The 144179-nt window shown below is 46.6% G+C and overlaps 1 protein-coding gene across 1 annotated transcript; it reads right to left on the bottom strand.

The window, feature by feature from the left end:
* Positions 1–46328: 46328 nt before the first annotated feature.
* SRP19 (signal recognition particle 19) lies at positions 46329–121819 on the bottom strand. Its single transcript, XM_078675511.1, has 5 exons — positions 121629–121819; positions 99513–99588; positions 48393–48464; positions 48189–48300; positions 46329–47096 (listed from the first exon to the last, which is right to left on the bottom strand). The coding sequence occupies exons 1-5, from the start codon at positions 121664–121666 to the stop codon at positions 46966–46968; spliced, it is 429 nt and encodes a 142-aa protein (XP_078531637.1). The 5' UTR covers positions 121667–121819; the 3' UTR covers positions 46329–46965.
* Positions 121820–144179: the final 22360 nt, after the last annotated feature.

Raw genomic sequence — 144179 nt, 5'->3', positions numbered from 1 at the left:
AAAACGGTTACAAAGATGACACAGGTGCAACAATAAAGCAAAAAGTGCTTTGGGAACAAGTAGTTCTTTTACAGAAAGAACTACCAAAAACTCACGTGATACATTCACTGAGTCATCGGCGTGATGGCGTTCACGTTGCAGGGAATTCATTGGCTGAGACAGCCACAGCGGTAGCAACTAAATCGGCTTCCGTAGCTACAAAAAAGCGTGCAGTAAAATACATTGACGGTGAAACTGAGCTGGCAGTAAAAACGTCATCAAAAGGCGACTGCTCAGCGCTACCGATCAATTACCCACTCAATTATACATACATAATCGATGCAAACTCAGTCCCTTTTGCTCGAATCCCTGGAGTGGGGGATAGAGTAATTCCAAACACGGACAGGAGAGGCTTGTTAATAGCAGACGCACATATGGGTGAGGGTCTCAGACACCTTAAGCTAAAAGATTCTCTGGAAGAATTACAATCAGTGTACTGGTGGCCAGGCATGAGTCTGCATCATCACATTTTTGTAAAAAACTGCCCAGACTGCAACAGAGATCGCAGTGGCGAGAGAAACGGTTTAATACCATGGCGTTTCACTCCAGAATGTATCAAATCAACAAAAAAATAAAAACCCAGTATGAATAATGCGTCATATTAACATGTAGAGACTATCTTCACTTATAATGTAGACCCCAACTTTCGGCTGACGTCGGAACTGTTATACAAAGATTTGCGAGTCTATAATGGCATATACGCTAGAAGCATGTTACGTTCTGACCAAAATCTTTCCTTTAGCTCTAAAACAGCTTATGGGGGGTGCCTGGCCAGAATGAACATTGCATTGCGGGACTCTTCTCACTTCCTTCCTGAGGGAAACAGGATGGTGTAAAGAAAAAACCAAGGCATAAAGCAATCTATAACAGCGAAGATATTAGGTTTGGGAGCTGGGTGGGTCAAACATTTAATAAGTGTCCAACGTAGTCTAAATAACCTGCCAAGAAATTCTCTGAAAGGACTCAGTCCGTACGAACTATTGTTTGGGACTAGAATGTTAATCCAGGACTTAGATAGTCAGACTTCAGTGGTTAAAGAAAAATGCTTTGATATCAAAGATCGCTTGGCTATTTTACAGGACTTAAATGAAACAAGAAAAGACCTGAGCAACATAAAGTTGAAACAGCAGCCAACAACCACTGAAGAAAAACCACCTGTCCCAGCAAGGCCTGTCTGGATTCCAAAAGTCGGGGATCTGGTCAGAAAGAAGATCGCGGTAAAGAAGGAATTTGGGCCTTCTTACAGAAAAGCAGTTCCTGTCTTGTCTATCAACGGGACAAGATCAGTAGTACTACCGCCCCTTGCTGGTAAAAAGGAGAACCGAGTCATATCCATCGACCTGGTTAAACCACAATCATGTGGCCGATAACAAATAGTAGGCCAAGTGGACTCCCAAGAAGTAGCAGAACACCAACGTTTGCTACATCAACAGAGGTTCAAACTGAAAGACTGATCACATTTGAATAATCTACAGTGAAACAACAAGGACTATGCAATGAAGCAATGGAACTTAAACCTCTTAAAACCCAAATCAAAGCTTTTCATCAAGAAACACCGACCTACGATGATGTAATTACAGAGTTTTCTAATGAAACAAAGCAAAAAGTAATCCAGAAGCAATTGGAACAATTGACAGAACGGCATCCGGCTACTTCATCAACTTCGATGATTTTTCTGAACATCCAAGTGAACCGGAAGTACAGCCATCAACCAAAACTTTTAAAGACAAAGCAAAAAAACTTTTTCATCAACTAAAGGGAACCTATCTGACTTCTCCATGGATTGAAATTTGGGTGACATTAGGTGCATTTGTCCTCATACTTTGGCTCATCATGGCACTATGCTTGGGACATTTCATTGAGGGAAAATATGCTAAAATGGACACAGCAAGCCAGAAAATCAACTTGGTCCTTAAACCACACACATCTTCACATGTCGAGAAAAGAGAACTTTCTTCAGTGAACTTCACAGCCAATCCTATACCAGGCGGTGTAGCATGGGACAATACTGATTATGAAATCTATGGCCCGGTTGAAATCCTGAAGTATCCACATCAATTTAAGATCTCGTTAAGTGACTTTGTAAAACCAAGCACATTTGCTGATGATTGGGACTTTGAAAGTATTAATGATATGATGTCTGACCTAGTAATGTCTGCTAAATTTACAGAACATGATTATTTGCAGGGTTCGTCTAATTATGATCAAATGTTCTGCTACAACCACTATGGTAACCATTATCTCCATAAATCTGCACAACCTAGAAATATTTTAAATTATAACCAATGGGAACATTGTGCTACTCCTCCAAAGGGTAGTTCTAAGACATTTTATGATAAATATTCATATTTTTCAGGGTTTAACACAAGTAATGCAGAAACATTTTATTTCAAATTGTCAAATAAGACGGGTATGAAGACCATGCTTACAAACACGAAATTGATATATTCAGATTCATTTTTTGAGCAAATGAATACATTTGGTTTTGATTTCTGGAACAACAACATTGAAACAAAAACTGTTTGGGGTACAAAAGATTGGCAAGTACAAGGTATAGAATCATTGTTCAGAGCCTGCATGATCCCAGAACAAATTATATTTTTGAATGACACTATTCAACAAACTACCTGTCTTGGCTTAGCCAAAATCAAAGACTTAAACAAACCGTCTATTCCAAAGCCAACAACGAACAGTAATAGCTCTATAGATGTTGAGATAGACGTGAACCATATTTTAAACCAAAACGGAACACATCCTGATTGGAAACAATGGTTGATCTGGCCCACAGACACAAATAACTGTCAAGACAGATTCCTGAACAAAATACAGGGGTTCAAATTGACCAGGCCAGACCCTAGATATTCCCAAAGACAACATCCAGGGATAGTAACTACTTACAGTGTGGGCAATCTCTGCCTTCAATGGCTACAAACATCCACACTGGCAGAAATTAAGCAACACCTAACTTTACTTCAAGAAGGTGCTGACTTGCGTGATTTCATTATGGGACCACGCAAACAGCGTCAAAAACGTTTCATAGCGGCCTCTATATATGCAGCTTACAATGAAGCTTGGAAAGTAACTCAAATTGAGACAGCCGAAAAAATACGGGAAATTGACCGTATTAATTTGGAAAAATCACTTTCTGTCGTGGACAATGGGTTAATGACTCTGTCCTCCAGAATATATTCACTGGACAGTATTGTGTCTTCAGCAATCGATATAATAGAGCAAGACTTACTGATGTTACAACACGGTCAGTCCCAATTGCGTTCTATTGTACAACTTGGCTGGACGTTACAAAATCTGCGTTCAGGCTATGTGCCTTGGCGTTTAATCAACACAACGTCACTATTTAATATCTTTAACCTTACTGATAAACAAATCAGTTTGGCACAGAAGGGTGCTGACTATACAATTCTGAGCATTGAAAAACTTGAGAGATTACCATTGACAATGTAAGAACGACCTGTCATTGAATGGATAATACATGGGATAATAAATATTCCGATAACAACTTTCCGGTTTCAATACTGCCAAAAATATATACAGGCAGGCCAGTATGAAAGGTTGGGTAAAGGGTACATTAAGTCAACATGGAACCTGCCCTATACACACAGATGTGTTAGTAATAAAGGCCAGAATGTGTTTCTTAGTGGCAATAATTGTGCAAGGTCGCTAAGCGGCACACTTCTGTGTCAGGGTATTAATTTGCATGGAGCCTGTGAAGGGACTACAAATAACCTTTCATGTCACCAGCTAGGCACACCTGCAACACAAATAGAACCATTCTTTAAGAGACTCTCGAACGGGAGTTACATTCTAATTGTAGATCGCAGATGTTGCAGTCTGCTGCCCGGAAAACCTTATCTCATAACCGTGACTACGAAGGTCATGTCCTGTGAACGGGTATTGTTCCCAAACGATGCTCGAGACAGGGAGGCAAGGTTATGGCCCAGTTTGAAAATTTCTTCTATTCGAATTGATACTTTAAGCAGAATGAAGACTGTGCTCCTACAGACGCCAACCCAGTTAACGTCATCAAAAGAAACGTATGATCTCCAAGTTGCAAGGACAACTGCTGAGATTCATTCACTGTTATCAACCAATTCCCCCATACATTTCGCAGAAATACTGAGCGAAATCTTAAATATTTCTGATACAAGTGGAATCTCAAGTGTATTTAAGACAGTGTTTTCGGGAGCTTTAACCCCATTCAAAGCCATCCTGGGTATTTTTCCTGATTTTGTCCATTCCATCTTTGGCGGACTTCCTCTCCTTTTGGGACTAGTGGCAGGCATCCTATTTTTGATCCTGTTACTTCGCTATGGCAAACCACGTCACAGACAAGACACCAGCGACAATGGAAGAAACGATCCTAGCCATACGCTACAGGGACCGCATAACTAAAGTCCTTGGAATAGCCCGGCTTAGAGACCTGAACATGACTTGGTTTCTTTCATTTAAACCGATGTGGCAAAGTTGTGTTATGCCTGTATTAAGGTGCTTGCTATGCGGCGAAGAATGCGTGTTGGACACCTGTCTGACACTACAATCGGATGTGCCAATGGACGCAGAGACTTTGTTGGGTCCGGTAACGGCTCATGCATTGTACTGTCCCCAGCGGCTACCAATCCTGATGACGGCATTCGTGGAGACTTCACCACTACGATTGAAGAGTAGTGAAGTACAAGATGAAAGCAGCATCGATCAGGTACGACCTTCTGTCAGCTATGCTGATCGAAACATCAATGAAGGCAACCATGCTCATGAATGCATGTTACAAAAATTTTCCGAGTTAGTGGAACTTTCGCAAGAAGCAGTTGACAGTTTTTTCGAAAGTCTCAACAATATGATGTTTTCACCAGAACAGAAAGAATGACTTTGAGCAAACTAGCACACGGCGTTCCCTACACCCTGAATTTGGCCTTCAACTTTGAAAATAAAGCAATAAGGAATTTTCTCACCATTTTTTACGGAGAGCGAGAAATATTTTTTTTTCCCCTTCCATTTCCAAATATTTACGATTTTTTGGGACACTTATCTTCTGCTTAAAGTAAAACTATTCTTAGAGAACAAAGTTTCTATTTTTAGCTACTCTAGAGACATTAGCTACCCTCTAGCATGTTCACAAGTATTTATGATTTTGTGATGGGATGGTCTCGAATTTTTTCTTCTGTATTAAGAGCCATTTCATGTGTAATTTCCGCATTTCGTTCATACTGATTTCAAAATATGCGTTTAGATTTAGCATTATTATACTGCTTGAAGTGCATATAGTAACTAGACTCATCTTTTCGTGTATTTCGCATTTCCAATTTTCAAAATGCATTTGATTGTATTTTGGGGTGGTTCGGTATACACATGCACTACTAGTTTTGTTTACTATGCCTAGATTTGTAAATATGGACATAGATTAGGTGGAGTGGGTGTGATGTATTTACTATGGGTACTGTATCGATCCCCCTATTTCTGACCCTTGTCTGGTTAATAATTAACTAGCAGCCATTCAACTGCACAAAAACCCGTTATCTGATTAGCCATACAACGGCACAGAAACCCGTTATCTGATTAGGTCATAGCGCATGCCATCTCATTAGGCAATCACTATTTCTCCAGCCCCCTAATAGGCATACGGTGTTCTCAAAATAAATCAAACCTACCACGACCTGGGAAATCCCCGCAGCCATTGTTTTGATTTAACCGAGAACTTCAGTAAAGAATGTGCGAACGACCAGTTCGTATGACATCCTTATTGACGTATTTATGTCCATCCTTACGTCAATCTCGGCACCTTTCAGGTATAAATAATACCGACATTGCCTTAAGCAAAGACACGAGGTGGTGACAAGATTGGAGCAGCGAGACTTGCCGAGGAGCCCAGCTGACAGCGAAGCCCACAGACGCTGCCCCTCCTTTCTGACGCGCTGAGAGAGAGACGCTGCCTTTTCTCCTGCCGAGAAATCCAGCTCCGGCGCTACCAGCCGCCCTTGCAGGCAGCTGGGATATCAAGACCTGAGATAGAGATACCAGCCCTCCAGCCTTCTAAATCCCAGGTACTGAACTGAATAACCCCTTGCAGAGAATTCTTGAAGCAGTCCCTTGGCAAAGCAAACTTAACTTAAACTGCTACTTATCTATGTTATTATATGTTATTATAGGTCTTCTATAGCGCACGGCTACTCCCAAGGAGTGTCCCGGCGCTTTGTGCTCCAGACCAGAAAAAGAAGGGAAACAGACACAACATAACAGTGAAAGGACAAAACAGCAGGACCAAAGATGGAACCATGAGACTCTAGCCAGTAAAGAGCCAGGTCTTTAAGCACTTCCTGAAAGTGAATAAGTTGGGCATGGAACGCAAGGACAAAGGTAGGGAGTTCCAAAGCTGAGGGGCCAGCAGCCTGAAAGACTGTCCTCCGATGCGGGCTTTCTTTATGCGGGGGACTACTGCTAATGCCAGTGACTTCGATCTTAAAGATCGTGCCGGCAGATAGAAGGCCAGCCTCTTTTGTAAGTATTGGGCACCCGTGGCATGCAAGGCTTTGTGAGCCAGTGTCATGGCCTTGAATATTATCCGCTTCCGGATGGGGAGCCAATGTAGAGTTCGCAGTAAGTTTGACGCCCTCACTCGTCGATGTAAGCCGAAGATGGCTTGAGCGGCTGCATTCTGGGCCACCTGCATACGCTGCAAGAGGTATTCCGGCAGGCCCAGATACAGGATATTGGCATAATCGAGTCTGGACCCGATGAGGGCCTGAACAATTATTCTCCTATGGTCCTCAGAAAGCAGCGGAAAAAACTTCCGCAACGTCCTGAGGATACCGAAACATGTTCCTGTGAGGGTCAACACCTGGGATTTGAGCGTAAGCCCATTGTCTATTTTAATTCCCAGGTTCTTGGCTGACTCAGAAGAATTAGCTGGAGGGAACATGTCGGCAGGCCACCACCCTTGCCAGTCCGGTTCCGAGGGGCATCCAAAGAAAAGTATCTCGGATTTATCCGAGTTGCACTTGAGGCTGTTCAGTTGGAACCAGTTAAAAACAGCCCCAAGGCACTCATGGATACTTTCACCCTCGAATTCTTCGCCCTTCTGGCTGGTGAAGAGAAGCGGGGTGTCGTCAGCATAGGAAACGATCTGGGCCCCATAGGACTCCACCAATGTCGCCAGAGGGGTCATAAAGATGTTAAAAAGAGTTGGGCTCAATACTGAGCCCTGAGGAACTCCGACTCCCAAAGGCGACATTTCGGCAGATCCAGGGGAGGCCCAGACCGTTTGTCGGCGGTTGGCTAGAAAGGAACGAAACCAACTGAACACCGTCCCCCTCATACCGATGTCATGCAGTCTTATGAGGAGATCCTCATGGGGGACGGTGTCGAAAGCCGCCGACAGATCCAACATGACTAACATCACCCTGCCTCCGGCATCCAGCGACTCCTTAACAATCTCTGAAACCTCCAGGAGCGCGGTTTCTGTGCTAAGGTTAGGTCGAAAACCTGATTGAGACGCGTGCAAAAGCTCGTTGGACTCCAAAAAATTGGAGAGCACGCCATGAACATGTTTCTCCAAGATTTTAGTGAGAGCCGGAAAGGAGCGAGATAGGCCTGTAATTGGCAGGGACTTCTGGGGCAAGGCTAGGCTTTTTAAGAAGAGGAATGGCCATGGCCTGTTTCCACAGGTGTGGAAGGGCCCCCTGACTCAATGAAAGGTTTAAAATAGGGTTAGCTAGAGGGTTAACAACGTCTGCCATTCTGGCTAAAAATTTGGCAGGGCAAGGGTCACGTGGCGATCCAGATTTAAGACTCATCATAAGTGCTAGTGATGATGATACCGTGAGAGGCGGGAAAACTGCCAGCACGGGGCCAGAAGTAGGCAAATGGGCTGACTCCTCCGGCGAGGACGGGAAAACAATTATCGGCCTCGGGGGAAAGGAATCCTGTATCTGCCTAATTTTGGTGGTGAAGAAATTAGCTATGGTATCAGCCCAGGTCTCGGCCGGGGCATCCTGTGCTGAGTTAGATCGCTGGGTGGTAAATTCTCTAACGACCGAGAAGATCTCCTTACAGGAATTTGCTGCTTCCTCGATTCTTTTAGCGAAGTAGCATTTCTTTTCCTCTACTCCCGCCCACGTATTAGGCTTAGGTCAGGTACATTGGGGTAGGCGTAGTTAGAAGCACCAGTTGAGTACGATTAGTCAATGTATATATGTATGTATCTATTTTATCCATTTTAAGTATCATATGGCTAAGAAACCATATCAATGCTTTTACAGTATTATTTTATAATTCTGTTATTACTGTATGCACTTTACTTAACTATAAGTATTGCAATAATAGCGATTCATTTCTCTTGTATGAGAAAAGAGACTGATCAATAAATAACATCTTTTTATTGAACACGCCCGTCTCTTCCTTTTCTCTACAATCTGGTGAAACTAAGAATGCACTGAACTGACTGAGTAAAATAAGTTGTCTTTTGTTTTCACACGACTCTAGAGATACACTCTTGATTAGGGGAGAGCAAAGTTGTCATGTTCTATGGTTGTCAGAAACTAAATCCCTTCTTGTCTATCCAGGGAGGTTAAACTCCTCCTTGTCTATTCGAGAAAGTTTCTAGTGAACTCTGAGCTAGCTGGCAAACACTAAACTTTAAGTCTAATATCGACAGTAGAAGACCTAGTTAACCTCTGTCCTACATCTATACTATTGAAGATATTATTCCAATGCGCAGAGCCTATTGGGATAATAGGAACTACACTACACTCTTTGCAGAATGATAGTTTGGGCACTATACTTTGTTGTTTCTAGTTGGTCATAGGCATTTCATGCAGGGTGCCAAGCCAGAGGAATATAGGCCTTTAGTGAAAGGTGCCAGTCCTAATACAGCGGACTCACGTGTAACATTAATCAGCTATTGGCCTATTGTATGGGCTGACAATCGCAATATGGCGTATCTACGCATTTACTTTGCGCTGGTTAGATTAACAACTTTTAAATATTTGGTCTCGTTCCGGTTTGGTGAATTTTGATTGTTTGAATAACATTTCGAGATATATATAGAAAGTAAATGTTTGTGTCCCTAGATTGAGCAATTGCTCTTTACATTCGGGTACGCACTCAGGTTAGGCAGGCAAAGATGGCGCTCGCCCTTTGATACCTTTACCTTGTGACCCGTTCTCTACACACCTGTGTTTGATTGACAGGATTTAGCGTAGGCTTTTTTACGATATATAACGTGCCGGTATTACGGCAACGGGAGAGACGCTAACGGAGGTATTCCACCCTGTGTCGGACTCCCAGCTAATCCTCTACGATATTTTCATTCCTGTTAAGCCGGGTTTTAAGTGGGTGATAGGATGTAGGTTCTTGGCATCTATATATTTTTTTGAGAGGGGCAAACCTTTTAATTTATGTTTACCCCGCTCTTTTTCCTTAGAGAGAGATTTTCGCACAAAACGCTGAGAATATGAGGAGAAATTGTTCCTTTGGATTCGGCAATTGACATTGGCTTCTTGTTATGCATCTTTTAACATCGTCACAGGTAATTCACGTGTTGAGTGTATGGCTTTGTTTGTTGTATCTTTATCACTGTAGACAAAGTCCAGTGTTAACCGATATGGACCTTTCTCTTTTTTCTTTCGGCAACATATTTCCTTTAGTTTTATCGCATGGCACGAGGAGCGCATTTTGGCGATTTTTAATTAAGGAAGAATACATTGTCTGCTTTACATTCTGGGTCCTTCCCGAGATTTTAAGGTATATTTGGCTGAGGTTGATACTAATATCTTCAACATATTAACCATTACAGGTAACTGATCCCTGTTTTTTCCTCTTACTTTATGGTCGAGTGACGACATGATTACTCAGTCAAAATCTACACTTATTTTACAATATTTGATTAACTGAATTTACGAGGTATTTTGGCCCGTTTTTTCATCATAATTGAAGTTTCCTGTATACCAATGACAATTGTCTCATAGCACACGTTTGTGCATGTTTCGTTTTGTTCATACCGAGACTCCATTTTAGAGTACAACCGGTGGTTTTTATATGAAAGGAAGCCAATGCATTATAAACTGGGCATGGCCTTGTAAAGGACGTGATTCCCCTTCTCTCAATGTCACCCTATACAAGCTAAAATATATCCAAAGCTAAGCAACTTTTTATATTCGATTTTGCACTGATTTTTTTTCCCTTGGTTCACATTGTGGATGCTTGAGTGTGAGTATAACTCTATGGTTTGAATGTTGTTTGTTTCATCAAAAAGTCCAACGGTTCCCAAGGGGATTACTTTTGACATTTGTTTTCATCAGAAGCCTACTGGTGTAGACAAGGCCACCCTGCCTCTCAGGATAGTGATGAGATTCAGCTGGGCTAGAATTCAGGAATAGGGTGAACACAACAATCCATAGAAATGCTCCTCTGCTGAACAAAGGCTTGGGCAAGTTTATAGAATAAAAACTGGTCTTATTTGCACTGTGCCAGGCTTCAGATCCGACTGTCCTTGTTAATGCTACTAATTCAGAGCAGTCTCCGAACATATAATATGCAAGGGCAGTTTGTGCAGTGTTATTGGACAAAATGTACAATTGTGTGATTATGTGCCTCTGAAAAAATGTTTTTGTGCAGTAAAACACTTTGAGCAGATTTACATTTCCTGGCGCATCCCTGCAAATTAGCAGGGATGCACCAGGAATGTTGTGTGACGCAAGTTTACTCATGCGCCACCACGGATCCGCTGCACTAGCAATGCAGCGCATCATGGCGCAAGGATAAACAGATGCGTGTCGCATCTGCCGGCGTAAGGTTTCCGCAGTGCTGGAGTTGTGTCGTGGGCGCGACACAACTCTAGCACTGTTCCAACCTGGCCTATCCTCAACATGGTGCGTCACGCCTTACGCCTGCTTCAAGGGACAAGTTTTTGACGCAGCGGCGTCAGAAAAGTGACTGAGTAAAATCTTGTAAATTTCACTCAGGCACTTTTCCGAGGCGTTCCTGCGACGGAACGCCCACATGAAATCTAACACAGGTTTCATGTGGCGCGGGGCTTTACAACCTGACTTATCTCCCTGGATGCGTCATGTTGTAAATACGGCGCAACGAGGCACATGGTTTACGCTGCCGCATCACAGAAATGACACAACGGTGGTGCAAATGTGGCGCACGGGGCTCGTAAATCTGCCCCTTTGAGTACACTGTTGCACACGTGCAAAATGTGCTAAAAGTCCTTGTGTAAAAAGATGTCCAATTTAAACCTGTAATTGTGGGAGCGTTTGCGCACAGGCCCTATTAACCTCACAACAGTCGGATCTATAAGTCTGGCTAAGGAAGATCTGTGTGTTCCTATAGAGGTTTGATGATGCTCTGGACAGATAATGGTGCCACCAGCAATGGGAGTGCAGGTGTAAACACACCAGTGTGGGGGAGGGCGCAGGGATGGGAGCGAAATCAAAATAATGTGTTTTAAGAGCAGGAAGCCCAGACACTGCAGTAACAAGTGCCCTGAATAAGAAAGTGATAATGATGGTGATTCAAGGGCACCTTTAGTGGGGCTGTAATTGATTGCGTTTTATGTGCTGGCTGATACTTATACTTTTATATTGCTTCTGTTTCTACGATTCTAGTATGCGGGGGTGGGAGGGAATGGGTAACCGAATCGCCGGCTCTTCTCCTCAAATTTTTTGTTTCTTCTTTTCTCTTTCTTTTCTATATTTCGGGTCTTCATTTAGGGCGACAGGCACGCTGCTGTGGGGGGTAGGCCGTAGCCTTTTGCAGGGGTGCAGGGTGGGGGGATGGGGTTTGTTCTCTGTTCCTTTTTTTGTTTCTATGGCCTTTTGCCCTTTTCCTTCTTCGATGTCGTCCTCTTCATGTCTCCCATAGTGCGTTCCCTTTCAGGGGTGGGGCTCGCATACCGTGCTTGGTACGTGACTATTGCATTTATCCTGACTTTGGTACTCTCCTCCTCTCCCATTCATCTATGTTCATCATGTGTTTTAGCTGACTGTGTTGGGAGCCGGAATGACAATGCGATGTCGATTTTCGATTTAATTTTTGGTTATTTAAAAATGAACCGTTTCAAATCCTTGGTATCACGTATTATCTTGATTCTCTGCTGTATCCTGGATGTGGCTTTGTTTTTAAGCGCCGGATTGATGTGATACTTCTTACTTAATTTCTGCTCGATTTAATTAGCGGCCGGCCATACTGGTTGTAGGCCCGTGTTTGTACTTTCATGCTAATTGAAATAAAGGTTCTTTTAAAAAAAAAAGAAAGTGGTAATGCCCTATGGGTGGTCCTACAGAATGAGTTTGCCCCACCAGCTATGCCAACAGCCCCAGACCTGCATACTGGCCCAGACTGTTGTACTAACTCAATTTTAGCTGACCGCTCCTTCCCCTCTTGCCTCTGCCTTGGTATCCACTGTCTGTACTAAATAATGTGTTTCCCAATTCTACACCTATATCAGGGTCCTAATGGCTCAAGCTATGTCCCACAAGACTGAGCATGGGGGGTGAGGGGGCAGGGGGGTGTGACTGCTTGCAGCCTGTAATTTTCCCAGCAGATCAAGACGGCCCCTATGTAAAAGTGTGAATAGATGACTTGGGGGTTGCATATGCTATTATAAGACCAAAAGCACCCTATTTCCCCTTCTTGGCAAAGTTAGTGCAAGAAGTCGGCATTTCCAATTCTATTATCAGTCTTCTCATTTCAAATGCTGACCCGGTGACTATAGGTCGTTACAGAACATGAATTTGTGGTCAGTTACACCAGAATTTGTTGGAAAGGGATTTATTGTGCAAAAATACAATGTATTGTACCTCAGCCATCACCTTCAACTGTGCATTAGGATCTCTATGTTAATGATGCAGAATGTGACCTCTCCAGAACAGAAAGAAATACCTGAAGCTATGCACACCCCAGTGCCAACTGGACTCTAGGCAGTGAAGGATGGAGAAATACAGAAGATGCACAGTGCCCAGACAGTACTTATGAAGTTGAGGGAAGGTGCAAGCTTACCACAAATTCCCCAGTACAAACTGTCTCAGCCAGGATTTGGACCCACAGTACAAGATGTGATGGGGCAGATTATCATCAGACTAATATGATTAAGTCTATGTAACACCCCCCTTCTCCCAGTGTAGAAAGCGGTCATGGTATCTTGGAGGATGTTCCAAGATTTGAGAGAAATTAATGATTTTTAAAAAAATGTTTTATTTATTTATTTATAGATAGTTTATATAATATAACAGTAGCATGAGACATATTTATCAATTACACATTACAGAGTACAGTGTCCATTGTGGATAGCGATTCATCCGCACATTAGCATGGTTTAACAGAAACATGTTGATATAGAACTTCCATCACCTTACAGTATAGTGATAACCATAATAGCAGCATAACATATATCATCAGTCAGGTGAAGTTGCTAATACATATTCAGTGAATGGACCCCAGATGTCCCTCTGTCTAGAGGCTCTTGGTAGTTCTTCCCAATAACAAAGCAGTTGGTCACGGCAGAAAGCAATATCCTTCAGCCATTGTGGAAATCTTCGTGCCGGCCTCCCATCCCAGTGGAGCGAAACTCTGCGTTTGGCCAATAACAGAGCTAAAGCCACTAATCTGCGATTACACCCTTTAAGATGCATTACATTGCCTAATAGGCAGATGGGCATGGTACAAAGTACAGACTCCCCCACCATAGGTGTTAACGCTTCAGTTACTTTCTCCCAAAACTCCGCCACTTTACCACAATTCCACACCAGATGCTGAAAATCAGCAGCGTCCGCCCCACAACACCTACAACTGCTAGAATCTCTCAACCCATATTTAAAAAGTTGTGCCGGCGTGTAGTATATTTGATGAATATACTTACAGTGAATCAGGCGCAAATTCCCATTAGCAGTAAATTGCCCCGTGAGCTTACAACATCTTCTGTCAATGCTTGTGGCAACATGTCGTTCCATTTAGTCAACGGGCCGACACTCCCATCCACCTCGTCAGCCTGTGAGGCATTATACAGACAAGTAATCATTTTTGCCCTATACTGTGCAACATAAACGTATTGTAGTGCCGCAAGGGTGGGTGGTTTGGCAGGATAACAGTTATATAAAGCTTTAATCGCAGCCCTTAGTCTACTATATATAAAGGTGGCCATATACTAGCCAGTCCCACCTTCTGTGAAGGCCTGCAATCCCATAAATTCCCCACCTGGGAACACATCCCCCATAGTTTGCATACCTGCAGCTTGCAGAATTTTTAACGCCCCTGCTTCACATGTCACAGAGATCTTCCCATGGTGTGCTAGCGGCATTGCTGGCGCATACAACGGTAACCGCCGGCCTGTCTCCCAAGTTCCCCCCATGCGTGTCTAGTACATTGCACTGTGTCAATCTCATCTTTCTTGAAGACCGTAGTGTCATTGACCACCATTGCTTTTAGCAGTATCGGGTGAACAGCACCCGCTTCAATCGCCACGTGCGGCGTGTATAGCGGTGCATTCTGCCAATATGACGCATATTGCGCTTGCGTGCACAGATAGTACAATTGCATGTCCGGCACATGGAAACCTCCTTTCTCATTAGGTAGAGTCAGCAGTTCCCACTTAATGTGCGGCTTTTCCACCCCAGACCAAAGTGATCAATATCCCACGCAACATATTAAAAACATTTTGCCGCAAAATAACAGGTATGTTGACAAATAAATATAAAAATTGCGGGAGGACCACCATTTTAACTAGTGCCACTCTGTCTGCGAACGTCAATGGAAGCCGAATCCACCTAGCAACTTTGTCTTCGAGTCAAGCTATTGCGGTCCCATAGTTATCGCATATAACAGTCTGTGGATCTTTGTGCACCCAGACTCCCAGGTATTTGACAAGTTCCTCACTCCATATCACTGGGTATTCTAACTGCACCCGCTTTTTACAATCTGTTAAAGCAAATACCACTGACTTGTCCCAATTTATACTCAGCCCCGAATACCATTCGAATCTAACGTATTCCTGTATCAGCTGCTCTAGGTGTGCTTCAGGCTCACGTACATACAGAACCATATCGTCGGCGTACATTGACACCACCAATGGCCGCTGCTGAAAGCCTAGCGCTGCCTGTGCATGCCGCTGCCGCAAGATGCAGGCCAGGGGTTCCAATATGAGCGCAAATATGAGCGGCGACAAAGGGCAGCCTTGCCGTGTCCCGCGCCCAATCGGGAAAGTATCAGAAGTCCTACCATTAATGCGGACACGTGCCACTGGTGCCATGTATAACAGCCTGATCCAATTGGTAAAAATAAATGGCACCGCCATACGGTGTAGCACCGCCAGGAGATAGAATCAAGTGCCTTCGCGGCATCCAGCAAAACTGCCGCTGCCGGTAGTGTGGGTTTCAGAAGATGCATCACTGCAAATAGCATTCTTAAATTACGCGCTGTGGAACAGGCAGAGACAAAGCCCGACTGATCTGGCAACACCATCACAGGCAATAACAATTGCAGTCTAGTAGCGAGGACCTTCGTGAGGATTTTAACATCTGTATTCATTAATGAGAACGTTCGGTATGATTTGCAGCGCTCAGCATCTTTCCCAGGTTTATGGAGAGAGACAATTAACGCTTCTCGAAGCGTGTCGGGCAACCGCTGCTGTTCGTCTACATCCACAAATATAGCCTGAAGATGCGGCGCCAATATATCCAAATATTCTTTATAAAACTTTACTGGGAGTCCATCTGTGCCTGTTGCTTTGCCATTAGGCAATGCATTGACAGCATCACTATCTCATCCAAGGTCAACGGATGCCTTAAAAAATCTTGCTGCCCCTTTGACAACCACACTAGAGCCACGTCAGCTAAATATTCCACTATCTCAGTCTCCTCAGCCATTTGCCTGCTGCTGCACATACCCTCATAATACTTGACAAAAGAGGCAAAATGCCCTCACTGTCACAGTGCCTGTCCCCATCCACACAAATTGAATTGATGTTACTGCTCTTAGCCCAGCGTTCAGTTATTTTTGCCACCAGCACTCTACCCGGCCGCCCTCCCTCTCCATAGTACCTAGCCGTTCAGCACCGTGTCATGGGCTTCACTTCCAGGTCCGCCAACTTGTTATATTCAGTGATCTTTAATCTAATGATGGCTAACGTGGCAGTATCTAGCTCTCTTTCATACTGTCTCCCAAGCTCAAGGAGTTCCAGTTCAAGAGCCTTCATAGACCCCCGAAGTGACTTAAGTACCCCAGCTTGGAGTCCTATACATGCCCCGCGAATCGGCACTTTGAACGCCTCCCACAATGTGCCTAGGTCATCTACCATGCCTGTGTTGTGTTCAAAGTACTGTGTAATAGCGTCCCTGACTCCCTCACAAAACACCTGATCCTGCAGAGCAGAGGATTGCAATCGCCATTGAACCAGTGGCGGCGTGTACAGAGGTATGATCATAGTGAATAATGAGGGGGAGTGATCAGAAAGGTCCTAGGCAAATGGGTAGCGCTTGTAACCAGCGAGTTTATGTCATTGGTGGTTAGCCAATAGTCCAGACGGGACCAAGATTGATGCGCGTAAGAGTGGCAAGTACCCTTCCGTGCCCCAGGGTGTCTCAATCTCCAGATATCTATGAGGGATAAGTTGTGCATCCCCGCCTGTGCAGCTTGCGCGGCCTTCTTAACAGCTGGGTCTGAGTTGGTGTGTCTGTCTAGATCCGGATTCAATACCACATTAAAATCGCCGCCGCATATAATAGCGGTCGGCTGCAGTCTATAAATCTTGTTCCATAATACCTCATAAATGGCAGGATCGTCCACATTAGGGCCGTAAATATTAATAATGGTAATTATCATTCCACACAACTTCCCCTGCACTATTATGTACCGACCATCATCATCCATCTCCACATGTGATGTTTCAAACACAAGATCCTTCTTAATCAAAATCATAACCCCCCCTCGAATACGTGGAATAAGACGATGCAAATTTTACACCTGCCCATCTAGTGGCCACTTTATCCGCCACTTGTTTGTTTAAGTGGGTTTCTTGTAACAACGCCACTTGCACACTGTGCCGATCCAAGAATGCAAGTACCTGCCTGTTTTTTTGGGGGGATTGTTCAATCCCCTGACATTCCATGTCATGCATGTCACCTTACTACCCTCCAGCAGTATCTTTGATGTTCAAAAGCTTAGTAATGGCTATACCTTCTGCACCTATGCCACATATAACACATTCCACCCATTTCTGCACTGCAAAAAACAACCATAAATTAGTTCCCCAACAAAGCCCCCCACCCACTTAAGCATCCCAATCATGCTAAGGCACCCCAATACAAGAAAAATCAGAAACAAAGCCCCCCTCCCTTCCAGTCGTGAGAAGCTAACCCTCTCATGTCCTACACCCCTTTTGAAGAAAAAATGTGGGTTTTTCCCACCTGGAGGACACCAGTCGCCCACTGACCCCTTGGTGGTACCAAGGGGGGGGTCAGGGCAAGTCCATAGTACCTTCCTAGCACATCCAACATTATTATACCTGCAGCGATGAACATGTCAATAACAACCCCTGCTAGGCAGTCAAGCACATATCACCCTCCTTCCACCAATAAACAGCAGACCATTGCACACAGCAGTCACTCCCATGTGTGTCGGAGACCAGAGAGAGGACTACATGTCACAAAACAGTCAAGTACATTTGTAGTACATGGTGTCCCCCCAACCTCCCCTTATACCATATCGAACAGAATGTAGTTATACATAACAGCACTGCCAACATCAGGACCAAGATAGCATAGCATAGCACCTCAGCGAACTATTGCATATACAGATGCATCCCGATAAGTCCAGCTGTCCATCACCCCTTCACACATGTATTAACAGTGCATAATGCAGTCCTTGACTAATGTCCCAATCAAGTATCTTCCTAGCTGTGGAAAAAAGCAACATTAACAACAATTAACAAAGGTGCATATCTGCATGGCACAGGAGCAGCATACGACCTGCAGTATCATGCTAATCTTCTTTGTCCGCATAATCACCAGCTCGTTGGGTCGCTGCACACTTCTCCAGTTGCTTAACATATTGCATAGCGTCTTTAGGGGTCATGCATATCCGCGGCTTGTTCCCATGCATTATCTGTAGATGAGCAGGGTACAACATGGCGTACGGTACTTCCATATCCTGCAGTTTCTTTTTGACTTGCTGGAACTCTCGCCGAGCCTGTTGCACCGCAACTGTAAAGTCCGGAAACAATGCCACCTCCACCCCTTGGTAGCTAGTGGTGCTCAACTCCCGTGCACGGCGAAGGGCCACATCCCTGTCACGATAATTTAAAAGTCTCGCGATGATCGGACGCGGATGCACCCCCGGGACAGGTTGAGGTGCAAGATACCGGTGCACCCTCTCTACCACCAGTACATTGGGAAAATGTTCTGCACCCAGCATGGTTTTGAGCATGTCTTCCAACAATAGACCCATATACAATAGAGGAGGTAAAAAACAGATTACATTTTCAGAGACCTCTGGGTCTAGTAGTGAAGAAGAGGGTGACAATAGAGATGATACTAGCAATAGAAATAATCCCAAAGAATATGGTTCTTTTTTAGAGACACACCCTCGGAGAGGACAGGGGTACAACAGGAACCCAGAGAGGGGCCAACAGAATCGGGGACCTCCTCCTCAACAGGAATACCTCAGGACACACAAACAGAGTTATTGGCGGTAGATGTGATTCCTGTTATCAATCTCTCTGATTCAGTGCTGAGTGAGGTAGAGCTTAAGGTTTTAGGTAAGGGTTTCAGCTTTGTTCCATCCACCAAAATTAACAAATTCGAATTAGAAAAAGATCTTCGTGATTTTTTCTGCAAAATCCGATTGAATCGTTTTTTTGAAAATAGACCTCCAAGAGATATAGTGAACCATTCTGGTCTAAAACCCCAATCATCGTTTACCCCAACTTTGAGTATGGTTGGCAAAAATATAGAGGCCTTTGAAAAGGCGGTAGAAAGCGATATTCACAGGATACTTAATGATAACAATCACTTTGTTACTCACAATATTGGAAGGGAAGAGAGAGAAGCCATCAATGGTCTCAAAAATAATTTTAGCCTGACTATAAAGCCGGCAGACAAGGGTGGAGGAGTGGTTGTTTTTAACACAGCTGATTACAATGACAAGATGACCAGTATGTTGAGTGTAGCTGAGCATTAGGAGTTAGTTCAGGGGAATTCTCTTACCAAGCTGTCCACTGACTGTTTGCATTTGTTGAACGAAGCCATAAGTAACAATTGGATTTGTGAGGAGGAATATACATTTTTAAACAATACTGATCCTAAAATTCCTGCTCTATATGGCCTCCTCAAAGTACATAAGGATGCTAGCAATCCACCCATGAGACCCATTGTAAGTAGCATCGACTCTCTGCTAGAACCTCTTAGTAAATATGTTGATTGCTTCTTGCAACCATTGGTTAGTAGTCTCAAATCCTATGTTAGGGATTCCTCCCACATTATCTCACTTTTGGAGGGAAAGCATTTCTGTGGAGAGACTCAATGTCTGGTTACTCTGGATATTGAGTCTCTCTACACTAACATTCCCCAGGATGACACTGTAGAGATGATTTGTGAACTCCTTATGGAGACCAATGTGGAGGGTGTCAGCAAGGATTTTATAGTGAACTGTGTAAAAATGATCTTGAAGAATACATTTTTTTTGTTTGGTGACGAACTGTTTAAACCTAAGAAGGGTGCCAGCATGGGGACCACCTGTGCCCCCGTCTGGCCTGTCTTTATGTGAGGGAGTTCGAAAAAAACCAAATTTTTAATGATCTCGCCCCATTTTCGGAGAATGTAGCGGGCTGGTACCGCTACATCGATGACATTTTCTTTATTTGGGACAGAGATTTAGAGCTTTAAAATGAATTTCTAATTTGGTTGAATTTGGGGGACCCCAATTTAAAATTCACCTCTCAGATTAGCAGAACTAAGGTTGATTTTCTAGATATAACAATTAAATGTGTAGAAGATGTCCTTGAAGTGGAGCTATGTACCAAGCCGATGGCGAGAAACACACTATTACATTATACTAAATTCCACCCTAAATCACAAAAGGACAATATCCCTTTCAGCCAATTTCTCCGTCTTCGGAGGAATTGCTCCAGTCTCAATGACTTTTACAAGCACTCAGACATCTTGAAAAAGAAATTCAAAGAGAGGGGATACCCTAAGAAACTTATCTTGCACTCTTTTAAGAGGGCTAGGTTTTACAACAGAGAAGCCATGCTTGAGAAAAAAGATCAGGATAAGAATACCAAGAAATCTGAAAAACTGGTGTATGTCAGTATATTCTCCAACTTGAGCAATAAAATTAAGAATAGTGTCGATAAGAACTGGCACATTCTTAACTATGAGGAAGAAAATAAACTTGACAAACCGTTGTTCGCTTTTAAGCAAAATGAAAACCTCAGGAATTAGTTTGTACATACATACCGTGAGGACCAACATGAGAGCCAGAGGACTGTCAGTTTGACTAGAGCTAGTGGCAATGCTAAATGTGGATCATGTTTGCCCCGTGTATACAAGGAAAAGAATTTGAGTATAATGGCAAATCTTTGAGGCCGAAAACCCTCAATAATTGTAGGAGTAAAAATCAGGTCTATCTGCTCTTATGCCCATGTGGCCTCGGCTATGTGGGTGAAACAGGCAGGGAATTAAGGGTAAGAATTCAGGAGCATAGGTCTGCCATTAATCCCTTCAGCGCGGCGCGAATTTTCGCGCTGTGCTGAAGGTTCTAATGAGCCTATGGGCTCATGACGGAACGGTTCCATCATGAGCACAGCTCAACCGACGCTCATGACGGAACCGTTCCGTCATGAGCATGGAAAGGGTTAAAACAAAAAAAGAAAATGCTCCTCTGGTTTCTCCTTTTTATGAGAAAGGACATAAAGAAAATGATTTTCGCTGGTTCATATTAGAAAAGATTACTATAGGTAGGCGAGGAGGAAACCCTGACACAAAGAGGAAAAACAAGGAACAATGGTTCATTTCTTTTTTGGTTACTGTACGTAAAGGCCTTAACTCTAGAGATGAGCAATAAACTTTTTTGGGGTAGGGCGTAGTTAAGGTCTAGTTTTGTGCCCACTGGAAACAATATTTACAAAAATTTTTTTTCACTTTTATATGAACATATTTATCATTTAAAGTGTGAATACCCTTTTAGCTAAACTTAAAAGTATTCTCTCCTTTTCCCAATTAAATTACACTAAAGCTTTTTCTCTATATCTGAGTAGATAGGTTTTTTCCATAAAGAATTAGCCATGGTTGGGTCCTTAATAGTTTTTGGATTAGGCATTTGATTTCGTTTTTAGTCAGTTACAGGTGCTATTTGCAGAATGATAGTTTGGGCACTATACTTTGTTGTTTCTAGTTGGTCATAGGCATTTCATGCAGGGTGCCAAGCCAGAGGAATATAGGCGTTTAGTGAAAGGTGCCAGTCCTCATACAGCGGACTCACGTGTAACATTAATCAGCTATTGGCCTATTGTATGGGCTGACAATCGCAATCTGGCGAATCTACGCATTTACTTTGCGCTGGTTAGACTAACAACTTTTAAATATTTGGTCTCGTTCCGGTTTGGTGAATTTTGATTGTTCGAATAACATTTCGAGATATACATAGAAAGTAAATGGTTGTGTCCCTAGCTTGAGCAATTGCTCTTTACATTCGGGTACGCACTCAGGTTAGGCAGGCAAAGATGGCGCTCGCCTTTTGATACCTTTAGCTTGTGACCCGTTCTCTACACACCTGTGTTTGATTGACAGGATTTAGCGTAGGCTTTTTTACGATATATAACGTGCCGGTATTACGGCAACGGGAGAGACGCTAACGGAGGTATTCCACCCTGTGTCGGACTCCCAGCTAATCCTCTACGATATTTTCATTCCTGGTAAGCCGGGTTTTAAGTGGGTGATAGGATGTAGGTCCTTGGCATCTATATATTTTTTTGAGCGGGGCAAACCTTTTAATTTATGTTTACCCCGCTCTTTTTCCTTAGAGAGAGATTTTCGCACAAAACGCTGAGAATATGAGGAGAAATTGTTCCCTTGGATTCGGCAATTGACATTGGCTTCTCGTTTTGCATGTTTTAACATCGTCACAGGTAATTCACGTGTTGAGTGTATGGCTTTGTTTGTTGTATCTTTATGACTGTAGACAAAGTCCAGTGTTAACCGATATGAACCTTTCTCTTTTTTCTTTAGGCAACATATTTCCTTTAGTTTTATCGCATGGCACGAGGAGCGCATTTTGGCGATTTTTAATTAAGGAAGAATACATTGTCTGCTTTACATTCTGGGTCCTTCCCGAGATTTTACGGTATATTTGGCTGAGGTTGATACTAATATCTTCAACATATTAACCATTACGGGTAACTGATCCCTGTTTTTTCCCCTTACTTTATGGTCGAGTGACGACATGATTACTCAGTCAAAATCTACACTTATTTTACAATATTTGATTAACTGAATTTACGAGGCATTCTGGCCTGTTTTTTCATCATAATTGAAGTTTCCTGTATACCAATGACAATTGTCTCATAGCACACGTTTGTGCATGTTTCGTTTTGTTCATACCGAGACTCCATATAAAAACCACCGGTTGTACTCTAAAATGAAGGGAAGCCAATGCATTATAAACTGGGCATGGCCTTGTAAAGGCAGTGATTTCCCCTTCTCTCAATGTCACCTTATACAAACTAAAATATATCCATGGTGTATCACACACAAGATGATGCCCGAATATCACTTTATTCAGGAATGGCATCAAGAACAGAGTTATCGCTCTTTTTTATCGTTATGTGTGTAACATGAGTGAAGGTGTGTACTATAGAAGTGATAAGTGCAAGTGTATGGTCTGTGATTATTTATATTGTGAGCCATTGAATCAAGTCAGTCCAAATCCTAATGTATATGTATATGTTTTTTTATTCTTATTAGAAATTTTATATACGAAGTGGGAAGAAGTTTTCTTTCCTGAAGAAGGTGGGGAGCTATTTTTGTTGGACCCACCGAAACGCGTTGATGCTCTAGTTGTTTGGGAACCATCACGGATATCTGACTTAGGCACAAATCTGCTTTTCTACTATTTAGCAAAAAATTCTTGTTTGCGAAAAAGTGCTGTGCTTATACATTGTTTGTTTATTTGTCGAACTACTGTGTTGTTTCCCGACTTGGAATTATTATTTCCTTGCTGTTTTTTGTCCCACTTTTTTAAAAATTTATTTTTTTATTTTATTGTTATAATGTATTGTGTGTTTTTAATGTTGAAGAGTTGCTATATAGATACAACACTTGTAATAAATTGTAAGCAACTTTTTATATTCGATTTTGCACTGATTGTTTTTCCCTTGATTCACATTGTGGATGCTTGAGTGTGAGTATAACTCTATGGTTTGAATGTTGTTTGTTTGATCAAACAGTCCAACGGTTCCCAAGGGGATTACTTTTGACATTTGTTTTCATCGGAAGCCAGTCTGGTGTAGACAAGGCCACCCTGCCTCTCAGGATAGTGATGAGATTCAGCTGGTCTAGAATTCAGGAATAGGGTGAACACAACAATCCATAGAAATGCTCCTCTGCTGAACAAAGGCTTGGGGAAGTTTATAGAATAAAAACTGGTCTTATTTGCACTGTGCCAGGCTTCAGATCCGACTGTCCTTGTTAATGCTACTAATTCAGAGCAGTCTTCGAACATATAATATGCAAGGGCAGTTTGTGCAGTGTTATTGGAAAAAATGTACAATTGTGTGATTATGTGCCTATGAAAAAATGTATTTGTGCAGTAAAACACTTTGAGCAGATTTACATTTCCTGGCGCATCCCTGCAAATTAGCAGGGATGCACCAGGAATGTTGTGTGACGCAAGTTTACCCATGCGCCACCACGGATCCGCCGCACTAGCAATGCAGCGCATCATGGCGCAAGGATAAACAGATGCGTGTCGCATCTGCCGGCGTAAGGTTTCCGCAGTGCTGGAGTTGTGTCGTGGGCGCGACGCAACTCTAGCACTGTTCCAACCTGGCCTATCCTCAACATGGTGCGTCACGCCATACGCCTGCTTCAAGCAGGGACAAGTTTTTGACGCAGCGGCGTCAGAAAAGTGACTGAAGAAAATCTTGTAAATTTCACTCAGGCACTTTTCCGAGGCGTTCCTGCGAAGGAACGCCCACATGAAATCTAACGCAGGTTTCATGTGGCGTAGGGCTTTACAACCTGACTCATCTCCCTAGATGCGTCATGTTGTAAATAGGGCGCAACGAGGCACATGGTTTACGCTGCCGCATCACAGAAATGACGCAACGGTGGTACAAATGTGGCGCACAGGGCTCGTAAATCTGCCCCTTTGAGTACACTGTTGCACACGTGCAAAATGTGCTAAAAGTCCTTGTGTAAAGAGATGTCCAATTTAAACCTGCAATTGTGGGAGCGTTTGCGCACAGGCCCTATTAACCTCACAACAGTCGGATCTATAAGTCTGGCTAAGGAAGATCTGTGTGTTCCTATAGAGGTTTGATGATGCTCTGGACAGATAATGGTGCCACCAGCAATGGGAGTGCAGGTGTAAACACACCAGTGTGGGGGAGGGCGCAGGGATGGGAGCGAAATCAAAATAATGTGTTTTAAGAGCAGGAAGCCCAGACACTGCACTAACAAGTGCCCTGAATAAGAAAGTGGTAATGCCCTATGGGTGGTCCTACAGAATGAGTTTGCCCCACCAGCTATGCCAACTGCCCCAGACCTGCATACTGGCCCAGACTGTTGTACTAACTCAATTTTAGCTGACCGCTCCTTCCCCTCTTGCCTCTGCCTTGGTATCCACTGTCTGTACTAAATAATGCTTTTCCCAATTCTACAGCTTTATCAGGGTCCTAATGGCTCAAGCTATGTCCCACAAGACTGAGCATGGGGGGGGGGGAGGGAGTGGGGTGTGACTGCTTGCAGCCTGTAATTTTCCCAGCAGATCAAGACGGCCCCTATGTAAAAGTGTGAATGGATGACTTGGGGGTTGCATATGCTATTATAAGACCAAAAGCACCCCATTTCCCCTTCTTGGCAAAGTTAGTGCAAGCAGTCGGCATTTCCAATTCTATTATCAGTCATCTCATTTCAAATGCTGACCCGGTGACTATAGGTCGTTACAGAACATGAATTTGTGGTCAGTTACACCAGAATTTGTTGGAAAGGGATTTATTGTGCAAAAATACAATGTATTGTACCTCAGCCATCACCTTCAACTGTGCATTAGGATCTCTATGTTAATGATGCAGAATGTGACCTCTCCAGAACAGAAAGAAATACCTGAAGCTATGCACACCCCAGTGCCAACTGGACTCTAGGCAGTGAAGGATGGAGAAATACAGAAGATGCACAGTGCCCAGACAGTACTTATAAAGTTGAGGGAAGGTGCAAGCTTACCACAAATTCCCCAGTACAAACTGTCTCAGCCAGGATTTGGACCCACAGTACAAGATGTGATGGGGCAGATTATCATCAGACTAATATGATCAAGTCTATGTAACACCCCCCTTCTCCCAGTGTAGAAAGCGGTCATGGTATCTTGGAGGATGTTCCAAGATTTGAGAGAAATTAATGATTTAAAAAAAAAATGTTTTATTTATTTATTTATAGATAGTTTATATAATATAACAGTAGCATGAGACATATTTATCAATTACACATTACAGAGTACAGTGTCCACTGTGGATAGCGATTCATCCGCACATTACCATAGTTTAACAGAAACATGTTGATATGGAACATCCATCACCTTACAGTATAGTGATAACCATAATAGCAGCATAACATATATCATCAGTCAGGTGAAGTAGCTAATACATATTCAGTGAATGGACCCCAGATGTCCCTCTGTCTAGAGGCTCTTGGTAGTTCTTCCCAATAACAAAGCAGTTGGTCTCGGCAGAAAGCAATATCCTTCAGCCATTGTGGAAATCTTGGTGCCGGCCTCCCATCCCAGTGGAGCGAAACTCTGCGTTTGGCCAATAACAGAGCTAATGCCACTAATCTGCGATTACACGCTTTAAGATGCATTACATTGCCTAATAGGCAGATGGGCATGGTACAAAGTACAGACTCCCCCATCATAGGTGTTAACGCTTCAGTTACTTTCTCCCAAAACTCCGCCACTTTACCACAATTCCACACCAGATGCTGAAAATCAGCAGCGTCCGCCCCACAACACCTACAATTGCTAGAATCTCTCAACCCATAATTAAAAAGTTGCGTCGGCGTGTAGTATATTTGATGAATATACTTACAGTGAATCAGGCGCAAATTCCCATTAGCAGTAAATTGCCCCGTGAGCTTACAACATCTTCTGTCAGTGCTTGTGGCAACATGTTGTTCCATTTAGTCAACGGGCCGACACTCCCATCCACCTCGTCAGCCTGTGAGGCATTATACAGACAAGTAATCATTTTTGCCCTATATTGTGCAACATAAACGTATTGTAGTGCCGCAAGGGTGGGTGGTTTGGCAGGACAGCAGGTATATAAAGCTTTAATCGCAGCCCTTAGTCTACTATATATAAAGGTGGCCATATACTAGCCAGTCCCACCTTCTGTGAAGGCCTGCAATCCAATAAATTCCCCACCTGGGAACACATCTCCCATAGTTCGCATACCTGCAGCTTGCAGAATTTTTAACGCCCCTGCTTCACATGTCACAGAGATCTTCCCATGGTGTAGTAGCGGCATTGCTGGCGCATACAATGGTAACCGCCCGGCCCGTCTCCCAAGCTCCCCCGATGCGTGTCTAGTACATTGCACTGTGTCAATCTCATCTTTCTCGAAGACCGTAGTGTCATTGACCACCATTGCTTTTAGCAGTATCGGGTGAACAGCACCCGCTTCAATCACCACGTGCGGCGTGTATAGCGGTGCATTCTGCCAATATGACGCATATTGCACTTGCGTGCACAGATAGTACAATTGCATGTCCGGCACACGGAAACCTCCTTTCTCGTAAGGTAGAGTTAGCACTTCCCACTTAATGTGCGGCTTTTTCCCCCCAGACCAAAGTGATCAATATCCCACGCAACGTATTAAAAACATTTTGCCTCAAAATAACGGGTATGTTGACAAATAAATATAAAAATTGCGGGAGGACCACCATTTTAACTAGTGCCACTCTGTCTGCGAACGTCAATGGAAGCCGAATCCACCTAGCAACTTTGTCTTCGAGTCGAGCTATTGCGGTCCCATAGTTATCGCATATAACAGTCTTTGGATCTTTGTGCACCCAGACTCTCAGGTATTTGACAAGTTCATCACTCCATATCACTGGGTATTCTAACTGCACCCGCTTTTTACAATCTGTTAAAGCAAATACCACTGACTTGTCCCAATTTATACTCCGCCCCGAATACCATTCGAATCTAACGTATTCCTGTATCAGCTGCTCTAGGTGTGCTTCAGGCTCACGTACATACAGAACCATATCGTCGGCGTACATTGACACCACCAATGGCCGCTGCTGAAAGCGTAGCGCTGCCTGTGCATGCCGCTGCCGCAAGATGCAGGCCAGGGGTTCCAATATGAGCGCAAAGATGAGCGGCGACAAAGGGCAGCCTTGCCGCGTCCCGGGCCCAATCGGGAGAGTATCAGAAGTCCTACCATTAATGCGACACGTGCCACTGGTGCCATGTATAACAGCCTGATCCAATTAGTAAAAATAAATGGCACCGCCATACGGTGTAGCACCGCCAGGAGATAGAATCAAGTGCCTTCGCGGCATCCAGCAAAACTGCCGCTGCCGGTAGTGTGGGTTTCAGAAGATGTATCACTGCAAATAGCATTCTTAAATTACGCCCTGTGGAACGGGCAGAGACAAAGCCCGACTGATCTGGCAACACCATCACAGGCAATAACAATTGCAGTCTAGTAGCGAGGACCTTCGTGAGGATTTTAACATCTGTATTCATTAATGAGAACAGTCGGTATGATTCGCAGCGCTCAGCATCTTTCCCAGGTTTATGGAGAGCCACAATTAACGCTTCTCGAAGCGTGTCGGGCAACCGCTGCTGTTCGTCTACATCCACAAAGATAGCCTGAAGATGCGGCGCCAATATATCCAAATATTCTTTATAAAACTTTACTGGGAGTCCATCTGTGCCTGTTGCTTTGCCATTAGGCAATGCATTGACAGCATCACTATCTCATCCAAGGTCAACGGATGCATTAAAAAATCTTGCTGCCTCTTTGACAACCACACTAGAGCCACGTCCGCTAAATATTCCACTATCTCAGTCTCCTCAGCCATTTGCCTGCTGCTGCACATACCCTCATAATACTTGACAAAAGAGGCCAAAATGCCCTCACTGTCACAGTGCCTGTCCCCATCCACACAAATTGAATTGATGTTACTGCTCTTAGCCCAGCGTTCAGTTATTTTTGCCGCCAGCACTCTACCCGGCCACCCTCCCTCTCCATAGTACCTAGCCGTTCAGCGCCGTGCCATGTGCTTCACTTCCAGGTCCGCCAACTTGTTATATTCAGTGATCGTTAATCTAATGGTGGCTAACGTGGCAGTATCTAGCTCTCTTTCATACTGTCTCTCAAGCTCAAGGAGTTCCAGTTCAAGAGCCTTCATAGACCCTCAAAGTGACTTAAGTACCCCAGCTTGGAGTCCTATACATGCCCCGCGAATCAGCACTTTGAACGCCTCCCACAATGTGCCTAGGTCATCTACCGTGCCTGTGTTGTGTTCAAAGTACTGTGTAATAGCATCCCTGACTCCCTCAGAAAACACCTGATCCTGCAGAGCAGAGGATTGCAATCGCCATTGAAACAGTGGCGGCGTGTACAGAGGTATGATCATAGTGAATAATGAGGGGGAGTGATCAGAAGGGTCCTAGGCAAATGGGTAGCGCTTGTAACCAGCGAGTTTATATCATTGGTGGTTAGCCAATAGTCCAGACGGGACCAAGATTGATGCGTGTAAGAGTGGCAAGTACCCTTCCGTGCCCCAGGGTGTCTCAATCTCCAGATATCTATGAGGGATAAGTTGTGCATCCCCACCTGTACAGCTTGCGCGGCCTTCTTAACAGCTGGGTCTGAGTTGGTGTGTCTGTCTAGATCCGGATTCAATACCACATTAAAATCGCCGCCGCATATAATAGCGGTCGGCTGCGTCTATAAATCTTGTTCCATAATACCTTATAAATGGCAGGATCGTCCACATTAGGGCCGTAAATATTAATAATGGTAACCATCATTCCACACAACTTCCCCTGCACTATTATGTACCGACCATCAACATCCATCTCCACATGTGATGTTTCAAACACAAGATCCTTCTTAATCAAAATCATAACCCCCCCTCGCATACGTGGAATAAGACGATGCAAATTTTACACCTGCCCATCTAGTGGCCACTTTATCCGCCGCTTGTTTGTTTAAGTGGGTTTCTTGTAACAACGCTACTTGCACACTGTGCCGATCTAAGAATGCAAGTACCTGCCTGTTTTTTTGGGGGGATTGTTCAATCCCCTGACATTCCATGTCATGGATGTCACCTTACTACCCTCCAGCAGTATCTTTGATGTTCAAAAGCTTAGTAATGGCTATACCTTCCGCACCTATGCCACATATAACACATTCCACCCATTTCTGCATTCTGCACTGCAAAAAACAACCATGAATTAGTTCCCCAACAAAGCCCCCCACCCACTTAAGCATCCCAATCATGCTAAGGCACCCCAATACAAGAAAATTCAGAAACAAAGCCCCCCTCCCTTCCAGTTGTGAGGAGCTAACCCTCTCACGTCCTACACCCCTTTTGAAGAAAAAATGCGGGTTTTTCCCACCTGGAGGACACCAGTCGCCCACTGACCCCTTGGTGGTACCAAGGGGGGTCATGGCAAGTCCATAGTACTTTCCTAGCACATCCAACATTATTATACCTGCAGCGATGAACAGGTCAATAACAACCCCTGCTAGGCAGTCAAGCACATATCACCCTCCTTCCACCAATAAACAGCAGACCATTGCACACAGCAGTCACTCCCATGCGTGTCGGAGACCAGAGAGAGGACTACATGTCACAAAACAGTCAAGTACATTTGTAGTACTCAGTGTCCCGCATCCTCAACCTCCCCTTATGTATAACTACATTCTGTTCGATATGGTATAACAGCACTGCCAACATCAGGACCAAGATAGCACCTCAGCGAACTATTGCATATATAGATGCATCCCGATAAGTCCAGCTGTCCATCACCCCTTCACACATGTATTAACAGTGCATAATGCAGTCCTTGACTAATGTCCCAATCAAGTATCTTCCTAGCTGTGGAAAAAAGCAACATTAACAACAATTAACAAAGGTGCACATCTGCATGGCACAGGAGCAGCATACGACCTGCAGTATCATGCTAATCTTCTTTGTCCGCATCATCACCAGCTCGTTGGGTCGCTGCACGCTTCGCCAGTTGCTTAACATATTGCATAGCGTTTTTAGGGGTCATCCATATACGCGGCTTGTTCCCATGCATTATCTGTAGATGAGCAGGGTACAACATGGCGTACGGTACTTCCATATCCTGCAGTTTCTTTTTGACTTGCTGGAACTCTCGCCGAGCCTGTTGCACCGCAACTGTAAAGTCCGGAAACAATGCCACCTCCACCCCTTGGTAGCTAGTGGTGCTCAACTCCCGTGCACGGCAGAGGGCCACATCCCTGTCACGATAATTTAAAAGTCTCGCGATGATCGGACGCGGAGGCACCCCCGGGACAGGTTGAGGTGCAAGATACCGGTGCACCCTCTCTACCATCAGTACATTGGGAAAATGTTCTGCACCCAGCAAGGTTTTGAGCATGTCTTCCACATATAGCTCCAATTTGCTCTTGTTGGTGGACTCAGGCACTCCCGTAATGCGCAAGTTGTTTTGGTGCGATCTCGCCTCTAAATCCGAATTCTTGGCCCGTATGACCTCTAAGATCGTCTCCACCTCGGTGCAGGATTGCGTGACACGTTCCACCCTGTCCTCAGCTGTGGAGTTCCGTCAAACGTACTCCATGCTTGTCTAGCTTCACTGACATGGTATCCATCCGCAAATTTAGGTTATCTATTTTGCCATCAATTGTTTGAAGACTCTGCTGCATCGCCAATAAAACAAATTCCAGTTTGGAGCTACTACCAAATTCCATGTCCGTTTCCGTATCAGAGGCTGCTTGCTTTTGAGTTTTCTTCAAGCGCTTAGATTCAAATGAGAGCATAGATTGCAGGTGCTTGTCCGGCTTACCCATCCTGCCACCAGGATATACAATCTGTTAGTTCTGCACACCACCCGTCAGGTGACTAGCCAGGGAGGCAAGTCTTCCACTCTCTGACAGCGACACACACCACTCAAGTTGGTCACGCCCAGCGCAGGTAGCCGCACTCCAGACCCAATCTCCCAATAAGCCGTGGGTCGTAGTCCAGCAGCTTAGCTGCGGCCACTCTCCTCAATACTGGCGCAGTAGCACTCCCCAGGCTTCTCTGACGCTGTGGCTAGCATCCCAATGCCCAGGCCTAGAGGTCAGCACACAACGTGGCGCCACAGCAGCACCGCAGATGGACCCTCCAGCAGCCGTCCCACCAGTTGACTAGGCCCAAAACTGCTCATACGTGGGCACTATGCCAACAGCAGCCCCCAGTAGCAAAGGCACACCGTCCAGTTCCACAAGCCAACTGACCACAGAGCATCCAACTTCACCGACCTCCACTTCGCTGTCAAACAAGTCAGGGGAGAGGGCAGTTCCAATTCTACAATTACGCAAACATAATAGGCGCCTCCATTGACATTTAAATGTGACCGTTCGTTTCATTTGCAGCAGATGAACACAGTCATTTGCAATACAGCCCCCACTGTTACATGCGCCGTAGTTCCAGAGCCTGATTGCACCGTAAATGGCCCCAGTGTAGTCTCTGTTGCAATCGTGCACAAAGACCGAACTTTCTACGTGGATCCCTGCAGGGGCTCCACTACGCACAGTTACCTGCCTCTCTGCGTTGCCGCTGATGCGCTGCCAGACTCCCGCACCGGCCTCAGACAGAGCCACCTCTAGTGCCCACGATGCCAGGTGGACATCCGGTCCCAAAGGTCACCTGTAGCAGCAGTTGGGCCGCAATAGGCCACTCGGCTGCCGTGCGCCTCCCCGCCAACAGTCCTCCGTTCTCGGTCTGGCCTCCACAACCGCTGTTGCCCACCTCAAAGCAGGTCCACAGGGCACCATATTGGTTCAGTACACCCGCCTATGCCTTCAGCACTCACCACACGCCGCATTCCAGTCGCAGCATCAGCAAAGCCAGGCCTGCACGCCACCGGTGTCAGCACGCGACTTCCGCCATTTTAGGGTCCGTCCGACATAGGCAGTTATGCAGCTTTCCCTTGGCACAGCGGCTGAATAAACCTCCGTAATCGATACAGCAAGCGATACCGGTGCCAATGCGCTGTCACTCCAGTTCAGATGGCTGGGAGAGTAGTAGGATAATGAACGGATTGTGGCCCCGACCAGCAGAGCTGCACTAATGTGCGGCAATCTTGCTTCGGGCTCACTAGCGCCCCGAGAGCAATTAATGATTAAGTAATTCCCCAGTTTTTATTTGACCCAAATACTGCTGTTTCAGGTTCTCGGCACAGACCTCTCTTCAATATAATTGTATGAAAACAGTCCAGATCGATTTGCTTTTACATTAAACTAAATTGTGTTTTTCTGGCAAAGAATCATACAAGGGTCACCATCTATATTCTGACAAGTATTTATAATCTTTTTTATCTTGCTTGTGGATCTGTATTGTTGCGTTGATGATTTCTTGGCTTCATCCAGGGCCACTCAAATTATGCAGCAAGAAAAGGCAAAATATGCAGCACATTTTCTGATAGTATTGCTTCCTTATTAGGGCTCGCCTGCTGATGCGCATAGCTGGCGAAGCTCTATAGAGGCTTATCCAGGCTTTAACTAAGCACGATTCGACTGGCGATTCCTTGAAGTGCATGTGCTTTTTAGGTCATTGCGCAAGCGCAAGCCCTAAAAAGCGCGTGCACAATGCCACCAGCCGCCTGCCTGCCTGCCTCGCATTACCACATCAAAGGCAGCTTCTCAGCGTGCGCTCACCCCCTAATTATTCACGGCCGGCCGGCCGTACTTTCAGTTTACTTTCAGGCCGTGTCCTTTTATTTTTGCTTGTTTTGCAGGAAGCTACAAGCGAAACTGTTTTATCTGTATAATTTAAAACTCTTTTGTATTGCTAGCACATTGCTAATGGAGGACGAAGAGTGAATTGAAGAATTCATACACGTGTAAAAAGTTTCATTGTGTATCCAAATTTGATCGCAGATATTCACCCTCTTCAGTTCAATATGAACCCATTTTAAAGTAGTGATAGAGCGCACTTTTCTGCTCCTAACGAGTCTCGTGTACATTACTCAATCTCAGTGTGCTAGGGGTAGAGGTGCAGTGCGAGATTGTCAAGCAGTCTCCCATGCCCAGAGCCTGCTGTCTGTCTATCCTCCTCCTTCCTCCCCCCCCCCGCCCCCCCCCAGCCTTTCTTTCTCCCTGCCCGCCACAGCTGCATCAGAGATTAAAGGGTGTCTAACGCTGTTCCTGCAGTGCTCATGCGCACCGTGCAGGTCTTAAATTACCCTGCCTGCCCTCACACCCTCCAGTTTCCTGAGGCCAAACTGTGGTCGCCGGGAGCAACAGCAATGCTTAGACGTGAGAGGGGTGATTAATCAAAGTGTCCCGAGCCGCGAGCAGCGATATACAACTGCTGCTTTGCACAGGGACGGGGAAGGACACGCAGCCGCTTACACAAGAGAGGCCTGGCACTGCGCCCATTGCTGGTACCACACGTGCAGGCTTCTCTGCTCATTAAAAACATTATAAGAAAAGTATCCTTCTAGTTCGTGCCATGCAACAAATACGAGTTCGTAAAATATAGCATAACGAATCGTTTCTTAATATTATTTGTAGAAAAACCGTAAGAGAGCGGCGGTTGCACTCATTTATAGTTTTCAGCAGTCTTCCTATATTTTAAAATGCGTTCTGTTGTATTCTGAATGCGTTCAGCAATACAATGAGGCAGAGCGCCAGAGTGTGACTTGATTTGTAGCCAATAACATCCAGTCAGCCAGGAGAGGGGTTGTAACACCAAATGATTTCAGGATGGACACAGCTCGGTTTCTTCTAACAAACATATGCCATTGAAACATACATCTTTGTAATATTCTGAAGACTACTTCTATCTTACTGCAGAATCATCACTGTTCGAATATCCCAAGGCGCTAGCCTGGAGCCGGAGAATTCTTCAGCAATGGTCTTGTGTCACTAGGTGGACAAAACATGTGGCATTACAAATGCTATAGGTGTCACATTTGCGAAAGTTATAACTATTGGCATTGTAAATGACAAAGCTATTAATTTAGCCATTTCAAAAAAATAACACATAAATAAAAAAAATTCATTTATAAGACCAATAGCTCAAACTTTCCTAATGCGAGCCCTATTGCATTTCCAATGCTTGTTTTTACACTTGTTAACACGGTCTAGTTATGTCATATCTCAGTACCAGTTGAACACCCAAACACAGCAATAAGCAACAGAAAGGTGACCAGTCAACCTTTTTGAATGGACTTCCACTGTGCAGGAACTTGTGTTGCTTTGATTTTAGTAACTTTTGAACTAGAATCAAAATAGTTGTTAAAACCTGCAATAATGAATTGTAGCATATCCAGAATTGTGCCACAGCCACACATTCATATAATTCGAATGGCCCTTGCTTCATCTAAGCGGGAGGGGTGTGAAAGGAACACTATTGCTGTGATGAATTATTTGGCACAAGGGACATGGGTCCCCCCTCTCAAAGCTCCAATATTGCCAGCCTAAAGCAATTTATTTAGGGCATGATTTAGAGAAAGGAATGAGGAATTTATCCCAGTAGATGAGGATTACAAATGGCCCTCACCGGTGAGAGCATTCCTCAGTGTAATGGGGGTACTGCAGACATACATTACAAACTTTTCCCTCCTAGCCATACCTCTCCAATGATTGGCAATGAAGGCCTTCTCGGATCCAGTGACCCGATCTGAGAACAGTCATTCTAGGATTTAAAACATGTTTGTGTTCATCCTTAGCCCAGGGTGTGCCAGATGAAGAAATAATCTTCTAATCTACTGTACTGAGAGAGAGGGGGGGGGGGTACTGACTCAGTCTGTGCAACAACAAAAAAAGCACCATGGCGATCAAGAGCACAGAGTTGAATATTTCTCCACTACTTTGGCTTATGTAGCAGTTGTCCCAGGGTGCTTGAGAGCAGAATCTGCAGTGGCTGGAGGACATTGTGCTGGGGTATTATGGGACACTGGATTTACATTATTAAGTCGAAATGTTGCCTAATGTGAAGTAAAACAAGGTTTGATGGATGCCAGGCTCACACATAATGGGATAACGTTGCTTGTGATTCCCAACATACCTGTAAAAAGGTTTGGGCTTTTGGATATTGCCTCATTATTGCCTTCCCAGCAAGATGAAGAGCACAATTGTGTACAGGCGACAGAATTGCACACAAAGCCGAAATCAAAGATGAACATTGTGCTAATGTATGGTTTATGGATGGGTCATGTTTAAGAGACAATGCAGGACATCTAAGGGCTGCATATGCTGTGTGCATCACTAAAAGAGTAACTGAAGCCTCCTCTTAGGCCAATGTACAGTCCGCACAAGTCACATAACGGATGGCTCTCACAAGAGCATGTTGTTGAGCAAAAAATGTAAACGTGACCATTTATAACAATTCTCTTGTATGATTAGACAATGTTGGCCCCATAGGGGCTTTAGGATAGGACATCAGCTTTTACTCCAATACACAAGGAGCCATCCCACCCCCGAAGTGTTTGATCTGTTGCAAGCTCAACAAATGTGCTGCTGTGAAATGTGCCTGCAAACACAACAATGATGGACAGAATGTGGATCAATGTCACACATTCACCCCAGTCCAAAGATCTGGGCCCAAATCCATTGTTTTTCCACTCCACACCACCCTGGGTTAGACAATGGCGATATGCAAATCAGCGCTGACCCTGTGCCCCATGGGAACAGTCCAGTCCGAACTACAAAAGCCATGTCCTTCCCAGAACGGAAACAAGCACAGGGTCAGCGCTGATTTGCATATCGCCATTGTCTAACCCAGGGTGGTGTGGAGTGGAAAAACGATGGATTTGGGCCCAGATCTTTGGACTGGGGTGAATGTGTGACATTGATCCACATTCTGTCCATCATTGTTGTGTTTGCAGTTACCGCTCTAAGTGTACTGGGGATGCTCAGACGTGAGTCCCAGGCACTCCACACCACTGGAATCAAGCTAGCCGGGCTGAAGAGAGGTGTTACCTCGAAACCGGGCCGGTCCTCGGATGCTTGTTTCCGTTCTGGGAAGGACATGGCTTTTGTAGTTCGGACTGGACTGTTCCCATGGGGCACAGGGTCAGCGCTGATTTGCATATCGCCATTGTCTAACCCAGGGTGGTGTGGAGTGGAAAAACGATGGATTTGGGCCCAGATCTTTGGACTGGGGTGAATGTGTGACATTGATCCACATTCTGTCCATCATTGTTGTGTTTGCAGTTACCGCTGTGAAATATGCAGCACATCGAGGAGGGTTGGATGAAGATTTTGCAGACAGTGACCAGTTTTTACATATTAAATGCATACATTACACACCTTGCTTTAATATCAGTAGTGACCATCCAAGGTCCCTGTACATACATTGAAATAGTTCAGAATCATTCAGGAAAAACAGGGCCGGAGGAAAACCGGAATGGGAATAGATAGGTTATGAAGAAATTAAGGGGGGGCGGGTCGGCGGAGCAGGAAGTATTTGATTTGTGTTAAAAAAAAAATAATCAAATTGTTTCATGGACCAACCCTATTAGTTTTCAGAGAAAATAGTGGAACCACCATTTGAGTATATGCCGAAGACTATTGTTCACAGCGTTTTCTTTGCCAGAAAAACAATGTGGGGAATGGAACTCTTGTTAGGAGTCATTTCCCTGTAGCTTAGGGACCATTTTTAAGGCTGCAGACTGACTTTATAGAGATGCAAGCATGCTGAGGATAGAGATATGCACCGACTGTACATGTTCTCTAGATGGGCGGGGGCATATCCACTACACTAGTGCGCTAACATGACCCTGGCAAAACTGTTGCTTAAAGAACTGGTACAGGCTACTGAGTTGGATATAAAGTTAGGAGTGGATAATTGAAAAATATAAGCGTGAAGCTAATGTCAGGCTGTGAGCATCCCATGGAGATGGATAGTGATTATCACCCTCCATCCTCTGGTATGGTGGAATGCTTGAGTAGTGTTATGAAAAGCAAAGTTGTGTTAGGCTCCATTTATGCACCCAACGCCAAACAGGAGGTTTTCCTGAAAGGTGCGCTGTCTGAAGCGCTTTCGGGCGATATGAGGCTGGTACTGGTGGGAGGGGACTTGAACCTGGTCATGGATAATGAGAAGGATAGGTCCGGGAAGAGGTTTGGGGACTCCGGAGCGCTGTCGGTGACAGGGAAACAGTGGTTAGGGGACAGGGGGCTGATTGACATCTGGCGGGACAAACATCACACTGCCCCGGGATACACCTTTTACTCTCATGTGCACCACACATATGCTAGAATAGACCACTTCCTGGGTTCGACTGACATAATACCCATGGTTCGGGACATTGACATTACACCGGCGGCACTTTCAGACCACGACGCGGTGACCCTTCAACTAACCGTCCCGCGCACTCCTCCACGTAGGGGCAAGTGGCGACTCAGGGAAAGTTTACTGGCCCGCAAGGGAGTTGTGCAGCAACTGTCCCAAAGCATCACCACTTATTTGGACCAGAACGACACAGGAGAGGTAACCCAGGCGACACTATGGGGGGCACTCAAGGCGGTTATTAGGGGCGAAATCATAGCGATCGCCGCGGCAGAAAATAAGGAGCGAAAAGATCGGAGACGGGACCTGGAGACGCAGGTGTTAGAACTGGAGCGGGTTCACAGCCGGACGGGAGCCCCCCGGATTTGGCGCAAGCTGAAAGCGGTTAGGGCGCAACTGGCGAGTCTAGACCTAGATAGGGCGGAATACGCGGCGCTCCGCCTCCGCCACACGTACTACGTGGGGGGAGACAAGACGGGCCGCCTGCTGGCTAGCAAACTCAAGGCCAAAACCGTCCGCTCCCAGATACCTATGATACGCGGAGACGATGGCGGCGAGGTCCGAGAGGATGACGGCATAGCGGAGGCATTCCGGACTTTCTATGAGCAGCTATATGCCGCCGATCGGACCGTGGGGGAGGAGGCGGGGAAGACCTACCTGGAGTCCATGGAGGTCACCGCCCTTAATGACGTGAACTCCGCCGCGCTAGATGCTCCCTTCCGCCTGGAAGAGGTCATAGCGGCCATTGCCCGTCTTAAACCCCTGAAGGCTCCGGGCCCGGACGGCTTCTCCTCGGGCTTTTATAAAACCTTCTGCCCCCTCCTGGCGCCAGTCCTTACAAAGCTATTCAACTCATTCGAGGGCCAGGGCTCAATCCCGAGGGGGATGTTGGAGGCTGAGGTCGTGGTCCTTCCGAAACCGGGCAAAGACCCCTCACGCTGTGCTGCGTATAGGCCGATTTCGCTCCTCAACGTGGACCTTAAGCTCTTCACGGGCATCCTGGCCTCCCGGCTGGGCCCGTGCCTGCCAGGCGTTATCGACCCTGACCAAGCGGGCTTCGTCCCCTCCAGGCAATGCGCGGATAACACAAAGCGCATCATGCATGTCATAGACAAAGCGTACGCCAACGCCTCGGACGCAGCACTGCTCTCGGTGGACGCCGAGAAGGCGTTCGACAGGGTGGATTGGGGGTTCCTGGAACAGACGCTGGCCAAATTCGGAGTGGGTCCGCGATTCCGCTCCTGGGTGGCGGGATGCTACACGTCCCCGAAGGCGACCATCAAAGTCAACGGGGTCAGCTCTAAGCCATTCGACATCCAGAGGGGCACGCGGCAGGGCTGCCCACTCTCGCCGCTCCTGTTCGCCCTTTATATCGAGCCATTTGCCCAGCGGGTTCGGGACAACCGTGCCATAACCGGGATCAGGTTTGGAGGAGTGGAGCAAACCATCAGCCTCTACGCGGACGACATTCTGGTGGCGGTGGATAACCCTCGGGTCTCTCTGCCGGCCTTCCTCTCGGAAATGACCGCGTTTGGGGCAGTGTCGGGCTTCAAAATGAATATCCAGAAGTCCGTCGTCCTGCCGCTCGGTAGCAACACCCGACCGGCTAACAGGGCTTCGTTGCACATAGGAGGGCTGGAGGTCAGCACCACCGTGCAGTACCTGGGGATAGGCCTGACGCCGTCAACCGTTCAAACGGTCGACCTTAACTACACCAGGCTGCTGTCGCGAGTTCAGGGGGACATTGCGAGGTGGAAGCAACAGCCGCTTTCGTGGCTGGGCCGGGTGGCGGCCATAAAAATGTCCCTGTTGCCTAAGATCCTTTATGTATTCCAGACCATCCCGGTCACTCCCCCACTGGGGATGCTGAAGAAACTACAGGATGCCCTGCATCACTATATATGGGCGAATAAAAGGTCCAGACTGCGGCGCGACCTGGCCACGAGGACGACAGCGGAGGGGGGTCTGGGGGTTCCGGACCTCAAACGCTACTTCCACGCGGCTCAGCTTAGATTCCTACTGGAGTGGTCCCGACCGACTTCGGAGAAACACTGGTTGTTCCAGGACAGAGCCATGGCAGGCCTGCCCCTCTGGAAGGTTCCCTATTTGGCGCGCCCAGACAGACCACAGTACCTCAAAAGATCCCCTATCACCAGGACCCTTTTGCAAGTGTGGGATGCTACCGCGGTCCCTAAGGGCCTGACGACCTTTCCCTCCCCCATGACGCCTCTGCTGGACAATCCGGCGTTCCCCCCTGGCTGCTCCCCGAGCTCATTCCCACAATGGCGACAATCCGAATGTCGCTCCGCGGGCCACCTCTTCGACACGGAGGGCTTCATGACATGGGACGCCGTGACAGCACACTACTCATTGGATAAGCCACTCCGCTACCAGTACTTCCAGCTTAGGCACTGGCTAACGCACGCCGACGTGGCGCCTTTGGTTGGACGCCCCCTCACCCCCTATGAGCGTTGGATTGTGACCAAGACATCGGACACAAGGTCTATCACAGAGCTGTATCAGATGCTGTCCCCACCCCCCCCTTCGGAGAAATCTGCTGGGCAGAGGCGCTGGGAGAGGGAACTGGGACGCGCTCTTTCAGCTAAAGAATGGCGAGCCGTATACCACCGTGCTCATCACACGGCCAGGAATACCGCTAGCAGGGAGGCGGCGGTCAAGATCGCCTACTACTGGCACTTGACCCCTGAGCGTCTGCATCAGGGGAATCCGAGCCAAGACCCTAAATGTTGGAGAGGGTGCGGGCACACGGGGACCATGCTACACATCTTGTGGGACTGTACCGAGGTACAGGAATATTGGACAGCGGTACTCAAGGACATAGACACTCACTTTGACACCGACATTCCACGATTCCCAGCTTATGCTGTTCTCGGACTGCCGAACGACCTGACGTTCCCCCTCAAGTCCATGAGGGGAAAACAGATGGGACTGGCAATGGGGGCAGCGACGCAGCACATCTTATCACTCTGGGGGTCCACCAGGCAGCCCACACACACGGGGTGGTTACATCGGTTATGGTACATCATGGGGATGGAGAGGATACAGGCCTCGCTTACTCAGTCCTCCGACACCTTCAGGGCAACATGGCAACCACTTATCTCTCTACTCTCCCAAGAATTCACGGAGCTCACCTGCCCGAGGTATCTCCGGGTCCTGAAATTGGCGGAGGGGTTTAGAGATGAAAAGACCAGAGCGGAACATAAAGTCTAGCCTCTACACAGTACAACCGACCTTAGGCGCTACAGGGAACACACCGGGTGGGAGGAGGGAGGTTGGGGGGGTTGGTGAGGGGGTGGGATACCGTTGGGGTTGGACGGGAGGGAGGGCCTGTTGGGGAGTTGGTGGAAAAGAGTTCGGATGGCCGCAGGGGGGCATGTCCCTCCGCCAAGCAAGCATACTCGGGCGCCCGGACTTGCCTCACTTTATGGACACTCAGAGGGGTGCGCTGCTGGGTCGGGGACGGGCGCCTAGACATAGCTTTTTGTTTCTTCATATACTGTATGTATAACATTGCTTTGTGGAACTCAATAAAAATATATTTGATCAAAAAAAAAAAAAAGTTGAATCTATGCACAATCCAAAATAAAGTTTATTTCATGAAGTATAAAAAAAAAAAAAAAAAAAAAAAAAAAAGAAAAGCAAAGTTGTGACCATCCACCATTTTGAAATGACCCGAAGCCCACTCGTTTTAAACAAAATGAGAAAACACGTTATTTATCCCCTGGGATCCTGCTTGGGAGCCATGCCTCCCTCTTTGGCTGCAGGAGTTTCATACCTTCAAAGATCATTTTCTTTTCCATTACCATGTGCTATTTACCTCTCTTTGTCCTCATACAGGTACCCAGGAGATTTTGCACAGAATCAAGAATTTAACTGGTTGCATGGAAAAAAATAGAAAAGCTAATGGAATTCAGTGCCTAAAGATGTAAAATGCATGTTGTCTGAAGTTAAGAAATACTTTCTAAATGCTTATGGGAATGATACTAGACATTACCAATAAAAACGGCTGCTGAGGCTAATGAACCAGTTTCAAGTGAAAACACTTTGCTACTAATGCATCCAGCTTTTGATTTCTGGTGTGAAAGGATACGCATGCTTTGCATATCCTGCAAGGGAAATCTAAACCTAACTGCACACATCCCTTCAAGAGCAATTTATGTACTACGACGAGATGGCTGTTATTTGGAGATGTATCACGTTTGTAGAATGAAGGCGGCCTTTTCCAGCTGCATCTATGTTGTAAGGCATGGGTCAATCGGACAATTGCCCTGGGTCCCCCTTTCCAAGGGGCCCCTGGGAAAGTGTACTTTCTCAGTCTATTTTAATAGACCGGCCTTTAAGGGAGCAGGCAGAAATGCTCCCTATTTACGAAGATATAGAACATTTCTGCTCCCTCCTTGCTGCCCACCACCAACTCAGGCACCTTTGCACAGAAGCGCAAGGATGCCTTCATTAGACAGTATTGTTTTTGTGCTGGCGGAGGACACATTACCATCTTTATATTCGTACTGCAGAATGCAGCACACATAGAAAGGGGGTGTAATAAGGAGAAATACATTTCTCCTGGTTATGCCTGTTGCATAGGTGTACCACTTTGGCCCAGCCCCAGGTTTACAAGTTCTTGGAAATCTGAATTTGCCCATGCAATGTCCACTTGACACAAAGCAACGCAAAGCAGTGATTTCCGTTGCAATTTGAATTGTATTTACTAAACCACATAAAGGAATGTGTCTTAGTAAATGTCAAAAAGTATTTAGTGTCGCGGCTGCGCCACAAAAATGGGGCAATTCCACTGCAAAATCATACTAAATTCGGTCCCAAATGTAGTGATAATAATGAAGCAAGCTCAGTTAAAGAGAGGCTGGCTAATGACACCACTGCTGCTTTATCTAACATTACTGAAGAAATGATAGCAAAGTGCAATATGATTTTCAGAACAGAATGGCTTTGGCTTTAATTTTAGAGAAGCAGGGTGGGATATGCAAAATTATCAACACACAGTGCTGCACTTTCATACCTGCCAGATTTTACATTCAATATCACAAAAGTTTCACAGAGAAAAAAAGCACAAGATAGGCCAACTATGACTGTCGTATTTCTACTTTTGTTTTTACGAACAGGCATAGGGCCTACCTTATGCTCAATGTGCTTGAAAATGGGAATATACTGTAGAAAGGAAGGAAGGAATCAGACAAGTAACTAGAAACAGCGGGGATATCACCACCAGAACATCCTTTTTAGAAATGATCTGGTAGAGATATCCCCTCTCCTTATTTACAAAGAGGCGTTAAGCCACTTTATGTGGCTTAACGCCGCCTTATAAATAAGGCCCCTTTTCATGCTCCACTTAGTGTGAGCGGGGCGTGCAATGAGCGTTGCAGTGGGTGTTCCACCGCAACATCCATTGCTTTTTTGACACTGCCCCATATTTACAAGGCTGGGGCAGTGCGAAAAACTAAGACCCGCAAATGCCTAGTCTTATACTGGCGATACAAGGAGAGATTCTACATTTCTCCTCATATTTTGCTCTTTCCATGTATGCTGCATTCTGCAGCACAGATAGAAAGAGCAAATAGGCTCAAGATTGTTTATGTGCAGGAAGAGGTCCCTACAGAGCAGGCACCCTTGCAGTATTGCGCAAGGGAGCCTGCGCTGGCACTAGGCAGCTTTATTAGCGCCAGTGCTAGGCTGAACACAGAGGTGCACCATATTTTTATACATATTGCACATCCCGGCCTTTTAGGAATGTCAGAGCATGGCATTACCAATTTTGGAAGGAGGAGCCACGCATCTAAATGACTGAGTGGTAAGGAGGTTAAGCTAGCACACAGTGCCAAATGAAGGGAAATGTCGGCCATCAGCAGGCACGAAAAAAACAACAAAACAACTAGACTGACTCCAGCTGGTTCTTGTGTAGATTCCGGAGACTGGCTCAATGTTCACTCAGCATTGGCCAGACTGTTATCTTCCATGATCAGCCTCAAACAAGCTGTATGCACAATTCACGACACAGGCCCATTCCGTTTGCACAGTAGCTTCGCGTTTAATTATCAGCAAAATAGGAAACGTGATTCTGGCCAAAATGTCCTAAATATATATGCCTCAGGGTCACCTAGTACAAAGATATACAGATATGTGCGCAGAGGTGATGCATATTATGAACACTAGTTCCAGTTGCCATTTTTCCACTGAGTTTCTTCCTTGTTATTCCACTCATAATCAGATTGCATAACAAAGTTATAACGGAATAATTTAACACAAAGGTTTGGCCATCTGCCTCAGAGAAGCCTTCATTCCAGAAGAATCAAAAAATAGGTCAGATTCTAGACTGCTGTTTGCACACCTTCTTGGACTGGGGGTTGGACACATGGAACAGAAGCAGAGTTCAGAATTGCTGCCAGAGATCATGTTTTCACTGAGGGAGCAACTGCGGCGTCCTCTCCAAACCAGCTTAGAGTCCATGGCCTCTGCCTGACAAATCAAGTATTCTCCTTTACGCATGGTTAGTTTACTTGGTAGAAATGAACATGTTAGAAAGGAGTGTAATGTTCACATTTATAGTAACTCCAATAGTAGCAATATTCTGTATATGCCTTGTGGTCACAATGCATGTATTAAGTAGGTTATAACAACGAATGTTTTCCAACATACATGTCAGTAGTGCAGATGCTGAAGTGTGACAGTCTAAGCACAAAAGCTGGGTCTTCCAGATTACCACTGCAGCCCTGAAAACAAAGGGACTTCCTGTTTACCGGAAAGCATACCATCTCCCTCACATGAGACGGGGAAGAGTGTATGTTAGCAGCAAACCAGATTTGCCTTTCTCATATTTAGCACACTGAACTAAGTCCTTGTGTTATAGGGTTAGGGGATATAAACCTTTAGGCTTAAGTATCTTAAGGGTGTACCCCAAGTTGTGTCATGAACACATTGCTTATTATTGCACTAACACACATGTACAAGCTGATGCAACTAACAAATAATGGAATTTTGCAAACGTTCAGCTCTTGTTTGCATGGTAAAGCAAATATAGGTTCTCATTCCGTCATTTGCACGTAAGTATCAAAGATGCAGTGGGACGAGCTCACTGCTTAACCAAATGCTATCACCGTACCAGGAAGAGGATGTTAAAAAATTGAAGCCCATCTGTTTTGAAATGCCCGAAAACTGAACTGCTGAGTAAATATTAATTGCTAAACAAGTATATATGAGCTTGTAGTTTGGTCAGCCACCTTGTGAGACCTCATCTAATTAAACTTGCTCTCATGGAAAGATCCTGCTTACAAAGGCCTGTGTTTCTTTGGGACAATACGGGGTCTTGCAGAGGGCGGATTGCTCAAGTTTGCAGATAAGTGGAAGACTGGTTACAAATCAGTTTGTTCTTTAGATGTTTGTGGGCTATCACCTAGAGTTCCAAAGCAAGCCTCCAAGTACCTGTTTCGCCACACTCCTCTCACCTTCTACAGGGGAACTAAAAGACTTCTGTTAAGAGTAACATCACTTGTACAGAAGACAATACTGCATCAAATATCTCCCTAACAAATGGTGACAGGGATATACTCCATCCTGCTAGTTGTTGTCAAGCCTTCATGGGAGGTTTGGCCTGTAAAGGAGTTAGGGTTCTCATCTATTATGACTTTCAAAATAACTTCACTTCTTGTGATCATTCTTTTTTATGAATCCAGGAGACCTTGGGCTATCCTGGATTTAGAACATATTCCCAAATGTTTCGAAGATCTGCTCTGAGAGAGAAAATATAATTATTTCAGTAATGCGTTTGTTTATTAGTGGTCAGTGGTTTCCAAACCTGGCTGGCTAATTCCCCCCTGCCCCCCTCCCCCATCCTTTGAACTTGAAAAGGTTCCGTCTCAAACCTGCAAAAGATCGTCAATTTATAGTGCATGTACTGCACGTACCTGGGGAGGAGGTTCAACTGTTGAGGTTCAGCCAAGGTCTCTCCGAAACAGACCAGGGTCCTGTTAAGGACATTCTGAGGCTTCTTGGTTACATTTCATCCACTACAGCAGTAGTACCTTAGGCTCTATTGCATCTTAACCCACTGATTCAATGCCTCCTGTTCCATTGTGACCCTCTCCAAATGGGCATTACATAGTAGTCTAATTCTGGAATCCCACTGGCTAGTGTAACAAATTAAAAGACATTCTTCAATGGCTCCCATTACCAACCTCAGCTTTCAGTGACACCATTGCTTTCTGGAAAAATGTGTATCCTGGAGTCACAGAGTATGACATTGCCTTTTCACTTCACCACGTGCAATATATAATCCTCAATGTCCACCCAAACTAGGTTTCAGGAAAGGGGGGGGGATATGGGCACTCTTAGAGCCCCCAACCTACATCTGAAACTTTGACATGCCAATATTTTCGTTTGGAAGCCAGCAATGTTGTGGCTCCAGCCTAGTCTGCATCCTCAAACAATGTTAAGGAGAACCCATACTGATCCACGTTCATCCAAATCACAAATGCCCTGCCCCCCCCCCATCAAATTTTCATAACCCTTAAATAAAACATTGAAATACCATTATTTCCAATAGGATTTATTTTTTTAAAAATGCATCACTTATTGTTTGTAATTGATTTTCTTTCGTTTCAAACTGCGATTAATCCTATCCACCATTTTGCAAAGAACAGAACTATAGGTCGCAGATGCCCTTACGACAAATTAAATCAAACATTTTCAGAAAATCATGGTTGTTGGCTTTGCTTTCAAAGTATCAAAGGCATTTTGGGATTTAATTTCACACCAAAAGGTAATACATTTAATATTTTTCAAATCATGTGATAAAAAAAAAAAAAACACATTTGTGTAGAATTTGCTGTTTTCTTGCTTTCTTACCACGAGGATGGAATTCAAACTTAAGACTCATTATGGTAAATGCAGCAGGTCTTGAAACGGGATAGGCATGGAATATTTTGCAGGACAGTATTTTACTCAGAATGTAGTTTAGGTGCAGTAGCCAGTAAGTGGTATGGATTGCCACATACAGCAACAGTACACTTCAGACATAACCCCTTAATGGACAGTGGAGTTTCCTTAAGATTTTCAACAGGTACTAGCTTGAAGTTCTGCAGCTAGTACAAGCTCAAGAGCCAAAATAAATGGTTTTGTTTCCTCCAACACAGTCCAAATAGTAACAGGACAAATGGCAGTCGCTCAATCACTTCTTTTTCTTTTTGCTCTTTTTACCACCTTCTCCTGGCTGAAGAGTCTGGTCCCCACCTCCAGCCTTCTGCGTCCTGGTTTTCAATTTTGGAATCATTTCTGCTACATGCAACATTATTGCTTGACCTACAAACAAACGTTGATACATTAGGGTCATAATAAAAATTATCGACAAAGTTTATAGAAAGTTAAACTTTAGGACAGATCAAAGTAAAATGACAACAAAGTTAAAAACTTGAAGAAAAAAAACCTGCCAAACATTAACAGAAAAATTAAGCATCTGCAAAGAAAAAGATCTGGCAAGGTGGTAAAACCGCTGCATTTTTCGTTGTTTTTTTATTGCAGACATATACCGCAAAACGAGAACACAACATGCGGTCTAACAAATGCTTAATTCTTTTAAATTTAAATATAAATTACATAATTTTAATATAAAAGCATACCTCTGCTTCCTAGCCGACAGGGGTACATATAAAAGAATATATGACATTTCTCCAGGTTTTCACTTGAACACTGGATGCTTTTTGATGCAAAGAAAACATACTGTTGCCTTTGAATTACTGTACCTCATAAGACACATCTTAAATACAAGGATGACTTTATAAAAAAAATGGATCTAAAGAACACTTGCAAAGTAGCAGTGCAATGGCACGGGGTGCCCTTGTTTTTAGGTGGACGTGCAGGGGGATTGAGGGTCAATGCCATCACTCACAGTACAAGATGACCAAAAGTTAGATTGGGTTGATGTGTGGACAAAAACTAAATGTGAATGGCAGTTGAATAGACCAATGGCGGACACAAATCCTCTGTGTAGGCATATGTATTTTCTGATTCATTCATTTTTTATTAAAGCCTTGAGAGACCGCTACAACGGCTTCTAGGTCATGCCTAAAAGAAAACCTAACATGCATGTAAAAAATTGTAAAAACAAAGATATTGATCCTTCATCTTATGCGGAGACATCTGAATTCACTATAAATATCCAAAACTAATCTAGTGTATTAAGGCTTGCTCATATACTTTGTGTTGAAATCTTTAAATGAATGACATGCAGTGCCATAAAAGTATGCAAACCAGAGGCCTAGGTATGCAAATAAGTAACTTGACATCTTCCATTACTGGAAAATGACGGGTTTAGGGCGTGGGTTTTAGCCGCATCCAAACTCCTTGGTCCCATGTCCTCAACCCACTGCTAAAAGGTAATATTTTCAAACTTACGTGATGGAAATTGCTCCAAACAAAGAGCGCCGTCTTCATTTTTTAACTGCACACGCACTCTACCTCTGAACTGTGCATCGCGGTTCCACTCTCTGGGATACATCTTGTTGTTCTAGGATTCCAGAGAAAACAATTTTTAAATATTTGATTCATTGATCATTTAAGATTGAAATGAATTAAGTAGAGCAAAATAATACAAGTTACCTCGGCAATTGCGTTTAACCCAGCAGTGCTGCACACTTCTTGGATTTCACTACATGTGGGATTTGTAGCAGCCTGAAGTTCAATAAAAATAACTTTAAATCAATGCCACTCTGAATTAAAGTGAAGGTCTTGATATGGATTAGCAAGACAACATATAGGCAAGCATACATCTGCCTCAAATATGCACCTTTTTCTCAGTTAATACCAGAAACGCAAACAATCAAAATGAAAGAAGAATTGTGGAGACAAGCAAGCATTTTTATAGAGGTTTCTGGACTTTCTTGCAAATACTTTTGTTCTAAATGCATTGCTCTTAAAATAAATAACTAAAAAACAAGCCATCATTAATTCCCCACGACTTTGTTCACACCTCCTTTTGCACATCAGATTTTTACTCGAACTTACTTTTGATTTTCAAGGTCTAAACAGACACTTAATTGGACGACAAAGGTCTATCTACACCCTACGTTCATATTCTAGGATTCAATGATTCTGGTTCAAGGAACTACCCTTCAACAAGCAGTCACTTAGTCTAAAATGAACACAAGAGAGTCTGTAGATTTCTGAATGCAAGTCAGAAGGGACTATTCTAATTGGATAATTGCTACTCTTGTGCCGTTGCCCCCTTTGAGAATGCTGGGCTCCCTAAGGTCTGGGTGTAATAGTAGTTTGATATCTTTCACTGGTTTTGAGAGCCCGTGCACACGTTTTTCGATAGCAATACAAACTATTAATGTTCATTCTTTGAAAGTCACTTCAAGCTTTAAATACAGGATACAAAAGGATTCTTCTATTTTACATAAGTGCGTGCAGTACAAGATTTACATACTAAATGTGACCACCTTAATGCATCTTCTACATGAATATTAGGTAGCATAAGCAGCTTCTCAATTCTCATGAAGAAAATTCTCATCACTTTACAATTTAGACACAAAGATCACAAGTCTAGAAACAGCCTACATGGTCATTTTATATCAAAAGATCAATTATAAAAAACATCTATGCGCAAAACATTGAGAACCGAGTTTAAAAAAGAAAAAAAAAACGTTTCCAACATTAAAAAGCTATCAAGGGGGCGTGGCCAAGTCGGCGATCATGGCGGACGTAGCTTGAGTGAGCTCCGTCCCGCCGATTCCATATCCTACCTAAATCCTGCGTCGCCCTGACCAACCTGCACCCTACATCGAGTGGCGGAGAGCGGCTCCGGAGGAGACCCCTCGACAGTAATTTTGGCGTCCCGGTGGTCCGGGATCTGAGAGTTACGGCCGCCGGGAGCCTGGACAGTGACGAGGCCTTCGCCACACACCAAAGCCGGGACCTCGATTACCGGGTAGCCCGCCCGGAAGTGGAGGAGAGCCGGGGTGCGCCAGCGGAAGGTGCCGCTCCGGGTGCGAGCCGCTGCGGAGCGGCGGGGAAGATTGGGCTGACCCCACTGGCGTCTCGACACTTGGAGCGGAGGCGGACACAGTGGCTGGAGGGGGAAGCAGTCGGCGCCCGGACGGAGGTCGAGGTGGGGTAAGGAGTGGCTGCGTGGCCTAGCGGGGGAGGGGACGTGTCTGGCCCCACTCGGCGGCGGGCTCGAGCCGCGGGGCGCAGTAGTGCTGGAGCAGTGGGAGGGCGGCCACTATACTGGCTCTCCTACCTGTTCGAGGACGACATGGTGAATCTCAAAAAGAAAGTTGCCGCCATGGAAGGGATCCAGAAGGGACTTGCGCTGCGGGTGGAGGACGCGGAAGGGAGGGCCAGACGAAACAACCTGCGCTTTGTGGGCTTCCCGGAGGAATGCGAGAAAGGAAATATGGAGGCCTTCCTGACCCAATTGCTGGAGGGATGGCTCCCCCCGGACTCCCTGTCGCGCTGCTTTGTGGTGGAGCGGGCACATCGTGCACTTCTTCCCAAACCGCCCACTGGGGCTCGCCCCCGCTCGGTGATTGCCAAACTGCTCAATTACCACGATAGGGACGTTATCTTACGGCAAGCCCACGCCCAGGACCCACTAATGTTTGAGAATCACAAAATCCTTGTGTTCCCGGATTACACGAAACTGGTCCAGCAGCAGAGACAGTCGTTCACCGCGGCAAAAGCACGTCTGCGAGAGCTCAAGATTCCCTATGCTCTACTATTCCCGGCTCGCCTGCGTGTGGTCTTCCAATCTCGCACCCAGTTTTTCAACTCCCCGGAGGAAGTATTTGAATGGACAGACGAAACGGTGCGAGTCAAGGTGAATACCCCCCCTCGGAGGGGCTCGGACTCGTCAACCAACGGGAGACCCCCGAAAACGCCCAGACGATCACGCAGCAGGAGCAACTGGAGGTCGCGCTCTCAGAAGCGCCCACCTCCCCGCGACGAAACGGCGGAAGCACCGGAGGAAACAGATTCTTCTCCCTCGAAATCTTGAGACCCTCACGCTCACGCTGGTTCTGGAAATAGGACTGAAGGGATGGTGAGAGGCCTTGACGGCTGAAGTAGGCCTAGCGCTACTCTTGGACATGCCACGTGCTGGTTGACTACATGATTCCTTATTCATGGGTGGACGGTTGGTCGGGAGACGCTCGTACGAGAGCGGGCCTACTCCCGGAGTTCATTCCCGCGTGTTGGGTGGGAAGTAGTTGAATACCTTGTGGTTAGTTGGGTGGGATCCATTGGTGTAGTGGGTCTTGGGCCTCCCGTTGGAGGGCTGAGATTGCCTGCACCGCGACAGGTACTTCAATGTTGCTGAGGTATGGGGTGGGGGGTTGGAGGGGGGGTTGTTGGTATAGTTCGGGGAAGGGGAGGGTGTGCAGGGGGGGGGGCGGGGGTTTGGGGGATCCGGGAATGGTGGGGAGGGAAGTTGGGGCTAGCTCTAGCACGGTGTACACGGGAACATGGAGGCAGCTGAGTATGTGTGTGTGGCCTCGGTGGCCTGATGATCTCGGAGTCCGGACGATTGATGGCGGCTGAAGAACAGGGGGCGAGCCTCTCGCAAGCCTCGATGCGCATATTGAGCTGGAATGTGAGAGGGATGCTCGACAAAATTAAACGAAGTGCGGTTCTGCGTCTGGGGAAGACTGAGAGAGCGGATGTCTTGTTACTCTAAGAGACGCACCTCTTGGGCACCAAGGTCCTTAGTTTACGTAGATACGGGTATGAACAGGTGTTCCATGCTGGGTTCGCGAGAGGGTCCAGGGGAGTTGCAATTTTGATACATCGTAGGGTCCCATATACGCACGACACACAATGGCTGGATGTGCATGGTCGATATGTCTTTATTAAGGGGAGACTGGGGAGTGAGCCAGTGGTCTTCGGCAGTGTGTATGCTCCACCCCCACTCCAAGACGCCCTGATTGAACGACTGTTTGATGTATGGACGGACGTCCCGCACGTGCTGACCATAGTAGGTGGTGATTGGAATGATGTGATGGACGGGAGACTTGACCGTTGTAGGCCTGGGGGGGGTCAATTGTCGGATGCTACTACAAAATTGAGCAGGATGGTGCGGGGGATGGGATGGATTGACACTTGGCGACATCAACATGCATGCTGTCACGAATATACATTTGTCTCTGCGGTCCACAAATCCTTTTCACGCCTAGACTACCTGTTCGTCCCACAACCCTGGATAGGCAGAGTCGACTCTACCTCCATACTTCCTAGGGGCCTGTCGGATCACTCCTCGATCGCGCTGACGTTGAGCCTCGGTGTGAGGCGACAACAGTTTCGCTGGCGTCTTTCCGTATGGCACTTACAGCGCGATGACTATCAATCGCACATGAGGGAGGCTATAGCGCATTACTGGACGGAGAATGAGGACCAGAGTATAGATGCCATGACCATGTGGGAGGCCCTCAAACCTGTCCTTCGGGGCGTGGACATCGCGTGGTGCGCCACGAATCGTAAGGCCCGCAGGTTGGCCGTGGAGGAAGCGGCTGACCAAGTACGAAGCCAGGAGGCGAAGTGCCTGACAGGGGAGAGTGGGGACGCCGTGGGACAGCTACTGCACTTTCAGCGGTCGTACACCTCTTTATTGTTAGACGAAGCTCGACAGGTTTGGCTCGCTACGCAGAGCAGAATCTACCAATGGGAGGACAAATCTAGCACAATGCTATATAGGTTATGTCAAGACACTTATCAAGCCCAGCCCGTGCCGGGACTCCTAGATGCCGCGGGCGGTCCTATCTCGGCCCCTGAGGTCCTGGCCCAGATGTTCGCTCAATATTATGAGACACAATATGCCCCCCGGGAATCCCTCCCAGCGGAGGAGATAGACAGATTCCTCGCAGACCTTCCACCCCGGGCGCTCTCGGATGAGGCCCGAGACCGACTAGACCTCCCGCTGTCGGCAGAGGAGCTAGGAGAAGCTCTGGGCGGACTAAACACGGGCAAGGCCCCTGGGCCCAATGGGTTCCCCTGTGAATTTATGAAGATGTTTCATCTCCAATTGGGGATGCGCTATAAGAAGGCCCTGGAGGCGGCTAGGGATCATGGCAGATTGCCAGCGGACTGGCGACACGCCGAGATTGTGGTGTTTTGCAAGCCAGGGAGGCCCCAATACAGCCCGGAATCATATCGTCCGATCTCTCTGCTGAACTTTGAGGCGAAAATACTGGCGAAGGTTTTGGTGAACCTTCTTCTCCCTTATATCACGGACCTGATCCATGCCGACCAGGCAGGCTTCATGCCTCACAGGGCAACGAGACATAATATACGACGCGCACACCTAGTGGTGGAGGCGGTGCGAGCAGCGGGCATCCCCGCGGCCCTCCTACTGGCGGACATGGATCGGGCTTTCGACTCCCTGAGCTGGTCATACCTCCGAGCCCTTCTCCTTCGGCTCAATTTGGGCCCACGTTTTCTGTCCTACATTCATTTGCTGTATACGGACCTGACGGCGGCGGTCAGGATAGCGGGGGTGACCTCCAGCTCGTTCTCCATCGGTCGAGTCACCCGGCAGGGATGCCCTCTTTCACCTTACCTGTTTGCCCTGGCTATGGAGCCGCTCGCGGCTTGGGTGAGGATGGATGCCCAATTGCGCGGTGTGGAATGGGTGGGAGGCCCATCTGACAGGATTGCACTCTAAGCTGACGACGTGCTTTTTTTTCTTACGGACCTCAATAAATCGGGGCCAAGGGTCCTTGATATAATGCGCATTTTCGGTGAGGTGTCGGGACTTAGACTTAACACACGGAAGTCGAAATTGTGGGTCTTGGGCGACAGGGGGACCTTGGGTCCCTGGGCCTCGGTCCTTCAGGAAGCGGCGGGGGGCCTCAAGTACCTTGGTGTCTTTCTGACTGATGTGCAGGGAGTGTCGTGGTCCCGCAACATAGTGCCAGTTTGGGACAAGATCCGTTCGGATATGCGGATGTGGTCCAGGATGCCCTGAACATCTATGGCCGCTCAGCCATTTTTTAAGATGGTGGTCCTACCCCGAATTTTATACCAATTGCAGAATCACCCGTACCCTGTTCCGCAGCAGTGGTTTCGACAGGTGAACTCCGCTTTGGGTCGATTCCTATGGACCGGGGGAGCAATCAGAGTGGCGCTCCGCACCTGCTTCCAGTCGACCTACTGTGGAGGGCTGGCCACGTCTGATGTCCAGTCCTACTATCAGGCGTCACACTTACTTGTCCTTAACGAGTGGTGGTACGGGGATCGAAGCGACCCGACCTATGCCCTAGAGAGGTATATCATGGACCCGTACACGCTCCATACTATCTTATACTCGGCGGCTATTCGGAAAAGACTTCCGAGGGTCACCCAAGTAATCTTCAGAGTATGGCGAGACGCGCTCCGCCGCATGGGATGGTGGAACAGGCTTACGGGCGAGACTCCACTGTGGCATAATGGGAGGCTGCCTACTTAGCCTCACTACGGGGCTTTGAGGGCTGGGACGCTATTGGCATTTCAGCGCTGGGCCACGTTCTGAAGGGCACAGTCCTCAAATCGTTCCAAGCGTTGCAGGATGAATATGACATGCCCCAATCCCAATTCTTCAGGTATTTACAGCTCCGACACGCCCTAACCCCCACAATAGCAGGCATATCGTCCTTGCCGGAATTCAGCCCCTTAGAGGCAAAAGTTTTTATGGGGGAGTTGGAATCAAAGAAAATTTCAACCATATATCAAACATTGGTTACCCATTGCTCCCCTTCCCTTGATAAGTTGCGGGCGGTCTGGGAGGGAGAACTGGGGGACTTGGAAGAGGAGGACTGGAGAGAAGCCCTGGAGGCCCCTATGGGAGCAGCGATAGCAGTGCGCCTGCGCTTTATCCAATTTAAATACCTACACAGGGCATACTACACAAGGGAACGACTGTGGAGGGCGGGGCTGATAGCCTCCCCGGAATGTCTGAGGTGTGGCAGTGCGGTAGGCTCCTTCTTGCATACAGTATGGGGATGTGTACGGCTGCAGAGATTTTGGACCGGTGTGTGGAACTGTCTGGAGGAAGCTGGGCCTCCATGTTATGGAACAAGTGGGGGGTAATCTGTACAAACGTCACTTGCTCCTACTGGGTCTCACGGTGGCCAAACGGGATATAGCCCAAGCCTGGAAGGCCCCCAAGGCTCCATTGGTGGGGGTGTGGAAGCGGGGCATGGACTTTAACATGGGACTGGAACGCCCGATCTTTGAGGCCAGGGGCTGCCCCAGGAAGCATTATCGGATCTGGAAGAAATGGGCAGACTATAGGGGCCTGTTGCTGGACCCCCCGGCGCCACGAGCCACTGATATAGACCACATCTGTACTACCCCTAAATGAACTGAACCACACGCTGCTACTATGATGCTTAGGCTTCTGTTTCTGGACAATGTGAACACCGTGCAGGGTGGGGGGTGGGAATGCGGGGAGGGGGGTATCGGGAAATGTTGATTGAATTTCTTGACCTCTATCGCTCTTATATGCTCACTGTCTTTCTGCTACTATGGAAGCAGTGTTTCTTTTATATTCTGTCAACTGCTACAAAACTAATAAAATTTGTTCTGAAAAAAAAAAAAAGCTATCAAACGTTATATCCACATACATCACTCCTATCCTCCAGAACTTCTCTATTCACAGACCCACGGATTAAGATACCTAATCATGTAAAAGGAGCAAAATCGTATTTTGTATAAAAGTTACAATAAGATGATAACGCATACTGTCATTTTAGGGGTTTCTCCTTGCTGAGATGAGGCAGTGCAATAACTCTGCCAATTCCTTACCACTGCATCACAAATGGTTGATGCTAAGTCTGTTCTAATGCCACCACAGAGTGAACCGAGAAGTACCTGCAGTAGCTAAAGCATCAAGGTACGGTGGTTAAGGATGCTGATTTTATAGAGCATCAAAGTCTAATGGCTACATCTAAATTGGCAGAGACATGTGTAAGAAGAGTGAAACTATTCGCTCATGGAGACACAATTCCATGTGACCACCGAGGCCTTTCCACACTGGATAAATGGGTTAGCAGATTTTCTAGTTGTGGCCATAGTAGTCGAGGCTTTCAAAGATGTGGGCCACCCAATATGAGATGGAAATTTCACAACAGTTTTGGCCTTTTGCAACCTACCAATGGCAGAAAAGGAGAGGAGATAGAAAACCTAGAGGTGGGAGTGCCAGGGTAATAACGCAGGCCCCAAAGATATGAGAGATACAAGACCAGAATGAACATAGAAAAGTACAACGGATATGTTACGTTCACTTGTGCTGGGTACTTCATTATTCCTTTAGCAGCAGAGGCTAGAAACCAAGGACCTGATTTAAAGTGTATTGGATGTGTTACTCTGTCAAAAGAGCCCGATATCCATTTCCTCTTATTGTAAATGCCATATTGTAGAATACTCTTGTAAGAAGGGGAACGTGATATCCATCACGTTTGTGACAGAACGCCTCCCCACAACACAAACGTCTGCCTTATATTAGTTCTGCAAAGAATTTCTAGAGTCCAATGAGACCTATGAAGTACAAAGAGTGACGGAGTTCTTATCTTAAACCAGTACATAAGGCAGAACCGAATGAGAAGTCACGTCAAATTAGTTTTATGGTAGAAGAGCAAGGTCTTTCTTTAAAATAAATGGCTATATTAAGAAGTCAATTTCCAGAATTATGCCTTTAAATACCTCTTCTCACATTTTTTTATTTTTTTTTTAAATCATTTATTCAAACTTGATAAGGAAACCGAATACTAAAAACAAAATCCACAGCAGTACGAAAGGTACAATTTGTTGACATGGTGCCACAGATTATACGAGTAATAAATATTGATAAAGTGATGGTAGAGGAGAGAATGACAAAAGAAAATCTCATAAGATGACAGAGGAAAGGTGGTGCAGACAATGCAGAAGAGAGAAGCATACATTGGAATAACGAGTTACTGTTCAGCTGGAATCGTTGAGACTCTAGGGTAGGTAATCCCTCAGAGGCTTCCAAACATCTTTAGGCCTCGAGTCGTGTGGTTGTAACCATGCATAGTCCTCACTAATTTTGTCACAATGTGACATACTTTTGAGCTAGGCTGTCTTTGTGGGGACCTGCCTATTGCCCCAATCCAAAGCCGGTTCACAATTTACAAGGAGTGGAACAGAGACAAATCTGCTGGTAGATTTGGGGTGGGGGTTGAGAGTATACCCCAGAAGTGCCACAATGGGATTGGGTGCGATTGTGATGTCAGTCATAGTAGAGAGGGAGGAAGATAGAGGACCAGTAATGGCCTATGTGGGGGCACATCCAGGTTAGATTCACAAAGCAGCCCAAGACCACAGGTGGTTAAGGGTTGCCACTCCATAGATCCCTGTAGCAAATAGGTACTGCTCCTGCCTCCCACTCCTGTCTAGCACGAGTTTGTGCCCCGTCGCTCCTCTCGCACTGCCTTCTGCTACCGATTTCTTCCCCTAGTATTGTTCCTTGCTGATCATCTTATTTTTCGGATTGTATTTTTTCTGTATCACTTCTGCCCATTTTTCTTGTATTTGGTTTTCTTCCCAGTGTTTTAGTATGTGTTGCCACACTGTCCCTGGGCTCTGCTCAGATTCTCACCACCCCCGGCGGTTCTGCGCACCATTCTCCTGCCCTTCCCTCCGCCACGGGACTACTTAATGGAGGCCGCTGCGTAGATGTGCCACTGGCGCACCAAAGGTAAGCCTGTCTGTACCTGGATCACGCCCAGCGCCATTACCCCTGGTACCACAGCCCATCGCTACTCCGCCACTGAACTCTGAAACCTCGCAGCCAAGCTACGAGACAACTGCTGTACTGCCACTCCCTGCTCCACAAAAGGACCTTTCACCTGCTACAACTGCTGCTTCTCCTGCAACATCAGAACCAACTCAACCTCCGATCAGACTCCAACATCCCTCCAAAGACCCCAACGCTCTACTCCATGTAAGGTACCACGGCAAACATGCCTTGGAGGCCTGGCACACCTTAACCACACTCACCCCCGGCGAGATGTTAATCATCAAATTCTGGCTCATCCCCTCATCCAAACCAGACCTTGCCACTGCCACGCCCCTCCAGATACAAGAGGACATATTGCGACCGCCCCCACAAACCAGGCTGAGGCAATACCATCATCCACAAAGACTCCCTTGTCTGCACAGCCCTGGACGACACCACTCTGATCATGGAACATCTCCACTTCCAGATCAAACACAATGTTAAAACCATTATTACAGGAACCCTCGCCTACAGAACACAGGCCCCCTCACCAGCTACTTCAATGCCATCCCGGACTTCATGGCCTGCTGCCTGCCACACGGTGCAGGAATGTTTAAAAACATAAATTTTTCCAATGGAAGCTTGTGCTGCGGGCCTGGGCCTTTCACACCCAACGCACAAGTGGCCATTACATTTATTTTAAAAATGATGTACCCGTCCATCCATCGGGCTGTCGCATCCACATTGTGCCATCGGAGCCGACCAACCTATGGTCGGGCGGTTCCAATCCAAAACAGTGTCACATCATCGTAGTTAGGCCCTCATTTCCTAGAATCGCACGTACTACTACTGTTCAGGAGCCTGCCGCAATTCAATACACCAAAATGGATTATAAAATGATATGCTAGTAAAGACTCATAGGTTGGTTTAGGATTTTTCCTCATGCTATTATACATTTGTTATCCTACTTGAGTCCGTTACAAGGAATATTAGTACCTCAAACCAACACATAAGTGTTACATTTGAATGGTACATAATCAGCCGGGGAAAAATGGTCCTTATTTAGGACCTGCATTTCTACTGGCACGGTCCCAAACTCGCGGGTCAATTTTACTCCCTAGCCACAAAACAAAAGGCCCAAAGGACAATCCACAAAATTTCTGCCAAGTTTCCTTATTAGATGCAGCGGGAAAACATTCTGTAAATTTGTACTTTAACAGCTTTAAAGCAAACTGCCAAAAAACAGATAGGACTCAAGAAAAACTATTCTGGTCTTAATAGCAGTGTAATATATGATTTTGTATATAAAGGTTTTCATCCTGGGGCACTACTTTGTCTGTTCTCGTTGAACCTTTTCAAAAGCTATAGATTTGTTGTGGCACATGGACTGCTCTCGGGATTTTAGATAGCATTCTCAGGATACTTTTGTAGGTAGTTTGTGTTCAATATTAACCCCTTCCATGCTGATGACGAGCTCAGCTCGTCATCAGCATTACCTACCCTGTGCGGATGACAAGGTGAACTCGTCACTCAACATGTTGATTTTGAAAATCCAGCACACAGCGGGAAAACCGCTAGCGTGCAAGTGGTTAAAGGGTTGGTGACAAGGCCTTAGGTAATCATTTACAGCTTTAGAATGGCCTTAACAAGGGTTGCATATTGGGGGCCCAATGTTATTCTCTGTATGTATATAACATTTCCTAAATTGTTTAATAATGCTAGAAGGTTTACCTCACAATTAGTTAACAGCCCAGTTTACACACTGTTGCATGCAGATGTTGTGACTGATCAGTCCTGGAAACACAGCGACTCATTAAAAACCTAAACACACAGTAAAAGGTACAAACAGTAAGAGGATTGTCAACTACTCACAAACTGTAAGGGGTTTGGTTAGCTTTCTGTCCTGGTCTACTGAATCCCCTCACCTTAAAAGAACCAAAAGGTTATTCCTTCTGGGAGTGGAGAACACTAAAAAGTTGTTTGGGTTGCGGTGTTCCTTCCTATATTGCTGGCTCGCCATGAAAACATTGAAATGTTGTGCAGAATAGCCAGACCACGAGAAACCGGTTTTCAAAAGAGCTATTAGATGTTAGAAACTAGTGCTCCAGCTGGGGATAATAAGTAATCAACCTGTTAAGCCAAAATCATATGCAACTGTACTTTGTGTGAAAAATAATTAAAAAAAACATGATTAGCAATTGCTATACAGCATAGCCTTAGAAACTTGCCCACAGTATTCGCAAACACTACTATTTGGATATTGTAATATTTGCAAAGCAGTTACAGCCCTCAAGTGTAGTGCTTATTCACGTCACTTGATTACAAAGGGAGCATGCTGCGCTGTGTAGGGTGTGTGGTTGGAAAAAGAGTTGCCTTTGTTTTATTTTTCTCCGCTGTGGTAAGTATTTCCGTGCCATGCACGATGAACAAGGTGTGGTAATCGGGTTATAGGATTTCAGCATTTAGCAGTGTTATGGATGAAGATGTTTGAGATGATACGTGAAGAAGTTTGAGACACAGGCGCTTATTTTACAGTTTTTGGTAAGCCAGCAGCTTGGACCAGCTCAGCAGGTCCCTCCTGTCCATTGATAATCCACTAGGTTGGTGGCCGCACAGAGTTGGCCATTTTGAGGTTTTTATTTAGGTTTATGGACCTGACCAGGCATAGAACAGAGGAAGCGATTATGAGGAGATGTGCTGCGCCAACCTCACTTATATGAAGGTATGAGATTCCACAGAAAGGACATTATAGTCGTTTGGCTCCTTCGTGGGAACTAAATGTGTGTCTATGTCCAGCGGTATGTGGCAAATCTGTTCCATTATTCAATAGTAGGTTTGTGGCTGGGGCAGTATTGGTGATAGACATGACATGCAGTGGTTCTGTCTTATGAGAGTGTAAGAAGGACAAACGGTAGAAGATTTAATATGCAGTCTGTTTGCGCTACAGTCGGCTGCAGGATCATGGAGTGTCATAGTATTATTGAGGGCCAGGAGATTTATGTATGAAATTACCATACAATACCCAGGTCACACACAAGTAAGCCCTGTGTAACTTGCCTAGGCATAGATAGTTGTTGGAGCGTTTGAGAACATGAGGATTGTATGCTAGTTTGGCTGTTGCATAACTGTGGACTGAATATTATACTTAAAGGAGTGATTATTGTTCCGGGTTCTATCTAATGATTATGGGAGATTGTAAATTAGCTTACAAAACAGCCATGTTTTCACTGCTCTTGTAAGCGAAAGAGCTCCTGGAAGTTTCAAAATCTGGATGGTACTGAGCTGTAGAGTAGGAGGGATTATCAGACTAGGGCTTATATGATACAGATTCGCAGAGAAGGTAGAGATGTGAATAATCCAACAGATAAATGGTAGGTAGAATAGCCTTAATTAAAAATGAATACAGTCCGAAAATTGCTAACCATATATGCAAATGTTCCTGATGGTTAAGTATATTGGTTACCTATGCTATAAATCTGTAGAGTAAACCTATTATTTTTTACCTTGTTTTCTTTTTATTAATAAGTATAAAGACATTGCGCCATTTCATTGCATACTGGATCTGCAACATAGCACCAATGGCCCAGCTGTAAAAACACCATAAAAGCATTAAACTGTACAATGATACTATGCTAATAGTGAGGTTTAAACTGAATGCTGGCTGTCCTGTAATGAACATAAAGGCATAATAATAATGAAACAAATGTAAACAATATACATCTGAGGAGTAAAAATGAAGTTTAAAGTGTATATGATGAAGCCTCTGTAATGAATATTATGGCATTATAATGGATCGGACGGTAAACCCTGCAAACAGTAAAGTAATCATTTTCTCAGAGTACCAGAAAAAAAAAAAATAAAGAAGAATTATAGGATGTCAAACTCATTTTTATTTAAACATTTTGGACGGTCAAATTTTTTAAATATTGGATTACTTACAAAGTCTTTGGCGGTATAAGCCATAGGACTGGAACTCTGCTAAATCAGTAATTTTATTAAAGCCTTTGGTGCAATTATCAGAAGGGTTTTCTTAATTTTCACTGCTCCAAAAAACTTGTATGAACTGGTCAAATAAGGGGGGCGTGGCCAAGACGCCGATGTAATAGGAAGCGGGACTGCGGAGCTCCTCCGCTCCCGCCTCACTCCCCGACATATCCTGGCCCCCAGCTCGACCATCTGACCCCCGGAACCGCAGGGGAGGGTTTGGTGAGCGCCGAGACTGTCTTTGGGGGCACTGAGGTCCCGGTAACGGGCCGAAACGAGCGCTTTTGCTCCCGCGGGAGCACCCGGAGCTTCACAAGCCCAAAATGGCGGCCGCTCTCCCTGCTGCCCGCGCCTGACGCCAGGTCCCTGTGGGCGGCGGGGAGCACCAGGGACCGGACCAGATCATCCGCGCTGCAGCGGGAGCCCTCCGGTGCCGTGGGTGAGTGGGGACTTTGCCGGGCGAGGTGCCGTTTGAGGAGGACGGCGGCCGGCGGCGAGGCGGGCTGCCTGACCTCAAAATGGCGGCCCCGGAATGCTGGAGCCGATCAGGCCGATAGCAGAGGCGCAGCCGGGCTGGGCTGTGATACCGCCCTACCACTATTGAGGAGCCACTGTGGATTCCTGCCCTGGATGGACTGACGAGGGCAGCGCTGGGAGGCTGACAGCGTGGGGCCCCGAGGCGGGACGGCCAGAGTGCTAGGTGGCGGCTGTGACCAGTGGCTGCACGGTCTGAGGGCGGAGAGCCGGGTCTACTGGAGCGCCTAGGAAGGCACGAGGAGCGCATGCCCTGAGACCCCACCTGCCGAGGGCTGAGCAGCACGGAGGGACTGAACGGCTGCGGCGGTACAAGAGGGAGATACCCTACCTCACTGGTGTCCAGCATGGAGACGCCTGGTCTACTGGTGGTGGGGGGTTGGGTCGCTGACCAGGGGCGCCTGCAGACCACACGCTGCCCTGGGCCTGCCGCTTACAGACACGAACTCGGCCTCGATCAATCAGGGGGGGCAGCCGCCGCACATAGCTTGGCGGTGGGAGCAGCTGCACGACCTGGGGACCTCTCTGGCGGGGGCTTGGAGACGCAGTACCGAGTGCCTGTAGTGGGGCCGGAGCGGGTCCAGAAAATTCCCTGAACCACTCGTACCACGGTTGTGGGACGTAGACCTCTTCGACAGGCAGAATGGCGCGAGGAGGCAAGAAGAAGGGCTTCGAAGCCCTGAAGCTGGACGACCCGGGCCACCTAGAGGAGGAAGGGGCACCGTCATCCGGAGCGGGCGGCTCGACTGGCCAGCGAGATCCGTCCTTGAGTGACATAATGCAGGCGATAGTAGCGTCATGGGAGGCTCTCGAAAAACGCATGGACACCATCGGCTCGGACCTGACCCTATTGAAAGATGACCACAGGAAACTGAAGGAGAGAGTGGCGACCTCGGAGGTCACCCTGAAAGACTTGCCTGAGGATGTGGCCACCCTGAGAGCGTCGCTAGCGGAGGTAGCACAGAAGGTCCGAGTGCTGGAACTTAGGGCCGAAGACAGTGAAGGGCGCTCCAGACGCAACAACCTCCGCCTCGTGGGGGTTCCGGAAAATGAATATGCTACTTACCAGTATGCATCTGTTCTTGGCATGTAGGGCTGCTAACATTCATATCTTAGCATTAGATCGCCGCCTAGTGTTGGGTCCGGATGATCGCACATTGTTGTCCTGGAAGAGTCTTCGAAGTATCCTGAGATAGGTGGCTCCTCCCCTGGACTACAGTGCGCATGGGCATCGGCTCCATCCCCAGATTGTTTTTCGCCATTGTGGCAGGAGATGGAGTGAAAAGTGTAAAGGATGTCCATGCTAATGAATAAATACAATAGTATATCTGCAGCTGCGACAGGCACCGGGGAGGAGGGCGGGCGATATGAATGTTAGCAGCCCTACATGCCAAGAACAGATGCATACTGGTAAGTAGCATATTCAGTTCGAGGCATGTGGGCTGCTAAATTCATATCTTAGCATAGAATACATAGCAGTCCCTCCATCAGCGGCGGTTGCCCGTGCCAGCTGCAGAAACCTGAAAAAGTGTTTTGAGAACAGCCTGTCCTACAGCAGCTTGCTGCTTGGAATGCACATCAACACAGTAGTGTTTTGTAAAGGTGTGTGGTGTAACCCACGTGGCTGCTCTGCAAATATCCTCTAAAGGAATGTTCCCTAGGAAAGCCATGGATGCCCCCAGTTTGCGTGTGGAGTGCGCCCTTGGGGGTATTGTTAAAGTGCGCTTGGCCTTTTGATAACATATCTGGATGCACTTAACAATCCATCTGGCTATCCCTGCTTTGGAAATAGGGTTGCCTTTGTGTTGTGGTGCGAAGGCAACAAAAAGTTGTTTTGTCTTTCTAAAGGGTTGTGTTCTGTCTATGTAGTACATCAACGCCCTCCGTACATCTAAGGTATGGAGCATTCGTTCTGCCACCGTTTGTGGGTTTTGAAAGAATGCTGGCAAGTCAATAGTTTGGTTTAGATGAAACTGTGACACCACCTTCGGAAGGAATTTGGGGTTAGTGCGTAGCACTACCCTATTTGGATGAATTTGAATGAATGGCTCTTGGATTGTGAGCACCTGCAGCTCACTGACACGCCTCAGAGACGTAATAGCTACCAGGAAAGCCACTTTCCACGTAAGGAACTGGAGTTCACACGAGTGCAGTGGCTCAAATGGCGGTCCCATCAGTCTGGTGAGAACGACATTGAGGTTCCACACCGGAGCTGGCGGTGTTCTTGGGGGAATGACTCGTTTCAGACCTTCAAGGAAGGCTTTAATGGCGGGCACTCTGAAGACAGAGAGATGCTGCCTGTTTTGAAGATAAGCCGCTATGGCGGATAGATGTATCCGAATGGAAGTGTACGCTAGATTGCACTTGTAAAGATGCAACAGATAGCAAATGATGTTGGGGATAGATGCATCTAGCGGGTTGATGTCATTGGCTGTACAGTAAATGACAAAACGCTTCCATTTCGCAGCATAGCATGCTCTGGTAGTTGGCTTCCTTGCCTCCTTGATGATGTTCATGCATTCTGGAGGTAGGTTAAGGTATCCAAACTCTAGGACTTCAGGAGCCAGATCGCCAGGTTGAGCTGTTGCGGATCTGGATGCTGAATTTCTCCATGGTTCTGCGTCAAAAGACTGGGCGTGAGGCGCAGTCTTTGATGCGGCACCACTGAGAGTTCGAGGAACGTGGTGTACCAAGCCTGGCGCGCCCACGTTGGAGCAACTAGGATGAGAGTCATCGCGTGTTGCCTTAGCTTTCTTGCGACCAGCGGTATCAGAGGGGCTGGCGGAAAAGCGTACGCAAATTTGCCTGACCAGTTCATCCATATCGCATTCCCCTGCGACTGTGGGTGAGGGAACCTGGCGGCAAAGTGCTGGCATTTTGCGTTTTCTTTTGTGGCAAACAGGTCTATCTCCGGATGACCCCACTGCTGGAAGTACGGGTGGAGGACAGATGGGTGTATCTCCCACTCGTGCATTTGATGGCTGTACCTGCTGAGCAGATCCGCCATCTGGTTGTCCTTCCCTGGGAGGTGTTCTGCCATGAGGAAAATGTTCCTCTGAATGGCCCACTTCCACATGCTCTGAGCCAGATGAGACAGCTGTGGCGAGTGGGTGCCTCCCTGCTTTTGAATGTAGTACATCGCAGTCATGTTGTCCGTCCGGACTAACACTACCTTGTTGCACAGATGTACAATGAAGGACTTGATCGCCATGAAGATTGCCATCAGTTCTAGATAGTTGATGTGCATCTTTTGCTGCCGCGTCGTCCATAGTCCCTGCACTGTGTAAGTGAGCAGATGAGCTCCCCATCCCTGGAGGGATGCGTCCGTTGTCAGGATAATCTGCGGCACAGGCTCTTGGAACAGTCGGCCCTTGCAAAGGTTGTGTGGAGTCCACCAATGCAGAGAGTCGTATGCCCGACTGGTAACCAACACTAGGTCTGTCAATTGCCCCTGAGCCTGTGTCCACTGATTCACTAAGCACTCCTGAAGCGGGCGCATATGTAACCGTGCGTGAGGGACTATGAAGATGCAGGAGGCCATCATGCCTATCAACTGCATGAATACTCTCGCCGGAAGCGAGTGTTGTGGTTTGAACTTTTGGATCAGAGACTGCATGCTGTCTATCCTGACCTGGTTTGGCTGAGCCATGGCCGTCAGGGTGTTGATTGTCGCACCTAGGAACTGCCGGACATGTGCTGGTTGTAGATGCGACTTTGGGTAGTTCAGCGAGAACCCCAGATCGTGAAGAAGGTGAATTGTAGTTGACATGTCCGCGGCGCACTGTTGTTCCGACTTGGCTTGCACGAGCCAGTCGTCGAGGTAGGGGTAGACATGGATGTTCTGCCTCCTGAGGTGCGCTGCTACCGTCGCCAGACACTTGGTAAACACCCTTGGGGCTGTGGTGACTCCAAAGGGTAAGACCTTGAACTGGTAATGCTTGCCTTGAATAGTGAACCTGAGGTATTTCCTGTGGGACGGGTGTAGTGGAATGTGGAAATAAGCATCCTTGAGATCTAAGGTTGCTAAGAAGTCCCCTTGGTTTAGCAAGGGAAGAATCTGCTGCAGTGTGAGCATGTGGAAATGTTCTGACAGTATGTACAGGTTGAGGGGGCGTAGATCTAGAATGGGTCAGAGATCCGTCCTTTTTTGGAATAAGGAAGTACAGGGAGTACACCCCTGTGCCTTCCTCTCTCACCGGCACGAGCTCGATTGCTCCTTTTTGCAGCATCACCACCACTTCCTGCTGCAATAAGAGCAAGTGCTCTGCGGACATAGGCCTTTGCCTTGGCGGGATGTTGGGTGGAGTGGATTTCAACTCTAGGCAATAACCATACTGGACTAGTTGTCGCACCCACCTGTCTGTGGTGATGTTTCTCCAGACGGGCAGGAACTGCTGCAGTCTCCCCCCGACAGGTGTTAAGTGGTCGGGGGGCAGTGACGGAGAGTCACTGTTTGCTTGGGGTAGAGGAGCGGGAGCTGTTGTTTCCTCTGCCGCGACCTCTGTTGCTGTTATTTCTGTAACCTCCCTTGTTCTGCTTTTGGAACGAGGTTTGTGCTCCACCCTTTGAGAACTGAGACTGTTGACCCATTTGTCCTCTGGTGACTCCACGTGCACCTGAGCGACGAAAATTGTTGCCACGAAACTGTTGCGACTGGAGGGCCCCCATGGACTTAGCAGTTTCCGTGTCTTTTTTTATTTTTTCTAGGGTGGTGTCAACATCTGGACCAAACAGACTATCAGGATTGACTGGCTGATTAAGAATGGTTGTCTGTATATCTGGTTTAAACCCCGAGATGCGGAGCCACGCCGGTCGTCTCAGCATAACGCTAGTGTTGATAGCTCTAGCAGCTGTGTCTGCGGCGTCAAGTGCACACTTGATGGCTGCGTTCGAGATTAGCTTCCCTTCCTCAATAAGCAGTTTGGTGCCTTCTTGGAACTTTGGAGGCAGGTGTTGTATAACCTGTTCTAGGGTGTCGTAATGCGCCCTATCGTAACGCGCTAAGAGTGCCTGTGTATTGGCAATGCGCCAAAAGTTTGCGGCCTGCGCAGCTACTCTTTTGCCCCCTGCCTCTAGCACTTTGGACTCCTTATCCGGGGGAGGAGCTTCACCCGTTGTCTGGGAGTTGGCACGTTTCCTGGCATTGGCGACCACAAGAGAGTCCAGTGGCAACTGTCCCCGAATGTATGCGGGGTCTGCAGGTGCAGGTCTGTACTTCTTCTCAATGCGTGGATTGACCACTCGTGCCCTGGTAGGCTCCTTAAAGATATCCCCCGCATGCTTGAGGACTCCCTTAAGCATAGGCAGCGTTTTTACTGTCCTTTCAGAGACTGAGAATGTGTCGAAAAGGAAGTCTTCTTCTATCGGGTCAGCATGCATGTCCACATCATGATTGGCCGCTGCCCTCTCAAGTAGCGCATGAAAACCTGCTGAATCCTCAGTGGGGGATGCACGTGCATTAAAAAGCTGCGGGTCCTGCCCCACATTTTGGGTGCCCTGGTCACCAGTGTCATCATATGAATCCGGTTGTGCATCTGGTTCATTGATAGGGAAATTGTACTGTTCATCCTCATCATACCCCTCGCCTGCAGAGTGTTCTGGTGAGGGAGTAGGGCTCCGTCTTGGAGGAGGCAGGATTGGTTCTGTGAGGCCTGAAGCATCAAGGGGCACCCTTTTCTTTTTCAGTGGGATGACATATGAGTCCACTGACTCTGAAGTTATTTTCCTCTTATAGAGGGTCAATTTGCCAGTGTCAGCGTAGATGAACTGCTCTGAATCATCCTCTGATTCGAGAACCCGACGTGGAAGTGGGCCAGCCGTTGAAGAAACCGTCTTCTTCGGTGCTGATTTTGTGGAAAAGGCTTTCGGCGCCTCCTTTGGCGGCAAAACAAAGAGAAGTTTACCAGAAGGCTTCGCTGGAATGTCAGTTTGTGCCTTCGGCGACGAAATCGGAGCCGACGGAGCAGAGGCCTTCTCCCTAATTCGCTGTAGTGATGCGGCGACGAGGGATGCCTCACTCTCAGTTGGCTTTGGAGCCGACGAGGATGTTTTGACCTTTCCTTCGGATCCGACGTCTTTGTGGGCCTTGTGGGCTTTCGACGCGGAACCCGCTGTCACCGACCCCGAGTCCTGGGACCGGTGCGCAGACGTGCCAGTCTTCGTTTGCGTAGACTCCGTGGAGCCGGCCTTTGCGGGCTTGGACGGCGGCGCCGACGCTGATCCGTGCCGACCATCTTTTTTAGAGGACCCCTCCTCAGGCGTCGATTTCGAATGAGCAGCAGCGGAATCGACGGACTTCTTCGACTTCTGCGGACCGGAGGTCGACGGAGTCGATGGATTAGCGGGCACAGTCGTTTTCGCTGGCACGGCAGCCATCTTAGGGACGCTCGAGTCCTTAAGTTTCGGTTTCGTTTTCGGGTCGGCCATTTTAGATGGAGTCGATCCCGATGCTTTCGGTTTCGGTTTCGATACAGTCTGCTCAGCAAGTAAGTCCGTGGCCGGGCCAGAAGGCGGGGCTGTGGCTTGCGGCATGGGGTCGTGGGTAAGGCCGACAGGCGATCCCGTGACCCGGTCGGTATCCTCGAAACCTTCGGGGCAGAGCTCGTCCCCTGAGCTATCCGCCGCGGCCCCATAAATCTCTTCGTCGTCTCCTACCTCGTCGACGTATTCAAGGCCTTGACCCACGACACCGTCGTCGTCGTCTACCGGATCCGCCTCGACCTCCGTCTCGGGTGGGGAGATCTGAAGATGATGACCCTGGTCCTCTTCATCTTGGTCGCCGAAGATGTTTTCCGGATCCGGGGCCGCTTGTCTAGCTTCCATGCGCACCGTGCGCCGAAGCTTGAGAGTCTTCTTAGACCGGAACTGTGCACAGGCCTTGCACTTGCCGTCGTCGTGGTCAGGCGAAAGGCATTTGTTACAAACGGGGTGTAGATCGATGTGTGGGTACTTGGACCCACAAAGCGGGCAGTATTTAAACGGGCTCCGCTCCATGTCTGAAAAGTTTTGCAGTCGAGTCGCGACGAGAAGGCCTCAAAGTTCGAAAAGCGAAACAAGACTCCGCTTATTCCGGCTCCAAGAGACGGAAGACTCGAGACCGTGCGCAGACAATACCGACGCAAAAAACGAGGCCTTTTGGCCGCTAAAAGATAGTTTTTCTCGGTTTCGACAGAGACGTCGAGACCACATCCGAACCCAATGGCGGAAAAAAACAATCTGGGGATGGAGCCGATGCCCATGCGCACTGTAGTCCAGGGGAGGAGCCACCTATCTCAGGATACTTCGAAGACTCTTCCAGGACAACAATGTGCGATCATCCGGACCCAACACTAGGCGGCGATCTAATGCTAAGATATGAATTTAGCAGCCCACATGCCTCGAACGGTGGAAGGCCAAGATGCGGTAGCGTACCCGGAGGACTGGCTGCGGACAGAGGTGGCTCCGGAAGGACTCTCCCAGTTTTTCGCCCTGGAGCGGGTGCACAGGGTCCCGGCGCGCCCTCCCAAGCCGGGGAGACCGCCGAGGCCAATCGTGATGTGCCTCCTGCACTTTCGAGACAGGGATCATATCCTCCGGAGGGCCAGGGACTTGCCGGACTTGAGAATAGATAATAGCAGGGTCATGGTCTTCCCGGACTTCACCAGGGATGTACAAAAACAACGGGCCTCCTTTCTGGCGGTCAAGCGGAAACTGAGGTCGCTGCAGCTCCCCTACGCTATGTTGTTTCCGGCCCGGCTGCGGGTCATCGCTGAGGAGCGGTCCCACTTTTTCCACACGCCGCAGGAGGCTTGGTGCTGATTGGATAGCAGAGGAGGATCGGACGCGGGCCCTCCTCCGGGGGCTTCACCTGGTAGGCACTCGGCTGAGATGACGTCGCCGCGGAGAGCTGGTTCCCCGTCGAGATGGCAGCAGGAGAGGGCGAAAGAGGTGCTAGCGGTGGCGGCCATCAGCCAGGGAGACGTCATCCCTACCAGCGGCACATCGGAGCAATCGAAGGTCGACGCTCCCAGCCCTGGCTCCAGTAGTGGACATGATCTCTCAGAGACAGACCTGCCGGTGGTGACTCCCCAGACAGCGGACGGCCTCTTTGGATGAGGTTGACGACAAGCAGATGGACGAATCTGTAAGGTACTGGGCCTGGGTTGTGGGTGAGAGCTGCACTTGGACGCTATGCTGTGGGTTGCGGAGAACTGCTGTTGATCACCACTGGAATGAGCGGGGGAATAGAGCAAGGGGGATTTCTCCTGTCTGTACCGGGGGGGGGGGGCGGGGGTGGGGGACTCCGGTCCTGTTCGGAAAGGCGCTCAGGCCTCCCTAGCCCTATTCACTTGAGATACACTTTCGTTGCTTCGTTGCTAGAGTTTGGATGGGGTTTCCAAGTTGGATGTCTGTCCTGGGGTGTGGGAGTTGGGGAAGTTTGCTTGATAAGTTGGGGGGGAGAATGGGGGGGGGGGGACCCGGACGTGCCAGAGGGGTCGCTGAGAATGTGGATGGAATGCAACGGACTATACAATGGGACCCGACCTAGGCTACAAATGCATCACATGGAATGTTAGGGGAATGCATACTATGCACAGACGCCACAAAATCCACTCCTATTTGGTCAGAAGGGGCATTCACATCGCCTTCCTCCAGGAAACACATCTGCTAGATAAGGAAGGGAGGGCACTACAATGGAGGTGGAGGGGGCAGATCTACCACACTGGCTACTCCGCATATGCTAGGGGGGTGGCCATTTGGGTGCGGGCGGGTGTTCCTTTCCAGTGCACCCAGCAACTAATTGACCCGGAGGGGAGGTATGTCATGGTGCGGGGCAAATTAGATGGAAGGGACCTTTCCTTGGGTTGCCTGTACGCACCGAACACGGACCTGCCGGCTTTCCTCTCCCTCCTGTCCAACAAACTGGCCCCGTTTTTAGTGGAGCCTTTGATCCTTGGCGGAGACTTTAACAGCGTACTTGACACTACACTAGACAGATCACACCCCCCTTACCTAACGCACCAGCTGGAAAACTGGCACTTGCGCGCTCTGCTTGGCAACGCCGATGGGGTCTGGTTGACTCATGGAGGGCAAACCATCCGTCAGACAGACTACTCGTTTTTTTCCGCTCTCCACGAGCTCCACGTTCGCATTGACGCCTTCCTGTGCTCTCAGGACGTGCATGCCGAGGTGTGTAACAGTGAATATCTGACGCGCACGGTCTCTGACCATAACCCGCTACTTGTTCAGCTGCGCTGGTCGCGGTGCCGCCCGCGAATCCCAGCATGGAAGCTGCGCCCGGAGGCACTGGAAGACCGGATCTTTCGCACCACTATAGCCTCGAACATCGAGGCATACTTCCAACTCAATGCGGGCTCTGCGAGCTCTACTGCGATTGAATGGGACGCATTCAAGTCAGTGGTGCGAGGGCAGTGCATTGCGGCAGGAGTTAGAAAGACCTTACTAGATGACATTGCGAAGGGGGATGAGAAGCTGAGGGGACTAGAGAGGGCGAGGCCGGAGCAACCGGGCATACATGGGCACTACTTGAGGCGCAGGAGGTGGTGGCGGCGACGGTGGAGCGTCTCAGGTGCTTTGACTACAAGGCCTACCTCACGCGTGCACACTCGGAGCGCGATAAGTCGGGGACTCTCTTGGCCTGGCTGGCCAATCCGGCTCGACGGAGCTCGGTCATCCTAGAGCTCAGAGACCACTCGGGTGCGGCGCGGTTTGACCAAGGGGGGGATAAATAAAATATTCTATGACTACTATACGGAGCTGTACCGCAGCAGGGTCCTACCATCGGTGGAAGGCTTCCAGAGCTTCACGGAAGGACTAGACCTGCCGGAAATTGGGGAGGAGGACGCGAAGCGACTCGGGAGCAAAATCGAGGAAAGGGAGGTGAGAGTCGCCATCAAGGAAATGGCACGGAACAAGACGCCGGGCTCCGATGGACTACCTACGGAGTTCTACCTCACCTATATTGACCTTCTGGCACCCAAGCTGACGGGCCTTTACAATGAGGCAAAACGACTGGGCAGCCTGCCGACGTCCACTAGCGAGGCGCTCATAGTCCCCCTCCTGAAACCGGGCAAGCAACGGTGGGACCGGACGGCGTATCGCCCCCTGTCCATGCTCAACCTGGACTATAAAATTCTGAGTAAAATATTGGCGACACGATTGCTCCCCTATATGACCAGACTAATCCATGCTGACCAATCTGGCTTCATCCCGGCCCGCAACACGGCGCTTAACGTGCGGCGGCTCCTGCATGTCTTAGAGGCTGACACCTATGACGAAGATGAGGCGGTGGTGTTTGCTGTAGACATAGAAAAGGCCTTTGACAGCCTGGAGTGGCCTTACCTCTTCCATGTCATGCGTACACTGGGCCTGGGAGAGGGCTTTGTGGATTGGACGGAGCTGCTATACCGGAACGCAACGGCGAGGGTCAGGACTGGGAGAGTTATCTCCGAGGTGTGTGCTGTGGGCAGGGGCACTCGTCAGGGGTGTCCTCTCTCCCCCCTTTTGTTCGCCATGGCCGTTGAACCCCTCGCGGCGCGAGCCCGGTTGGGTCGGGCATATTTGGGGCTGGATGTTTATGGACACGTGCACCACATAGCATTATATGCAGATGACCTGCTGATGTTCCTAGCAGACTCCACGGACTCGCTGAGGGGAGCAAAAGCCCTCCTTCAATCGCTGAGCAGGGTGTCGGGACTCAGGGTGAACTGGACGAAATCCTGCCTGTTCCCGGCCCGCCCGCGGAGGATGTACCCACTGGCCACGGAGGGGGTGGCATGGGAGGAACGGAGCCTGCGGTACCTAGGGACCTCAATCTTCCATGACGAGAAGGACGTTCTTGAGGGAAATATTGGGTCGGCGATCAGACATACTAAGGAGATCCTTGATTTTTGGAGCACGCTCCCGCTGTCGCTAATGGGAAGAGTGGCGCTCCTTAAGATGGTGACCTTGCCACGGCTGCTTTATTTCTTCAGGACCCTCCCGATCTGGATCCCGACAAGTTACTTTCGGCGCCTGAGGTCGTTAGTAATTGGTTTCCTGTGGGGGGCGGGCAGGCGTAGGGTGGCTCACGGTACACTCCTCCGCCCTCGAGAAGAAGGGGGGCTCGCGGTGCCAGATTATGAACTATACTACCTCGCGGCGCAATTACAATGGCTGACGCAATGGATTGCGAGAGCCAGACAGGGAGAGGATGGAGGGGGGAACCGGCGGGCCCGGTTCAGGTGCTGTCCCGGATTATTCTGGGGCTCCTACTGAGAGATTTCCACCTTACTCAGGAATTTGCGACGGCCCGGAAATGCTGGAACAGGTATCGTCGAAGGGGCCATATTAAGATCCCTTACGCCCCTGAGATCCCACTCCGGCTGTGCGGGGCGCTGCCACATGGGGGCTCGTGGCACGGGATCGGTAGATGGGAGTTGCACGGACTCTCGTCCATGGGAGACCTCTACGAGGACGGCGTCCTACTGCCCTTTGACCTCCTGAGAGACCGCTTTGATCTGGCGGGGGGAGACTTTCTCCTTCATGCGGCACTAACGACGGCAATCCGCATGCACTGGAAGTCGGGCATGACGGAACCACCACTGTCTCTGGGCTGCCAATATGTGGTGATGATGGCGGGGACGATCAAGGCAGTCACGTGCCTGTATAGGCGCATGGTCTCGGAGAAGATCACCCCACTGTTGACCCTGAAGGCGAAATGGGAGGCTGACCTCTCGACGGAAATACCTGAGGAGACGTGGAACGGCATAGTGGCCCGGGTCCGCAACGGGACGCGCAACGCTAGGTTTCAGCTGGTGCACTTCTATGTCCTACACAGGGCCTACCTGACCCCTGACAAACTACACACATATTTCCCGGCCCACCCGGCGACTTGTCCGCGATGCCCGGCGGACTCGGCTGACTTCCAACACATGTTTTGGTCCTGCCCAGCCCTGAGTTCCTTTTGGCGGGAAGTTGTGGACAGCCTGGGGGAGACTACGGGAAGGGATTTGCAATACACCATGGCGCACTGCATCCTACATTGGTTCCCACATACATCGAAGAACAAGATTACTAGCAAGTTTTTGGACCTTGGGCTACTACTGGCGAAGCGGGCCATAACGTCCCAATGGAAGGCGAATAAGGGCCCTGCGGTAGAGAGGTGGAAGGCTGAGCTTCTCAAATGGGCCCGGTGTGAGGGGGAGCTACGTATGCAAGCTGCACTTAGGGCAGACAATGAAGTGGCTCTGGAGGGGGCCAGGGCGTGTGAGGGCCTGGTCTTGGAGTTCGCACGATTAGACGTAGACGAGGCGGACACCCCAGGGCATAGTCCTGTTCCGGTGAGCCGGCCGCCTGATGAGAGGAGGTCATAGTCCCTCTACCTAATTCCCTTATTTCCTAGGTGTTGTCTGAATGTTGTTGGTTGATTGCTCCCGATAAGTCTGGTTCGGGTCTGGATCGATCGGGATGGGTGTGGATGCGCATTAATGTTCCGCTGGCACGTCTGGGGGGGTAGGGGGTAGAGTTAAGGGTGGGGGGGATAGTTTATCGGGGGGGGGGGGGGGGGAAGAGGGTGAGTTGAGGTTTAACAGGTTAAACGGGTGAAGAGTGTTGGACAGCAATACAGAAGAATACTTACTGTTCCCATTAGGAGCTGGGCTTAGAGGGAGAGTCAGGGAGAGCTAGAAAGTAGCATTGCCATTTCAAGGATGACCAGTTGCTACGGTGACATACTATATCTCCTTACATGTGCTTTCATTTCTGATTACGCCGCTCGACCTCCGGGTTGTGAGCTAAACGGCTGTGTGGAACAAGTACAGAGGACTAATGGATATATCGAGTAACAAGGGTACTGATGTTAATAATATGTGTGTGTCACCTAACATGCTGCAATAAAAATATATGTACAAAAAAAAAAAAATGAACTGGTCAAATAAGAATTATATATTGGACCGTCTGAAAACTCTGTAGATATGGAAAATGTTGATATTGTTCTTGTCCAAATAGTCTCTTGTCATGGAGAAGTGTAACAAAAGTTATTAGGAAAACTGTTGTGAATTTTAGTTCTGCACAGAACAGAAAACACAGTACCAGTACTGTCTCTCTTCAATATCTCAAGCATACAGCTTTGTTGTTACAGCCCCAACCACCTTCAGTGAGACAGTACAGCACTGAAGGGTGGACTAGCGGTCTGAAAATACCAATCTGTCTTTTAATGCAGCGGGACCAGTATCAAGCTAGGTTTTCCCAGCAGGCCGGAAAGTGCACCCTGCAGGAAAAAGGGTGCCCAGAGCCAGAGACGCCATACATCTTGCATAAGGTGCAAACTTGGTGGAGGCAGGAAGAAATCGGAGGCACAGCTACGCATATTGTGTGTACAAATTGCACATCAGTGTACCCCCTGATGGGCTATTACTCATGTGCCCACCTCTGTAATACAAACAACCCCATACAAATGTCAGCGCGCCATCTTAGGCCTGCACTACAGCACACTTTGCATAAATGCAGTCCATAATACAGAAGGGGCCATCAAGAGCCTGCTGCCCCTTCTACAATACCAACGCGCCTCGGGCACATACACCTGTTGTGCCCCAGGCCACTTTGTGTAAAGTGTGACATATACAGGTGGTCTTTTAACAATTGTACTAAAGTTTGCTCACATTGTATGCAAATACAGCCCTGAAGAAGCCCATGTTTGGGTGAAACACGCTGGCTGGTTTCATCCTTTTCATACATTGCACAACTGGAAATAAAAGACTAATAACGGCACTAAAATATGTCTCCTCATTAAATGTGTACACTTTGCTTTGTACTTGTATGTTGCCTCTCATCCACCTAGTTTGTGAATCTTTTCAGTGGTCTACGAGCAGCAGACCACTTGATGTGGGCAATATACTGCATTAATATTGTGACTAGTTCTGGTAGTGCAGTCTTCAAAGACCCAGCTGCTTAGCTCTGTACAAACCCTCTCACCACTGCATTAACTTGTAGAGTTACAAAGACAGTTCTACGAGAAATCATATCCCCTTACTCCTGCTTGTAGTGTGGTAGAAGCAGGTTCTGAGACCAGCACACCAATCAAGGTGTTTATAGATTAGAGTGGAGTACACTGGGTGGATTAGAGTACGGTAGATTGGAGAGGGATGAGTGGGATAGCTTGGGGTGGAGTAAATAGGGGTAGATTGGAGTAAGGTATATTTGGGTAGTGCAGTGTGATACAGTGGTGTGGGGTAGACTGGGGGAGTAGGGTAAATGGGAGTAAAGTGGGGTAGATTGGGTTGAGTAGGGTAGATTGGGTAAAATGAAATGGGGTAGATTGGAGTGCGCAGGCCGACTAGTAAACCGGGAATTCCGGCTGACTAAACACCACTGCAAACTGCAGCGCAAATGGAGACCATACCAAGACACTGCAAGTAAAGAGCTCTTCAAGTCAGCACTAGGATGCTACCATTAGCAGATAAGGAACACAGCTATTGCAGGGTGCATATATACCATGACTAACAGCAGCACAGAAATTCTCTCAAAGATGTTACCGCTCCTCCTGCTGCCTCCAGCAAAATCACCCCCTCACAATATTTTTGCAATAAGTTCTCAGAATTCACCTGTAACTAAGTAACCTCCATGTACAGAAACTTCTTCCCTCAACCAGACCCCAGCACCATTTCAACTCAACTTCCCATCATGGCCTATGAATGAAGCCTGCCTTTGTGGTCTACGTAACCACAACTGAAATCACTGCTACCATAGAAACCATCCACTTGGGCTCCACATGATCCTTGCTCCATAAAAGGACTCCTATTGATTAGCCAAGCACTAAAACCCACCCTCAATGCCACTATTTACTAAGCCACATTCTAGTATAACACCATCATGCACCTGCTCAAAAAACCATCTACTGACCGAGCCACGTTTTTTTAACTACAGACCTTTCTTCCTCCTACCACAATTGGCAAAAATCTTAGAGGAACTAATCAACGAACACCTCACAGATCATCTCAGCATTTCCTTGATGCTACGCAGTCTGGATTCAGGCCCAACCACAGTATAGAGACAGTACACAGAGCCCCCACAGACATCCGCATGATCCTAGAAGTAGGAGACTGGCTGTGCTCACGCTCCTGGAGCTCTCTGCAGCATTTGACAGTCTTGCACCCCATCCTCCAACACTTGAACAAGGTTGGCATCCAAGGACCCATTCTTCACTGCATTTGTTCCTCCTTAACAGATAGGACACAGGCTGTCAGCCTGGCACCTTACTTCTTGGAAGCCTGCAAACTCACTATGGGAACACCCTCTATGCTGGTATCACTGAGCAACTCACTAGAAGAGTACAACACATCCAGAACTTGGAAGCTACTCATCCACAACCTCCCACACAGAACTCACACCACACCTCAGAACCACAATGGCTACAGACACACAAATTCGCTCACTTCAAACTCCTCCTGGACACATTCAAGGCATTACACAACTCAGGCCCCACCTACCTACGCAATCACATGTCCTTCCACCAACCACCCAGATAACTCCGCAGAACTTCTACTCACACATACCACACATATAAAAAGCAGATCAGGCGGACGAGTGTTCTATTACACATCTCACAAAGCGTGGAACAACCTCCCACTCCACATCAGAGCCTCCTCTCATTGAATTCTTCAAGGCAAAGACCTGCATTTTCAATTAACTGACCTACCGTAGGGAGGGACAGACAGCCAGGATATCTTCACAGGTGATCGGGTGCTTTACAAAACCAAAAAATCCTCATATCACCTTGGTGGAAGGTTTCAACTTAAAAAAGATTAAAATACACGTTTTTCAGACAACTTTTTATTGAAGTCTCTGTAAATGGTGGGGGAAGCGTGGAGTTAGAAGACTGGGTTGCTGAAACAAATATGGTTCGTTAGGTCAGGGCAAATAAAATAGTTTGATCATGATAGTGGCTGTGCCACTAGGTTCGCTGGTTAATGGGTGTACAGGAAAAAGAGGTCAAGCATATGCCCAGCTATGTGCAGAGCACCAAACTATCCGCATGAAACCAAGCACTTGCATGCTTTAAATATGGTCTTTTGCAAAATTTAAATCCGGCCTACAAACCCCCTGAACACAATTTTGTTAGCCCAAGTGTGCACATGTAATGGTGGTTCTAGGAGTTCTTCTAAGAAGTTGGATTATGGCCCGAGGGATAGGGGAGCTAGTTAGCAAAAACATGCACTGGCAATACCAATAGGTCTGGCTTATTACTTAAGTGCCTTTTGCCATTAATGGGTTCAGGGACTCAATTGCCAGCGGTGCATTAGTATTCTTTGAAGAAAACAAAATACTGGGGAAGAAAAAGCCCTTAGAAAAGAAATGGAAGGGAAACTATAAACAAGCATTTACAATGCAATGGTTTCGCCTTTGGAAAAGTTACAGCTATTGGCATTGTAAATGACAAATTTTGTATTTATGAGTTGGTTTTGAAAACAGTTAAATAAATGGCATGGTCATTTACATTGCCATTCTCTCGCAAATGTGAGACCTATTGTACGCTACAGACGAGCTCAGCAGACAGCAATTACTACCACACACACACACCCAGAGCCACACACACACACACACACACAGCCACACACACACACACCCAGAGCCACACACACACACACACACACCCAGAGCCACACACACACACACACACACACCCAGAGCCACACACACACACATGCATGTGTGCGTGCATGCGTGTGTGTGAGAGAGAGAGAGAGAGAGAGAGAGAGAGAGAGAGAGAGAGAGCTTGTGTGCATGAAAGAGAGAGAGTTGTAGTGAGAGCGGGTATATCCAGTCAATGAGAGGGAAGGCGTTCCGCGTCACCAGTTCTCATGCAATCTTTTTGTGTTTTAGGTATTTCAAATGCTGTGTTTTTCGTACCTCTGTAATATACACATCGAGGGACAAGCGTGGAGCGTGGAGTAGAGCAGGAAAAGGTGCGAGGGAACGCACACACACCACCCTAGCCTTTCACAACCACTGCTGACTCCGCAGCTGCAGGAGAATCATTAACAGGCACCAGCCCTGAGCAGCTGGAATGGATGATGCACCACCACTGCTGGAGACTTGACCGGGAGCAAAGGCCTGCCTGCTGTCAAGCCATGGCCCTATTGAAAGCAGTGAGCACCAATAAATGCCTTACCGTGCATAACAGAAGTCAAAAGTGCTTCGGCACTGCACACTGCCAACACCACGCTACCAGTGCTGGAGGCCTGAAAGGGAGCAAAGGGGTCCTTGTATCATACCACAGTCAAGCTAAAAGCACTAGTGACGGTCTTACTGTAAACAGCAGGAGTCAAGGGTGCTTCTGCACTGCACACCACGCACTACCCCCGCCACGCCACCAGTGCTGGAGGCCTGTCAGGGAGCAAGGGGTCCTTGTATCATAATAAAAGCACAAATGAAGGACTTACCGTGCATAGCAGGAATCAATGGTGCTTTGGCACTACACACCAAAGAAAGAGAGAGAATGCATGAGTGCCTGTGTGTGTGCGCGCGAGAGAGAGAGAGAGAGAGAGAGAGAGAGAGAGAGAGAGAGAGAGAGAGAGAGAGAGAGAGAGAGAGAGAGAGAGAGAGAGAGAGAGAGAGAGAGAGAGAGAGAGAGAGAGAGAATATGTGTGGGTGCATGTGTGTGAAAGGGGGAGAGAGAAAGAGAGCAGAGAGCCTGCATGTGTGAGTATGCGTGTGCTTATAAAGGACATCAAAGTGCCGAAAGGGGAGAAAGAAGGGGTGAGTGCATGCCGAGGTGACAAGAAGGACTGGGCGAAAAGGGAGGGGGGAATGCCAGAAGGGAAAGTGATCCCGGGGGGGGAAGCACGCGAGTGTTGCACGCACACCCGCTCACATGCACTGCAACTGTAGCCAGCACAGTGCATGCTGGACACTGAACAGTAAAGGAAGTAATATGCCAACGGAATGCTGATGTAAGGCATTAAAACGCAATATGTGCGATGTGGTCATGATCGGTTTTCTTGAAAAAATAGTTTTATAAAAGAAAGAAAAAAGTACAACATATTAAAACAAACAGGCTCCTTCCAGCCAAAGCAAACATCCGGTCTCCTAGAAGAAACATTCGAGGTTTCACAAACCGTGTACAGCAGGCCAATCTTTGCAGAGTTTACCAGCACAGCCAGCAGAAACGCAATGCATGGAATTCGCCGAGGAATGCACTGTAAGCTAACTAAACAAGTGTATCACGAGTTTTAATTTTACTCACCATGTAATAAGCTGTTAAGTTTTTAGAACATTTTTTGTGCCTCTGATGACGTTTTACAATGACCTGAGAGTGAAGTCTATCGTGATACGAACCAGAGTATTGTTTGGCCCCTCCCAGCCTTGCACCTGTGCTCTTTCTATACTCCTTATTGGACTGTGCGGGCTGTGCCAGTGCGCTCGTATAGCGCTCAGCACCTCGGGATAATGTCTGTGCATAATTCTCTAAAATATATATATATATATATATATATATATATATATAAATACATGCACATATCTACCAAGTCGGGTGTAAACCTTTTAAGCGAACGTTACTTTGCAGAGGTCGGTGTGCGGCAGTTGCAGGGTTAATAATTTGCCGTCTCCTATACACCCGGCAACTAGTGGAAGGGCACGCCTGGACGAATGGTGACAGGGCGCAGGGCCCCAGCAGCCCCCTCTAAAGAGGCCATGGAGTGGGGACGTGGGCGCAAAAGATGTGACCTCTTCATTGCAGTTCGCAGCCTCCGCGACTCGTACATTCTACTGTCATGTCTTGTGCCCCGATGTCTGTGTCCGTGGTCTGCAGGGGAGGGCGGTACTGCGAAGAGACCTCTGCCCCTATGAAGTAATGGCACACCGTAAACAATTATAGGAGAAGCAATCGTCTTTATTTGACAACCCCACAGCGAGAACCAAGCAGACCCAGAAGTGGAAGAATACCCATCATTATAATAATGATAATAGAGTATACAATATGTGAAGAACATAAAGTAAACAAACCCACAATACTACACCCTCCCTTAGCGCCGGTGAGGGAGAAGATCGGCGCTTTGCTCGACCGCTTTTGTCCCTTCATGTTACTCGTTCCGGCCTCCACACCTTCCCTTGTTAGTGCCCTGCCCCGGCGATGACGAACGCGCCGGGATCACCCTGCCCCGCCGCGGCCTCGCGTGGAAGATCCTGGCGGCCTTAGGAGTCATCCCAGGGGCGGCTTCGAGAGCTGCACTAGCATAGCCGCTCTGCTCTGCCCTGTTGGGGGTGGACCAGTACTGCCAGGTTGTCAAATCAAACGGGCCTTTTACTGCTATGACCTCGTCTTTATCTATAAGCTATCCAGCCCTTCTTTCCTCGTCAAATTCAGGTGAGTGCAGCGGTGATGCTAGTCGGGTACCTCACTAACCACAGCGCCACACCAGCTTGTTACTGTCTGCAAGCGCTTTGACACCTTGTCGGCACTAGAAGACGATAAACAAATGCTGTATACACGGGCCATGACGTCGGACACCTCCTGCTTTTTAGTGGTTCATGACCGACTGCTGGGAGACGGTTCGTGTCGGGTGTATCGGGAGCAGTTTAAGGGGTTAATGCCAAATTACTGACTGCTCAGGTCTCCGCTGCACCATGGATTGTTTAATTAGCGTCTGGGCGCTATACAAGAATAACTGGGGTATGGCCGAAGAGCTTGAGCACGTGAGGTTTAAAATCTTAAGTGATTAGAAGTTAGTTTTTTTTGTCCCTTTTTTCCGCGCAGTGAAGGCTTCAGGCTCCACTTGACCAGAGCGCTACTGATTCAGTCAGTAGCCCAGCGGGGTCTGGCTGTGGCCCACCCACTGTGCCCCTTCCTTTGTCCGTGGAACTGTTCATAGTTTACCTGAGATCGAAATTTAATTCCGATGCCGAGCTTCACTGATGGAGGAAAACACACGACTGGTAAGGCCGATTTGTTCTTGGGGCAAGAGAGGTTTGATTATGCAGCCGGCCTATTGATGGAGCTTGGTGATGCGAGTGTTTTTAAGATGTTTATCTGCGAAAACTTGTAAAATCTTTTTGGACTGCTTTTACTGCAAGCCGCGGGAATTGTTTTCTCCCCTCGTGGCTGAGGAATCATTTGGCACCGCCTCAAAAGGGTGGCATTGTATGGCGGGTTACAGTTTTTGAGCTCGAGGCTCTACCCCCCTTTCTTTTAATTTTAAAAAGGGCAGGAACGGGCTCAATGATAGCGGGAGGGGGGGCGGGAACGGACAGCGGGAGGGGGGGGCGGGAAGGCCGCATGAAGCACACGGACGGGGGGGGGCGGGAACGGACAGCGGGAGAGGGGTCGGGAAGGCTTCCTCCGTTGGCGGTCGGCCGCGGAATGGCCAAAACAAACCTGGACAACAACAAAAAATAAACCCCGCCCACGATGACTATCAGAAAGGGGTGGAGAAGGAAAAAATCGCGGGAACGCCCACGAATCTGGTCCGGCCATGACGGACAGATCTCTGTTCCAATGGCTAGCCTCCATTTATGGAGCTAGCCAATGGAACAGAGGGGCGGATTCCAAGCCACACTGTTTCTAACATTAGATTTCACCTGCGTGAAAAGCCTGCGCAGTGCGCAGGCTTTCACTTAGGCGAAACCTAAAAAGGAGCAAATATCTGCAAAGCAATAGGTCTCGCATTTACGTGAGTTTAAGCTATTGGCATTGTGTTTTCAAAACAAATTTTACAACGCCAATAGCTTGCAAATGCGAGACCTATTGCATTCCAAATGCTAGAAGTCATCGCTGAGTTGCCCCCTTCTGTCTCCCATGGCCCCTGAAGAGCTCCCAGTTTGCTACGGGTTAAGTAAACAAACCAGTGGTCACAACTGCGCACGAGAGACCCTCCTGCAGCAACAGAAACTCATTAAAGAAAATACTGCTTACAGACTAAAGACAACGTAATGTGTAACACCCGAAGTTAAAGGACCAGTCCTCATGGGAGGTTACCAATGAAGACAAGGCAGTACTAAGGAGGGACTAAAACGCCTAAAAACGAATCAGAAGCCAGCATTTACGATTTACAATGACAAACATGGGTGGAGAGTGGGCGGGGCTTCAAGGACATACTCCAATAAAGCATGGTTCGCAGAGCAGCGGATGCGCTGTCCAGGTTCGACCAAACAAAATTAAATCCAAAGGACTGCCAAGCCACCCTAATGCTGAAGTGCACTCATTGTCAGGTGGGTCTATACATGTGATCAGAAAATTCGGTCATTCACAGTGCAAGAGAGCCAACTTTTTTTGTATTACAAAGTCCTAACAGACTGCTAAGAAGAGATTCTACCAATAATCATTACAGTGCAAATCTTCCCCCTTAAGGTTTGTCAGAGATGGTAACCACCACTAAACTCCCTTCCTTACAAAGGAAATCTGTGGTATGCATGTAACAAAATACCAATCTGTAAGCTTTAAGAGAGAGAAATACCTGAAACGCCTACGGACTTTAACATATGCTTTTCACAATCAGTCCGGCCCACTGCATGATCATAACTTTTCATAATAAACCAGGTCGGACCTATGGCATCAGGAATATTTACCAGTGAACCAATCAGGCTTCTAGCTTTTAACAATAAAATCATCAGGCCTAGTGCCATTAACAAAGCATTTTATAACAAACAGATCAGGACCAACATGATCATTGGCTTGCCAGCATTACGGAGTCCTGCTGTAGAGCATAAACTTTGCCACATCCAAAAAGTGCAAGACAAGCAGTCTTTAGTGAAGCAAACCAATTTTCCCAAAGCAATTCCTGTACTCCGGGAAGCAAACAGGTGGGTGGAGCCTAAGCCCCTCTCTCTGAAATCTTTTTTGTTTATCACATTAAAGGTCCATTGACAGTTGCACTATCAAGCCAGAACTAAAAATCCATGTAGGTAAGTGTAGCCCCGGGAATCCCATGCTGCTCTCAAACACAAAACTGCACTTTGCAGTCTAATGTTAATGATGGGAAGGGGGTCTGTGCTGCTGCCAGGGAACAAACTCAGTAAATTATCTAGTTACTTAATACACTTTAACAAAATTATGCCACATGTGCACTTCCAAAGTTTGAGCTCAGGCAGCTGGATAAATAAACACAATCATGACATGTGAAGGGTAAGCACTTTTCTGTGGAAGCTCACACCTTCGGCCCAATCGAAACATACTCCTGGCTACAAGCTTGTGGGTGGAGCCAAAGCCCCTCTGTAGTACTCCAGATAGCTCTTTTTAGGTTGATCAGATTAGTATGGGGACAACGGTCCGATCATGCGAGATCTACAAAGCATATGACAGCTATTTATAAGGAAAAAGGATGGTTTTAGGGAGGGCAGTGCCTTTCTAATGGGTGGAATGGGGTGAGGTGAACCCATTCGGTCTTGGCCTCTACATTCTTCAGGATATGTTTGGATGACAGGTTAAGTCTTGAAGAAAAACATGCAACACAAGACACTAAATGTAACAGTCTTTTCAGCTGCTACAGAGTTTGGGTGCGAACAACGGTAAGTGACCAGTGGTGTGGGAAAGTGACTTGATGGTCACCTGTTGAGTGGAGAAGGTGGGTATAACTGGAAGACACTCAACATGCATTAAAAAACGGACTAATTGTACTCTGGAATAGAATACAATCGTGGAAGTAGAACACAACCGCCATGACTAACTAAATGTGGTAAAAGGTGAATTTGGTAAATAAAAAGAGCAAAGGCAAAAGAGACAGTATAGAAGTACATAAACTGGTAACAAAAGGGTTGCATTGACCTAGTGGCTGTCGTACATTTGCTGGTGAAAGACTGGTCATATGACTAGAAACTACAAAATGGCAGTTAAGAAAAAAGCCAATGGAAATTAGCAGGCAGAGATTTTGATGTAGTCACTAGTATCAAGTGTGATATTTTTAGAAGGTTTCCATCACATCAGGTGATATGGAGTCTGAAAAATGCTAAAGGAAATCATTACTTTTTAGGATATCTTGCATATGGAGGAATATGGATCCAAAGATTAATGTTGTGGAGTCAAACAGTTTTTGCAGCCAAAATAACTAGAGATATTGGGATATGAAGAGTTGATGGTCCACCTGCAGTTACTGAGTTGAAGGAGGTGCAGGCATAAAGAAGTAGAAAGATGTTGAAACCATCAGTTCAAAAGGGAGTGAAGTTTAGCAGATGGCTCCCATTACGTAAAATATCTTAAAGGCAGATAGATGTTGGCCAGGTACTCGTAGAAGAAGCAGGAAGATTTTTTTTCTGTTAAAGAAGTGATTGGCAGAGACTTAGTGAGTGAGGGTTTTAGAAAGATATGAGAGATAATAGACCTCTATATCATGAGGAACAGCAACACAGTGAGGTCTCTCAGCACACTCCCAATACGGCATTTTGTTTTCTAGTGGAGTATCGGAGATCAGAAACTTGAGAGCATTAGACTCTTACACAAAACAAAATGGCTACAGTGAACAGAAAGGATATAATGCTAGCAGCAAAATAGCAATATTATGGCTGATTTTCCAGATAGGCATGTTTGTACTCGTAAAAAAAAAACAAAATAAGAAATGAAAGCCATACTTAAATACTAAATCTTTTTTTTTTTTTTTTTAACACAGTTTTTATATAGTGTTAACTCAACCCAAAGGTGTTGGAGTGCTTTACATGAGCACAAGTTACATTACACAAGGACACATACATATGTTTTTGGTAGGCTCAGGGAGAGTAAGTGATTTGCCCAGATTCACAGAATGTTTTTTTTTTTTGTATTTTTTTTTTTTTTTAAACTTTGTCATTTTCAGAAGCATCATACACAAACCATCAGCAATGGAAACAATACACCCCATCTTGCAGTACAAAACACCCTGATTGACAGCCTTCGGCGTATGAACAAATGCGAAGTCCAAAGGGATTGGGGATATCCTGAACAGTGTATCACAGCCATGCAATAGCCCCGGATTCAATAACATTCCCACCCGGCCCCAGCAGATAGTGTTCAGCAGCAGCGCATAAGTTGTACCATCAGCACAAGCTAACCCACTCCCTCCGGATACAGTTGATTTTCCAATTGCGCCTGGTGCTCAGCTGCGAGTTTAGCAATGTATGTGCGGTACGGCCCCCATATATCTAAGGGTCTAGACGATGTAGGGATGGTGGAGGAGTACTCTACACAGTTGACATTGCAGGAGGCCAAGCTCTTTAACCAGTATTGCACCGTCGGGCTTCTTGCGGAGCACCAAAGTAAGGCCACCTCGCGCTTAGCTAATAAGAAGCCCAGCGTCGCAAGTCTGCGAACCGCTGGTGGGAAGTTCGTCACGAAGCCTAACAAAGCAATTTCGGGGGTCGGAGTTAGGGGGACGCCCAGTATTTTACCAAATGTGCTGTGTACCTGTAGCCAGTAGTCTTGCAGTCGGGGGCAGGTCCATGATAGATGAGCAAAATCAGCCTCTGTAGTTTTACATTTCGGGCAAATAGGGGAGCGGGAGGGGTCTATTCTGTGGGCCAGAGCAGGGGTGTGGTCGACTCTCGGCATCCCTCCTCATTGTCGGAGGCGATGAGAATATCGTCCACATATTGCAACAAGACATTGCCCTGTGGGAGCTCCAAATCATCTAACTGTGCTTTTAATGCTTGACTGTAAATACTGGGGCTTTCTGTATAACCTTGAGGAATTCTCGTAAATCTAAAACTGCGTCCGGCCAATGAGAATCCGAAGAGGTACCTGCTATCTGGGTGTACGGGTATACTGAAGAACGCATTCTTAAGGTCCAATACTGAAAAATATTTTGCTGACGGAGGTATCATAGTCAAAATGGTAGTAATGTCAGAAACCACTGGGTACTGAGGCTCAACCACTTTATTAACATGGCGTAAATCAATCACAAAACGATAGACATCAGGTGTATTCTCACCCTCGGCACCCGAGGACCTTTTCAGTATCGGGAGTATCGGGCTATTACAAATGTTAGAGTCTGTCTCCTCAACCACCCCTGATCCGATCAAATCCTGTATAATCTGCAACAGAGCCCTCTCTCCATCTCTAGAAATCTTATATTGAGGTATGCGAGGCAGCTTCGCTCCCACCTTAACATTTATGGACACCGGTGCAATGTCCATCTTACCCACATCAGTATCGCTACAGGCCCACAAGCTCGGAGGGACATCCCTGAATTCAACTGGGAGGGGTTCATCCTTTGAAAAACATTGCTGCGCATGCGCGACTGAAGGACCCATTGTAAGGTACACACCATCCGGAGAGCAGTAAATTGTAGCATGCAATCTTTTTAACAGATCCAAACCCAGCAAATTCTCACCACAATTCGAAGTCAAAAGAAAAGGGGAGTCAACAGTAAAGGGGCCAATCGTAAGTGTCAATGGCTTAGAGATGGGGCTAATCACCGGGGTACCAGAAAACCCCACTGAAACATTAGTCTTGCCAGACAGAGCTGCCCCTGGAACCTGAGAACGTGCTACAGAACTTTTCGTAGCGCCTGTATCCAATAAAAATTTCTGATGAGATCCCGACAAGTCTGCCGTTACATAAGGCCCACGTTGATCAACATCCACAGAAACAGGTCCCTCACTCTGCCCTACGCTGTCCTAGTTATAAGAAAATCCAGTGAAATCATCCTCGGCGTACGCATCGTTGTAAAACTGTCTATCCCTTCCTTCAACATGCTGCCTATCCCTTCCTCCGTCAAAATAATTTCCTCCAGGTCTCCTACCCTCCTCAGACTGCCTATTGTCTCTAGGCGCTTCTCCCCGACCTCGTCCCCTACCAGGTCCAGCCTGGGACCGCAGTAGTGGACAATCCTTCCACCAGTGCCCTTCCTGTTTGCAGTTAGCGCACTGGTTGGGTCCCAAACGCTCTCTTCTCTCTCCCCTCCCGAAACTACTTCCTCGACCACCTGACGCGGGCGGGGCTCCCCGTCCTCTGCCCTTCGCTACTTGCTGTAACAAAACCTTCGTTTTCAAATCTTTCGCCTTCTTTTCCTGCCTGTCTTTATTCTCATTCTCTCTATGCTCATAATACTGGGCCATGCTTAAGATGCCTGAGGGGGTAGATGTTGTCCATGTACTTTCAGACGCTTGCAGTCGGGCTGATATTTCTGGCAGTAGATTCGTAACAAATCTATTGACAAAGAGACGCAACCCGCCATCTTGAGAGATATCCTGCCCGCTAAAATCCATAAACGTGTCCTCAAAGCGAGTAAAGAAATCTGAAACTGCCTCATCCTTTTTCTGTTTGCAAGCTGTTAACTTATCCCAATCTACCTTTTTAGGAGGAATGAGTGAATGCATATATTTAATTATGCGCCCGGGTAATGCTAGTATCTCAGGTTTCGGTTTTTCGCCTGGCTTACGTTCCTTATCCCAATCAGTAAATTCTGCCCAAGTCCCGCCTAACTCCTCTCTATGTTCCGAGCCCTTCACCTGTCTCCACACATCCACGGGGACCAATAATCCGAAAAACAGTTCAATATCTGCTAACGTCATTACCGTTGAGGATGCTGCCTCTGTTAACTCCTTGTAATAAGCCGTTGGGTTTTTTCTAGAGTCGGGTAACTGCGCCTTCAGAGCTAATACCTCGCTCCTTTTCCAGGGCGTATACACCCATTGTTCTTGGAAATGAGCATCTACACGTGGTCTCGTTACTGCCAAGGTGGTCGGGTCTATTATTTCAGATACCTCAGGGTGAAATATAGGGTGTACCTCACGCATTGGATGTATCCCCGGGAAGTGAGTCTCACCTGTTACCGTTAGCTCATTCCTGTATTCCAACAAATACCGCAGACTACGGAGCACTTCCCCCGCACCAGTATTAGCCCTGTAAGCATGAGCCTTAATATCGCGAAGAATCGCCGGTGCCTCACCGCCATACCCCTGCTCCCATAACGTTATCAGGGTCGTTGACATGTGCCACAAAGCGTGCTGCTGCATTAAAGGCTCAAAATCCTTCATAGTAGACCAAATATCTTCTAATGAATAAATGTTATTCCTGGCCCATTGACAAGCTTGATTAGCTACCATTGTTTTCTCGTCTAGGGGTACAGTAGCGCGTGTGAGTAACTTTCGTACCTGATGGAGTAGACCTCCCTCCGCTCCTCTAGCAGGTGTTCGCAACGCGCTCTGAGGGGTGGCGCTGGCAGAAACAGTGGGGATAGCAGGGCCAGCAGAGAGCACCGGGGATAGCGCAGCAGACGCAGGGCTCGCCGCCGAGAAAGGGAGCAAGGGTGCCGTGGTAGAAGGGGAAGTAAGTCCCCCTGCAGAGGAAGCAGGTGTACCGGACAAGGGAGGGGCACCGACTTGGGGAACTGAAACCACCGCCTGTGGGGCGAAATCCCCGAGCACGGGGTACAGTGACTGTGGTGCATATGGGGGAGGAGGTCGAGCGCTCAAAATATCTTCCATCTCGTCTACGTCCTCTTCCTTTACCACATAGCACTTATTTTCCAACAACCGAAAACGCCTATCTGCGCGCTCAATCCGCAGTTCATTCTCTTTCTTAGTGTGTTCTCTCGCCTTTTGCGCCATAGTCTGAGCCGATCTTTTCTGAGCAACCTTCTCTTCCCTTATCTGCCGTTCCCGTACCTCCTTCTGCCACATTCGCAAAGAATCAAACATACTCTGGCGGCTGCGTCTAGCAAATAACTTGTCTTGTAAATAGTCTAATTTTTCTGCATCGAAAGAACCCAATAGGGGCCACTGCAAATCCACATTATCCATTGTATACTTATGCCATAAAGAGGAAAACAAAATAGGAGGCAAGCCGTGTTTGACGTACATGTCGAAATTTGGAGAACCTTCCTGAGGGGCAGGTTGGCTCTTAGCCAATCTCACATCTGAAACCTCATCACAACACCCGAAACACCGCAATTTACTAAAGCACGGCATTTTGTAATCCTACAACACACAATAACACAGGAAAAATTCACAATATCATATGCATATATTAATCAAACATAATCCGTACTAAAACACGTGTTACCAAATGGGACAAGGCCCGTCGACCAAGTCCTGGGAAACCTGGACACTACCGCAGACTGAACAGCCTACACTCGCTGTTCCGAGACTGGGAAACCAATCCGTTTCCCGGGCAGCACTACAAATCGGCAGGTGCCACACCACGCGGGACCCGGCGCTCTCCCGTAAATCACCACATTAGGTGTTCGGGCGAGCCCAAAATCCTCGCGCAGCAAGCCACTCACCAACCCGCAGTACTATCCAGTCGGATTTTTCACAAACCCTCGTTCCCCAATCTCCATCAAGTCTGTCAGAGCGTTATCCACGCCCTGAGTTTCCCGGAGCACACTAGCCCCAGAAGCACACCGGCTCCTCCAATCACCAGAGACACACCGGTCTCACGGAGCACTCCGGCCCCTCAATCACCAGTCGGACCACTTACCTTCCGTGCACGGTCCCGACTTCTACCGTTCTCCACTTCCGGCTGGCTGGACCAACACGGTCAGCTCCAAGGTTCCGCCTTCCGGACTCCGGCGTAGGATCACGGACCAAGACCTCCTCCAATCAGCAGGGTGGGGCAGCGCTGCGAGAACCAAGCTCGGCATCAAAGTGGGTACCCGGACCCACCGTGCCGACCAGGGGGTCTCTGGCCTTCTGCTACCCACTTACGGGTGAGAAAGATCCTAATCGCGGAGTCCCTGTTCGGGCGCCATCTGATAAGCGTGGCCCAAATCCACCTGAGTGACTTACCTCACTCACCTATAGTTACCCAAAATAAGTCAGCCGGACAGTGGAGAAGAATAAACAATACAAGTTTATTAGGCCACAAACTCCCATATGAGAGGGCCCTATATCGACCTCACCCCTAAGAGTGCGCCGAGAAGGACTAACTCACATCATCATGGTGATACATTATATTACGAGAAAGCAGAGTAAAACACGCCCATAATGGAAAAGTACTGGTCCACCGGAGATGTGGACAATGGCCTCATACAAGAGGCATCTGCACCTGCAATAGCAACACTTGTTATCATCTCCCAAGGACACAGAGCCAGGCCGCTACATCCCCAGCGCATGAGAACGGCCTGATAAGGAGTTTCGCTAGCAGGAGTTTCAGTTACAGTAAACCAAGAAATGCATATATGCTGACACGAGGAATTACTCCTATTCCTACGGGAGGGGAATGAGCAAGTACACTTTGCACGTAAAGAGAATAATCCAAAATGGTGGCACACATGCTAAGCTAAGAACACTGCAAACAATATCACACGCATAAGTGAATAACTGCATAATAAGAACATGAACGTAAATGCGTAAGTGTAAGTAATTAGTTAGACACATTCCGCTAACTTCATAAGCATAATGTATGCAGGGGGCGGGGCTTGGGATTGACGTCTATCATACAAACGCCTCAGGAATTTGAAATGAATGAGCTTGTGCCGGGTGTTCAGTGACACGGACTTGGTTACAGCGCAACACCGAGCCCACTCTTCATCTGTGATTTGTTTCCCCAGATCTTTTTCCCAAGCCAGGCGGACCTTCGCGTCTGCTGCAGGAGTAGCCGCTAAGCTAAGTCTGTATATCTTAGTAACCATGTGTGCCCCTGATGGATGTTGAATGACTGTAGTCAGAGGTTGCGCCTCCTCTGGAGCCAGTGGGAAGGTGGGAAATGTGGCTCGCAGTAAGGATCGCAGTCGGGACAGGACAAAGGTGTCCATAAAAGTACGGTCCTGGAACCGGGGGTCCTCCGTCAAACTAAAGGCATGTCCGTCTGGGAATAGGTCTCCCACCGTGTGTAAGCCGAACTTAGAGAGTGTAGTACGTACCACTGCCTCGCCAGTGATCGGAAGCCAGTGTGCATTAGGGAGGAGTGGGGAGTATAGTATATCAAGTTTAAGTAACCTCCGGATTTTCTCCCAGGCCCAGCATGTGGAAGATACCGTTTGGATATCCTGGGGGTCGCGTGGGAACCCTCTCGGGAGCAGTGAAGCCAAGGAATGGGGTAACACCAGGTCCGTCTCTGGTTTCAAGAATAGTATGCGCGCATCTGGGTGGAACCATGGGTAAGCGAAGGAACCTTGTGCCGCCAAAAAATACCGATAAAAATCAGGTACTCCCAGGCCACCCCTCTCGTAGGGCAGGGTCAAAACATGCCACGCAACTCGAGGGGTTTTGTTGCCCCATATCAACCGTAGCAGTAATGTTCGCAGCTGCGCGAAAAAATTTTTTGTCAGAGGTATTGGAATATTATTAAATAAATACAAAAACCGGGGCAGTACCATCATTTTCACGATGGCAATGCGTCCCACCATTGAAAGCGGAAGCCGGAGCCATTTTGCAATGTTATCCTCCATGAAATCCAGTGCTCTGCCATAGTTGAGCCGAATAATGTCCACCGTGTTAAGATGGACGTGAATACCCAAGTATTTCACCGATTCATCACACCACTCCAATGGGTACTCGCATTCCCAGGGCGTGGTGGCGGCGGTCAGCGGGAAAATGAGGGATTTGCGCCAGTTCATGCGCAGCCCGGAGTAGGTGCCAAACCGCGTGATTTCCGCTAATAATGGTGCCAAGTTTTCGGCCGGATCACGGACATAGAGTATTAGATCATCCGCATACAACGATGCAAGCAGAGGACCCGTGCGAAACTGTAGGCCCCGGAAGCTGTGGTTGTCCTGGAATTGACGGACCAAGGGGTCCATCGCTAAAATGAACAACAAGGGGGACAAGGGGCACCCTTGTCTCGTGCCTCTGGACAGGGAGAACGCCTCTGTGAGGGCGCCATTCAGGCATATACGGGCCGTTGGCTTAGTATATAGCAACGCCACTGTGGAGACAAAAACCTCCGGCATGCCCATCCGTCTCATAATGGAGAGGAAAAAGGGCCACTCCAGGGAGTCGAACGCCTTCTCTGCGTCTAAAAGCACTGCGGCTGCCGGAGTGTTGGGGTCTACTCGGTGAATCACTGCGAATAAGGTACGCAGATTCAGCGAGGTGGATCTGTGCGGCACGAACCCTGATTGAGCTGGGGATATGATGAATTCCATTAAAAGGGCCAGTCGCGTGGCCATTATTTTCGCCAAGATTTTATAGTCAGTATTCAATAGCGAAAGGGGCCTATAGGAGCCACAGAGGGCCGGGTCTTTTCCGGGTTTCGGGAGCAAGATGATGACCGCTTCCATAACGTGAGGGGGCAAGACACCCGTCTCCAGAGCCTCAGCATAGACTTCTAATAACTCCGGCACCAGTTCCTCCTTGTAGGCCTTGTAAAAATCTGCCGAGAAGCCATCAAGACCTGGAGCCGCCGAGCCTCGTAGGGCGTCTATGGCTTCCACTACTGAGTCGGATGTGATCGGGTGTGCAAGGAACTCTTGCATGTGTCTTTCCAGGAAGACCAGTGCAATTTCGTCAAGGTAAGAGCCTTGAGCACGCAGGCCGTTGGCAATGGACGAGGAGTAGAGGGTAGTGTAATAGGTTAAGAAGGCGTGGGATATTTCGGGGGTGGTATGCAGCAGTGTACCATCTGGGGTCGTTATTTCTGTTATGTACTGTGCCTGTCTTGGCGGGCGGAGTAGGTGCGCTAGCAGCCTCCCGGGTCTGTCTCCCTCCCCATACTGCCGTGCCGAGTGTTGTGTGGTCAGGAAATGTAGCTCTCTATCGGCCATTTCCCGAAACTCCAGCAGCAGGGAAAGGCGGCGCGTTTCAAGTGTCTCAGAAGGGGCTCGGAGCTGGTCATCTTCCACAAGTCGGATGTCGTTCTCTAGGCGTGTAAGCGTGGTTCTAATAGAGCGCAGAACTCCCACATGAGTGGCAATGCATACCCCCCTGATAGTGGCCTTAAACCCCTCCCACAAGGTTGCGTGTGTTTCCACTGACCCCGTGTTCAGTTCAAAATAGTCAATGATAGCAGTTCGGAGCGTTTCGGTGAACACCGTGTCAGCAAGGGCCTTACCGGGGAATCGCCATTGCCGTTCATAGCCGCCAGGTCGTGGGATATCTAGTTGTAACGCCACTGGGGAGTGGTCCGATAATGTACGCGGCAGCGTGGTGAGCGATGTCACCCATTCAGCCACCCCGGGGGAGAGCAGCCAGTAATCTAGTCATGCCCAAGTGTTATGGAAGCTGGAATGGTGTGTATACTCCGGGGAATTCCCGTGTAGTCTAGCTTCAATGTCTACGAGGGAGTACTCCTCACATATTTCAACCATGACCGGTCTGGAGTGTTTCTTAGTGTCTGCAGTGGTCAAAGTCCCGTCCCGTGTGGGGTTAAGGAGTAAATTAAAGTCCCCCCCGACAAGTATGTGGCCAGTGGCAGTCGTGGTCAGTTTCGTCTGTAGGTCGTGAAAGAAGGCAGGGGTGTCAACATTGGGGCCATATACATTTACCAGGGTAACCGTCTGATGAAACAGTGAGCCTGTCACCAACAAGTATCTGCCCTCCGGGTCTCCCACCGTGGAGTGTAGTATGAAGGGTATTCGTTTATGTACCAAGATGGCCACCCCCCTGGAGTATCTGCTAAAGTCGGAGAAAAAGCGATGCGAGCCCCAGCTCCTCGCCAGCAGCCGGGACCCCGTAGGACTCAGGTGCGTCTCCTGAAGAAACGCAATATCGACTGCATGTCTGCCCAGATAGTTGAAGACCTGCCTACATTTCCTTGTGTCATTTAGACCCCTGACATTCCATGACATCAGGGTAATCCGGGATAAGTCATCCCGCCTAGGCTGTCTGGACATAAGAGATCGTGTCTATATGTTCGCTCCAGGGTGAGCCAGGGGCTACTGAGACGTGCGATGGAATGTGGTGTGTGCTAGCCATCTGAGTGCAGAACAATTTCAAACTAACTAATAAACTTACCCTGCCCCCTCCCCCCACCCAGCCTCCAAACAACCCAGGGAGGCAGTCCCCCATGAACCAAGCAGCGAGCCAAACAAAACACAGAGTTGCAAAGTACAATGAAAGAGTATAGCTCAGCTGCATTAAGAAAAAGAATAGTGAGACAACTATGGCATCCGCCATGGGGAGTGGCAACGCCACGCCGGTCGGGGAGCAAACGATATTGGATAATCTGCGCACGTGCAACCAAACCAGTCCGTGCGCCCGAAAAGGCAACAAGAGCAAACGTTCAGCCCAAAATGTCTAAATAAAATGTTCAGCCATTGCCCGTCTCGGCAAATAAATCAACGCTGGTTTGGGAGGCATTTCTGAGTGGAGAAGCAGGCGGGTGGGTCCCAGACCGGGACGGGCCCTCGTCTCGTCGCTTGTAATGGTGGCAAAATTCCTGGGCCTCCGTTGGTGTTTCGAAGATGCGGGGCCTGCCATCAATGTCCACTTTGAGTCTAGCTGGGTAGAGCATTCCGTAGCGCAGACCAAGATTCCGAAGTGTGGCTTTAACTCCATTGAACTTTTTGCGCGCTTCCTGGACTGTGAAGGTGAAATCAGGAAAGAAGGAGAGCGTGTTGCCCTGCCATGTCACCACACCACGATCTCGTGCTGCCCGGAGGACTGTGTCGCGGTTTCTGAAGTTCATGAGGCGTGCTACGATGGGGCGCGGTGGGAGACCTGTTCTGGGCCGGGGCCCCAGTGATCTGTGGGCACGTTCCACTACAAAGCCCTGAGTGAAGGAGTCTCGGCCAAAGAGATCAATGAGTAACTGTTCGACAAATGTGTCCATCCGGCCAGTTTGCGTCGTCTCCGCCACGCCAGTGATGCGCACGTTGTTTCTTCGTCCCCGGGCCTCGAGATCCTCATTTTTGATGGCCACTTCTTTGAGGATCCTCTCCACTCTCTCCAGTCTCTTCAGGGATTTCGTCGCGCCATCTTCCACATCGGAAATCCTGGATTCTTCCAGGTCCAGCCGTCGGTCGTGTGCCTGGATTTTGGAGCCCATGTCTTCCATGCGGCGCTCCAGACTGTCAAACCGCCCGTCCAGCGCCTTGAAACCCGCCCTCATCTCTGTCATCATGGCTGTCATGAGGGAGGTAGTATCCTCCCGGTCTTCACCCCCAGTCGCCTCCATTCGGGTCTCTAGCGGGGGGTCAGCGATGGGTAGGGAGGCCCCAGCAAAGTTCAGTTTTCGCTGATTGAGGTCGCGTTTTCCCATGGCGGCCGCGCTGCAGGGCCACCCGGCCCAGGTCTCGGTAACTCGTCCTCTCGCACCAGTGTTATCCGTAATGGCCGTGTTGCCGTGCCGGGCAATGGATCGCGTACCCTCCGTGGGGGCTGAGTAGGGCTCCGCCTGGTTCGAGTCGCATGCAGCAGTGAATGGCGTACTGTGTGTCGCTGGACAGGCCACCACGAAGCAGGTCAACCAGGCGTCCTCGTGGTCCGATAGGCCAGGCGGTGTGTCCTTGCAGTCCCCTCCCTAACGCACCGGGGGGGGGGGGGGTAGAGGGGACCAGCCGCGCCGCAGACACGAGGACGGGCAACGCCGGCGCCAGCGGCACCCAGAGCGGCCCCACGGGCCAACCGCCAAGCAATCCGCCCCTGTGCCGGGCCTACGTCCCCGCCACAGGCCCAATGGAGCTCCCAGCTTAAGCCCGCCCCCAAGGCCGAAAAAGGCCCGAGAGCGGATCCGGCACGCAGCGCCGCCCAACGGGAGCCGGGTAGCAACAGGCCCGTCGCGGAGCCGAGCCCCCAGCCCTCAGAGCACAGATACCACAGCGGCCGGACCCGCAGGCCACCCAGGCGCCCCCCGCGCAGCTCGCCCTACCTCTGCTCCGAGCCGCCGCCGCTCCTCGCGCTCCGCCCGGCCGCTGGTCGGGTCGCCGTATCTCCGGATCCGCTGCCGCCACCGTTCTCAAAGTTGCATCCGTCGTGCTGTGGAGGATGTAGCGCAGGATCGCGGGTGTGGATGCAGTTCAGGATCAGGGGTTACCGCATGTTGCGAGCGTTAACTCCCCGGACCGGCGGAGCTTCAACAAGAGGCGGCCATCTTGGTCTCCTCCTCGGCCACGCCCCCCTTAAATACTAATTCTTTGATGCATAACAAATTCTCAACCAAATAATTAATCTGGTGCTTCTATAAGAACATTGTGGGGACTATGTGGATAACAGGTGAAATGGACAATATCGACGAGTACAATCAGAAGAAAAACAGGACCCAAGGTGTGTCAGGTAGTCATCAAAACTGGTGTTAGTATAGGTAGAGCAGGGTTTGGCTAGGGAAGTTGGAGGGTGTGGGTGCTAAGGTCAATAATTTAGTTAAGCAGAGAGAACGAGTACAGTCTACTAAGAGGCTGTTGTAGTTGTCACTTTTGCTCATAACCGAAGAACCAATCAAATCCTCAGCAATGCGGAACGTAGGTGCTCATGTTAGAAGAACAAGAACCGGGAAAATGTTGCAGTGGTGGCGTGAATGACTACAGCAGAGTGCTGTAGTTAAATTCACAGCAACAGATGTTGGAAGAAAACATAAAATGGTTGAGCAGCTGGAAACTAAAATAGACTACTTTCATTTTGGAAACTTCAGCATGAGAGAGTAAACCACCATCTAGTGACAGATAGCACTGAGACAGTCAAACACTCAAGAAAGAAGGCAAGAGAGGAAAAAAACGATCTGTGCACCAACACTGTAAAGATGAAAGACGACCTCACCAAGAAAAGAGACCACAGAAAAATATGAAGGCTACCCAGGACAGAGCCTCTAGTGACTCCAACAGTGGTTCGGAAATGAGAATATTAAATAAGAGCTATCAGATATTTAAGCCAAGCACCAGTGGCAAAACAGAGTAATGCCAAGAGTACTAAAGCTTATAAGCAGTGTGGTATTGTCAGAGTCAAGTGCAGTACAGAAGACTGGGAGTACATAGGCACCTAAGGAAGGGACAGTGGTGATTAAGTTAAACATGTAAGCCAGTGTGGTTTCTGTACATTGAAATTTCACTGAAATGGAGCTGAAAGAGTTTTGTACATTGGGCATGGAAAGGGACCCACTTTGCTATAAAGACTTAGCATAATGCTAACTCTTAAGACTATGGCTGTACCAGGCGATCCTCATAATGACCTGATCACATTACCTGCAGCTGTACTGATGAACAGACGTCGTTCCCCTCCCCACAACCTCCATCAAGGCTTAACGCCTTACCTAAGGAGGGTGTGATAATATTTCTATAAGATATTGCAGATGAACGTAATTGCTACAGAACCTACTTGCTAATGGTTAATTGTCCCTGTATTGATACCATTTACTCCAGTCTCTGGCCCACCCAGATTCTGTGGCTATAGATGGACGAAAGAGAAGAACAATGAAAGGTGCAGCAACAGATGGTCCTCTTATGTGTACTTCCTTAAACTGATAATTTTACTGTTAAAACACTCCTAGATGGATAGCCTCTTGTTGGTTGAGATGACCAGCAACTAGTTTAATCATGCAACCGATAGGCCATTGAACGAATGATAAGGTTACATGGAAGCTATAGCTTATGTAAACGATCTGCAACCAAAACGTTGTAGCTCAATTGCAAGCCTCAAAGTACAACTTGAGGAATGTGCTTTCATTTCTATTACTGCTCTTGCTGTAACCAGTTAATTTGGGTGGCATTTTAGCCATTACTTAAACTGGTTTGTGACCAAATAATAAAATAATATGGCACATCAGGCCCTCATTCAAAGTTCATGAAGCCATGGTAAGCATTTTGGACCAAATTCGTCCAATATTTTTCTCTCCTGTTTTATTGGAGCAGGAGTAGAGAGCTAAAAATTCACCTCATAAGTTGCAAGGAAAGCGCAGTCAAGGAGCGTTTTCTTCTTTGGTACCTGTGCACAACCTCCTTGCTGGTTTAACCCCATAGAGTGAAACCAAAGTACTTTTTCCAAGTATACTTATCTCACCCTTGGATATGCTGAGCTAAGTCTTGCAAGGTTCAACCACTCAAAAAGCAGTACAGGAAATAGAATACTACAACGTAACTGGAGAAAAAAAAAAGTGTCAGCCTTCGAAAAACTGGTACGCATTGCTCTGGGTCTGCCTTCACACTCTCCAATTAATAGCCCCTATTGCAAGTAATAACTGATGAGGACTTAATATAATTCAGAAGAATAAACTTCTGAACAAGACCCCTACGAGAGCTATGTAGTGCAGACCAACCAAGAAAAAGTATATTAATATTCCTACTGTTTGTGATTTTCAAGTATTTAATGTCAATAGTAGGCTTGTTTAGGGCTCCAGGATTTGGATCCTTTAACTTGTAAGACTTGGCTCTTGCACTTACCAAAACAGTCATTCGATGTACCTCAGTCCTCCACAATAAGACCAATTTAAATCCAGTACCTTACCAAATAATATTGCGTAAAAGACGTGTACTAATCACACCAAACAATAAAAAAAAATTAAAAAGGAGAGCTAAATTGTTAACTTGAACTCAAAAGACCGCTAGGATAAAAAAAAAAAAAAAAAGTTTTTAAGAGAATACAATTCCAGCTAATTACATTAAGAGAAGCAGGGTGAAGTTTTTCCTTTGCATCCCTTGGGGCAGCTGCTTTTTAATTAGATTTTTTTTAAACATGCTAAAAAGAAGATCTACTTTACTAACCAAATTATTTACTACAGGGGATGTTAGTCTGTTTCTTACCTTTTCTAATGAGATTCTTCGTCCTTCTGCAATTGTTTTCTTGCCATTTATGTAGGCAGGGTAGATGCAAATAAACCTAAAGATAGAAAAGGCATTGCACAATATGAACTTAAGTATTAACGCTTTGAAATAGTACGTTGAAAGTTGCACATCTAACTGAAAGGAAATATTGCACTCCAAGTTACAGACACAATATGATCCCTATCTAGCACTACTCATAGCTATCTTTACACCGTGGCTTACATTATACCGTAAGCTTTTGCCATTTTGTTGCATGGCAAATTGCTTTATTTGACAATTTTCTTATTAATTTAACATTATACTATTGCAATCCCGCTTCTTCGAATGACAAGTGATGCAAATTCGCTCATGAAACATCAATTCAGAAAGTGATAAGTGAAGCACAAGAAACCAAAATGGTCAATCTATAGAAAAGGGGTAGGATAATTCATGCCAAGAGGGAAATCAACTTTTTGTCTAATCCCAAAGAATAGTGCAGTACTCCAAGTTTTGCAGCTAAAATTGCAAAGATAAGAACATTTCCTGCTCAAAACTGAATGCCCTCCGGAAGCATTGGCTTCCCCTCGGGGGACAGCAATAGCAATGCGCCTCCGGCTGATCCAATTCAATTACCTACATCAGGTCTATTATACGCGTGTTAGGCTGTGGAGGGCGTATTTGATAGCGTCCCCACGTTGTTGTCTATACGGTGATTGTGAAGTTCTGGCGGAGGGTACTGGCCCGTCTTGCTGAAGTTTTCGGTGGGAGCTCCCCATTTCCCCAAAATAGGTGCTGCTTCATATAATGGAAGAGGTTGGGGGAAAATATTTATAAGCGCCACCGGATGCGGTTGGGATGTACGCTTGCCAAACGAGACATCGCACAGAAGTGGAAGGCAGAGACCCCGCCCTCATTGTCAGCATGAAAAAATGGTCTTGTTTTTATCTGGGGCTGGTGGCTCTTATTTTTAAAGCGCGAGGGTGTCTGCACAAGCACTTTAAGATCTGGAGGAGGTGGGTGAATTATAGAGGCCTATACCTGGAGCCCCTCTCCGCGGGAGATGATGCGGTTCTGGGTTAATTTGGCAGGAATGTGGTACAGGGATCTCAAAGGTCCAGCGGGACTTGACATCTATGGGCGGTCAAAAACCCCGCTACTTATTGTGTGGTGAAAGGACAGTGCTTGGGGAGGGGGGGGGAGGGGGGTTTGTTCCTTTATTTCATTTTTATAAAATGCATATATTAAAAGTCAACGCAATATCCATCTTGTACTATGTAGCAGTCAGCCTCTGGGTTACAGAGCTCTGCATTGTATTTGATAATTGACGCAATAAACATGGTTTACAAAAAAAATAAAAAAAATAAATGCCCTCTCTAAAACGATCACTAAATGCCCAGGTGCCCACCTTCATTCATTGGCCAGTACAGTTTAAGGACATCTCCACAAATAAACTACTTGAGGTCATGTATAGTAGCTGCACATCTAGCTCCCCTGCTGATGTGCTTAGCCACAATGCTGAAATTATTTGGCCAAGTTCTTGCCCCTCATCTTGTGTCGTTATTTAACAGTTCTTTATAGCAAAGAGAAGCACCATTCTTCTGCAACTGCAGCCTTCCTGACCCAGAGTGACTTCAGCAACTCTTGCCCAATTTCACTTCTACCATACCATGGATAATTCTTGTAAAACTGTTTTTACTAGCTGAAAGCCTACCTCAATAGGTATATCAAAATGGATTTTTTCCATACAGGCTTCTGTCCGGGAAAAGCACCAAATCTACAGTAACAATTCTTGAAAGATCCATGCAGATAGGTGGATGGCAAGGTTGTCAAGCATTTGTTCAGATACAACTTTGGACAGCCTTCATCACCATTAAAAAACTTCTTGGGTACTAGAGACCCCACGCTTGAAAAGCCAACGTTTCTGGATCGAGAAGGAGCAAATTGTCACACTGCGCCCCTTTAAATCAGAGGCAAAAAAGACAAGCATTTACAATGCAATGGTTTCGCCTTTGGAAAAGTTAGAGCTATTGGCATTGCTCATGACATTTTTTTTTGTTTTTACTTATAAATAAATGGAATTGTTATTTACATTGCCAACAGCTCTCACAGCCCACACAGCCCTCACAGCCCTCACAGCCCTCACAGCCCTCACAGCCCTCACAGCCCTCACAGCCCTTACGGTACCTGTCAATCAATGTCCAATAGCTTAACAAGACCTTCTTCCTACTACTATCAAGTCAAGTGTTCACATCTTCAAAAATGTCTGGTGTCTGATCAATGCACACTCGCCCGAGTTGTCGTTGCTAGATACCTAAAAATGAGCTAGATTACCCCTACGGTGAAAAAGTCCACCCTTGTTCCCAACTTGTTGGTTAATTTCAGACGTGTTTCCAACCAACCCAAGCTATGTAGTCATTAAATACAGACTCTCAAAACAGCAAATTATGTATATTCATTAATGTGACGTACTAACGTGTAAACTATAATGCGTGTGTTTAATGTGTATGTTTACGTGTACATATTTTTTTTTTTAGTTTTGTAGAGCGCGTAGTCACCCATTGGGTATCCCAGCGCTAGACCTTGTTACTCACGAAGGGGTGTAGTCAGGAAAAATGCCAGTTTAGGGGAAGAGTAGAGTTTTAAGTGCTTTTCTGAACCGGAGGAGGTTGGGTTCTGTTCTGAGGCTCAAAGGGAGTGCATTCCACTTCTTACCAGTATTAACCGAGAAGCGGCGGCCACCTAAGCGGGCCTTTTTCACCTTCGGGATCGTAATGAGGTTTCCATGCTCCGAACGAAGCGCTCTCGTGGGTCTATAGGGGCTGATCCAGTTGTTAAGTATGGGAGGGCCGGTGTTGTGGAGAACCTTATGGGCAAGACAAAGGGCCTTGAAAATGACCCTTTCCCTAATAGGGAGCCAGTGCAGCTTCCTAAGTGCGGGCTTGGCAGATGATCTGGCCGGGGTGTTTGTAAGGAGTCGGGCTGCGGCATTTTGGGCTTTTTGTAGAGTTTGAAGAGTGGATTCTGGGGCGCCCAGGTAGATGGCATTGCTGTAATCCAGCCTGGATAGAATTAGGCCCTGGATCAGCATGAGCCGCGACTGGAAAGGTAGTAGTGGAATTACCTTCCTGCAAGACTTAAGTAGACCGTAGCATATGCCGGCTGTCTTTCTTGCCTGGGTCCTGAAGGTAAGGTCGGTCTCCAGCCACACTCCGAGACTTTTTACCTCCTTCTTGGGAGTGGGGGGTTCCCCCATGCAGGCGGGCCAGATGTTAGAGGGGAGGTTCATAGTTTTTTGTCCTAGGAGCAGGATCTCTGTCTTGGAGCCGTTTAGCTTCAAAGCGGAGTCACTCATCCACTGATGTACGTTGGAGAGGCAGTCGTGGAGATTGGAGGGCTCAAGCTTTGGGTGGGAGAGTGTCACCACCAGTTGTGTATCGTCAGCATAGCTGACGATAGTGACTCCGAAGGGTGAGACGAGTTCCTCCAGTGGGGCCATGTAGACGTTAAACAACGTGGGGCTCAGGGAAGAGCCCTGAGGCACACCACACTGGAGGGGGATGGAGGGGGAGCGGCTTTCGCCTTCCCATACTTGGTAGGAGCGTCGGGAGAGAAAGGACGATAGCCACTTCAGTGCTCTGCCCTTGACCCCAATATTCCCGAGACGGTGGGTTAGGACCTGGTGACTGACCGTGTCAAAGGCCGCACTTAGGTCTAGGAGGACCACTGCCACTGATCCTCCTGTGTCGATGATTTCCCTAGTTCTTTCTACTGCTACAAGGAGAGCAGTGTCCGTGCCCTGACCTGGTCTAAAGCCTGTCTGTGAGTCGTTGAGGAGATGGTTTGACTCGAGGTAGTGGGACAGCTTTTTATTCGCGAGTTTTTCGGCGATTTTACCTATCAAAGGGAGGAATGAAATAGGTCTGTAGTTGGAAAGGTCTGTGGGGTCGAGCGACGGTTTCTTGAGAAGCGCTTTGACGACAGCTTCCTTCCAATTAGAGGGGACCTCTCCCTGTTCCAGCGAGATATTAATCAGGGCTGTCAGTTGGGGAACTATGGTCTGCGGGATATTTTTAGCGAAACGTATGGGCACTGGGTCGCTAGGGGCTCCGCTCTTGGTTAAGGTGAGTATGGCCCTTACTTCCTCTTCTGTAACTGGGCCAAGTGACTCCAGAAAGGGTTTGTCGGCGGGGGGCTTCGGCTCCTTGGCTCTCTCTAAGGAGTCAGAATTGGCGGACGGGAGGGAGGCGAGAATTTTTTTAATTTTATCGTCGAAAAAGGTAGCCAGCTTGACGCATTTTTCCTCTGCTACTTTGGGGTCCATAGGTTTCTGAGGGGGGTCTGGGACATAGAGGAGTTCTTTAAGAATGGAGAAGGTCCCCTTGGATGAGCAGGAGGAACCTTTTATTTTTTCCTCATAATAAGTCCTTTTGGCGACTTGTAAGGCTAGTTTGTATGCTTTCATGGAGTAGTGATAGGCATTTTTCTCTTCGGTTGATTTGTTTTTTCTCCACGTGCGTTCTGACTTTTTGCATTGTTTTTTCAGGGCAGTGAGGGCAGGTGTGTACCAGGGAGCGGGGCTTATTCTTTTAACGTGTTTGAGAGTGCTGGTCAATGGAATGAAGCTATCTAGGGGTCGGACTAGCCAATCCATGAACTCTCTGTCCGCGGTGTTTGGGTCCGTGGACAAGGGGGCGATGGTATCACGTAATTTAGCCTCCCATTCCTCTGGTATTAACTTGTGCCATCGTCTGGCTTGTATCCTTGTTTTTTGTTTGAGCGCTGGTGTCATTTCGAGTGACCAGTGCATGGGGATCAGCATATGATCTGTCCAAGGCAGGGGAATGGGGTCTTGGGCGTACAGATTCCCGATGTTAGAGAATATAGGGTCCAGGAGTTGACCTTTCTCATGGGTGGCTTTGGGGTTTTGCAGATGGAGGTCAGCTGTAGCGAGATCCGCAAGCAGGTTTGCTGCGGCATTGTCCATGGAGTCCAGAAAGTGCATGTTGAGGTCCCCTAAGAGGAGGAAGTTGGAGACTGAGATAGTCTTGAGTAAGATATGATCCAGCAAAGTATTGGTGAATTCGCCTAGGGAACCTGGTGGCCGGTACACCAACAGTCCCGAAAGGGAAGTAGATGGTGAGATCTGGATTGTAAAGTGGCAATTCTCGCAGTCTTTAACAATTCCAGACTCGATTCTACATTTGAGGTGGTCTTTGTAGAGTATGGCTAGGCCGCCACCTCTACCGATCGGTCTATTTAGGCAACATATTTGGTAACCGGGGGGTGTTGCGTTAGCCACATCGAAGTCACTGTACGGGGTCAACCAAGTTTCCGTCAGAAATAATAAATCCAGCATTGAATCCTGGACGAGGATGTTGATTTCGTGGGCATGTTTTACTAAAGATCTGCAATTCAAAAGACCGAGCTGGAGTCCTTGATGGCGTTCCGTTTCCTTGGGTCTGTTGCAGAGAATGCATCCTACATAGGGGGTGTCCTCCTTGAGGACATATTTGCACTGGGGATGTTTTTCCAGGTTCCAGGCAAGCAGTGAACCTCTGGAATATGAGATGCGGTTTTGCAGATTGGGCATAGTGGCTGGGCCTAAGGCCGTCTGGGCCCGGACGGGCCCAGACGGTCTTGCCTTTGGCGCGCATTCGGCGCGCTGACGGCGCGCCCGCTGCGCCCGTCCGCTGCGCGTCCGGTGATTACACATCTTTTAAGTAAGAGGAAAGGGGCGGGTGGGCGTGGCCTAGGGTAGGCGTGGCCTCGAGTCCTCGCCGTCAATGGCGGCAGGCAAGTTACTTTTGGCAATTGTTTGTTGCAGCGAAGGTCGCTGTTTTAGGCGTTTCTATAGCCCGTTTCTGGTGGAGCCAGGCAGGTAAATGCAGATTAAAATCAATTATTTGGCGAAATGGTGACACAAGAAATACAAATTTTAAAATATGTATTTATTCTAGGACGTGTGTATTTTATCTGACCCTAGACACACACACGCACCTATACTTTTATACACACACGTGAGTGTATATTATTATTTACTTAAGTGCATGAATGGTTTGCTTAGCGCCGATAAGCATCCCCCTGCGCACTTCTATCCGCTTACCTCCCCAGATCATACTCGAATTGTTTCGCATTCTTACATATATTTCCTAGACAGTGAAGGAAAACACATACATAAAATATATAAAAGGGAAAATATACTAAGCCAAGTCAGTGTATACATTTGAAGATACACATTTGATATGTATTATTACTACATACGCACAAAACATACCGTTACCGGAAGTTCGCACTCTCACGCTCAGAAATGGCATTTGATCCTGCTTTCTGTGCTCAAAGCGTCGCTAGGAAGAGTTTGAAAAAAAATAGCCACAAATATGTTTTGTTTTTTTTATAGAAAAATATTGTACGTCATTTTAATTGTTTTAATGAATGATATTGGTATCCAATGGCTGCTAATGGTTCGTTTAAAGTCTCTGCCCAAAGCTGCCAGGGCCGCACATTAAAGTGTCACTGATTTCGGCAAATCTACCTGATTCTGAGCCGTGTAGTTGGAGCACGTGCAGGCCGGGGCACCTGCTGAGCACAGTGCACCTGCCGAGTGCCTCTGAGCCTGCATCACCGGCTCGCAGCGCTCGCTTGTGAAGGCATGTTCAGGGCTCGTGTCCCCACATGCCTCGTGCGGACACCGAATACTAGGTTCAGGAATCCACCCTCACACCTCGGGCTACTTCCATGCGTGCAGGGAAGAAAGAGGGCTGCTGCCTCCCATTTAGGAGCAAACTGTATTTATTCGCCAGAGTTTTGGTGTCGTTTGTCATCTACTCTCGGGCACATAACAGAGCGGATCCGCCGAAATAAAAGCGAATACAGCCATTTTGTATGTGTTGCAGTTAGAAGCATTTCATGAAATGTAACTTAGTGCATGCTTTGAGTACCTTAGTGGATCAGAGCACCTGCTGCAGATATTTGGGGTTCAGACTCAGAAGTTAAAACACCGACACATTCTTCCTTCCTTCGGTTACAATAAATTGAGTGACACTGAATTGGTTTTTAGCGCTTAGAGACCTTTCCGATTGTAGTATGCGCTGTACAAATGTGTATAGCTTTGCAATTTGGAGCTGGGCCTGATGGACTTTTAGCAGACATTGTCAAGTATTATGTTTTTTTGTGTATTGCGGTCACCGCCTGCACACACATCTCATATGTAACATGCACACACTGTGCAATGAACTGCATACATATTTCATACGTGTGCCTGCCTGTCAGTGATTATATCCATTGCGCAGTTTTACTACCGGGTGCATTTTTCATATGCAGAGTGTGTGCATGTACTCGCTTACAAGATAGTTGCACTTGATATGTGTATGTCTGTGTGCCTGTGGTGGACCGTACCCTCTTTTCGGGGGTGCAGGTGGAGGTACACACATGCATCTCATACGCAGTGCACGGCAGTGACTTGACTAGGTCTCCTCAATGCACCTGGTTGTACCCACATGTCATGTATAGGTCTTGGCGTGTCCCTATGTCGCCGGTGTTACATAGTTAAAACCCCATGTAGAGCGCTTAGTGAGCACGCTCTCAGTGCAATAGATTGTACACACATCACACATGCGCCACCTCGGGATGCTGCGGTAGTGCAAGCTTCCGGTTACCATATATGGAGTGCGGCTCCTCCGCTGTGCCTCACGTGCGACAGGCTCTGATGTGGGCTGTGGTTTCCACACACGCGGGGGTGGGGGCACCTGCGCCCTCCTGCACTTAGAGGAGACAGGCATTCAAATGTGCTCCCCTGAGCACTCTGCCCCGATTACCACTAGAGCAAACTCCCAGGGACGCGCGCGAAGATGTCCTCATGGGAACGTGTCACACCAGGACGCTCTTCCCTTGTGGATGGACCGGCAGAGGCGTTGCTCTGCTTTAAACCCTTTAAACTCCCAGTGTTGTGTTACAAGTTAGTGAAACGCTTGTATGATTTATCAATGGTTAATCCACGCTTCCCTGCTTATCACAGAGCTTAGTGAGAGGTGGCATGCACGACAGCTGACGGACTCTTCGTGTGTGACACAAACGTGAACCATGCGCATGTGAGACTTCACTGAATTACGAAGTACTGGAAGCTCGTTTTGTTGTATTTTATTATTGGGGAGACGGTGATTAATGCGTCTTAAACTAGGCCTATAGGGACACAATGTTATTCACTGGTCGGTCAAATTATTGACACTTCTTGTGGCAGCCACCCATCGGGTGTGCTCATTTTAAGGGCGGTCAGCTACAAATTAAAGTATTTGTGATTGTTGAACAGTATTGAGAGAGGTGGTGGTTGAAGGACCCCCGCTGAAAATGGCACTGATTTTATACAGAAGCTGCCTTTGTTCTGGATTTCTGCCTGAACTCTCATGTACTGCCTCATGGGGGCATTTCTATGTTTAGTATTGCACCCCTGCCCTGCTGACCCTTCAGGGCCGCGACCCGTCGTAGGCATGTGGAGGTGACAATGTGCATATCTCATGTACAAAGTATACAGAGGTGTCTAATGTGCATATCATGGGTAAAGGGCAACTAGCAGCGTCCAATGTGCCTACATGAGGGGCGGGGTCTCTAGTAGTAGTTAATGTGCCTACAGCAGTGTCTACTGCACATGCCATGTGCACAGAGTATTTAGAAATACCCTAGGTGCATTTCATGCACATTGAACCCTCGTGAGTTTCCAAAGTGGCTATCATGTGTGCAGTTTACAGCAGAAGCCATCACGCATCCATTACACTACCCCACCATTGTCTGCCTCCAATGTGCATCCGCATGTTAGAGGCTGCGATGGACCCTTTCACTGGGCAGGTTGTGGGTAAACAGATGACGTCATGTGTATGCTGCCTCCCTCCCTGCAAATATCCCGTCACCGCCGTCACGTGCTGCGTTTCCTTTTCACTGCCTGTCATACGCCAGCAGTGTCACGTTGTGACATGTGGGAACCCCTGAAGTCCATCCCGGGTCTGCTGCAGGTGATGGAGTCACAGCGGGCGCCCTCTGTGCACGCAGCGCCAAGGAGGGCAGAGCGCACTGTGTGCCTGAGGGCGGGTGACCCAGGGCTACAGGGGGCAAGCTGCCAATGTAGGCATCCACAGAACAGACACGAGCAGGCGGCGGAGGAGGGGGCGAGGGGCTGGGACGCCCAGCAGGCAGGAGATGTTCATATTCAGCTCTCAGGGTCTGTTTTGTTAGGAGGGTGGATGACCCAAAACACATGCAGGCGGCGATCCGCCAAGGTAGGCGCCAGCGGAACAGGCACCAGCAGGCGGGGGGCTGGCACTATTTACCTCAGCCCAGCAGGCGGGAGACTTTCATATGCAGCTGCCAGGAGACGGGGATTCTCTCTCTTGGGTGAAGAGGCCTGTGGAGAAATCAGTGGCAGCAACAAGGGTTGCAGTGAAAACGGCCTTCAACCCCAGTTTGGTAGTAAAAAGCAGACACATTAGGGGGCAGTGCCCCTCTCACAACCCTGACCCCGGTGTGACTGCACCTACTGCACTCTAGCTAGCTACAGCCCTGGAAGAATTTCAGAGAGTTGATTTGACTCTTCCTTGCACCAGCAGCCTCCTAAGAAATCTCTCAATTTAGTGCTCAGTCCAAACCACTCATCGAGGAGGTCAAAGAGTGCAGGGAGCGATCTACAAGTTAATATATGGCAAATATACATTATTTACCCCTTGTCTAGTGTGAAATTCAATGAATACCAGTCAAGAACCAAGAACAGGATGATATCAGTCCTGGTTTTAGTTCTTGTAGTATTAAACAAAAAGGGCCATGTCCATTGATAAATAATAATAAATGCTGCGCCTCTCTAAGAAGTTTGTTTACTTGCCCTTATAAATATTGCCAGAAACTGCTGGCGCTGCATCTGGGCGGAGCTTATTCCGTGACGTGACTAGTCTCACTGCCAAAATTCTTTCCTCTGACTGTGATTGGACGTATTCCTTTTCGACCAGATGACATGTCTCATTTATTCTGCTTTGCTCTTACCTCAAAAACCCTGCAAGATGGGACAAAAAGTTAAGCGCTCGCCGCTAACCTGCATTATTTGCAAGTCACAACATCGAATCAGACAAGCCCAAATCAGCCAGGGTTGGCAAAATACATGTCATTTAAAAGAGCAATACTAACTCGTTAAGTACAGCGCTTAGAATCTGCAGAAAAAGAGCTGAATAAACAATCAGTTATTATTACATATAAAGCGAATGTAGACGGCAGGGTTCATCTTTTAAGACCTACACTATTATTGCCTTGTTCATTATTTTCATGACTATTATTTATACTTTTTTTAAAGCTCTGCGTGTCTACTTTTGGTCACTTCATCAGAACGCTAACACGTTTGTGGTTATGCAAGCCTCTTTTATTAAGTAAAAAAGACCCTGCGGCCCTAAGAGCTGGAGTTACTGCCAGAGGCGAGAACAGGTCGAGCTTTAAAGGCCCTAATTGCCGGCCACACAGTCGTCAGATTTCCACAAATTTCGAGTCGAAGATTTTCAGCTCCAGAGGGCGCGGCGCTTGGGAACTGGGGCTGATTAGGCGCTAGTAATGTAACCACTTTGTATGAAAGGGTAATCAGCACAGATTTAGAGAGGAGGCCCACCCTAAAAGCAGCAGAGAGACAAACACCGCGATGGGTCGTCGCGAGTTTACTGAAAACGCGCCCAGAGATAATCTCTCAGCAGGACCAGGCTTGCAAGCGATTGCTATCCAAACACTTTCGGATACACCTCAAATGTCAACCCTTACTAAACTCAGGGTTTAAATCCGGCTTTTGATCATTACATCATTGTGGCGGGCCCGACCTGTAGAACCAAGATGGCGAGGACGTCTTGTGCACTGTTTTTGGAGTTAATTTGCCGCTTCGCCGTACAATGCGCTGAATGATGCACTTAAGAACCCACTTTATGCTGTGGAGGTTAACTTTAAAAAAAACACGCGCAAGTTCATTTCGTCTAACAAGCCCAAAATGATTGCCATGAAAGCAGTGCATTTCGGGCACATTACCTTAACAAGCACTCACCTGGGGAACAACAGAGGCCCAGCACGGAGCGGGCATTTCGGGGACCCCGCCCACGGCAGCGTTAATTTGCACTTGGAAAAACATGAAGCACACGGGGGCGGGAACGGACAGCGGGAGGGGGGTCGGGAAGGCTTCCTCCGTTGGCGGTGGGGCAGGAACGGACAGGGGGGGGGGGGGGGTCGGGAAGGGCGAAAACGTCAAAATACATAAACTTAAAAAGTGAAAACACATTAATAAACAAAATGCTCCTTACCTGATTGCCTCGTGGGAACTCGAATCTTGCAGCCAACTCCAACAACAAACACTTGTGAAAAGACGAAAACAGGCCGACTAAAAAAAAAAAAAAATAACACACACCCACCGCCGCGATGACGATCCGAAGTGGGTGGAGAGCGAAAAAATCGCGTGAACGCCCCCGAATCTGGTCCGGCCTTGACGGACAGATCCGGCACCCAATGGCTAGCCTCCATTTATGGAGCTAGCCAATGGGAGCCGGGGGACGTTCCGCAAGTCCTTATTGTAATCAATGGATTTCGCCTGAGCCAAAAAGCTGCGCAGAGCGCAGCCTTCGGCAGGCGAAACCCAATAAACTGCAGCATGCCCAGACCTCGGTCCTTTCTGCACTCTTAGTCAACATCTTTTAATGGTCCTTGACCAAACTACTGTACTCCCTTGGTTGTAAGCAGATGACTCCCTGCTCATCTTTAGGCTTATCACCATAAAGTCATGCACCAGAACAGTCGTGGCTCTTAAGAAGTCTTTCATTTAAGTCATTGTAACATTCTGCGGAGGGATGACATGTACATTCCTAGAAACTACTGATAAAAAGGAATCCATGGACGGGCCTGATGCAGTGGGTTGTCCTCAAGTGCCAGACAAAACAGATTGCAACCAATTTACTTTGTTGCCAATTGGTCACTGGAGGTAAATGTATCAAAAGTTACTAGTACACGCGTTTGTCTTTCAATACCATGGTGCCACTACCGAATGCAACCGTCACTCACGTACCAAGGCTCGATAGGCGGTATATCTTGATTCCCCGCCTTGTTAGCAACATGACAGCATCATCATAGGGTTTGATTGTATGCTTCCTCCACATGGAGATAAACCACTGGTTAGTACAGTAGTGATTTAGTGACCAAAAATGGGAGTGTGCAATTAAAAAGGCTTCATAACCTGCGTTGATAATTTTAATTGGTGCTGGAAGGAATGCCTGGTTAAAAAGATTAGGCGTGCATAGGAAGCTTGATTATGGGGCTTCCGCACTGAGTTATGTCCATAAAAAGGTCGACATGTTTAAGCCACAAGTTGCCCGCAAAGGTCAAGTTGGCTTTCTTCAGTACCTAGTATCTCTATTGTAAGTAGAGGGAAGAAAAAGTGACCTTGAGCATTAGGTCGGATTCATAGAATGATTTTTCTAGAATTAGGAAAGGCCATAAAGTACCTTTTTTTAGGGGATCAGTAATCGCCTCTTCGGGCGTGCTGAGAGTTGCCGGACCTGCTCCTTGGTAGTTTCTTGTGCTGTCTCTGCCTCTCAGTCCCCGGGGACTGAGAGGCATTAAATTACCAGTCTGCTGGCACACTACGCTAAGCAAAGATTTTTAGTTTACGTGTTTTTAAGCCTTGCCCTAATTACACTGGCCACCCCACCCCCGTTTTTTCATCGCACTAAAAACACTGCACTTCAGATGAAAAAAAAGCTTCAGAGTACGATCTACGTCAAGGGTAGGGTAGGGAAGGTCACAAGACATTTAGCTGGTGTTTACGTGTCCGCTGCTGGTACCCTAAGATGGGAGAAATCGTTGTATAATTTCCCTTCGGCATTTACGAGTCTGGTGTTAGCCCTTTTGATTTTGGTAAAATGTATATACACACACACACGTAGTGCCTTAATGTATCTTTAAGCCCGTCTGCTTAATCTGTAGGGTTAGGTCAGTCACTACTTGTTTGGGAAAGACCTCTAAATGTGTAGAGAATAAGTTGCCAGTCTAGCAAAGGACGCACCATTGCCATAATTTCAGATGGAACATCCACGGGCTAAATAAATCAGGCCTTGTTAAAGATACAGGCATTAGGTGGAATTTTGTTTCCGTATTCGAATATCCTATCTGAACAATGAGGTGTTATATTGCCGATGTGGGGTTAGCTTTTTTTGGGATTACAGACAAACATTTGCAATGCAATAGGTCTCGCATTTACGCTAGTTTAAGCTATCACCATTGCAAATAACAATGCCTTTTGTTTTAAAAACATAAATAAAAGGCATTGTCATTTACAATACCAATAGCTTAAACTCAAGTAACTGCGAGACCTATTAACTTTTCCTTCTTCCCCACCCCCTTTCTGATAAAAAGCAAACAGCCACTACCAAATATTCAGACCCTTCCAGGCAGACCCCTGCGACCTCTGAAGAATTCTGTGCAAATTACTCAATTTCCACACCCAGCGCTATTAGACAGGTCAAGCACCCCACTGCACAAGGATTAGTTAGCAATTATGGTCAGATAATTTTAAGTATTGGCGGAGTTAAACCCATTGAACAGACATAGGACAAAGACAGACACTCCCCCATGCACGTTCCTGCTCCACACTGACACTGAATGGGAGCACTGATGGGGCAAATGTAGTAGTTCACTAATGGGTACTGTGTAGAGTAAACATGTTCACAGCTCTTCCAAAATCCTTATGGGACAGGTTTCTATAGTTCTACATTCTGTACTCCCTCAGAGAGGTGGAGAAAGGGGGCGTAGCCTGCAAACACCTCTCAGCAATCCCACTGTGTGGTGCTTACTGGAGGTAACAGGGAGACTAGTTGGCCCTTAAGGAGCCCCAGCAGCGAAGGGGACTTCATCCCCCAACCAAGAGCGCACCAGGAGGCACGTTTGCAGACTGGTGGATAAAGGGGGCCTGGCCTGCGATCAGAACTCAGCAATCCTGCTGTGTGGGACTTACTGGAGGTTAACAGGAGGAGTAGTTGGCCTCTAAGGACGTCCTTGGGGCGTGACTACCCCTCCTGTTACCGCTGATAGGTCCCACACAGCAGGATTGCTGAGAAGTTGTCAGAGACCACGTCCCCTTTCTCCACCACTCTGCACATGTGCCTCCCAGTGCACTACTAGTTGGGGAATAAAGTCTCCTTGGCTTCAGAGGGTCCTTAAGGGCCAACTAGTCGTGCGTTACCATGAGGTTGGTTTCGCGCAAGCTGCTTGATCAGTGCTCTGTTTAAAACAAACGATTTTAAGTTTGCTATTATTATTGTATTGAGCACTTGCATATTGAAACTCACCTCTGCCTCACCTGTTGCTACTCTTTTCCCCCTACCCCGGTCCACCGCAGGCTTTGCCGGATTCTTGTGGAGGGTAGTGTGGGTGTGCTCTCGGTTTTTTCCCCACTTCCGGGTACGAGGGTGGAGTCCGGGGTTAGCGGGCTAGTGTACTTAAGCGCATAAACTTCACGACGCGCCGCTGGCGCACCAAAGACGCGCCAAAGGCAAGCCCATCTGTGCCCGTCCGCGCCTGGCGCCAGTTGTGCTGCCGGTTGCTCCTCCATCCCTCGGCGCCACTGGTCTAGGTCGCAGCTGGACTCCATCCACTCCGGATCACCGGCCGACCCCTGCCCTCACCACGTCTTCAACAAGGCCGACGCTGTCATCGCACCCCACCTGCGAGACATCATCAACACATCCTTCGACACCGCCACCTTCCCTGAGAGCTGGAAGCACGCCGAACTCAGCGCCCTACTCAAGAAACCGACAGCGGACCTCACCGACCTCAAGAATTACCGCCCCATCTCGCTCCTCCCGTTTCCAGCCAAAGTCATCGAGAAGACCGTCAACAAGCAGATGGCCGCCTTCCTCGAGACGAACGGATCCCTCGACCCCTCACAGTCCGGCTTCCGAGCCAACCACAGCACCGAGACCGCCCTCATCGCCGCCACCGATGACATCCGAGCCCTGATGGACAATGGAGAAACAGCGGCCCTCATCCTCCTAGACCTCTCCGCGGCATTCGACACTGTCTGCCACCGCACCCTAGTGCAGCGCCTCAGCGACGTCGGAATTCAGGAGAAGGCACTGGAATGGATCATCTCCTTCCTCGACGGAAGAACACAGAGTCCGCCTGCCACCGTACAAGTCAGAGGCCTCCGAAGTCATCTGCGGCGTCCCCCAAGGATCATCTCTGAGCCCCACCCTCTTCAACGTCTACATGAGCCCCCTCGCGGCCATCGTACGCAAACACAACCTCAGCATAATCTCCTACGCCGACGACACCCAGCTGATCCTCTCCCTGACCAACGACCCCGCCGCCGCCAGAGCCAACCTGCACGAAGGGATGAAAGAGGTAGCCGAGTGGATGACGACCAGCCGCCTGAAACTGAACTCAGACAAGACGGAGGTCCTCATCCTGGGCTCTTCACCCTCCGCCTGGGACGACTCCTGGTGGCCACCCGCCCTGGGCACCGCACCCAAACCGACAGACCACGCACGCAACCTGGGATTCATCCTGGACTCCTCCCTCTCCATGACCAGACAAGTCAACGCCGTCTCCTCGTCGTGCTTCAACATCCTGCGCATGCTACGAAAGATCTTCTGGTGGATCCCCACCGAGACCAGGAAGACCGTCACCCAGGCCCTCGTCACCAGCCGTCTGGACTACGGCAACGCCCTATACGCCGGTACCACCGCCAAGCTCCAGAAGAGACTCCAGCGGATCCAGAACGCCTCAGCCAGACTCATCCTCGACATCCCACGAACCAGCCACATCTCCGGACATCTGAGAGACCTTCACTGGCTCCCCGTCAACAAAAGAATCACCTTCCGCCTCCTCACCCACGCACACAAAGCTCTACACGATCAAGGCCCGAGCTACCTCAACAGCCGAGTCAACTTCTACGCTCCCAAACGCCACCTCCGATCAGCCAACCACGCCCTCGCCGCCGTCCCCCGCATCCGAAGAGCCACTACAGGAGGAAGGTCCTTCTCCTACCTGGCCGCCAAGACCTGGAACTCCCTCCCGACCGACCTGCGCCTGACCCAAGACCACCTCTCCTTCAGGAAGAAGCTGAAGACCTGGCTGTTCGAGCAGTAGCGGCACCCCCCCACCGCTGGGACCTTCACGGCAGGTTTGCTCAATTGTCGCTCTCTCCCGCGCCATTCAAGTGATATCTGGTTACTGCTTTCCACTAATGCCTGGGATATGCTGCTTCTCACAGAGACATGGATTAAGGATTTCTCAAATCCTGATATTAATCTGGCCATTCCCCCTGGCTACCGTCTAATGGGTGAGGGTACAAAAATGGGTGGAGGAATTGCTGTTATTCTACTATCCCATTTAAACATCACCACTAGGAAAATTGCTAACATAGGTCTTATTGAAGCGATGTATTTTTCTATACTGGATGCCTCCACTGCCATCTTCTCAGGCGTCCTGGTCTACAATCCCCCAGGTGTTTTGCCATCTTCACTTGCTGCTTTTTTGGCCACAATTGCGGATCTATCGCTAAAGCATCCCCACTTTACAGTGTTAGGTGACTTTAATCTTCACGTAGATGTGGGCACATGTTCACGAGCTAGCAATTTTCTGGATACAATGCTCGGCCTTAATCTTACTCAGCTGGTACGGGGCCCCACACATTTAGCAGGCCATACTCTTGATCTTGTTTTTTCGAACCATCCCGGCCTTATTACATTACCTTCTCTACCCCTCACTTGGTCGGATCATTACCTAATCCCTTTTGAGTTGACCGTGCCACTGCCTCCTGGCGTTCCATCTAAAATCAGGGACCATGGTAGAAAATGGCACAAGGTCACCTGTAATGCCCTTGATCCTATCTTCCCCAACGTTATAGGGCAGCCCTCCAACGATCTAAACATTGACGTATCCAAATGTAACTCTTGTCTCATCCTCGATCGATCTAATTACCCCTATGCTACCACTCACCTCTTTAAGATCTAAGCCCTCGGCCCCATGGTTCTCATCGGAACTGCGGGAGGAAAGAAGTAGGTGCAAAAAATTGGAACGCATTTGGCAACGGTCATATGATCCGACCGCCAAAACTATCTATAGAACTGCCCTCAAGTACTTCCACAAACTCAAACGCATTACTATGAAGGATCATTTTGTAGAGAAAATTAAGGCTGCTGAAAATTCATCAAAGACCTTATTTAACATTATTAAAGAATTTTCAAACCCCCCCAGCCTTGGCATGCCCCATTGTCCCTAGTCAGTCCCTTTGCGATGGTCTCTCGGATTTCTTTCACGAGAAAATCATCAATATCACGGCCACATTTAATCAGAATAGGGTTCCTTTAATGCCTGATCTCAAAACCACTCATGAGGATACTTTTGTTTCATTTAAACCCCTAACTGCGGAATATGCGCTGACTTTGCTATACCGGTGCAAATTGGGGTCTCCTCTTGGCCCGGCCCCTGCACAGGTATTGAGTAATCTTGCTCCCCTGTTGATCAATCCGCTTCTTGAGATCTGGAACTCCTCATTACTCTCTGGCCTATTTCCCTTTTTATGGAAACAGGCCATGGTGATTCCAATTCTTAAAAAGGCAGATGCTGACCCGTCACTCTTCAGGAACTATCGGCCTATCTCACTCCTCTCTAAGCCAGCGAAAATCCTAGAGAAAGTGGTGCAGGAGCAACTCGCGGAATATCTGGAATCTAAACAACTTCTACACGATTCCCAGTCTGGCTTTAGGCCGGGCTTCAGCACGGAGTCTGCACTACTGGAGGTGTCGGAGTCCATTCGTGAGTGCGTGGATGCTGGCGAGGAGGCCATGTTGGTCCTCCTCGACCTATCCACGGCTTTTGATACCGTTTCGCATGACATCCTATTGGACCGCCTACGCGATATTGGTATTAGGGGGGGGACGCCACTGGCATGGGTGAGATCTTTTCTGAGGGACAGATCTCAGCAGGTTTTTCTCCGGCCTTATGTTTCCGCTGAGAAACTGCTGCTATGTGGCGTTCCGCAGGGCTCTGCACTTAGCCCCTTATTTTTTAATGTCTACCTGGCCCCCTTGGAACACTTTGGGTGGGCTCTTAATCAGCAAGGCTGAGCCAGAATTATGAATCAACAAAAAACAAATGCCTATACTGATATTGTTTAACAAGGATTTTGCCACCAGAGCAAAGAATGTTTATCCAAGCTGGGAAGTGCTTATAAGTAGCCTTTTATTAAATTGTCTTGATCCAAAAAACACAGGGGTATATTTGTATTAGTCATATACATTTGAGAACAAAAGCAACACTTTTACATACACTAAATACAATACGGACAAAAAAAGGGGGTGAATAGATTCTTTAAAAACAATTCAACAAACATACCAAAGTCAGTCGTATCACAATCATACCTTACCATTCATACATGGAAAACATCAACATCTCAAGCTGATACTTGATTTCTTTGAGTAATTTGTAATTTGGAATTATACTTGTAAATATTATTGTGTATATAAATTGTATAGATTGCAGCAGACCTAATACATTACATGATTGTTTATCTGTTTACTTAATCGTGTATGTATTTGTTTTTGTATGTTTTCCATGTATGAATGGTAAGGTATGATTGTGATACGACTGACTTTGGTATGTTTGTTGAATTGTTTTTAAAGAATCTATTCACCCCCTTTTTTTGTCCGTATTGTATTTAGTGTATGTAAAAGTGTTGCTTTTGTTCTCAAATGTATATGACTAATACAAATATACCCCTGTGTTTTTTGGATCAAGACAATTTAATAAAAGGCTACTTATAAGCACTTCCCAGCTTGGATAAACATTCTTTGCTCTGGTGGCAAAATCCTTGTTAAACAATATCAGTATAGGCATTTGTTTTTTGTTGATTCATACCTGGCCCCCTTGGCAGAAGTGGTGGAATCCTGGGGGGGTCAGAGTGATCTCTTATGCGGATGACACTCAGCTCGTGTTTTCATTTAGAGACCACTCGGACGGCAACTTGTCCAACTTCCGACGTTGCCTTGTTAACATCTCCTCCTGGATGACTACCAATAACCTGAAACTCAATACGGATAAGACGGAGGTTTTATTCTTCAATCAAAAATTCCCTCCCCCTGCTAAGTTGTGGTGGCCTGCGGAACTAAACCCTCCCCCAGTTCCAGTCCAAACCGCGCGCAACCTGGCTTTTCAATTTGATAATGATTTGTCCTGTAAAACCCAAATTAACAAAGTTTCAGCAGCATGTTTCGATAAACTTCGCATGATCAAGAAAATCTTTCCTTTCCTTCCGCTTGACTCGCGGAGGACTGTGGTTCATGCATTAATTACTTCCCATTTGGATTATGCGAACAGCTTGTATGTAGGAGCCCCGGCCCACTTGATTAAACGGCTGCAGATTGTGCAGAATGCCGCAGCCAGGCTGATTTGTAACATCCCATATCGCCATTCTATCACACCGTATCTAGCTAAACGCTCGCCCGCTCACATTCCCCACATGCCACCACCTAGCATACTTGCCATCACTAAGCCTGGAAACCAATACATTAGCCAATGGTTTGTCCCCCAAGGCCATCATTCTTATAGACCGCGAAAACGCTACCAATGATGGTCCTGGGCTTGGTTTGCTCAGCCCCCACGGTTCCCATATAATCCGAACACTGACGTGAGCACGCTCTCTTTTGCCTGCTTGTGCTGCGGTGACAGACAGAGTGTCGTCATCGATTTTACTACAAACTCATTGCTCGAGCAGAGGAGTACTCCTGACACTCGACGTGGTGTCACTACTGCTGCCGCCCAGCCACAACACCACAGACCCAGCGAAACCGCAGCCTTTGAAGACACGACAAAAGACGACAGAAGCAAAAGTAAGAGAAGCCGTCACAACATCAGACTCCGCTGTAAATTGTATATGCATGATGCTATTTTTTCCTCCATCATATGGCTCTCCTACCCCTCATTGGTTTTAAATTGTATGCACATAGTATAAAAGTTTCTATCTGCGTCACGAGGTCCTAAACACCTCTAATTTTATAAATAATGCATCCATACATTTCTGTGTCGTATTTCTGTACTACGCCATGTGCTTAGGCCTCTATCGTTATTAATTGTGCGTCCATGATGATTTTTTTTCTGCATCACAAGGCCGTCCCAGGCAGGCCTGGACTGGCCGTTGCGGGCACAGGCAATCCCCCATAGCTGCAAAATCGACCCTGAGAGGTGGTCGCAGGCCACAACCCCTTTCTCCACCACTCTGCAAACAGGACCTTCGGGGCCAAGAAGTCCTCCTGGTACATGCTGTAAGCCCTAAGCAGCGGAATTCCTGAGAGCTGGTCATTGGCTCGACCCCTTTTATCCACCACTCTCCAAACGCGACTGCGTGTTAAAAAAAACCTTAGAAAGTCACAAAATAACCAAAGGTTACAGGAACACTAAAGGTAGGAATTAGCATTTAAAAAACCTGAGGTTACAGGAACATTATAGTTAAGCTGACATTTCACTTTTACAAAACCTGTGAAATTCAGCAGTTATAGTTAGCTGAGCTAATTATAACTTGAGCCCCCGCAATGCACTGCTGATGAGGTCACATATTACATCACTCATTACATGGTCAGTGATACTTTAATCCCAAACATAGTACACTATATATAGTTTTAAAACCACATCAGTGACTAATTATGTGGCCATTTTAGTGTAAAATCTGCAGAATGCAAATTTCACTGTGCTGCTACTTTATGGTTTAGTTATCTATTTATAAAAAGTGATCATTTTTACACGATTTAAGAAACATTCCTGCCCCCGCCCTGATGACAATGCAGTCAATGATCTAAGAGGCCTTTGAGTGGTCAGCAGTATCCTTTATGTGGCTAGATTTGTATTCTATTTGGAGTGAATGTTTAGATTATTAAATCAAACAAAATAGTTTTCTGTACAGCAGACATGCTGAACTCATGTATTTAAAGGTGCTTTCATATGTGATAAAGAAGAAAATGCCATCTAAATAAATTACAATACTTGCCCGGGATCACATAATTTGCAACCAGTTTATGGGTTAAGAGCATTAGAATTAGGTTGAGTAGATTTTTTTAAGTCACTAGACCTGCAGGTCTAATAACATTTTTAGGATTTTTTGAGTCCTGCTGTGCACACTATACCTTACTTTGCTATAGTATATACAAAGCCAGCTTCCTACATTATTTAAGAGATTTGATCTCAAATAAACAAAAAGTATGTATTTGCAAGTCTTAATCATATTTTCTGATCGCATTTGTTGTCATATTTACATCTTTCGGTGGCTCCTCAGCTTGTGCTTAGGCTATTACAGCCAAGCCACATGGCTATTACAGCCAAGACACATGGTTCAGCTCACCCAAAAGCTGTCCATATTCCAGCCAGAACTTAGTGTCTCCTACACCCTTGTGAATAAGGGATAGCTCAAAGACCCAGCAAGTAGATTATACATGCAAGTTTAATAAAATCAAAATGTATTTGTTAACACTAGACTTTAACTGGTAGAGTTATGCACAGCATGTCCCTGGTTTATCATCAGATTTTATAAAAACGCAGACATAGTCCAGATGGACATCAGACACTTGTCAAATGAAGTAGCCTCTACAATTAGTTACCATAAATACACACTCTGCACGCAGAAATATCCTAAGTCTGCAACAGGCTGAAATTTTGAGCATCCCAAAAGTTATACCAAACAAACGCACTGGCAACCTCATACAAACCATACACATCTATAAAATGTCTACTTTTACCAAGGTTTAAAAGGCAAAGCGCCAATAAAAACTGAATCTAAAACCGGGTGGCGGTGGGGGGGGGGGGGAACAGGCCAACATGTCAGATAATGTTGGCGCATACAGACGTCATATTACGTGTATTTATAACATTTGTAACACGCAGTATCACTCGCGATGGCACCTGTGTGCCAAGACAAATGTGTTAAGCTCCTGTCCAAAGGCTAACAAAACTGAACAAGACTCGTGAAATAGAACGGATGCAGTCTGGGGTATGCAAATCTTGCAATATGAATAATCATCCAATAAAGTGCTGCTCGGAAAGGAGTTTTCTGTGCAATTCTTCCCGCAAAACCAATACCTCTCTCGGTCCGCCGGGGAACGGCTGAGGTACGCCATGCCGCTGACCACACAGTACCACAGGTGCCAGCCGGTTCGCCAACCTCTCGCTGTCTTTACTCAGTACATACGACAACCCTTAGCACACGGTGAATGGAAAGTAAAGATGATTGGGCAATGAAGCTCTGACCATTAAAGGCCGTACGTCAACGTAGTGACGCAAGTCGCACGGAGCGTTGAGCGACACATCGGAGAACACGTTTGCCTACTAAGGCGGAAACTCGGGAAGAAGTAGAAATAGGACAACTCTGCTATGATGCACACCTACTCGCTTTACACATTTCCAGGAGCAGCGATAGCTTCTAAATTACTAGATTTACAATGTATCAAGACATTTTCTTCGTATGATATATTGTTCGCTTTGAAGTAAACGTATGAACCCCATTGAGCGTCTTACTTGTAAATGTAATAGTGCGTTGTATCAAGCAATTCATTTATTTTAGATGGTTCGCCTACTTTTTTTTCACCAGAAAATCAATTTCTGTAAAATCTTATCGGCATTGCGTTTGAGATGAAGCGAGCCCGTGTCCTCCAAGATGGCAGCCAGAATTGCATATTTCGGAAATCTGCTTGGAGAAGGATTGCTAGCTGGGACATGAGAATATGATTTATATTATATCCTGTACTGTTTTACTTGACCACTAGGTGATGATAGTTGACCGTTATTTATATTGTTACTCCATTACAAAGTGAATTACTTTTTTTTTTTTATTGTACTGCAGTATTTATATTATGAGGGGCGCTGAAGCGCTTGCCTACATGGGTAGCACGCTACATTTTGTAAGATGTTTGGTTGGCAGGATATTGGTTATTTATTTATTTTATTTATTTATGCGTTTTTATATAGCACAGACTTTACCCGAAGGCGTCAGAGCACTTCACAATAGGAACAGAAAATTGCAGGTGAACAACTTAAAAAGAAAACGTTAAGTTACATGAGGTAAAAGTGACAATTGTGAGCAAACAAAATACAAGAAGTAGCAAACAGTGCATTACAGGAGGAAAAAGTGACAAGTGTGCAGGTTACAAGAGAAAACAAAGTACAATTAGAGGTAAAATACTGCAATATATGCTTCTATGTCGTGGGTGCTGATAATTGCGGTTTGGTTATTATGTTATAGGACAAAGTGCTTAGCAGTGCAGTCGATGATGAAGTATGAGAATCAGACATGCTGTTTTATGGTTTTGGTCCCTTTTTAGGTCTCGACTACGCAGGGCACATGCGCTGTAAAGGAGGGCCTTTAGCCGTCGCTCTGCTCTTTTTGGAAGCACATACTCGTGCTTGTGGCGGCATCCACCTTGCGGGAGCAAGCAGGAGCGTGCCACAAGCACGAGCATGAGCTTCCAAACTAAGCAGACTGTGCACTCCACACACCACTCCCAGGAAGGTTTTAGACATTCATTGAGAGTTTTGTTGCCCTCTGCTGCCCTCCGGTGGTAGTTTCATGAATCGCAATTTGCTGTTTATATATAGCTAACACTGGCTGCCAGCCGTGGCCTGGCTGTGACCAAGTGTGTGTTTCTGTGCCCTTCTTTACGTTTGCAGTTTATTTCTCAAAACTGCCGGGGGTAATTTAAAACAGGTTTCTGGCAGTCATAAGCTGTCGGCTATGTTGTATGGGAGATTACTGTGCCAGCCTCAGCCTGTGAAGATAATGCAAAATGGTGCCCAACGGCACGCCCGCGAGTCAGCTGAGACTGTGTGACACTTAGGCAGCAGAGATGGCTCAGTATGTAACTTGTTCATGTTGGGCCCTCCCACGTCCTTTCTGTTGAGCTTGGTCCCACATGGACAGAGAGACCATGTCTGGTGCTTTGCAGCAGTTTTAAGATCTTCCTGGAGTTTCTTGTTGCTCAAATGGGGGCAGTTTCTAATATTAATATGGTTCTCTCGTCTTTATTGTTTGATTTTGCTTGCAAGAAAGTGTCACTCATAGCCGTTGAAATGTCACTCATAATTGCACTAAAATTATGAAACTGTCACGCATAGCAATCTGCAACCTTTGCAACTATGAATTTGCTAGCGACCACTCCATACAAGTGCATCTGCAGGCCGTCTTCTCTCCTCCTGGCATGTTAATCCACCACCTTTGCCTGTTGCAGTTGTTTTTAACAACCCCCAATGCCTGCTTTTAACCCACTATGTTTCCCTCTCTGCTCTTTGTTGTTTTACCCACCCACCTGCTTCAGCCACTTTCCTCAACCTCCCTTGTGACCCCCCCACCCCCACCCTGCTCCCTCATCTCTTTTTTTAGCTCCATTAAGGACCTTTTTGGGGTGGGCGCTTTTATGTAGGGCAAATCGATCCGAAGGTATTGGAGTGCTTTACATGAGCCACACTTACCTTACTTAGCAAACACTCCATTCGAGTGCATCTGCAGGTCTTCTTATCTCCTCTTCGGTGTGATAACCCACCATTCCTCGCCCGCCGCTGTTGCTTTTAACCCACCATGTCCTCCTCCCTGTCCTTTGTTGTTTTCTGCAGGGCACTCCTGAAGGAGCTGCTCTCTGACAGGCATCAACGTAAGACACTGAAACTTATGATTAGCAAGCACTAGCACTCCAGGTTCCTGCAATGAATTCCAAGTGTATTTAAGCTGTGCAGTATGTCTAAAAAGTAGAGCCGTGTCACAGCGCTTTTTTATTTATTTACTTGAAGCGTGTTGGACAGCAGCTTACACTGCTGTACAGCATGTCTAAAAAACATTGACAAAGCCAATAGAGCTCGCATTCTGAAAAACATTGACAAAGCCAATAGAGCTCGCATAGGCGGAACCTATTGGCTTTGCCATTGCTTGTTAGTATATCTTATAATGTAGTCTGCTCAGCTGGTTAGGGCACTGGGTTGACAAATCTGAGATTTTCTGTATAGTTGTGGTCCTGTGCTAGCATAGTTAAGGGGGGAGAGAAGTGGAGTGATCTGTTGGGATTGGCATTGTTATGGTCATCCCATATCTGAGTATAAGAACAAAAACAATGGCAGAAAGGGATATTTAAAAGTTGCACCACCTCATTATACACAATTCGTAAATACACTTTTTAGTCAAAGTTTCCCACCTCACTGATCTTCTGCCAACAGACCACACATTTACAATACACTTAAAAAAGCACAGAGAGGCAACATAAACATATCAAATTGCACAAATGCACAAACAGATGAATCAATCCGGACTTTTCGAATGATGTTAGATATGATCCTTTAATGGAATCTTGGACCACAAATGACATAGAATGATGCAAACGTGCACCAGAAGCGCAGCGAACGTGTTTCACCCCAAATAGGGCTTCCTCAGGGCATTTATCAAATAGCTCCACTCTTATGTAGGTCACAAAAGTATCCGGATCAATACTTCAAATACTTTAGAATTTGGTGCATCTCCATTCCATAAAAACAAATATTCTTAGTGGCGACCTTTCAGTCTGTCTCCCAATTTAAATAGAGAGTCCGTAGTCTCTTAGAACGTAATGTATTAAATCTCCAAAATCAGTAGTGCAATCCAAATTCCGGTTTCCGGTGATCACTATGACAGGTGATACACCTGGGGTTATACAGTATTCATAGTCGTTACTTCATTTCCATTCGTAACGCCGTGCCTCTCGACTTGCCGCCACTCTTAAAGCACAACAGAGCTTTTTTAACTGTATCTGAGTATCCTCGTGAGATGTAAAGAAGCGGCCAGAGTGTTTAGATATTTGGGACCTGCAGTGGTGGACTATATTAAACTCATTGGAATCGTCCAGCAGTGTGACAGATCTCTTCAGTTATTACAAGCCTGTTGCTTTGGCTGTACAGTGATAGACAACCAATGTAGCAAATATGTACTATGTGAATGTAAGAGGTATAAGTTACAGTTTCCTGCTGACTGATGTGTCTTAGTATTGTTGTGGGCCATAATTTATATATGTAAGTACAAAATTATATAGTGCCATGGCGAATTATAGGTCAAATCTTCTTCGCTTATTTGCATATCGAAATTTATTTATTTATTTATAAAGTTTTATGAACTTGACCCAAGAGGGTATCAGAGCGCTTTACATTTAGGATAGTTGAGTTCCAAGTTACATCAGATACAAGAGCATAGTAAGGTACAGTACACATAAACAATGTTTCAATAATTCGTAGGAGGGAGGGGAGGAAGGAGTAATAGCGGGGAGACGAGGAGGAACAATGCCCAATGTCCGGCTGGGTAGGTGACGGTCAAGGGGGAAAACCAGGGCCAATCTCCTCATTAGCTGTTAAGCAGCTCCACCGGTCATCAGCCATGTTGCTCAGGTCTCAGCTTTTGGAAAAAAACTGTTTTTAGATTATTTGATTTGCAAAGGTTATATAGCGCTATCTAGACCCGGAGGTATCGGAGCGCATAACCAGGGGAACGTTGCATTAAAGGTACATCAAAATGATTATAAAGCGCTGGCTTGACCTGTAGGTATCAGAGTGCTATGACAGAGGAACATTGAGTTAAAAATTACATCAGTAAGGTGCAGTAAAAAAACAACGAGGTTGAGAGAATTAATAGGAAAGGAGCGGATGAAGGAGCCATAGCAGGGAGACGAGGAAGAACTGTGTCCAATGTCCGGAGAGACAAATAGAGAGGGAAAGGGGAGAGGCGGAGTGAGAAGGGAGAGGACAAGGGGGAAGACGGAAAAGAGATAAAGGGAAAGTCAGCCCAAAGACCGAGTGGGTAGGTGACATACAGGGAGATAATCCAAGGCCAGTCTCCTCTATAGCTCTCCAGGAAGCTCCAACGGGCATCGGTCAGAAAAATGGAAAGAAAGGAGAAAAGGAAAAGGCAGAACGGCAGAAATACACAGAGGGGGGGAGGGCGAGACAGGGAGAAGGGGATAAACTTTGTCCAGAGTCCGGCTGGGCAGGCGACGGTCAGGGAATGAACTAAGGCCGATCTCCTCAATTAGCTGAACAGAGCAGCTCCATCGGGCGTCGGACAAAATGCGGGTAGGGGTCACAAGTACTCAGGGGAGTGTCAGAATTGTGTGGGTGGGGGGGGAGCAATGGTCCGAAAAAATTCAAGATGTCCTCTCGAGGTCAGGTACAGTCCTGGCAGGGTTTTGTAAGTAAAAGTAAAAGATCAGCCAGGGGGAGAAAAAAGTGACCACTGTCGGCCATGTTGGGGTCGGGCATCCTGGGACCCTTTTCCACACCGCGAGTGAGCCGAGAATGAGGGAGGTTAACCCAAAAGGTTCTAAAAAGGACACTAGATCTCACCATTGCCCTCCATGGGGGGGTGGAAGGGGGTCTGACAAGGATTCCCCCACCCATTCGAGTTGTGACCTGATTTTGAGAACAACAGGCAGTTGACTGGAAAATGGATGGCATCTTGCTGTTGAAATTCGACGTAGTTTGCATTGCTTTCCAGTCTATGGATTGTAAACTGGGGATTGCACTTGAGCGTGCAACAATTTTCTGGACTCTGTTACCAGGATGTGGGGTGATGCAGTTATCTAAGCAATAGCCATGTTTTCAACTGTCTTCAAAAGTATATGCTCCTGGCTGTTTCTAAATGCTGGCTGGTCATGAGTTCCAGAGCTTGGTGGATTGTATTAAGAAAGCAATGCTGCATACTTATTTCTTATTGTTAGGTGATATGGTGGTGGCAAGAGGTGCAAGCCTGGAGCAGAGTGTTCTATTTGGTTTGTATTGCTTGAATTTTACTTGCGTATAGTGGTCCTTTTCTTTGGGAAGGTCTTTGGACAATGCATTGTGCCTTGAGCATTGCCATTCTCACTCTAGGGAACGATTGTAGGACTGGAGTTATGCATTCTCTTGGGTGATGGTGGAGATGAAGGTGGAGAAGAAGCCTTGTGTCAGCATTTTGGTTGAGTTGTATTTTACATATGTTCAATCAATCGATCGATCAGGATTTATAAAGTACGGCTAATCACCCACAATGGTACCCAGGCAATGAGAGCCTTGCTGCTTAGGGTTGGTTCAGTTGAACAGTCAGGTCTTGAGTCCTTACCAGAATTCTAGAAGAGAGGATGAGGTCCAGAGGTGAAGGGATAGGTCACCTTGCTGCGCTGCCCTACGCCAAAGCGAAAGGGCAGGAATGCACTGTATTTATGCAAATGTTGCATTTTTGTCATTTCTCCCTGCGCTGGTGCCATTTCGGCAGCCATGCACCAACGTAGACCCCCTTGCACCATGGTGCAAAGGTGCCTGTGTTGCATGCAGGATTGTTTTTATGCAGACCGGGCACCTTCCTGCACAGAAACAATCCTAAGAGGCGTTTTCCTCTTTTAATGTGTGCTGCAGAATGGGAAGGAAAACATGAAGAGAAATAAAGATATTTCTCCACATTATGCCTCACCTCATGAGGCATAAAAATTGGGCTTTTCCCCAGGTTTACATGATTTTATAAATCTGGGGCAGCGTCAAATTGTATGGGTGTTGCATGGATAGTCACCACAATACCCATGGAACAACTACTGAGAGCAGAGTGAAGCGATGCAGTGATTGGCTCTGCATCACCTTACTCAAGATGTATGAGGCCACACAAAGCCACGCAGGGTGGCTTTGCGGTGCTTCATAAATCTGATTCAGAACCCTGAATCATGCATGTAGCACTTTAAATGATGCAAAAGTGACACCAGTCTCTCATAAATAACCCCCTAAGTTGGTGTCCGCTTTCAGAGTACAAGCAGCTGTGTTGGTGTAACAAATGTGGGATGTTGTGGTCATGCAAACAAATTGACAAATGCATTAGTCTAACCTCAGATGTGTGGCACTTGTCATGTATGTATATCAAACAGATTCAATGACACTAAACAAAATTCCACTTGGACCCTTACTTGAGAGACTGTGCAAGATATTTATAGTGTGTATTCACTATTCAGAATTTCCCCTTACACAGGATATTCCTTAAAAAGATGGCGCTCCTCACCCACGGAACTGGTTTCACGTGCTTCATCACTGGCCCCCTACTCACCTTAGGTCCAAAAAGGCTACACCGTGGGCTCTTTCTGGAGCTCTTGAAGTGGTGGAAAGATTAATTTAACCAGTCTTGTGTGCTTTCCTACTGGTGTGGTAGTTGGGACCTATTCAGGTTAAAATGTGTAAGGGGTGGTGTATGTTTCAATTCTTACGTCTTCCCGCCACATGGGTAATACCAATGTCATATAGAACTTCTTTAATGCATACCCCTTATGTAAAGTTGACAAGTTTGTGTCCCCTCACTTATAGGCTTATTTAGGCCTAGGGCATTCGTCACAACTGGTCTCACCCTTCTTCTCAGCATCCCAGGATGCTTGTGTCTGGTCCAGAGAAGACCTGACCTGGCAGTTCGGGTTGGACTGTTCCCATTGGGGAGGCAAGGCCGAGATTGATTTGCATATGGCTGGGTCCAAACTGGAATGGCATGGTGATGGAAAAAAAACAATGGACTTAGGCACAGATCTCTGTTCGTAGGGGTGAATGTTTGGCAATGTTCAACATCCAATCATGTCCATCATCTTTTTGTGTTGCTATAGTCACACAGAGGGTATGCCCAGAAGTGGGTCCCATGCTCACTATGCAATTCAAGCATTCCATCTATCACTTTATTTTTTAGGCATTATTGGAACATCTTGTTCTGTGCTTATTGGAAGAGTAATATACACAAAGTTAGTAATGTCCTCCCCTGTGGAGTGAGGAAATGGGTTGCACACCAGTTCTATGCATCTAGTGCTTTGCAGTATCTTTTATTTTAATAAGTGCTGAATTTCAAAATCACCTTCGAGGCTTGCTTTTAAAAACAATTGTGTAGTCCTTGTGAGCACGGCAAACATAGTACACATCCAGTCATGTAGAGTACTCTTTATACCCCTCCACTATAAAACACTCTATGACACACCACACCACTCACATCCACTGGTGGCCCCTCAACTCCACATCACTTACCCCACTCCACTCTTCCCTACTCCAATCTATCCTACTCCAAGGTACCCCAGTCTACCCCACTCCACTTCGCTACAATCTACCCCAATCAACTCCACTCCAATCTACTCCACTCCACTCTACTCTACCCCAATTTACCCTACCCACCCATTCCACTCCAATATACCCCACTTCAGTCTATTCACTCTAACCTAATCTGCCTCACTCCACTCCAGTCTACCCCAATTCACTCCACTATGATCCAATCTACCCCACTCCACTACAGTCTACCTCAGTCCACTCCACTCTATCCCACTCCACTCCACTTTAATTTACCCCACTCCAATCTACTCCACTCAACTCTAGTCTACCCCACTCAATCTAACCCAATCAACCCCACCCCACTCCAGTCTACCTTACTCTACCTCAGTCTACCACACTTTACTCGAATCTACTCCACTCCACTGCAATCTACCCAAGTCTACCCCACTCCACTCGAATCTATCCCAGTCCACCATACTCCAATGTACCCCAACCCAACACATTCCACTCCAGTCTACCGCACTTCTCTATACTCCACACCAATCTACCCCAGTCCAGTTTACCCCACTCCATTCCAATTTACCCAACTCCACTCCAAATTCCACTGCAATCTATCTAACTCCTCCCCATTATAATCTACCCCACTCCACCACAATCTACACCTCTACAAAATATCCCACTCCATTCTACCACAATTTACCCCACTACACTGCTATCTACCACAGTCCAATCCACTCAGTTTTCTGCCCCACTCCACTCTAATCTACCCCACTCAACTTTACCCTGCCACACTCCACTACCCAAATCTACCCCATTCCACTTCATCCAGTGTACCCAACTCCGATCTAGCATGCTCAGCTAAAATCTATCCCACACGTTCCCTCAGAAGGGTATCCTGGCACTGAATAACAGATGTTTATTGCTACCCAACTCAAGGGTACTCACTTTAGCAACCTCAGAAGGATGAAAGCCTGAGTAGACACGCCGGGATTCAAACCTATGACCATGAGGTCAAGCACAGGCCACTACAGTGGACACATTAGTCCACTAAGCCACCAAACCCAGACCATACGCCAATATATTCAACTCTACTGCCATCTACCCTGACCCCCATCTACCCCACTCCAGTCTACCCCAATCTACAAAACACCACCCCAGTCTACCCCACTCCACCCCAATCTACCCAACTCCAATCTACCCAACTGCCCTACTCCAATCTACCTCACTCCTCCCCCGCCACTCTACCCCAATCCATTCTACCCCACTCCACTCTACACCAATATACTACACTACACTAAATCCCAATCTTCCCCAATCTAACTTACTCCAATCTAGCCCACCCCACTCCACGCCGCTAACTTTTAGCCATGCTGAACAGCCGCCACACTGGTGTACATAGTGGCTAAAACTCATTGCCACATTCACCAGCTCTCTCATAGGCGAGACCTATTGACTTTGCCAGTGCTTTTTTATGAGTTTTGTTAATTGCATCACAATAATCCATAGAGATTTTTGAGGGTGGTGATCAAGAGTATATTCCATGCAAGTAATGCCTGTGTGTATTCTGGTCAGAATAACAGGTTCAAAGCTGAGCGATGTCCAAAACGTAAGCTCTCCTAAATGCATGTGTAATGTTACAGCCAAGAACCCAGAGGGGAAGAGGAAGCTTGGGGTTGCTGCTGCAATCAAATGTGTTCTACAAAAAGTGGACTAACTTTTGTGTGTGTAGCAAGCCTAAACTGCTATCTCTGTTCATGTCTATGGAGACTGTGGGTATCCCTGCCATATTGGCGTTATGCATTATGGCAGGGATACATGCATTCTCTACTGAGACCCAGCAACGAGGGCCTTTTGCATCTATACCAACAAGTCTGACTATGGGACTACAGTGCTGGTGCCACACATGCTATGTTCCAACGTGATGCTCTGATGTCACATGGTCATCCGCCACAAGGGCACCACCACGCCGTGGTGGTCATAGGCTCCCCGCATGCAGAGATGGCCTGATTTTAGGGAAAAAGAATCAGCAGATGTTGATAATTCAGCAGACCAGTATCACAAGGTTGGTGCATGCTCTCTCAAGGAGAGGGTAGGGAATAAACTTCCTTTCTATTATATCCTTGGGGAAACGGCGGGACAGGAATCCGAATAGGAATAGCCGCACTGCTACTTTACATATGAGAATAGATCAGAATAGGTTTTGTTTGTTCCTCAACAGTACATTATGACACCTAGGTGCAATACAAGCATTGATGGCCAGCGAGAGCAATTAGTGTGCTTACCTGCCTTACTTACCTTCATATCACCTGGTCATGGGATCTTGTATCCATGGAGGTGCACTTCATGTGTTGTTTGCCATGCTCACAAATCACTTCTTTAACATTTTTTTATAAAAAGCCAGAGACAAAGGAGATTTTAAATGAAGCATCAAAAGATACAAAAGATGCCATTTAGGCATAGGTGCATATAAACGGCATGCAACTCATTTTCTCACCTCTTAGGGAGGATATTACTCACCCTGTGTGTATTACTGTTCCAGTTCCAGGTCACGGAACTGGATGCTGTACTATATCAGCACAGGTGCAAGTGTTTCAATACCTTTTCTCTTCTTCAGTCAAAAATAGATCAGCGAGGCCATACAAGGAAAGATTAAGTCCAAAGGAGTGTGGGACCAGTTCTGAAGAGTGCCCTGGACCTTAATAGAGCTATTAAGAAGGAGGTAAGAAGATATTTACTTTACGAGGGGTTCGCATTGTACAGACTCTTTAAGACAGTGATTTTACCTATACGGCAAGGGAAGCTTAATACAGAATTGTAACACACCTCACACATGTTTTACTTTAATTGATCACCACTACCTCACCAGTAGAGAGGTACATGACTCTCTGGTAAAATAATATTTCCACCTCTTGTAAAGCTCCAGGATGAGCCCATCAACAATTCCTTTTGGAACTACAATCAGGAGGGCCTGATGATAAAACATGCCACTTCGGTGTCAGAGTGTCACTGTCCTAGTAGGTAATAACTATTGTTAAGGGTTACTCTGCGTAATCAATATACGTTATACATACCTTTGCACCATTTCTCGACGTAAGAGGACCTAGTGGAATTTTGTTTAGTGTCATAGTGTTTGCTTGATGTATACTTAATCTTGTGAGGATATATCACTGACACTTTATTATACCTTTTCTTAATGTTTCACTTTTCTTTAGTCCTGACTAGTTGTTTCACTGGATTTATTTTTCTCGTTTTACCATAGATCGCGAAGCATTTACTGATATAATTTCCTGTGCTCCTATACTGTAGAAGCATAGGCAGGACACTAGAGTCTGTTGTTACTGCCTCTTCTATTGTAACACTTCTAAAGGCAGCTGTCTTGGTGCTGCTAGATTGGTCGGTAGTCTTTGACACCATCTCACCCGTGCGCCTGGTTCAACACCTTCATCAGGCAGGTGTCAGAGGGAAAGCCCTCAACCTCTCCCATTCCTTTCTCACCAACAAGGTGCAGATTGTCTGTTGTGGGGACTTGAAAGCTAAAGCCTTTAGCCTTCCCTGCGGGGTCCCTCAGGTGTCATCATTGAGACCCACTTTTTTCGTTCTGTATGTCGCTCCTCTTGCTGAACTAATACGTTCATGCGGTTTTTAGGCACTCATATACGTCTATGACACACAGATTGTTGTATCCATCTCTGACAACTTACCCTCAGTAGCTATTTTAATTTCTGAATGATTAAAATCTAAATGAAAGAAATTTTCTTAAACTGAACATGGAAAAAACAGAGGTGCTGGTGTTTGGTGAAGAAGAATCCATCTGGCCCTGGTGTTGGTGGCCTGCGGAATGTGACGCTTTACATACGCCTGTGAAAGTGGCCAAAAATCTTGCAGTAATCTTTGACATTTCCCTGAACTTTGACTCGCAGGTCAATTGTTTCACAAGTACCTGCTTTCAGATACTCAAGACTCAGGAAGTTCTTTCCTTTTATTGTAGTTGAATTGCATCAATTGGTGACCATTGTTTTAGTCTCCTCTAGACTCAATTACTGCAGTGCGCTCAATCTGAAAATTAAAGCACCTCACTTAACAAGCTACAAGTGGTGCAAAATGCAGCTGTGCGCCTTATTCTTAACACTCCCAAATTAGTGTCTGTCTGAGATGCCATTAGCACTATTTATATCTGACTTCATGAACATAACATGACAAACTGCTTTAGGAATTGCAAAAATCCGATTTCATTATATTTATTTTGTCTTCAACAGGGGCGGCTGTTGTTCTCCGGGTAAGCCTCTGTCCACAGAGTTTCTTAACCGTAGGGGCGTAGAGGAAACATTACTAACTGACGGCTTTACATTGTAGGAGACACAGTTGCCACATATACAGGAACCGCATGTCGCATGGGTAAGTGCCTTTCATACTAGATTGACGGAATGACGACATTGATGACAGTTTGTTGATTACAATTGGTTTATGTTTTCCTTTTTCAGCTTCTTCATATCTGTATGAGTTTTTGAATGACACAATTACACACAGATTTTGATCAGTGGATCGTGATGACTAAAGGTAGGATAGCGATGCTAGGAGCACGCACTAGTTTGATGGCCACAGTGTTTGATATTAGTGAAACTTATAGTGTGTCCTTTTTTGTTTTTTTATAGAAAGTTGTTGGGCCTGAGGAGAACCCTCCAATTACCTGGGTTCGAAACGCGTCGACCGACTAGGTCCCCTGTCATTTAGAAATTTTCATTGTAAATAGGAAGACAAGTTTCTCCATAGTAGGCTGAAAGATATTACAAAAACTGTAAAAAATTGTTTTGAAATGACTAATTCATTTCTGGTTTACGTTTTAGTGACGTTGGGATCGTTGTGTGCTGTATGGATGTGAATAGTTTGAATGTTGAATGAATGGTTCTTGACCAAACTTATGGGTAAAATGAAAGTGTGTGAGGGTGTTATTGTTTGAAGTGTATATATTTATGTATTATTTTCCTGTATGTTTTTCATCTACTGTTATGCACAAGAAATTATATTGTTCGCAAAAATAAATGAAGACAAAATAAATAAAATGAAATCGGATTTTTGCAATTCATAAAGCAGATTGTCATGTTATGTTCATGAAGTCAGATATACATAGTGTTAGTAGCTAGTTTCAGCATTGGCATTTGTGTTGTTCTTTAGGTATTTGGCTCAGCCTTACTGAGTGAGAGCCAAGGCCCATCATTGTTTTTCAAGGTTAGGGCGGGTGGTTGGCTCGCGAGGTCCTTGGTGACAGAAATTTGGCCACTACAGACTCTTGGAACCAGTGAGTTCCGTAGTGTTTTCCTAGGGGAGTGGAGTGAGCATGTTGGAAGGGAGTTGTATTTTTACATTCTTCTTTCTCTTGAGTGTGTTAAAGTTTGTGTTGTCTAGTCCTGTGTTTATGTGATGGCTGACAAAGACACGTTCGCTTACAGCGAAGAACATATTCAAAATCTTATTAGTGCTCCGCCGGTATTTGCTTCCGCTACCCTTAGTTAGACTGCAAAAACTCAGAATGAATCAGACAAACTAATCAGATTACGAAAAAAGCAGATAAGGACGGACCTCCATGGTCACTTTTTATGCAACATTTACAGGCTGGTACAATCCCATCTGGACTCCAAATTCGCAACATTCCAGTAGTATTCATGGACGACCCGGAATATAAGAAAGGGTATAGTTGCATTGAGACCAAATGCAGCAGGAACCTGATGGTCCTCTTGGTCGAAACCGCTCATAGGATTTCACTTAAACAGCTAGAAGAAATCTCACTCCTGGAAACTGAAATTCAAAATAATCAATTGATTACGGATGCGAAAACATTATTGGAGAAAGTCGAAAAAGAGATCTTACGGTTTGAGGACTTTACAGTAACTCAGAAAAGCAACAAATTTGACCTAGATAAAAATAATTTTTCACTGGAAAATACGTACCCGTATCTCAGTAAAGATTTTTACACACAATCAGATTCGAGAAGATTCCTTCAAGATAATCAAGGTCGCTCACGGAGTAAGTTCTTAACTTTTTCGGATACATCATCCTCAGAAGGAGAAGCTGATACTAACACCAGGTCTAACCCAAATCGGAAAGGGAACCAACAAAATCAGCAGCAACAGCAACAACCACAAAATCAGTCATCTTTTTTAGGCAGAGGCCAACAGAGGGGCAGAGGACGGACGAGGTTTGTCCAACCATGGGAAATGACAACTCGTCGTCAACATTACAAAAGTTAGAACTATCACCAGTATTCAATTTGTCAGACAGGCTGCTAACACCATCGGAACTAGCAGTGTTGAGGAAAGGTCTCAGTTTTGTACCCTCAAGGCCCACGGACTTTGTAAAAATGAAGTTGGAAACATTAGAGTTCTGTCGCAAAATTGGATTAAAAACATTCTTTAAAGAAATACCGGATTTGTATAATCCGGAAGTGACGGGCCTCATGAAGAAATCATCCTTTTGTCCATTAGGATCAAAAATCCCAAAGGAAGTTATTACGTTAGAGAGAACAATTCTATCAGGGATAGCAGCAATGGAGAAAAAGAGAAGATATGTTACTTATAACCTTCCGAAAGTTGAAAAGGATGCCCTTTGCTCTCTTAAGAATGATAAATCATTGGTCATAAAACAGGCAGATAAAGGCGGGGCAATTGTGATCTGGGACATCAATAGATATAAAAACGAAGTTCTAAGACCACTAGAGGACACAAGCTGTTACAGACGGATCAGAAAGAATCCCACGAGTGAATTACAAAGCCATCTCTTCAGTATCATTCAAAGAGGATTTGACCAGGGATTTGTTGGACCAAAAGAGCTTGTATTCCTACAGAATCAGAACCCTAGGACACCGGTCTTTTATGTGCTACCCAAATTGCACAAGAGTGAGGTAGATCCCCCCGGCCGGCCCATAAATCGGGCTGTGAATCCCTAATTGAACCAGTGGCCAAATATATTGACTTTTTCTTAAAACCGTTCATAGAGGGGATCTCTGCACATTTGAAAGATACTACAGCATTCTTAAACAGAATAGCTTCTGTGCAATTTGATGAGACCAAGCAACTACTGGTAACGCTAGATGTTGTTTCCTTGTATAGTAGTGGAAACACTAGCATTTTTTCTGGATACAAGGGAACAACCGATGAGAGTGCCCACGGATTTTATACTGGAGCTTGCCAAATTCGCCTTACAAAAAAATTACTTAATTTTTTATCAAACCAAGGGAGTAGCCATGGGCTGCCCCTTTGCGCCAGAATTGGCGGTTTTGTTCATGGGTCTATATGAAAACAAATTTGTATACAATAGCAATCCTTTTTTTTTTTCTAACACTGATACCGATTTGAGAGAAATAAATAAATCAGGCCTAGCGCCGAAATCGTTTTTCACCCCTACGCTAGAACAACTGACGCCAGAGATTCAGATTTTTGAACGAGTGGTCATGAACAAACTTACAGCGGCAGCAAAATATATACCCAGTACTCCATTTAATCTCACTACAGCAGAATATGGAGCATTACAAACACTTAAAAAATCCTCGACTACTACAATAAAGGGATGCGATAAAGGAGGTGGAATCGCAATTCTTGACACCTCTAATTATGTAGAAAAAATTGAGGTGATGCTAAGTGACACTACCTTCTATAATAGAATCACTAAAGATCCAACTGTCACCATTAAACGAAAAATACAGAAATTAACATCTAAAGCATTGACGGATGGTGACATTTGTAACCAGGAATATGATTATCTGAATGTAGACAATCCGAGAATGGCTAGCCTTTATGGCATACCAAAGGTCCACAAAAATGAGACAGACCCTCCTTTTCGCCCCATTGTCACTACCATAGGTAGTATTACTGAACCTCTATCTAAATATCTAGATGCAATCCTCAGGCCATACATTTCCAGTATACCAGGATACGTGAAAGATACTGGCCACATTATCAACTTATTAGAAGGGACTGCATTCAATGAAAACAGGCAATTACTAGTAACACTAGATGTGGAGAGTTTATACTCAAATATTCCCACAGAAGGTGCTGTTTCTGCCACTGAATGGTTCATCAATACCTATGAAGTTGAATGCAACGCTACATTCATTCTTGACTGCTTGCGAATAGTTTTAGAAGAAAATATCTTTGAGTTCCAAGGAAACATGTACAAACAAATAAAAGGAGTCAGCATGGGCGCTTCTTGCACCCCCACAATTGCAAACATTTATGTGGCATTTTTCGAACATATCCATATTTTCAATGAGATAGCTCCTTTTTTTGAAACAATTTTTTATTGGTCAAGGTATATTGATGATGTCATTTTTATATGGGATGACAACGAGGACACATTGAACGAATTCATATCTTGGTTGAATATGTGTGACAACAATCTCAAATTTACATCCCACATTAGCAATAAAGAAATTGAATTTCTCGATATAACCATCAAACATGACCAAGGCCAACTACTCACAGATTTGTATGTCAAACCCACTGCCCGCAATACTTTACTTCATTACCAAAGTTTTCACCCAACGTCACAAAAAAACAGTATCCCTTTCAGCCAATTTTTAAGATTGCGGCGCAATTGCACGAAACTTTTAGACTATGACGAAAGATCCATAGCTATGAAAAAGAAATTTGAAGAGCGAGGCTACCCTCATAGACTAATTCGTGAATCCTATAAAAGGGCTAGATTTTTTGACCGGCAAACCATTCTACAAGGTAGTCAAACAAAACAGAAGGCTGCATTAGTTTTTGTCACCAGACACTCTCTCCTTAACAACAAAGCACGTCAGATCAAATACTCTAACTGGCATCTACTTAATGTCAATAAAACCAAACAAGAATCTTTTCCTAAACCTCTTTTCGCATACAAAAGAAACAAAAACTTAAAAGATCTGGTGGTAAGGTCCAGAATACAAACAAAAGAAAAATTTGTGCAGCGAAGCATCTTGGGTGACAATCCTGTTGTAGGAAATTTCAAATGTGGAACCTGCAAGATATGTCCTCAGGCTATAGAAGGGCCAGAACTGACATTTAACAATGTCAAGATTACATCTAAAAACATGACAAATTGCAAAACCCACCATGTGGTATATCTTTTGATATGCCCATGCCAAAAAGGATATGTAGGTGAAACTTGCAGAACTATAAATAAGAGAGTAACGGAACACAAATCCGCAGTGCGCACCAGAAAAATGAACGCCCCATTGGTATCGCACTGCTTAGAGTATGAACATTCTCCTGAAGATATACGATGGTTCATCCTAGAAAACATATTGACAAGGCCAGGACTATGTCCAGAAAAAATCCGTAAAAAAAGAGAAGTTTACTGGATTTTCCTACTTAACACTGTCACAAACGGATTGAACCTCGAAATTCCTTGGGAACAAGCAATAATTTGAGGCAGTAGTGACACACCAATGGGAATATATACCACTCGAAATGATAAGCAGTATCTGAATGGATATATTTTACCATGGTTGTCTCCACGAGATCTCTACACCCAAGATGTCAGCTGGTTGGGATATGAGTTGTCCTATCTTTGTTTTTATTACCGTTTGAAATGGTGAATGTGTTGAAGTGATTCTTTTCGTGGTCCCATAACGAGAGTATACTGTGACATGTTATCAAGTTGGGGCATTGTAGAAGTTTGATTTAGATGATTTTCGACTTCACGCTATTTCACAACTAATAAGCGTTCAGATATAAAGCCATGAGCGCACTATAATACGTCATTAGAATGCGCCTAGCTGTCATCGGACTCTACACGTTTTCCGCGAATTGATTGGCCCCTGGATCGACAGTAAGTAGCACATTACGACACGTCTATTGTATGCGCTGGGTCACGTCACCACAACCCACACCTGCACTAAATAAGTTTGCAAACTCTGTATTTAAGCAGACCGGCTACCGCACTCAGGTCAACCAGTTTTGCGGCAAGCAGCTCCGGTTCTGCAGACCCCCTAGTTCTGTATAAGCATCTTGTTGTATCAGGTAAGAAAAGATTCAAACCAAACCTTTATCACTATCGGCTTATTTTCTGTTTATATCAACATCTATAATGTTTGATATACATTCTTTTCCGTTTCCCCTTTTTAGAATATCAGACGGCTTTTCCTCTACACAGTTAGAACTCAGGGGTGGACCGCTAGAAAAAATATCATATATTATAGGTTTTCCGTGAAACGATGATCAGGACCTTATACCAGTGAGCCTCAAGGTACTTACGTTATTCCTAAATAACAATTATGATTATATTCCATAGTCTGTTTCAAATCACCCATCGTTAGTTTCCTTAGTAAACTACACTTACATTTTCTCGACAGTTGGCTGACATTTCCGGAATCTGTTATCAGATCATATACTCCGAACCTGTTCATCGTCGTAACTAGAATTTCACATCCTTCTATGCAAGTGATCGCAATTATCGTGGTAATTTTAGTATCTTTATTACCAGATACTAAAATAGAAACATGCATTATGTAGTACCTTGCTTAGACCGTGAGCACCCTAATTCGTTGCTTTATCTGTTTTAGCTTTTAAACACAGAGTTGTCATCACGCTGCATCATATTTTGAAATACAGTGGCCAGTGTCTATGTAAGTTACTATTTAGTAGCCTTCTACCCATCGTTCTGCCAAGCAAGAAGCATATATCTCATGCACCCTTGACGAGATATTTATATAACTCTCCCCAATATAGATCCCTGTTTTGAACTACTTCATCCGCCATCAAGTCGGGCCCTCAAATTATTTCAAACAGCTCTCCTTCTCTAAGCGACAACCAACTTGCACTAACACTCCTGTCTTGATAAATTCCCTCCAGGTAATTACTGTATTCCCTGTTTGACTGCCATGAATGTCTGACTGATAAATGAATTGTTGGGACAAGCAACCTCCGTGTTCTCCCCATTGATGAACATTCTAAAAACACAATGTTTTCGATATAAATAGTCTCTATCTGTTAAAAAGGAAATAATTTCCATCATAAAAGATCAATTTATAAATGTGAACCGCACAAACTTGAGTTATATCTGATTTCCAGCTGCTTTATCATGTATCTTATCAATGTATAGCAACAATTTCAATTAATCTGACCTAGACCTAGGGTACTACAGTATTAAAATGACTACTATAAGATATTATCTGATATGTGTAATGTGACATGGATTTTTCTAGGTTTTTTAGTGATCATTTGCTCTTTATTCTGCTTGCAAATGACGGACTCCTGAAGAAGGCAATAGCCGAAACGCGCGTTGAGTTTACGTCTACCGCTTTGATAACTTCATCTGCCCACTAATCATTACTGATTCACTCTATGTTTCCTATTTAATTTTGTGTTTGTTTATTCCTTTTGTATTGTAATAACTGTATATGTTGCACTGACTAAATCTCTGAATTGTATTTTTAATGTAAACTGAATCAAAATGAAGAAAAAAAGATAAATGAATCTATATAAAAAATATTTTTGAATATATATCATGTTTGGTCTTGTTTAATCATGTGGAATCATAGTCACGTGTCACTTTGCATATTAATTGTGTTGTTTCCCTAGGCTCAGGCGTCTGAGTTAATGTACTTCACTACTGCCCTTTTTTCAAAATACAATAGCAATCCTTACATCGATTGTATTTCTAACTATATGCGATATATAGACGACATGTTCCTAATCTGGACGGGGACGCAGGAACAACTTGATGAATTTGTGATGTGGTTGAATTCAAGGACTAATGACATCAAGTTCAGCTACTCCGCATCTAACAATATGATTACTTTTTTGGATGTCAAAGTATTCGCGTTCGAAGGATCCTTAGCTACAACGTTGTTCCGTAAAGCCACTGACAGGAATAAAGCGCTCCATTATACGAGTAACCACCCTCGGAGCCTCAGGCTGAATTTACCCTTTGGGCAATTTTTACGCATTTGTAGGAATTGTTCAAGTAAAGATGAGTATTTCGTCCATGCAAATAAACTGAAGGAGCGTTTGCTTGAAAGAGGATATCCAAAGAAGCTGCTCAAGCATTCCCTCAAAAGAGCCTGGTGGACTCCGCGTGAGAGTTTGTTGGAAAAGAAAGTCAAACCGGAGCAAAAAAGACCAGTTTGTGTCACAACCTTTTGCACAAATGCCCATCAACTGAAAAAATTGATTCCATCTAACTGGCACCTGCTGAAAGATCTGCACGAGGATTTTCAAGCACCACCACTATTCGCTTTCAAAAAAGAAAAGAGTGTCGCCAACCACATTGTACGTGCAGCCCTCCCAATTGAACAAGCATCTACATTGGGGAGTATGTTGGGTTTAGCACCGGTGGTAGGACACCACAAATTTGGTACTTGTACCTGTTGTGATCAAACCTTGGAGAATTCGGTGTTTACATTTGAGAATATACATTGGAAACACGATGTGTTCACAAATTGTAAAACAAAAAATGTGGTGTATGGCATTGTTTGTCCATGCCCCAAGCTATACGTAGGTAAAACTGCCCAGGAAATCCGACAGCGAATAACACAGCATAAATCCAGATTGCGCAGGCAAGTTGAAAATGCACCATTAGTGAACCATTGGGTCGCTAAAAATCATAAAGAAAGTGATCTAAAATGGACAGTGCTGTCAAAGATCGAAAGGGATCCTCGTGGGGGAGATCTTGATGCACGACTAAGTCAGCGAGAAGCGCTGTTGATTATGACATTTAATACGGCCATTAGTGGCCTGAATGAGATTTCTGAAATATTTAAACCCATGACTTAGGCATTGATGTAATCCTCCGTTGATGTAACCCTCTCTTGGTGTGTACACAGCCCTGGAATATATAAGCCCATGACTTAGGCATTGATGTACATCTCCCTTGGTGTGCACACGGCCCTGAACATGAGACATAGCACGATCTATCACTCAGTTTTATGAGGTAATAAGGTACCTAAGGATGGCCACTCGTTCGTTTTATCATCACCCTGCACACTGCCTTTTGACATTGCAGTCAGCATTACCAATTTCCACTCGACTCCGGGAAGTCAACTGGAATCCCAGCTGGGTTTTCATAGACTGGACCAAATGCATCCCGATTGAGCCCGTTTTTGCCAGGCATTAAATAATTTGTATTTCCAACACACTGGCTATTTACCCAGACACTGGTTCATCCATTTATTTATATTGTTTGTAATCGCCAAAACGGGAAAGATGCGAGCTTGCTTTCGACTACAACTACCAAGCGCCTTAGCAGGGATCACGTGATATTACAGGAAGCAGTGAGTTTAAGCAGCATTGCGCTTGCCCTTCGAGGACTGAGCAATTCACAGCGGATTAAGTTTCAGAACTAGTACCAAGATATCTGGTAAGTCACACGGTCGATGGACATTTTAAACACGACCGAATCGTTTAGGTCACGCTAGATAATGGTAATGATACTTGGCCTTTTTTGGGTTGTCCAGCAGTTTTCGAGTGAATTAGAGGCTACGCACAGCAGACGCTGCGAGCAGCGGCGGTCGGCTGTTGTTTTCCAGGTAAGCCTCTGTCCACAGAGTTTCTTAACCGTATGGGCGTAGAAGTAACATTACTAACCGACGACTTTACATTGTAGGAGACACAGTTGCCCACATATACAGGACCCGCATGTCGAGCGGGTAAGTGCATTTCATACTAGATTAACGGAATGACGACATTGATGACAGTTTGTTGATTACAATTGGTTTATGTTTTCCTTTTTCAGCTTCTTCATATCTGTATGAGTTTTCGAATGACACAATTACACACAGATTTTGATCAGTGCATCATGATGACTAAAGGTAGGATAGCGATGCTAGGAGCACGCACTAGTTTGATGGCCACAGTGTTTGATATTAGTGAAACTTATGGTGTGTCCTTTTTTGTTTTTTATAGAAAGTTGTTAGGCCTGAGGAGAACACTCCAATTACCTGGGTTCGAAACGCATCGACCGACTAGGTCCCCTGTCTTTTAGACATTTTCATTGTAAATAGGAAGACAAGTGTCTCCATAGTAGGCTGAAAGATATTACAAAAACTGTAAAAAATTGTTTTGAAATGACTAATTCATTTCTGGTTTACGTTTTAGTGACATTGGGATCGTTGTGTGCTGTATGGATGTGATTAGTTTGAATGTTGAATGAATGGTTCTTGGCCAAACGTATGGGTAAAATGAAAGTGTGTGAGGGTGTTATTGTTTGAAGTGTATATATTTATGTATTATTTTCCTGTATGTTTTTCATCTACTGTTATGCACAAGAAATTATATTGTTTGCAAAAATAAATGAAGACAAAATAAATAAAATGAAATCGGATTTTTGCAATTCCTAAAGCAGATTGTCATGTTATGTTCATGAAGTCATAGTGTTAGTAGCTAGTCTCAGCATTGGCATTTGTGTTGTTCTTTAGATATTTGGCTCAGCCTTGCTGAGTGAGAGCCAAGGCCCATCATTGTTTTTCAATGAGATGCCATTAGAGCACTGCATTGGCTTCCTGTGAGGAAACGCATTGTTTTTAAGGCTATTTGCCTATTCCTCACTCTCCATCACAAAGGGGCCAAACATCTCTCCTCCCTCTTCCGCTGGTGTGTACCAGATGAATAGGGAGGAGAGATTCTT

Source organism: Lissotriton helveticus, chromosome 2_1 (assembly GCF_964261635.1).
Source record: "Lissotriton helveticus chromosome 2_1, aLisHel1.1, whole genome shotgun sequence".
NCBI classification, from domain to species: domain Eukaryota; kingdom Metazoa; phylum Chordata; class Amphibia; order Caudata; family Salamandridae; genus Lissotriton; species Lissotriton helveticus.
This window is presented reverse-complemented; position numbering and strand designations above follow the sequence as displayed.

What these genes read in the sequence shown, in the direction of transcription:
- SRP19 (XM_078675511.1), bottom strand. Translation starts at nt 121,666, where the DNA reads ATGGCGTACCTCAGCCGTTCCCCGGCGGACCGAGAGAG. An exon ending in GAAGAATCTCATTAGAAAAG is followed by an intron (nt 48,465 to 99,512) that starts GTAAGAAACAGA and finishes ATTGAACTTCAG; the next exon opens with GCTGCTACAAATCCCACATG. An exon ending in TTTGGAGCAATTTCCATCAC is followed by an intron (nt 47,097 to 48,188) that starts GTAAGTTTGAAA and finishes GTTTGTTTGTAG; the next exon opens with GTCAAGCAATAATGTTGCAT.